The 144,179-nt window shown below is 41.2% G+C and overlaps 1 protein-coding gene and 1 pseudogene across 5 annotated transcripts; one reads left to right on the top strand and one right to left on the bottom strand.

The window, feature by feature from the left end:
- Positions 1-48,820: 48,820 nt before the first annotated feature.
- Positions 48,821-139,120, top strand: LOC148019825 (uncharacterized). Of its 5 annotated transcripts, none has more exons than XM_087700004.1 (9): positions 48,821-49,260; positions 49,606-49,918; positions 50,126-50,271; positions 83,787-84,080; positions 84,202-84,890; positions 95,706-95,943; positions 109,016-109,186; positions 138,121-138,344; positions 138,500-139,116. In XM_087700004.1, the coding sequence occupies exons 1-9, from the start codon at positions 48,916-48,918 to the stop codon at positions 138,768-138,770; spliced, it is 2,691 nt and encodes an 896-aa protein (XP_087556130.1). In that variant the 5' UTR covers positions 48,821-48,915; the 3' UTR covers positions 138,771-139,116. The 5 variants fall into 5 exon arrangements, with proteins under 5 accessions (XP_087556130.1, XP_087556132.1, XP_087556131.1 ...); XM_087700006.1 differs by having other exon boundaries at positions 138,493-138,737; XM_087700008.1 differs by having other exon boundaries at positions 49,126-49,260; positions 49,610-49,918; positions 138,500-139,114.
- LOC148019826 (uncharacterized) lies at positions 132,077-137,803 on the bottom strand (annotated as a pseudogene).
- Positions 139,121-144,179: the final 5,059 nt, after the last annotated feature.

The raw sequence follows: 144,179 nt of genomic DNA, 5'->3' as shown, positions 1-144,179 counted from the left end.
TGTGTGTGTGTGTGTGTGTGTGTGTGTGTGTGTGTGTGTGTGTGTGTGTGTGTGTGTGTGTGTGTGTGTGTGTGTGTGTGTGTGTGTGTGTGTGTGTGTGTGTGTGTGTGTGTGTGTGTGTGTGTGTGTGTGTGTGTGTGTGTGTGTGTGTGTGCGTGCGCGCGCGCGTGCGTGGTAGATATGCTACTAAGATGGACCCCCCTCTAAAGATCATGTAAATTGAATATATTCATGTATGGAAATACCATTTGAAAGGTGAAATTTACTATTTTTATTTCTTTTAAGAAATTTCATATACACTTCATACCATCCTTCATACCGAATAAAACATTTCCAATATTCACAAGAGAGATGTATGCATGGATGATGCCATGAGTTAGTGGCCTTTATTGCCATCACTACTACTTGGACATGTGGTAGGTTTCCTCTCTTGCATGCATGCAAGGAAAAACCCACCTCAAGAACTACATCAAGGTCTAGGGAGGAGTAGTGAACAATGGTGGCAAGGCACAACTAGATCTAGGGGAGCTATAGAAACACCTTTGTGAGGATTAAAGGCCCTCAAATGAGAAGATATGAGTAGCCATCCTTGGTAGCATCAATGTTTTGCATGCTCTTGTGGCCTACCCGCTATCTAGGATAATTAAGAGGTTTGCTAATTTTGAACTATCAAACTTATATATACAAGGATCACGATAACATGATTAGCATAATATTTACATTAACCGATTGAAACCACCTATGCATGTAATCTTGCTGGGCTTTATCCATTTATTGGCATGCCTATTGGGATTTTGCCATTTCCCTAGTATACCCACCGCAAAATGGGTAAAGTCGGATGGGTGACTATCAAGAAGCTTCAAAATTGGTGGCTTTTTGACGAATGAGTCTCTTGGGGTTTGTATCCTTGCTTAGGTGAAGAACTCTCCTATAGGGTAGAAACTTGAGAGTACCTTATGCATTGAGTGGATGGTTCTCTCACAAATTTTTGATGTCAAGGAGAGGGCTGAGAGGTGAGAGAAAGAGGAGCAAAAGAGAGAGAAAAGAGGAGAGAGAATGAGTGATGAGGAGAGAGAAAGACCAAAAAGATAGGAAAGAAGAAAGAGAAGCCATGAAAGTTGAGTACAAGCAGGTGAAATGAGAGATAGTAATTGTATTCTGGTAAAAAGATGTCAAAAATTACATGTCTCACACCATTTATATCTATGTTAGTGTGATACGGTATTATTAATCATTCTCTCACTAATATATGTCGTCCTAGCTTCTTACAATCCATCCCCACCCAAAGGTTTTTGCCCACAAAAACAAATTTACAATGACAAGAAGGATGGATGAAACAGAGTACTAGTCTGATTTCAGCTTCAAGAAGTGAATCAAGTAATGCATAAATATTTACTGAAATGAAGACATAAAGGAAAGCCTTTGCCATATACATAATGCCAATGTCTTTAAAAGAAATTAGAGTCCTTAGATATTCAAGAAACAAACTTTGTAAATAATAGACAGCTTGATATAAAAACAGGCCTTGTTGAACAGAAATTGCCATATCTTCTAATAGAAGTACCCAATCAGGGTGTACCCATGTCAAAATGTAGCTAATAAAGAGTACTTTGATTGTACATGGGTGGCATATTTCTAAAAATTATGTAGATTAAAATATGTTCTAAAGTAGAATGCTATATAGGTCGTGTTTATACCACAATAGGCTCCCATGTTGACTATGTCTCATCTAATGCATCCAGTAGATAGGAAAACTCATTCAAAATAGAATCTGGCATCCAAGAAGCTTCCTCAAGTGGTAAATCCTTCCACTTGATCAAATACTCAATGATAGAGTGAGAATGAAGCTTCTTTTCATGTTGACTTATAATCTCCTCACGAATGTATTCAATAAGTCCTTCTTTATCCATAGAAGGCATCTCATCAATTATTTCCACCTAGGTACCATAAAAGGGTTAGAGTTGAATAACATGAAAAATACATTATAAATCTTAGTGGAAGAGGAAAATTCCAATCCATATGAAGATCCTATAGGGTCCATAGAACCTGTGAGCAAGTTTGTTGCTGGATCCATCCTTTAAAGTAGAGTAATGAAACTTGGGTACTTTCAATAAAACTAAGTACCCTCTTGGAGCCCCAAGGGTGGCCTCTTCTCATCAACATATACTTTTATTTGATCTTGAGCTTTTCTAAGATTCATCTTACATTGTTGAAGAAGGGTCTGCATTCTTTTCAATTCTTCTTTTCCATGAGGGTTAATCTTCTCATTGAAAATAACTATGGATAGGACCCCTTGTAGCCATACATAGCATCAAAGGGTGAAATTCTAATGCCAGCATGAGTGGAGTTATTATATGCAAACTCAGCCAAATGCAACCATAAATTATGCGCATGCTGCACATCATGATAGAAATGGTGAAGGTAATCCTCCAACCACTTATTTACCCTTTCTGTTTGGCCATTAGTCTGCAGATAATAGGCTATAGAAGGAGCCAATTTAGTACCCATGGAGTTGAGTACCACTTGTTAGAAGTTACTCATGAACTTAGTATCCCTATCATGCACAATCACCTAGGGTAATTCATGTAATCTAAAGATCTACTCTGAACTGACTAGCTATTTGTGAAGCAGTGAATTGGGTCTTGACAGGAATAAAATGGGCTACCTTAGTGAGTCTATCCACTACTATATAAATGCTATTTCAACCCTTTTTGGTTGTAGCTAAACCAATAAAATGGGTCTTGATAGGAATAAAATGGGCTACCTTAGTGAGTCTGTCCACTACTATTTAAATGTTATTTCAACCCTTTTTGGTCGTAGCTAAGCTAGTAATGAAATCCATGGTCGTATGTGCCCATTTGAATTCAAGGAGGTGCAATGGCTGTAACAAACCACCTAGCTTATGGGTGCTATCCTAGCTAACAAGGCATACAATTCTTGACATAGTCCTTAACATCTCTCCACAATCCTTTCTAGTGAGAGCTTTGGCTGATCTTATTATAGGTCTTAAACACTCCAAAATGTGCAACCATAGGTAAAGAATGCAACTCCTCAATAATTTTCAACCTAAAAGAAGAATAGAGGGAATTTGTAATTTTTGAAATATATGACTAAGCTCATCATCCAAAAGATAGGCCTCCTGTAACTCTTCAATCTAGTCACCATGTAATTCAGTCATAATTGAAACCTAACATATCCACATTCTAGAAAGAGAATCAACTACCACATTGTCTTTGTCCCTTGTTTGAGTGATGGCCAAATCATAGTTTTGTAAGGTAGCCACCCACCTATGCTACTTCTTAGAAGTGAGATTTGATTGAGTAAGGAAATACTTTAGGACCTTGTGATCACTTTGAACTCTAAACTCGCTTTTGTACAAATAATGATGCCATTTTTTTATCACATATAGAATAGCCAACATCTCTTGGTCAGACATTCATAGCCATCTCCTTATATATAAGCTTGTAACTTTCAAAGGCAATAACTCCATGCTCTTGTAGCAAAATAGCCCCTATGCTACAGGCACTGGCATCACACTATATGGTGAAATCTCTAGAGAAATCTGAGTATACTAAAATAGGAGCAAAAGTGAGTAGTTTGTTTAACTAGTTGAAGCTACTATCTGCAAGTGTATCCCAAAAGAAAGCTTTCTTTTTCAACCTATCAATCAAAGGAGTTACTATAGCCACATAATGTTTAATGAATCTATGATTTAATGATGATAGACTAAGAAATCCTCTAAGTGAAGTAGTGGTAGTAGGTGTTGGCCAATCTCTAGCACAATGCACCTTCTTAGGATCAGCGTATATCCCTTTTTCACTAACAATATGGTCCAAGTGCTCCATCTCAGTCTACATAAAAGAACACTTCTTTTCCTTAGCAAAGAGTTAGTAATACCTCAATACATAAAAAACCTTCCTCATATGTGATAAATAAGCATGTACAGTGTTGCTATAAATCAATATGTCATCAAAGAAAACAAGGATAAACTGAAAGCAGAAAGGTTGCAAAATCTTATTCATCAGACTACTCTTGAAGTTAGTTGAAGCATTAACAAGGCCAAATGGCATCACTAACTAAGAAATGGTATAATCCACAACTAGTCCAAAAGGCAATTTTAACTTCATCGCCCCCTCTCAAGTATGGATTTGGCGATATCTGAATCTCAAATCAATTTTGGTAAAAAAAAACCTAGCTCCCTTGAGCTTATCAAGCAAATCAGCAACTCTAGGAATCGGATATTGTTCTTCACTACGATCTTGTTTAGATCCTTATAGCCAATACACATCTTGAAGGATCCATCTTTCTTCTTCACTAATAAGACCGGAGATGCATAAGGTGAAGAACTAGGCTCAATGAACCCCATTTGTAAAACCTCTTTGATTTTCTTGGCTACTTCTTCATGCTTACATTTAGACAATCTGTAGGGTAGTTATTGATTGGCTTTGAATGAGGCTCCAAATCTATAGGGTGATCCACTACTCTCTTAGGGAGGTAATGAAGTAGGCACTTCAAACAAGTCCATGTGCTCCTCAAGGAGAGCTCTCAAAGCTAGATACTTAGCTAAATTCTTAGACTGATCTTCTACCTCTTTATTCAGGTGTAAAACAGAAATTTGAGAGCACAATTTGTACTTGTTTTTGAGTTGTTTAATGTTAATAAGCTAAAAATCAAATTTACTAAGGATTCCTTGTAGATGGATAAGTTGTCCATCAATGGAAAACTCCATATATAAGTGCGAGAAATCCATAGTAATTTTTTCTAAAGTCATCAGTCAATCACACCCAAGCATGATATCTATGGGTCCCATTTTCAAGGTAATTAGGTTCACTTTTACATCATAATTTTTAGTAAAATGGATGAGAATCTGTGGGCATATTTGAGTGTTGATTTTCTCTTCACCATTAGCTACTTTTACTCTTATGGGTTATTGTAAATTAGTGGAAAAATAGTGTAACCTATCCATAATTACCTTTATAAAACTATGTGTACTGCCACTGTCTATCATGATAAACACATCCTTTCCATGAATGGTACCCTTCATATGAAGTATATTAGGGCTCTTTGAACTTGTCCAAGCATCCATGGAAATAGAACAAAGGATAGTGGCAGAAAGAGGTAAGTCTGTCCTACTAGGATCAAAAGAAACATGTCTACGAGGGTCAAATGAAAATCCATTTGCAACCTCATAAGACTGATCAGGATCAAGATCCTCATCATGCTCTTCTATTGGGATAAAAGGCCTCTAGGCCTACCCGTGTATAATGTGACCGCCCATTCTTTATTCATATATAATATGATAGTGCAATAAGGCTGTCAGTTCAGTTGGACAGCACCTACATTGTGTGTGCTCTTCTCTCCCGCATCTTCCTCTTCTCCTTCTCCACTGCCATTGCATCCCCTTCAACTGGTATCAGAGCAAGTCTTCAAGAGCTCATCCCGGCCTACCACATGAGGTATGAGATCTTCATTCTCACTCAGTTTTCAGCTCAACACGGTTTTCATAGGTTGTGGGCAGCCATAGCTCACACCTCTTGGAGCTTCCTTCACCTAGATCTTGCTTCCAGCCTATCAAGGCTTGCTGAGGCTTGGTGTAGACCTTCTTTGGCCCCCATTTGTGCCCCTTTGGGCCCCATTGTTGGCACGTGGGATAGCAGACCCCCCCAACCAACTCAGGTTTTTTTTTGTGCCTGTTTCAAAATCTGGCCCAAAAATCACTCTTTTTGTCATATCTCAGGCATTCGGAACCCGATTCAAGCAAAGGTAAGAGTCTAAGTTGGGGTTTTGGCACGCTCCGGACACGATGGTGATGTCGGATTTGCCAAATTCTGGTGACAAAATATTCTGCCACAGATTTCATGTCTGAGATAGCATGTATTTATATGCCTATGGCTTATGTGATGCTTCTACTTATGTCTATTGATACCAGATCACTTGTGGATGTTATGCCTCTTATGTGAGACGCATTTGGAGCTGATTTAGCTCAGCCATTGACCGTTTTGAACAATCCCAAATCTGTCCAAAATAGGGCAGCCACGTGTTACTTCAATTTTATGCTTACAAGTCTTGGCATTTGATGCCCGATTATGCCCGGTTGGTGCCTAAACATACGGGAATGTATGCCTATGGTTTGCCTATGGATTTGAGCTTGGATTGAGCACTGATTTGCTCAGTTTACAGAGGTTATATGCTGCTGGAAACTTCAGGGCTGAAACTATTTATGCTACAGTTGGGTTATGCCTATTGGTTACGGGGTGCTCCGGCTACTCGGTATGACATCATGATGTATTTGGACTATTCCACATGTCTTGTTTATGCTCCGGAATGCTTTTGAGCTGAGATTAGAGCTTGATTTGGGTTTGACTATCACTTCTTTGCAACTGGCATTTCATCTATGACATGGTTTATGCCTAGGCTACCCAGTACGGGTTATGATGTCTTGGTGAATGCTTTATGCTTTGGCTGTGGATGGCAGTTGTTTGAGCTCGTCTCGACATTCATTTGAGTATTCCCTTGAGCAGTTGGACATTGACTTGGCTTTTTCCGTTACGACTTGGTTTTTTTCATTACGACCTTGGATGCTATATGGGATTTGATTCTCTGATTATGGATCTTGGCTATTACTTGGATGCACTTATAGGTATTGAGCAGTGAACCGCTCCCTTGTTTTGGCAGTTGCCTATTAAGCTATGATTGCTCGTTTGCATTTGATATGCGGGATACTTCCTGATCAGTGGACTTGGATAGTGCTTGGGATTTACAGTTATGGCTTTCTTGCTCCTTTATTGTCTAGCTTCTATGCTAGTTGGGCTCCTGTTGCCCGTCCATGTTAGAGAGCAGATGCTATGTATGCTTACCTATCTATGCACATGGTCTACTATTGTATACCTTACAGAGCCACTTATTTGGATGTTGTTGTATAGATGTTTGGGCTTCACCTGGAGCTTGACTCTTGCAGGATGCTTTGCCACTTGTCGATCTTTACTTGACTTGGATTTTCCTTGGTGGCATGATGTACTGCAGAGCTATGTGTATGCATATGGTTATGGGCTGATTTCATGGTTGAATATCGTATGCTCTTATGACAAATGTCTTATGCTTTACTGTATTGTGGTTGGTTATCTCATGCAGTTGGCTATGACTCTTCTTCATGTGGGAGCTTTTGCATCCTTGATTGATGCCTTTATGTCCTCCCATCCATTGAGGTTTCATGAGCAGTTGCAGCATGCTTCTACCACTGATGTACTAGCAGATGATTGTCTTTATAAGCAGGTTCCCTATGTTGGGACAGCCCTCGACTGCTTGAGCTCTGTGGATGCTATGGATAGCCCTATTCATGATGACTTGGATTCCTTGTCATCTTCTACATTTTCTTCTACTTCAGATGTTGTTTGCTTCCATTGTGGGAAGCTTGGGCATGTTCAAAGAAAATGCTTTAGACGGATTAGAGAGCTGTAGAGATAGAGACGGACTCGACGTGAGCAGAGATTCAACGATGCAGCAGGTATTACCACTCTTTCTAGTGGTGAGGTCCATGCAGTTACCCATGATGATGCAGTTGAGCATGTCCTCCTGTCATCTAGTTTCCCTACAGCTTACCTGCTCAATGATCACGCCCATGCCTTTGATTGGCTTTTTGACTCTATGGCATCTTGTCATGTTACTCCTCATAGAGCATGGTTCTCTTCTTATAGGGAGGCTAATGGATGTATTGATCTGGGCCTTGAGCAGACTTATGCTATTGTTGGTATAGGGAACATACACCTAGCTTTGCGTTCTACATCCATGCTAGGTGTTCTGGACTTCTCTTGAGCTAGGTGTATGTTCCCTATACCAACAATAGGGAACATGTAGAACATCCCTGAATATGTAGAACATCCCTTGAGCAGAAATCTGGACTTCTCTTATGCTCAGGGATGTTCTACATGTTCCCATGCTCAGTAAAAGCCTGATTTCTGTTAGTCAGTTGCATGATGCAGGTTATTCTGTTTCTCTTCAGGATAGGTCATGGAAGATCTGTCATGGTTGCTTGGTTTTGGCCAGAGGTTCTCGAGTTGGTTCTCATTACCCAGTGCATGTCTCTCATGTGGGAGATTCTATGATTGCAGATATCCGGATACCACATGCATTGTTATGGCATTATCGCCTAGGCCATATGCACCACAGAGAGATGGAGATCTTGTCTCGTTCAGACTCATTGCTGCCTCCTATGTCACTTACATATCTTGATGCTTGCCCTAATTGTACTCTTGGTCCTTGCAAATCCCCCTTGGCTTATGGCGATCGTATGAGGCATGCTCCTCTAGATCTTGTCGATTGTGTAGTATATGGACCTATGCCTTCCTAGTCACTTGTTGGTGGAGCGTCGTACTTTGTGACCTTTGTTAATCATGCTACCCATTGTGTTTGGGCTTTTCCCTTGGTGCAGATTGAGGATGCTGCAGTTATGCTTGACAGGTTTATGGATTCTGCTGGTAGCAGGCCTAGGTACTTGCAGATGGATTATGAGAGTCATGCTCTCTCTCCCAGCTTTCGGACCTCTTATCAGTAGTATGGCATTGATTTCTTGTGCCCACGGTATTATGGGATTGCTCATGGCATGTGTCTGACCTTATAGGCAAAGGTTGCTTCTATGCTTACCACAGCTGGGTTGTCTTATTGCTTTTGGGCTGAGGTCCTTATGACAGCAGTCTATTTGGTTAACAGGACCCCGTGCTTGACCTTGGATGGTATTACACCCCATGAGGCATGGAGTGGCATGAAGCCCTCCTATGATTACTTGAGGATGTTTGGCTGCCAAGCATCTGTACGTATGCCACATGAGCCTATGTCACATAGATGTATCCTCCTTGGTTATGGAGATGGTGACTTTAAGGCCTATAGATTATGGGATTTGGATGCCCAGCAGGTCATACATAGCCATCATGCTGTCTTCTATGAGACGTAGACACCTCTTAGCCCTCTTGATGAGCGTTCAGTATGCTTTATGGCTGATTTTACAGCAGCTATAGTGCCATTACAGCAAGTTGTTTATGGTGAAAATGAGGCACTTATTGGCCCAAATGACATAGCTATGCATACCAGTCAGGGTCAGGATGTTGGTGGTCAGTTGCTATACCCCTTGCAAGCTCATGAGAGTCGTTTTCTTGTAGTTTTACAGGCTAGATAGCCAGCCATATGTCAGTCTTCCATGTCGCTGAGGCCACATGTAGTCTTGAGACCCCGTTGGACAAGTGTCCGAGATGTTGGCCCTCTTTCAATAATTGACTCTGGAGAGTTTGACTGCTCTCCACTGTCTTATATGCGCCACGCTGATGCTATGCGCGACTTTGATGCTTTACAGCCGTGCACTGATGAGTTGTGCTTGCTTCATGAGAAGCATTCTTGGATTGCTCCATTGTATGGAGCTGTGGGATTGCTTATCTTCTGGATGTCATGGACTCGGGGATGCTTGACTCTTCTTCTGCAGAGGTTCCCGACACTTCTTGCACAGCTTGCTTTCCGATTGGGCGTTGGGTGAGATGTTATGATTCCTCACCTTGTCTTTTCTTTTCTTTTCTTTGTTTTCACTCCCTAGCCACATTGGCCTTTTAGTGGGAGGTTGTTGGGGTAAAAGGCCTCTGGGCCTACCCGTGTATACTGTGACCGCCCATTCTTTATTCATATATAATATGATAGTGCAATAAGGCTGTCAGTTCAGTTGGACAACACCTACATTGTGTGTGCTCTTCTCTCCCGCATCTTCCTCTTCTCCTTCTCCACTGCCATTGCATCCCCTTCATCTTCAAATTTAGCTTGTGCACTCACTATTGGTTCTTCAATAACATAATCATCTCCATCCTCAAGTACTATCATATTGTAATTCTTGGCCTTGGAATTCTTGTGAGTGCACTTAGATGCATGATCAACCATATATTTTTTTCTATATTTGAAACATAGACCCTTTTCTTTTCGTTCCTTAAAAAGATTCATAGGTATAAACTTGCCATTGTTTGTTGAATTTTTCAGGGTCTATTGTCGCCTTACTCAGGCTCCACTTTATGGCTGATTACTGACTTTGAAGCACTTCGTTTGCCTTGGAGCATTGAAAGTAGGATATGTAGTAAGGACTTTGGGAAATGAAGTATTGGATCCTCCATAATTGCCACCAAAGTTGCCATGTTTAGCAACAACCCTTTGATATGTCCTTCCTATACTTATGAGCATACATCTCTGCTAACTCAATGTCTTAGAGTAGTGTGATGGGCTTTTGGGCCATAACATTAGCTAACAAATTAGGCTCCAAACCCCATAGATATACTTATGTAACTTTGCATCATCGCTCACACTCTCTACATACATGGTAAGATTCAAAAAGTGATTTGTGTACTCTCTAAGTGATAGGCTTCTTTGATTAAACTGATACAATCTTCTAGCCAACTTTTCTTTCTCAATGGGAGAGACAAATACTTGAGTTATCTTAGCTTTGAATTCCTCCCAACTATCTACGTGTTGATTTTCCCTCTTTATGTACCTCCACCATGTATGAGCAAAGCCTTCAATGTGACGTGTAGCAAAGCGAATCTTTTGGTCATTTGACCTAGGAAAAATGACAAAATAGGACTCTAACTTTGAAGTCCACTCCTCCAAATCAGTTGGTGATGATGAATGGCCACTATATTTGGTTAACACAATCTTATCATGGAGTTTCCTTTCAATAAAGCCTTTCTATCCATTAGTTACTTGGGGTTGCATATCCATGTAATTGCCATTGGGGTTTGAAAGATTAGAGGCACTCCTATGATAGTTGGTTTGAAACTTGCTTGGAGGAATATGTTGCTGAGTTCTAATTGTTTGAGAAGAATTTGACCTATGAATCATCAAAATAGGCTCATCACTCCTAAAGGAAGTCTCCCCAATCTCAAAAGTATTATGCGATATCCCCTTTTTCACAATGATACCTGTTTAAGGATTATTATTTGATGGTTGAAAGGACTTTTTATCTCTACTCTCTTTGTCTTCCACTTGTGCTACCATAAGCATAGAGATTTGAGCACTAAGTTTGTCCAAAGAATCTCTAGTGGAAGAGGCAAACTTTTCCAAGGAATCCTTAGTCAATTGGACCATTTTCTCCATGACTTCCTTGGTTTTCATATTGGATTGAACCAACTATTCAACCACTTGATCCAATTTTGAAACTAATTCCATATGTCTAATAGAATGCCTAGTCTCATGGTTACAAAGAGTAGCATTAAGAGTACTATATGCACCATATTCTTGAGAATCTTCATCATCATAATGTGCCTCATGTATTGCCTCACGTGTTTCCTTAATTTGTTGTTGAACATCATCATTAGGCTTATTCTTTCCCTTATGTCTAACCATTTCTACTCACTGGTATAGTGTAGTCCTAGAAGACCCCCTGATACAAAAATGGCTATAACTTTTCGCTCAGATATCGGAATCAAGAACTCTTTGATTAAAAATAAAGTCAATGAGCAGTGCTTTACGATGAGCTATAATATTCAATTTCAATATCAAAATAGAATATTTTGGAAATATTTTTTAATTGCTATACAGAACAATTCTGCACCCTGTAAAAGTACCATTTTAATGTATCCATTTCCCTTAAGTTCAAAGTAAGGTCTCCCATCCCTATGGTGCCTTGTGTATGAACTAGGAGCTGAATAGAACCTGCAATACCATGTATAGGCCTTGGATAATCTCTAAATTACTCTACAACACTTGTAACCAAGTAGGAAGTTTCCCAAAAGTGGTCCCAATTCACTATTTGAGTGAAATACTCTATGTAAGACCTATAATCAAGCTAAAATAATTTATAACACCTGTAGATGACTAAAAATCAATCCAAATCAAGGTCCAAATTCCTTGTTATACATGAATACACATGTCCCTTGGTATAAGGAGTGTAATTGCTGAAATTTTTCTATAGTAAACATGCAATAACCTATATAATCCTTGTAATTGATCAATGGAGTCCAAATCAACACTATCCAGCTGAAATCTTTAGATCTTCAATAACTCCACTCGTGGTATCTATGATGAGGGATATAATGGCATGACAAGCTTCCTACACATGCTTTGAATCACTAGGAGGTGGGCAAAGTTCCCCCTGGGTCCCCCTGGATTGGTTGGTTGTACCCCTTCGAGATCTTTAATAGTGGTGGGGGAGGGTCACCTCTCTATTGTCCTAATATCTCCCTTGGCATCCACTTTTTTCCTCAGTGGGAATATCAACATGGTAGGAGGATTCTAATTAAGCAAACATGGCTGAGATGTATAACTGAAAATTTTCTTCAACCTTCAATGATATACAAGATTTGATTGATGAAAATTAGAACTATGAAATAGAGATTAGCTTAGGGTCTTACCAATGCAATTCAATGACTCACTTATTGCAACTACTTACCCTTTACAATCTTTCTTTCTTGGGCAAAGAGAATCATACAATCAAATTAGGGTTATGTGTCAAGACAATGTAAATGGCATTCGTGGTGAATGTTGAATTTCAATTGAAATGCTCCGATTAATGAGAAGAAACACTAATCTTTGATCTATTGATTAATTCAGAGAATTAATTCATCAAGAATTTTCCATCAACAAGTGGACAAGCTTTGAACAAGTGGATGTTGAGAGATTTCAGAGATTAAGCATATTTATCAAGCTTGAAGAAGATGATTGATTCACTTGGAATCAAGCTTCCATCCAATGGTTGAAGAAATTTCCATAATCCATCATAAAGCTCCAATAATCCATGAAATTTAGCCCATACACACATCTATACATATTATTCATGTGAATATATGAATGCTTTATTATCTATGTGTGTGTTTGTGATTGCATCATTATACCATTTCTTGTCTTGCATTGAATTATGCATAAATGATGATTAAAATATCAAAATACATATAACTCGGTGGAAAACTAAAGATCTTGGCATGCTCGTCAAGAAAATGGGAAAGCACAATGGGCTTTTTGTAGGTTATTAGCCCACTCTTGACCTTGCTCGTGAGTGAACAAAAAAATAGAGTGATTACTTTAACTATTTACAAAAAAAATTGAGTAATGACATAAATATTCAATCCTTGTATATATGTATTTTGTGGGAAGTCCTCCTATGGATGAAGTGCTCTAGATGGTTCTGGCATAACTTTTTGGTGTAACTTTGAATCAAAAGCATCTTTTCAAAAACACAAGTTTGTTGGACATGGTTTCTCTCCATTGGTGATTGCCTCTTGCAACAAGACAATTTTGTTGGATAGGGTTCTCTCCATTAGTGATTTCCTCTTGATTCAAAAGAGATTAGATCCTTGTCTCAATAGTGGGCTCCAAGGGCAACTTGGTATATAACTATCCATAGGAGGTCAAATTTGGTTTTAGATGACTGTATAGTATGGATATTGTTTCCTAAGCATCATAAATGGCTTGATAGGGAAACATATACTCTTATAAAAATTTTGAAAGGTGTTGTATGTTCCAGCTATTAATTCTTCTATCGAAACTTCAATTCAAAGAGGCAAACAAGCATCCTTCGGGATGGATCTAATAATCCACTTAAGGTATTAGAGATGTTTGATGTGAATAAGATCAAAACTAGTCACAAGTCACATTCTCAGAATGGATGTTATGCAAAAGATTTCCCAAAGAGAGTTTTGTCACAAGCTTAGTAGGAACCAAGGGATCAAACTAGTCATTGAAGCCAACTTCTCACCACTTGCACATATATATGCATCTTATGTAAGGAGGGAGGACAATATTCAAAAGATTTTCAAAAGATTGTTGTGATATAAGATAATAAGAACTCAAGGTGTTACTGCATATAAGGTGATACAACTAGTTCATGAAACATGGAGGGCGAGAAGAACAAAGTATATCATATTATCAAGTTGGAGTTGAAAGAGAATGAATGCTCAAGAGAGTTTTTTGTAAGGAAACCAACATTAGCCCCTACAAAGAAATTGACATATATTTATAATGGAAATAAAGCTACTAGTTGGGACTAGAGAAGGCATTAGTCACCAAAATACCATTGGTGGGTCAAAATTTATTTGTAAACGTTGATAGAGATGAGGAGATGTTTGAAGAGAAAGGCCTCAATTATTTGCAATAAACACATGTTTAATAGGACTAGATCATCACATGGAACATGAGAGGGTTGGGATTAGATAGTAGAGGCACACTATGGTTGATAAAGGAACATAGTCTAGATGTTGTTGCTTTGCAAGAAATTAAACTTAGATGGGAAGAGGTTTTAGAGTTGAAATTTCCAAAATGTAAGATCTATGGTGATGTTTTGAAATATACATGATCCTAAATTGTAGGGAGGGAGTTTGGTAGTTGTCTAGGGACTCAATCCTAGTTGCCACTATTCGTGCTAATCATGAGTGTGTGGATTAGACAACGTTCCCTAGGTCTACCTCGCAAGCAAAATGCCAACCTCATCCCATGAGGATCGACTTGTGGGCTCCTAATGACACAACTACATTCAATATCAATAATGTAGCACCGAGCTAAGACAATCACAATTTTGCAAGTTGTCAAAGGCTCAAGGCAGGCAAGCACTACACTTGGTTCAATGAGAGTGAGAAATGAGGGAGAGATGATTGTTAATTCCTCTAGCCATAAGGCATAGTCTCACATTGGCCCCCTAAAACATTGCTAAGCCAGTTCTAAGACTCGGTCCTAGTAATAGTCACATTTTTTTATCCTTCTTTTAACTTGAGGAAAGGCACATGGCTAATGAGGTCCACCCAATTGTAGGACGGTTTCATTTGGAAGACCATCGTCCACTTCTCGTAAGTGACTTGGTATATTTTTAATTATTTAAGCAAGCATGCAATCCACAATGAGAACACATTTAAAAAACTTCTTTAATTAATCTTCCATGGGTTTTTTGGCAAGCCTTTAAATAGGAACGCTAAAGCAATCCTTTTTTAAAATAAAGCAGTTCATATTATTATCATATTTACAAATCGCTCTGAGGAGCCAACAACCCATAAAGCGGGTTGTCACCCTTACTCTATTTATCCTGGGCCTTCCAACACTCAACCACATTAGGCTCGATAGGTTTCGTTCCCTATCTTAGGGCACCGGGATTGAGATTACAATCTTAGACCAAAGTCTTGCTCGTTCTTGCATTCGAAAAAAAATTGTTAAAGTTTATCATAAATTAGGACAAAAATTTCGCGGTATATTAACCATTTGCGAAGCAAAAAAGTTTTGCAAAATTGATCAAAAATTTAGAAATAATTCTTGATAATTAAAAAGAAAAAAAATCAATAATAAAGTCAATGATAATTTGAATAAATAAATAATTAATGAGGATAATTGTAAAAATTGATAATAAATCATCATGATTTAAGAAAAGTTTAAATAAATATTATTTCTAAATAAATAAAATTATTTTGACAAAATTCTTACTCAAATTATGAAGTTTTATTTTGGGATAATTAAATAAACTTTCATATAATTTGAGCTATTATCAGGGTATATGAGCATCTATAGATGTAAGAACTCTTGGACAAGTGACCAATGGTGAAAGGAACTTTATTGATTGTTATTGAGAGGTCTTTCTCTTCCTCTTTATGGAAAGAAGATGAGAGTTATAAGGTAGCCAAAATCAATATTGGTGATGAGTCATTATTTGTGGTGTTTATCTATGCTCCATGATGAAATGTGCGGCCTAAACTAGAACCTAAATACAAATTCTTAATGAGATATTAAACAATAATAATTAAGCTAGAACTCACACTAAGTGAGCATTTAATCATAGGGCCTCTTGAGTAGAAATTAAGTACATGAGACTAGGAATCAAGAAGCCATAGATGGAAAACCCTAGGCCATGGTTGGGAATCATAGGGCCTCTTAAATAGGAATTAAATACATGATATTGGGAATCAAGAAACCCTAGCCTAGAGTCCTAATTGGAAAACTCTAGGTCATCGTTGCACTCTTTTTTATGTAAAATGTTGTCTAAATTTAGTATGCCTCCTTTCCTTTATAGATTCTTGATGAGATCGGGATTCTTTAAATGCATCCATAGTGACTTTAATAGATCTAATCTAGCTATTATCCTAGGATTAAGGTTTAATTTGGAACATGGTATATGTGTCCTATGGCTAATTACCCTTGGCTTCTCAACAACTCACCTCAAGGGTAGGTTGTGTTAGACTAAGTTTGGATCATTGTGTATGTATCCTAATGCTAATTATCCATAGGTTCTCAACAACCCCTAAAATAAGCTAGGTTGTGTTGGCTACACTTTATCGAATAGGTGCATATCCTAAATTATTAACTATAGTATCAACTTTGGGCTCATTGGCTCTATAAAAGGGTTCTTTTGGATATTGGCGTGCTTCTTATGCTAATATTCCTTTGATAAGTTTCCAAGTTTCTTGCATTTAAGACACTTTGGCTTGTTTTTATGATAGCAAATTGGCTCTTCATGTCCAATCGCAATGAGATTTGAATCTTTGCTAGGCATAATTGAAGAAGTTTCCTTTAGTGATTTTTCTTCGAGATAAGAAATGAGATGCATTAGCCCAAAAAGACAACTTTCATATTCTTTGAGTGATTTTTCTCCAAGATATATAGTAAACCTCTAGAGCCTTGGGACTAGCTCCTTCACAATTATGGCCTTTTCAAAAGAATCATAGTTGACACTATGTAAAGAAAAGAAGTTGAATCCTTTACAATTATGGCCTTTTCAAAGGAATCATAGTTGACAAAGAAAAGAAAAGAAACTAAACTATAATCAAGAAAATCTCTATTAGGAAGATAATTCTCAAAATTTAAAAATAACTATTGGAAAAGGATTGGCCATGAAGATGAAGGACATGAAGATATGATTGAGGTTTAAGGATAGTATTATTTGGCCTTATTGTTTTCCTAAACTTCAAACTTCTTAGCTAAGTCTAAACTTCTTTATGTTCTTACTTAAGTTTCACATTGGTGGATTCCATGGTAGAGTAAGAGTTGTGAATGGCTTCAACTCTAGCACTTGTGTTGTTAGAGTAGAGCATGGCATCACTTCAAATGTCAAAATAATTCAAAGATCACTTTAAAGAAATTATAACAAACCCTTTTCAATTGCTAAAGAAAACCCTAGTTTGAAGCTAAAACCCTATTTTTTTTTACAGTTTTGGCTATGACTTCCTTTTCACAAATTAGATAGAGTCTTAGTTGAGGAGCTATGGCAACTAATAGAGTAGAAATTGATGGCTACACTCTTGGAAGGTGATTCCCCTACTAGTATCACCACACCTTTAGAATTATTTGTGAAAATTTTGCATGTTACTATTGTTCTTTATAGGTATGACCCCATACACACTAATAACCACCCTTTCTGATCAAATGGATTTTGCTACATGCACAATATCTATTGTAAATTTTATGCTTTTAGAGTACCTTAGAAGGCTTTAAAATGAACCAATAAGCTCAAGGAATGAGGTTTACAAAGTGAGAGCAAGGGAAAAAAACCAAAGTTGCCTCCTACCGCTATGGTTAATAAAAAGCTTCTTCAATTTTGGGGTTTATAATTGATACCCTTAATGAGTAAGAGAGGCCAAGTGTGAATATAGAAATGAATATTTCAAAGTATCCTTTTACTTGATGGAAAAAGTTCTAAAGTTGGATTGTTGAGATGGGAGATACAAGCTTATTATAGTGGGAGGGATAAAGATGCAACAATGGCTATGGAGGTTAAGCTAGGTAAATGCCATGTTTGTCAATAGATGAGAGTGTAAGAGGCTAGAATGACAATCTAGGATCCAATACCATGGTAAAATATTTGGGCGTAATCAAGATCTACAAGCAAATGCATTATTGTGAGAGGAGATATGAAATATTGAACAAGAGACATGAACCTACAACTTACAACAAGTCATCATTAATCATAAGGCCTTCTAAATAGGCATCAAGTACATTAGGTTAGGCACCAAAACATGGAAAATACTAGATTTTTATTGCATCTCTAAATATGTGGTACCTTAGCTAACTTCACTCCATATCCTTTCTATTGAGATGTTGAAATCTACTTAAATTGGCATCCACTATGTGCCTTGGTGATGTGGCATGATATTAGTCACTGGCATGTTAGGTGATCGATATATATATATATATATATATATATATATATATATATATATATATATATATATATATATATATATATATATATATAGACACACACACACACACACTAGTGATTATATAGCTGGGCTATACCCACGTAGTCCACCCTTAGATGTGGCACATTCATTGTGCCACCTCTTCTTTCCTTAGCGGGTTCACACTTAAGTGACTACGTGTATATATGTTGTGGTACTTTTCATATTAGTATTTTATCATGTTGTAGACTTAGTCCTTTTATGTGGAAGAATAAGAAAGAATAAGAAGAAAATTTTAGCACTATGTCTCTGTGTGCTCAAGTCTCCATTGCTTTTGTGTGTGTGCTCTTGGTTTCTTCACCTCTCTCCCCTCTTGTCTATTTTTATAGTATTAAAGCTATCCCATGGTTGTGCTAAGCTTGATGAAGGATGAGGTAAAGGCATCGGAGCATTGGAAAGCAAGCAACGAGTAAGAAGTTCTTCCAACTCTTGCTCGATTTGCCTTGGATTATAGCCATAGGAGGCTCCTTATAGTCTTCGATTGCAGTGAAACTTGTTGAGTAAGAAGAATAGTGTATATTTTGCAAATAGGTCCTTAAGAGCATTTGTGCTATCATTTTTGGTATTTGAGGTCATTTCAGTCTCCATTCTAGACCTACAAGTGGTCCCGAAAATAATTTTTGGATATACTGTAGTTTCGATTGTGTTGGCCATTTACAATGCATAGATTATAGATTTCGAATTTGTAAGGTTTCAAGTGTTTGTTGGGTTTTAAACACACAAGGCATCTGTATACATATTGTAGAATGTGATTATTATTGTGCAATTAGTGAAAATGGCTACGTGTTTACTTGTGGTGAACTCGGTATAAGCTTGCTTGCAGATTGCAATTTTTTACAAGTTGTTTGTTTTGTCAAAATGTCAGAAAACTTTAACCAAATTGTTAGTGAGAAGCTTGATAATAATAATTACCCCACATGGAAGTTCAAGATGACAAATTTCTTGAAGGGCAAAGGTGTTTGGAATTACATTGAAGGAGACATAGTAATAGCACTCTAAGTTCCTGCACAAAATGCTACTACAAAATCAGTAAAGGCTAGGAAAGATTGGGAAAAAACACAGAGTAAAGATATGTATTAGCTATTTGTCAATGTCACAGGTAGCATGATGGGCGATTTATAGGAATATGATACCCTTGTTATTTCATGGAAGAATCTTGCAAGGTTATTCGAAGTAAACACAAAGGCCAGAAAGCTATAGCTTAAGTTAGAGTTGAATCAAGTGAAAAGAGAGAATCTGTCCATTAATGATTATGTCTTGAAGATCAAGAGTATCGTGAAAGATCTTGGATCTATCAATGTGATAGTTGATGATGATGATATTTTGCATGAATGTATAGATGGACTTGAATATGAATACAAGAGCTTCAAGTCATCTATTAATATGACAAATAATATCCTTGATTTTGTAGACTTGATTTCTATGCGAATACTTGAGGAGAAGAACCTTGGCTTGAATTCCTCTTCTTCTCAAAGTAAAAACAAGTCTAAATAGGTGTCTTACTTTACTAGCAAAGGTAGAGGTTGTGGCAAAGGACAAGGTGGTAGTCATGGTCAAAGTTATGATATACAACAAAATAGAGAATGACATTCCCAAGGAAGGGGGAGTCAAAGAGGTCAAGTTGCTGATTCTAATAGACAATATAATTTTGGTGATAGTAAGGAGTGTTGGCATTAAAAAGGCCACATTTCTAAAAATTTCTTTTTAAAAAAGGCTAAAATTAGAAATGGAAAAAAGTAACAAGATAATTATACCTTAGTAGCAAAAATAATGATGATGGAAGTGAATAGTTATTTGTTATGTAGCACTTTATGAATACTATGACTGTTGATGGTTCATCAAAGAATGATGTAAAAAGTCTTCAGGCTATGTGGAGATAGAGGATGATACAACTCACCCCATTACTCATGTTGGAAATGTTCATTTGAGTATGTAAGATAGTAAAACCAAGTACTTGACTGATGTGTTGGATATATCAAATATTATATAAAGCTTAGTTTCTGTTGGTCAGATGGTAGAACAGAGATTGCACATTCAATTCATATCAGATTGTGGTTATGTAAAAGATCCTAAAAATTATTGTTACAGGTTGATTGAAAAGGGAAAACGTGATGGTAGATTGTGTACTCTTCTGCCTAAAATGGACACTACCATGTTTGCAGGGCTAATATTGAAATTTGGCATTAGAAAATTAGTCATGTGAATGTGGAGCGGGGCTAAAAGACATGCAGTCATCAAAACAGATTGTGGATGGTTTCCCCCAAGTTAGAGTTGATGGGATGCATAAAGTATGTGAAGCGAGTCGATTTGGAAAGTAAGCAAGGCATGTGTTTCCATATCAAAAGCATGTAAGCAAGAAGCCACTTGAATTGATACATTCTAATGTGTGGGGTCCTACAAAGATTGCAACTTTGAGTGGTTGTAAGTATTACATTCCTTCATTGATGATCATGCTCACAAAGTATGTGTTCACTTTATGTGTGAGAAAAGTGAGGTGTTCACTCACTTTAAAACATTTTAAGGCTTTGATTAAAAAGGAGATAGGATTGTATATTAAATGCCTAAGGTGGGATGGAGAGGAAGAATATCTCTCTAATGGGTTTTTGGATTTTTTAAAGAAAAATGGTATATAGAGACAATATACATGTGGATATACTCCATAGCAAAATTGAGTTACTAAATGGAAAAATGAGTATATTGTGGAGGTGTCTCATGAATTGATGTTAGAAAGGAACTTTGTCTCATTACTATTGGGCTAAAGCAGTTGCTACTATCGTACATATTATGAATATGACACCTATGCTGATGTACATGGTATGACACTCCAAAAGAAGTTTATAGGTAGAAAGCCAAATATGTCCCATCTGAAAGTTTTTGGATATATTACTTATATGCATATTCTTGATGTGTTGCACAGTAAATTAGATCCCAAAGGAAAAATATGTGTATAAGAGTTACTAGGGATATTGTTTTTTATGCAATGAGTAGCTGGTATAGCAATGTGTAGAATGCAATTGGGGCTGATGAGCATGAGAGTACGGCTATGCAAAAAATAGGTTAGCAGTCATAGACATTGAGTGGACCACAAAAGTCTCCTAGTCATGTTCTATTAATAGGCCTTTAAGTGGTAGACTGGGGTCACAAGTTACTCAACCAAGTATATCACACATGCCAGGAAAAGGTAAAGAGAAAACTGGGGACTCACGTATTTTGACAAATGTGTCATTAGGTTTTTCCCATATTGATATTGATTCAATTGGCTATGAGTAAGCTTGGATGAGGAGTTTGGGATTTTGTCTATTAAAACACATGGTGTGAAGAAGGCACAAGAGGATGCAAAGTATCTAGTAGCGATCCAAGTCTACATGGGTCAAGTAGAGTAAGAATGTCATTGTAGTGTTTAACATATGATGGCTATAGAGCTCATCACTATGCATACATAGCTAAGGTTGTGCATGATGTGAAACACACTTGTTTTGAGCATGTAGTGGGTAATGAGTATTGGGATCATGTTATGGATGAAGAAATGGATGTATTAGGAATGACCCATGGAAGTTGGTGCCTTTACCTGAAGGTAAGAAAGCTATTGGCTACGAATGGGTTTACAAGGTCAAGCATAAGTCACAAGGATCTATTGAGCACTATAAGGCATGACTAGTTGCCAAAGGGTAATGGTATTGATTTTGAGGAGACTTTTGTTTTAGTGGCTAAAATGGCCACTATAAGGGTTTTCATAGGAATGGTTCCTTGAATCATATATCAAATGGATGTTGAGAATGCCTTCTTGAAGGGGAAGTTGCAAGAGAAAGTTTATGTGGAGTAGCCACCTGGTTATGTGGATAAGAGTCATCTAGATTATGTTTGTAGGCTTCATAAGGTCTTATATGGGCTAAAGTAAGCACCCATGGCATCGCATGATAGGACTGCAAAATACCTTGTCAACATTGGATTTTGTAGGGCACAGGCTGATCACTCACTCTATGTTTGTGAGAGTGATGCAAGTATTGTAGTTATTACTATATGTGGATGATTTAATCATTGTGGTTGATAGTGAGATAGAGATTGACCATGTAAAGGGTCTCCTCAAGACTAAATTTGAGATGAAGAATTTGGGAGAGCTATGCTATTTTCTCAGCATAGAGATAATCAGGACTCCATAGGATATATGGTTATCATAGAGATAATATGCATTGGATATGCTGAAGAAGTATGATCAAGTCTATTTCTATATCTTTGGAATTTAATGCTAACCTTGTACACATGAGGGTGACTTGATTGAGAGTGTCACTATGTATTAGAAGATTGTGGGATGCCTTATCTATTTGATAATTACTAGTCCTGACCTAAACTACACACTTGATTTAGAGAGTTAATTTATGCAGCTTCCATGGAAGCCACATTTGGATACATTGTGCCTTATTCTATGGTGCACACATACCATTAGACTTGCATGGTTACACAAATGTAGATTAGGCTGGTGGTATTTCAAATAGGACATCTACTAGTGGTTCTATATTTTCCTTTGGAAATGTTGCTATTACTTGGAGTAGTAAGAAATAGCCAACAATTACCTTGTCTAGTATAGAGGTAGAGTACAGAGGTGTTGCAATTGCAACATGTGAGGTAGCTTGGCAACATTAGCTACTTCGTGATTTGAGGATGTAGGTGGACAATAAGGTTATCATCTATTAATCACCAAGGCCTTAAGCAAATGACATTTTCACCAAGGCCTTGGGAGCTAAGAAGCTTCAACGCTTCAAGACTATGCTTGGAGTATCAAGCAAATGATATTTTCACCAAGGCCTTGGGAGCTAAGAAGCTTCAACGCTTCAAGACTATGCTTGGAGTTCACAAGCTCATGTTGAGCTCGAGGGGCAATGTTGAGATGGTGAGATCTACATGAGCTGACATCACTACTACACACCTTGGTGATGTGGCAATGTATTACTCATTGGCATGTTAGGTGACTGACATGTAGATACATCAGTGATTCTATAGCTAGACTAAACCCACATAGTCCACCCTTGGTTGTGGCACATTCATTGTGCCACCTCTTCTTCCCTTAGCAAGTTCACACTTAGTAATCACATGTACATACATTGTGGTACTTTTCATATTAGTCTTTTAGCATATTGTAGATTTATTTCTTTTGTGTGGAAGAAGAAGATTTCAGCATATTTCTTTTGTGTGGAAGAAGAAGATTTCAGCCCTATCTCTTTGTATACTCAAGTCTCTATAGCTTTTGTGTGTGTTCTCTTGCTTTCTTTGTCTCTCTCCCCTCTTATCTATTTTCACTTTCTTTGTTTATTCAGATTGCTCTTTGTCTCTTTCTATTATATATTCTTACTTCAATGCATTCTTCTCTACCCCCCATCCTTTTTGGAAGAGTCTTTCCTTTTGTTATCCTATGATAGAGGCCTTAGCTTTCACTTTCCCTTGTTTGTCTTCTTGAGGGATCTCTCCCGATTTTATTTTCTTAGAGTTTTGCTTTTGGATGCTTTCAATTCAGCTCATTGATCCTCCTCGACTCTTTTCCTATTTTCCTCCTCCATCTTCTTTGTCTTTGGGTCTATCGTGTTCTTTTGCTCCTCCATCTTATTTTGTCTTTGGATCTATAGTGTACTTTTCTTGGTTTGTGAAGGTTGGACAACAATTTCTAGTATTTGGCCTTATTTAATGGATGCACTAGATGTTATTTTACTAGCTTCTTTGTGTGTTATCAGTTTCTTCTAAGTCTCCTCATACTTCTTTAGTGCTAGATTAGCTTCCTTTTATAGTCATGACTCTTTAGCATCCTCAATTGCCTATAGTAGGTGGTTCTCTTTCCATGATGGATGTCCCTTTTGTTGTAGAGGACACCTCTTGTGTTGATGAAGTTGTGGCTCCCTCTCTTGCACTTGTTATAAGCTCTTTGATTGCTTGAGGATCCTTGAGGTCATTTCCAATAATGGCTATAAGCACCCCTCCAAACCCCCACTAAGAATGCCTTTCCTACTACCTTTCCTTTTGCTATCTTCTCACTCACTATTGTCACATCATCAGAGTCCTCCGGGTTTTGTGCCTTGAGACTCCAATCTTTAGCAACGATGTGTATGGTTTCCCTAGTGTATGTGTTGAAGTCTTGATTCTTTATATTTCCATTTAGAATGTCTTCAAATAGGCATGTGTGGCTTCTTTTCATGGTGGAAATATACTTATGCAAGAGAAACATTGCGTAATACTGACTTTTCTTAGAGGGTTGGTTCAAGAATTGCCTCAATTTTTATGCCATCATTGCCTACTTTCTACTTGGAAAATTTAAGCCTTGCACAGATATCTAGTTTTCGGCATGTCAACCTTTTCTAAGCATCTTGGTAGGTCAAGTGCCCTCTGTACCACATCTGTGCTTAGTGGCACCTCCATATAGTGTAGTCTTCCTTTTTCTTTATAGTGATTGTGTTGGTTTGTTTGTTACAATAATAGTTGGTTAGGAGCTCCTTCCACCTTGGGCGGCAGTCTACTTTTCCTTTTAAATACCCCACATACTTCTTAAGGGTGCACTGTTCCACTAGCTCCCTCACTTCTGGTTCACCTGCTACAACTTGGCTCAAATTCCAAACCTACCTATAGCTTATGCTACCATTCATTCATATGTTCTATACTTTATCTATTCGTCATTAGTGAAGGGTATCTAGGGGCTTCCTTGCCTTTCATGAATAAGCTCAATTTCTTACTATATCTTCACATAAGGGAGCCTTAATTAGAGATTTGACACTTTTCCTTAAGGTAAAAAACCTACAACACTTTGAACTATTGTATTTAAGATGCTAGTGCCTTTAAATCATTTGTAAAGTGCATGAAATTTTTAGCTTGAAATTTCCACTTATCCTAGCTCCTTCCCTATCCTTGAAAATTTCGTAAGGCTTTCTAGCATTATGGAGGGTTAGTTGGTTAGTTGAAGAGTACTTTGTGGTGATATTCTTTTTAAAATAATTATTTTTTGTAATTAAATAAATACATGAATGAATTGAGAATGCATGAAATAAGAACTATTTATGTCCAAGAGAGTGTGGATTTTCAATTGGCTTTCATTGTAATAACCAGTCTCATAGAAAAGAGGATTGTATTCCATTGATGTGTAATGATCCACGTTGTACAACCAGATGCTAAGATGGGTAATGTAGGTGAGGACATTTGTTAGGAAATCCCTGAACCTATTTGATTGGTGACATGAATTCATTCCTCACTTAAAACCCAATCCAAGTAGGGGTGTAGCATGATGTAATCCTCTAATGGTCAGTTCCAAGTTAGAGAAAGCACCCCAATTTATGTCAAGGCAATGTAGATGGGGTTGTATTCAATTGTCTTTACTACATGGTAGTGCTCAATGTTATTCATAATTTGACAAATGACCCTTTTCCACGAAATTGGTAAACCACTTCTACAAAAATGTGGACTCATTTTTGGCTAAGTGGATCAAATGTTCTAGGTCTTCTTGTGTGATGTCTAAGCAATTACATTTAAATGAGGTTATCAATAACCCTTTGAGATCTTGTTCTCTTATTACTTGGGTAGCTATTATTTCCTCCACAATGGTAGGATGCTTGATGAAAATGAATTTAAACTCCTCCCCATGAGAATGGAAGAGTCTTAACTATAAGAGCTATGCCCTTGTCTAGAAGGCCTAGGTCCAAACATTGATAGCTATGAGTGAACATGGTGAAAGTGTTATCAATGCATCTAATGTTATTGACAAAGCTTTCACCCATATCAGCAACCATGTCTATAGCAAACTCTATTATTGAGGGTCTATGGTAAGAGGGACACAAACTTGGAGGTGGTTCAAGTATGGTGTTATATACCTGGTTAATACAATTACTTGACATCCAAAGATGTTTTGCTTGAGACTTAATTGTTGGTTCTTTAGGAATGATTGTGGTCTCATGTGGCTTCAATGGTGGTTGTTTCCATTTGATGGAGATGTAGTCATCATCACAAGAACTATTTGTCGGTTGCACCCATGATGGATGTTGGTTTTGAGAATTACTTGTAGTTGAGGACTAAGAAGAAGTAGATGCATTGAAGCTAAAAAATGGTTCCTTTTAGTGGTCTTCCCTATGTTCTTGGTTTGGCTTTTGATGTGATGAACTTATACTCACTAATGTCTTTGTTGGTTCCCATCTTTGGTTCTTTAGAACTTGAATAGCAACAAATGGGGGTGGTCTTGGTTTATGAGCCTTCACAAGTTTAGTTGTCATGTTGAGGGCACCTTGTTATGGTCCAAGTTTTTGACACTTATAGCTACCACTGATTTTGGTGGCACATGTAGTTGTGTCTTGTGATAAGAAAGCACATGATTCAGTACTGTTGTAGATACACGTTCATGTTGTGAGTTGGCCGCTTACTTGGGCAGGGACAATGGTGTTTATGGTAGCACAATTGTGATTTGGCCACTTGTTGGGTAGAAATGATGGTGTTTATGGTAGCAAAATTGTTGTTGATATCATGGTTGTATTCTTATAATGATAGTTGTACTTGGACTTCTTCGTATCCATTCCATCTATTGTCTATGTACTACCGAAGGAAAATATGTTGGACATTATATTTGATGTTGCATTTGATCTGTTGTTTGAAGGTTCTACCTAGCATTGTTTCACTTCCAACTCCCATTGGATTTGGAAGTATGGAAAAAAATGGTAACGTGCCTGTCAAATGGTCCCTTAGCAACATGATTGAGTAGTCCATCAAGAGTCATTCTAGGCAACACTTGATTATTAAGTGTATAGTATTGAGATGTTGAGCTCTACATGAGTTGGCATCCATTACATGCCTTAGTAATGTGGCATGATATTATTCAATGGTGTGTTAGGTGAATGACATGAGGATATGCTAGTGATTCTACAATTGGACTACGTCCATGTACTCCATCCTTGGTTATAACACATTCATTGTGCCACATCTTCTTTCATAACAGGTTCACTCTTAGTGACTGCATGTGCATATGTTGTGGCACTTTGATATTATTCTTCTATCATGTTGTAGACTTAGTTATTTTGTATGGAAGAAGAAGAAGAATATTCTAGCTCTATCTCTTTGTGTGCTCAAGTCTCCATTGTCTCTTGTATGTGTGCTCTTGGTCTCTTCACCTCTCTTTCCTTTTGTCTATGGTATCAGAGCCATCCCATAGTTATGCAAAGCTAGATTGAAGGATAAGGTCAAGGTCTTAGAGCATGAAAGTAAGCAAGCAAGTAATGGGTAAGAAGTTTTTTCACCTTGCTCAATTTGCCTTAGATCATAGCTATAGGAGGCTCCTATGATTGGGAGGTATGCAATCTTTGATTGCAATGAAACTTGGTGAGAATTTGATGTCATCTCTACCTCCATTCTGGATCTGTAAGTGGTCCAATAACAATTTTTGGATATACTATAGCTTCAACTATGTCGGCCATTTAAAGCTCCACAAGTTACATATTTCGAGTCTATAAGGTTTCAGGTGTTTGCTAGATTGTAGAGACAAAAGGCATCTAATATAGAATATAGATTATAGTTATTGTTATGCAATTAGTGAAAAAGGCTCTGTGTTTAGTTGTAGTGCACTTGGTATCAGCTTGCTTTTGTAGATTGCAGTTTTTTGCAAGGTTTTTTGTTTGGTCAAAATGTCTAACAACTTCAATCAGATTGTTAGCGAGAATGAGAAGCTTGATAAGAACAATTATCTTGCATAGGAGTTTAGGACAACAAATTTCTTGAAGGGCAAACATGTTTGAAATTACATTGAAGGAGACATGGCAGTAGCACCTGAAGTTCCTACACAAAATGCTACTACAAAACACATAAAGTCTAAGAAAGATTAGAAGCAAACACAAAGTAAAGTCAAATATTGGTTGTTTGTTAGTATCACATATAGCATGACGGACTATTTGGAGGAATAAGAAACCCCCTCTATTTCATGGAAGAATTTGGCAAGGCAGTTCGAAGTAAATACAAAGGCTATATAGTTGTAGCTCAAGTGAACCAAGTGAAAAGAGGGAACATGTTCATTAATTATTATACCTTGTAAATCAAGAGTATTGTAGCAGCTCTTGGATCTATCTGTGTGGTAATTTGATGATGTTGTTGTTGTTGTTGTTGTTGTTGTTGTTGTTGTTGTTGTTGTTGTTGTTGTTGTTGTTGTTGTTGTTGTTGTGTGTGCATGCTTAGATGGACTTGGAGATGAATACAAGAGCTTCACGTCATCTATGAATACAAGGGATGATATCCCTGATTTTGCAAACTTTGTTTCTACGTTGAAACTTGAGGAAAAGAACCTTCTCTAAGATTCCTCTTCCTCTCAAAGTAAGAACAAGTCTGAATAGATACTTTACTGTACTAGCAGAGGTAGAGGTCATGGTAGAGGACAAGGTGGTGGCTGTGGTCAAAGTTATGATGCATAGCAAAATAGAGGAGGACAATCCTAAGGGAAGAGGGAGTCGAAGAGGCCAAGTTACAGATTCTAATAGGCAACAGAAATCTGGTGATAGTAGAGAGTGCTATCATTATGGTAAAAAAAGGCCACATCTCTAAAAACTACATAAAAAAGAATGCTCGAATCAGAAATGGAAAAAAGTAGTAAGGTAATTATGCATCCAATAACAAAAACAATGATGACAAAAGTAAACAATTATTTGTTATACATCACTTTATGAATACTATGACTACTGATGGTTCGTCAAAGAATGATGTATGGTATGTAGACCTAGGTGCTTTTAACCATATGACTTCTCATGGAGAATCGTTTAGAGAGATGGGTAGTCGAGAATCTCCATGCTATGTGGAGATAGGGGATGATATAGCTCACCTCATTACTCATGTTGAAAATGTTTCTTTGAGCATGTAGGATTACAAAACTAAGTACCTAGTTAATTTATTGTATGTTCCAAATATTACCAAAAATTTGATTTTTATTGGTCAAATGATAGAACAGGGATTGCAGGTTTAGTTCATATCTAATGATTGTTATCTGAAGGGAAAAGCCCAAGTGGAAGCATGAGCAAGTGGAAGCAAGAGAGGTGTGGGCTATGGAAAATGGAGTAAGAGAGCAAGAGAGAGAGACTCAAGATGTGGGAACTCCAATAACTTGTAGTGTTGTGCAGGTGCGGGTACTATCAATGTAGTAATACAAGGGGCTAGACACATGTGCCTTTAACCCCAACAGCCTCCCCCTTAAAGGAAAATATGCCTTGAGTGAAGAGACAATAAGAAAAAAAAAGTGACAAAGTACAATGTGTACATAGAATACAACAGGATGAGGAATAGAGGTCATCCCACCCAACACCCATCAACTTCCTAAGGAAGGCAAAACGCTCTGCTGAGAGACTTTTCATGATCAGATCTGTAGGACTTTTGTTAGTTGAGATCTTGATGAGATTGAGATCAACATACTTGTCCTCAATGACCTCTCTGATAAAGTGGTACTGCACCTCAATGTGCTTCATCGTTGCATGGAAGACTCGATTCTTGGCTGATTAGATAGCACTCATAGAATTCGAATGCAATGTAGGAACCATGTCAGTCATATCAAGGTCTGCCACCACCCAATGGCCTAATCAGATAGCCTCCTTGCAAGCTTTAGTGGGTTGCGATATACTTGGCCTCTATGTAGTAGAGAGTGACGTGCATTTGTGCACCTTGGACATCCAAGAAAAAACACCCCCAACAAAGGTATACACATAGCCAAAGGTGGATTTTCTACTATTTGCATGTCCTGCATAATCCAAGTCATTGCACCCCTCTTTCTCAATCTACACACGAGGTGTTCCCTACCTTTTTCCTCAAATCCCTTAGGTTACTGCACATAAATCTCCTCATGCAAGTCCCCATGTAAGAAAGTTGTCTTAACATCTATCTGATAAAGGTCCAAATCTAATTGAATAACCAATGCTAGTACCAAGCATAGGGTAGTCATCTTGACTATGGGAGAAAAGATTTCCTTGAAGTCAACACCATGCTCCTGTTTAAAACCCTTGGCAACCAATCTAGACTTATAGGAAGACTTCAGGCGTCTAGGGGTGCTCTTCAACTTGTATGTCCACTTGCATGGCAATGCACACTTTCCACGAGACAAAGGAACCAATTCCCACGTTTGATTTTTCTGTAAGTCAAACTCTGACTGCATGGTCCTCTCCCAAGAGTGACTATCACCATAGTGCATGGCCTCATCATAAGTGAGGGGTTCACCTGCATCTACCACCATCACATAATCAACAAAGGGCTCAAACCACTTAGGAGGATGTTTGGCACTCTAGCAGAGCATTTTAAGGTAGGCTAAGGAGCATGCACATTCTCTCTAACATCATGGTCATGGGCTACTGGAGCATCAACTACTTGCTGGTGGCTATCTAGCTGGCTATATGGGAACAAGAGGCTCCTCTTGAAAGATAACCCTATGTATCTCGACTATCTACTCAGGCTGCTTATGCATCTTTTTCTCGTGGAAAACTACATCATGGTTGCATATGACTTTCCAAGCTTGTGGATCCCATAGGTGACCCATTGGTGATAGCCCATCTAAGCTTCTCCCCTATAATAAAGAAAGATGCATTTCACGAACTTAGGATCCAGCTTTGTGCACTTGTCCTTGGGTACATGGCAGAAAGCCTCACAACCAAAGATATGAAAATGACCATACGAGGGAGGTTTTCCAAATCACATCTCCTCTACAACCTGAAAGTTAATAGAACTGCAAGGAGATTGATTGATCGAATATGCATTAGTAGTCACTATCTCAGCCCAAAATCGCTATGGTAAGCCTTCCTAGCTAAGCATATTATGGACCCTTTCCTATATTGTCTTGTTCATGCACTCACCCATACCATTCTGGGGTGGGGTACAAGGCGGTCAACTGGTGCTTAATACCCCTCTCATCATAAAATTGCTCAAAGGATTTAGAGACATACTCACCCCCATTATCTGACCATAGGCATTTCAGTCCATACCTAGACTCATTCTCAACCAATGCAAGCCAATGCTGAAAGGTAGCCAAAACATCAGATTTCATCTTTGTGGAATATGCCTACACCTTATGTGAGTAATCATCAATAAATTTGACAAAGTACTTCACACCTCCTAATGAGTGATAGGGCATAGGTCCATAGACATCAGAATAAACAAGAGCCAAAGGCTCACCCATCCGTAGAGTGCCAGACTTCGTGCCTGCCTACCATACAAACAATGATCACATGACTCAAAACACTTATAGTCAAGGGGTGGAAGATACTGCAAACAAGTAAGCATTTTCATTCCCTTTAAAGACATGTGCATGAGGCAATGATGCCAAAGAGATACATGTGAAAATGCAACCATGGAGAAAACATGATCTATGGATCCAAATACAACCAAGGGATATAAAGTGCAAGACTTGGCACGATGTGCCAAAACAAGGTTCCCATGGATGATCTTCCAAGAAGTATTCCCAAAGGAAACAAAGTAACCCTCATCATCTAGTGTGCTAGTAGCAATAAGGCTCTTCGTGAGAGCTAGTACATGTTGAACATTATGCAAAGTAAACATACTACTACCTGAACCAACACAGATATCACCAATACCAACTATCTGCGCAATGCCAAGTCATTCCCCAAATGGAGAGATCCAGTCATATTGCGATAGGAGTGGAACCACTCTCTATGAGGGGTTACATGAAAGGAAGCCCCTAAATCCATCAACCAACACTGAGTAAAACTGAGCAAGGCATCAAATAGCAGTGCCTCATCCAAAGAAGAAGCTGCAAGTATGTAATCATCATCAGAGTCAAGTTGCTGCACTACATTGATCCTTCGATCTTAACACTGGACTTAATAGGGACAATGCTACGATCATCAAACTTCTCTTGCCATTATGGTGATCCTGAACAATCGAAGCATGAGAAGTACAAGAAGCATCCACATTCTTCCTATTGATCTCCTTTGTCAAGACTGTACCCAATCAACCAATTTCAGTTCATAATTTGGGTTGTACCTCTTCTTTTCAGCTTGTTTTGGCAATGGCTTTGGGATTGTTTGCAAGTATTACAACAGCCTTTTTGGTCTGTACCATGCCTCCTTTTCTTATAGTATGGCTGGTCATTCAAATGATAGTGCCATCTTCAACATTGAAAAGTTGGATGGCAGTAATTATGGCTATTGGAAGACCCAAATTTGGCAGGTTTTGATGTAAAAATCTCATATTAGATCTATCAAATGTAAAAGCATTAAGCTCAAAGGTCTCGATCAGGATGTATGGGATGACTTAGATGAGCTTTGCAAGTCCACGATTATCCTATCCCCCTCAACAAGTAGGTTTATTATAATGTTGTCACAAATGGGCAGTCTGCATAGGATCTTTGAGAGAAAATTCATCATGTGTATGATAAGCAAAGCCCAACTTCTCAGATGTATTGGCTAAAGTAGCTTATGGACCTTTGTATGAAGGAAGGTACATGTGGTTTTTAGCATTTGAGTGAGCTTCATGCTATCATTAGCCAATTTTCATCGTAGGGTATTGACTTTAAAGACAAACTTCCACCTTTTTTCTTGTTGGTCACATTGCCTAAGTCTTGGGACACATTCCATATTGCTATGTGTGCAAATATGCCTAAGAATGGGCTAATGTCATAGACCTATGAAGCATCCAATGAAGTAACTAACAATTGATGTCAAATGTCATAAGCTCAAATCAAAGCTCAAATGCATTCAATAACATAACCAAGCATAGAGATTCAATGTCATGCACCAATACACATCCGATAGAATGCTCGAATAGCATAAAAGAGCATTAGGCATAGACTATCCTTATTAAAAGCTTACTATCCATTGTATGCACAGTAGTAAAATGACAATCAAAACTGAGCAAAAGTGAGCTCAATCAAAGCCCAAAAGCATTCCAAGAGCATAGCCAAGCATGTGGCATCAACCTAGACATCAATGTATCATCCCAAGTAGTTGGGAAGCATCAACAAGCAATAGAAATATGCTTTCACTGATGATAAAATAGCCTTCAATCACCCTACTTATTACAACAATAAAAATGATAGTAAAATCGAGCCAAATATGGGCTTAGATCAGTCCAAAAGCATTCCAATACAGTGGTCAAACATTCCCCAAGTGTCCAACATCAAATGAGCATCCCGAGAGCATCACATAAGCCAAGAGCATGACATTTCCCAGATAAATAGCATTCAACCTTGTTATGATAGAAGTGATATCTATGAGAAAAATGAGCTAAAAGAGTACTCAAATCAGTCCAATAGCATCTCAAACCAATGACATATGATCCCCCAAGTATATGTCAGCAATAACAAAACATAGGCATACGAGCATCTCGAAACGCATATACGAGCTACAAACATTGAAGATATGGCTATCCCTATTTTATGATAGCATACTGACCTATTTGCACAGTTAATAATAGCTGAAGCTCAATAACTCAAAACCAATGCTCAGTGTTCAGGGTCAATGCCGAGAGGAGTGGTAAACAATACCAAAGCCTTTGTCCAATGCCAAGGAGTGGTTAAGCAAGCAAAAGTGCTTGAAAGTGGCCACAATTGAAAAAAAGTGTTTGTATTTCTAGCCCTGAATATTGAGCTGAATACTCCCTAAAATAAGCTCAATGTAGGCTCAAGATTGCCTTGAGATAGCCCCAATAGGTCGTGAGAAGTCCTAGAGCAATGAGAGCTCAATATAAACTTCAAGAGGTGGAGCTATGGCTGCCAATGGTGAAACCCTACTATAGGTAACTCGAATGAGAGCTAAAACAATCCCAGATTGAGCTCAAGCTCATGGAGAACATGGCTCTGATACCAGCTGAAGGGAGAAGCCCAAGTAGAAGTATGAACAAGCGGAAGCAAGAGAGGTGTGTGTTATAGTGGATGGAGCAAGAGAGAAAGAGAGAGAGACTCAAGATGTGGGAACTCCAACAGTCACAATGTGTGATCGGCCTTCCCTTTAGTCAATAGTCATTGAAAGAATAAAGAATGAAGTGACAATGATGGGTGCCCGTCGCTTGCAGTATGCAAGTTGTGCGGGTACTGTCAGTGTAGTAATATACAAGTGGCTAGCCACAAGTGCCTTTACTTCCAACATTATGTAGAAGATCTAAAAAATGATTATAGGTTGATTGCAAAAGGTAAACGTGCTAGTAGATTGTTTATTCTTTATGTAAGTTGGCCAAAAATGGATACTCCCATGTTTGTACAAGGTTCAAGTGTTGTAGTTGATATTGAAATTTGTTTTCACTACTAGTTGAACCACCCCTTTTATGTACCCTTGAGTTGGATCACCCTATGGTAGGGGTATGTTAGTGTGCACCTAGAGTTTCCTTTGTTCACAATTCTATCTGATTAATACTATCATTTTCTACCTAACTCTAATGAACCCACACTTTTTGGGCATGCATAAGAGAAGGCGTAAGAGCTTTCTTTTTTCTTGTGTGGATGCTTACACACACACATACACCCCTAACTACCATACAAATTACATATTTTTAATAACACCATGTACGATGTATGCATGTAACCATACAAATTATAAATTTGTATGGTTAACACTATATAATATGTTTATACTCTTCTTGCTACATTATGCCCCTTGGAAGGTTCTTGTGCATTTTTTGAGATGCCCATCGGGCCAAGGCTCTCTTTTGTACTGGTGATGGTCACTTTAGGCATGGGTCTTGCTTTTGGTAGCTTAGTGATCTACACATACATGTTTCCTATTTAAGCATCGTCTCATAGAGGGTTGGTGAATCAGTGGTTGGTTCCTTTGTCATCTCCTCCTTTTCCTTGCTAGAGTTGCTCTCTCCTTTTTTGGCCATGAGGTCTTCTACTTGTTGGGTGATGGTTTGGTCCTTGCTGCAAATGGATTTCCACACAAATGCTCTAATAATGATCTTCTTCTATTCTTCTTGGGATTGCTTCATTCTACCTCTCATCTCCTCCCCTCCTTTTTATACAACCTGTTAGTAGCATGTCATGGAATATTGGTTACTCTTCTTTAGTGTCACTCTCATTGGAGTCCTGCCAAGATAAACTCAGTTCCTCCTCTTCTCTTTGCTACTTCTTTCACTTGCTTGGGTCATCGCTAGGGTTGGGGTTTTTCGTCACTTCTCTTCACCCTTTTTCCCTTTCTATAGTGTCCTAAGAGACGAATCCCTCAATAGTACAAGTGGCTCTTTGTGTTGTGGTAACAACAAGATATCATGGTTGGAGGAGCACCCCTATTAAGAGATAAGCATGTGAACCCTATGTATTCAAGGGTGGATAAGGATAGATGGGTGTGAATGGAATGGAGGGCTAGGGGAAACCCTAACCCTAGCCATCTAGAGGATATTTAAATAGCCCAGAGGTCACTCTCAAATGCAGAGAGAGTATACCAGTTGTACTTGTGAACAACTCATTAAGCAGAATCTTCTTCTTGTACTTGAGCTCTCTCTCCCTCTTGTGCACACCTTCTCATGCTATCACTCTGATATCTCAACATGGCATGAGAGCCATCTCTCATCCAGTGAGCTTCGCACAAGCACATCTTGGCTTAAGTGCACAAGAGACCTCCATTTCTTCAACCTATCCTTTTTCCCACCATAGCCAGTTCTGTAACGTGTCCACCTGTTCCCTTCAGGACACGTCTTAGCAGTCCATCGAAAAGGAGGTCTAGAAAGCTCCACCCGGCACTCCCATGGAATGTCATGGGGTTTGCGATCTGGGACTTTCCGCGTCTGCCACGTAGCGGAAGTATTCTGGCCGTTCCCACTTAGGACCAACCTGAATCAGGGTTTTCCCCAATGGTCATTTCCTAAATGGCAACTAGCGTCGAACCCCCAACGAACTACTTTATGCAGAAACGCCAGGGCCGAAGCGGATTCACGCTGCACTTGGTTCAATGAGAATGGGAAACGAGAGGGATGCAAGGCTCGACCTCTCTGCCATAAGGCATAGTCCCATTCCGTTCCCCTAAAACAGCGTAAACCGCGATTATTATAACCTAGACTCTAGGTCAGCACCCTTGCTATTCATTTCCTTTGAAACGATCTTCTTGCTGTCCATCATGATTGAGAAAAGTTCCCGGCCAACCGGGACCACCCATCCGTAGGACAGACCCATGGCCACATCCACCGCACTTTCCTTAGGTTGTTTTAGTTATCTAATTACCTACCACATTTAGTTGGACATGTATCAAGCAACTTCCTTAATTAACCGTTAGGCACTGGTTCCTTCACGTAATCACGTAATCCAAGATTCCGCCCCGTAGACTAGTATGCGGGCCTCGAGATCCAATCCCGAGTCATGTTGGCCTCTTGTGCAGGGCCCGGAAGGTGAGGGATTTACGGCCAGAGCCCCCCTAGCACCCAAGCGTCCTCCTGCTCCAAGTAGCACTCAACGAAGAGACCTCACACGGCGGGTTCGGTCCACCTTCCCGACGCGGTTAACAACCCCCTTGGTTAGGGTCAGGCAGTTAGTTGGGGGTAACTGAGGTTGCTGCTCCCTTCAGGCCTTCAACCTGAAGCATTAGATATCTTTTCATCCTTTAGTTCATTGAGCAAACAAAGCAAACAGTGCTCTCTAAACTATTACAAGCATAATCATTTCCAGTGGATGTTAATTTGACCAACTGTTAAGGAGTGAATCCTTCTCTCTGAATGCATCTAGCATTCGATCCGGGATCAATTGCGACTTGGCAAGATCCCCAAGGGATTGTTTGTTAACCCTTATGTCCTTGGGTTAGGGCTGTACCTTATTAACCCCACTTAACCAATACCTTAAGTTCTATTAACAGTAAATATGTTATTCCAAATTATTGATTGGTCTTTTGCTTCCAAGCAATTATCTAATCCCCTTATCTTGGTCACTTTTCCCAAGAAAGGTGCTATATCAGGATGACTACTCATCCTCTTGCAAGATAAACTTGCGCAAGAATCTCATTCCAAGGAATTGGCCATTCTCTTGTGGTCAACCCACAAGATCATGCGACATTGCAACTTGTTGCACAAGAGTCGCATCTAATTTATGGGACTATTTCACCCATTGAACGGTGTCTTCTAATCATGGAATCATGATTAGATAAGAACAGGGTTAGGGTGTCTTCATATCCAATTCGTTCCTGATTGCACTAAGCCGACATTGTCGGTCCTAGGGTTCCAACTCAATCCGAGTTTCATCTTTTTAGCGAGCGATCCTTAGGGTAGAAACCCTAGATCGTTTCTTGCAAGTATGTCCTATTGTCCCTACATTCCGTGAATGTGGACAGGTCTTTAGGGTATGAGAGTTTTAACTTGGCAATAAGTGCGACTAGGTCACGAACTCAACGTCCTAAACCCTAGTTAGCACTTTGGGTATGTTGCATCAATTTAACCATTCCTAAGCGATTTCTTTGCAGTTTAGGTGTTTAAGGTAAAACAATGTACTTGTCTATTCCTAAAGATATTGTCTTGGTCAAAGAGGGGAAAACTAGTTGCATTATGATACCATTCTCGTAAGCACACGATTCATTGGCTACATATGATTAGATTTACAAACCCTAGCTTTTTTGGCTAAGCTCCAAGCGCATGTTAAGTTATGACACAATTCCCATTGATCCTACTAGGACATGCATTCACGATTTATGTCACTAAGCTTTTAGGGTTTTATGTTAAAACGAACCATGCAGCCTTTCCCTAACTTCATGAAATATTCATGCGCTGAATGAGCATTACACATCCTTTCCTAACTACTACGTAGTTTGAATGAGATTTACACCAGTTGTCTAGAGTTTAACCTTCTTCATGCAGCCCTAGAATCATTTCCATGCCTTGCAAATTACTACGGTTGTTAGCAATCTTCTTTAATGAATCATTGCGAAGAAAGAGATGTCTAATAATGCAACATGTGATTTAATCTTTCCATGCATAATCAAAGTGTACTACAATAATTTCGACTTGTAAAGATGGTCATTAGTTGATCTAGATTCGTTACTTTGCAATGTATAGCAACAGCTTGCTAAGAATGCATAGACATCTTATGTTCCTTTTTTTCGTTCGTTTTATTGAAAAATATAAATGACCGATTCTTTAATCGTGAGTTATTTCCTTTGAAATAGCCAATGTATTTCAATCGTAAAAGTGCATCCTAATTCCATAAATGATCCATGCACAATTGTAATATTTCGACGTAAACCAAATTTAGGAAGAAAACCTGGACTTGTGGGTTCGGTGAAATGTCCACATGAATGTTAGGAGATGATCCTCCTGCGGTTGCGCCTTGTGCCTTTTTAGGGGCCATCATGAATTCGACCTTCTTGCCTTGGCCGCCGTCTTATGATCTTGGCCATTCTCCCTTCACGCGCAATTCCCTTTTGAAATAGGGCTTCCTTGACCGATGCACCTTCTTGCGGAATTTGGGCTTTGGAAATGGGAACTTATGAACTTCCCCTTCCTTTCGTAGAAGTTCCGGGAATACAATTGGTCTTCACGGAAAGGGGGCTTAAGAAAAACCCCAGGGTAAAATGGCTTGTGGGAGTTACAATGGGAAAGGGGTTAAAACCCGGCTAATATGGCTTTATGTGAGTCCACGGGAAGGGCTTTTAAAGAAAACCGAGGGGTAAAGTGAACTTAAGGAGGTTCAATGGGAAGAAAGGGGGTTTAAAAACCCGGGCTAAGGTGACTTTTGGGAAATCCAAGGGAAGGGATTCACAACCCAGAAAAAAATGGATTTTTGGGGGATGCAAGGGGGAAGGTCTTAATTCCCGGGGTAAGGTGAGCTTTAAAGGGACTTGGGTGGAACCCCATGGGAAGGGGGGCTTGGAGAAGGACCTTAGAAGCTTTCAAGAAGCTTCTAAAGAAGCTTCTGGGGCCTGAGATGGCCACGTGGACGAAGGCCAGTCGATTGGCAACTTGGCAGCGTATAAATGGCTCCTAACATTGGCAACGACGGCCTCAGTCTTCAGGCGCGGCGACTCATCTAATCGGCAGCAGAGCTGGCGTAGCTCGGCACTCAACGTCCTTTAGCTCTGCTCAAGCACTGCCTAGCGCAGTCTTCTCTTTCTCACTCCCTCTTTTTTTCACGCCCTCTCTCACTCCACACCCTATCGTTTCTCACGACTACCTCAGCTCCCCTCCTCACACGATCGCAACAACCTGTGGCAGATGTACTTCACCCCTTATGGGGGGTTATTTATAGGAAGAGGGGGGAAAGGGCTCCCTCCCCCACGTGGCCCCTGCATGCATTCTCTTCTTCCACCTCTACAATTTCCCATTATAGCCCCATCCTCTTCCCTCAGCCACGCTTCTGCTAGGGGGAAGAGGATTAAAAAAATTTGCAATAAATCTAACATTATCCTCTTGACCTCCTCTCAAGAGGAGGTTCACATGTAGATATGCGGGTTTTTTTTTAAACCTTGATCTCGTTTGGCTAGTGAAGGGTCGTGTACAACATAAAGATCGCACCGTCCGTATCTTCAATGCCAAAATTGTCATTGCATGAGACTCACGCGGGCTCGTAATATTTTTCAATAGAAATATTACATTCTCTCCCCCTTGGAGGAATCAAGATGTCCTCATCTCGAGATAAACTGGGAATATTGATGGTTGAGAGTGCTTTCATCCACACCCAAGTGGCATCCTCCTTGGGATAATCTTTCCATTGGACAAGGCATTCTCTCAAGGTTCTGGATCTCAGTTGTCTCTCCCTAACATCTAAGATCCTTTCAGGCCGTAGCTCAAGGACTCCTTGGCTAGGCATTACAACTTGTTGGTCATCAAGTACATGGCTAGGATTAGGTACATACTTCTTCAATAGGCTGATATGGAATACATTATGAACCTTTAGGTTCTCAGGGAGTTGCAGTCTATAAGCATTAGGTCCTAGGCACTTAAGGATCTTGTATGGTCCACAATACCTTGGACTTAGCTTCTTGCAGTCTCCTAAGGATAGGGAACTCTTCTTTGGGCGTACGCGAATGAAGACCATGTCTCCTTCCTCGAAGGTTCTATCTTGACGCTTCAAATCCGCGTATGCCTTCTGTCTATCCTTGGCGGCTTGGATGTCATGTCTTATTGACTTTACTTGGTCATCCATCTCTTCCAACATCTGCCTTGAAGCTTCAACCCTCAAGGTTGGATCTGAGAAGTTTAGGGGACTTCGACAGTCATGACCATACAATGCTTGAAAAGGGGTCATCTGAATGCTTTGTTGGTAAGAAGCATTGTAGGCAAATTCAACCAAGGGCAAGTATTGAATCCACCTTCTTGGTTCACGGCAACAGTGTGCCCTAACCATATCCTCGATAACTTGATTGACTCGCTCTGTTTGGCCATCAGTTTGGGGATGGTAAGCTGTACTAAAACAGAGTTGAGTCCCAATGGTTTCGAAGATAGCTCTCCAGAAGTGTGATGTGAAGAGAGAATCACGATCACTAATGATTCTTCTGGGTAGCCTATGTAGCTTGAATATCTCCTTGATAAACAACCTTGCAATGTCTGAGGCTTTATAGTTTGTCTTTACTGGAATAAGGTGTGCAACCTTAGTAAGCATGTCATCCACAACCATGATGGAGTTGTATCCTCCCTGAACTTGGGGTAGGCCAACAACAAAGTCCATACTGATGAATTCCCATTTCATTTGGGGAATGTCAAGTGGTTGTAACTTTCCTGGCATTTTGACATGTTCGGCTTTGATACGTTGACAAGACAAACACTCAGTGACATATTTGAGAACGTCATCTTTAAGCCTCTCCCAATGGTAGCTCTTCCTAACTGCATTGAGAGTCTTAGCATAGCCAGGATGTCCTGAGAAAGGGGAATCATGAGCTTCCCACAATATCTTCTGCTTAAGTGACTGGCTTGCTGGTATACATAATCTCGTTCTATAGTAGACAAGTCCACTATTGATAGAGAAATCATGATACTTAGCCTGTAGCTTTTGGTCATGGTCCTTGATAGGGATCTCCCTTAGCATCTTTTGATAGGATGGATCATGGCATGCTTCCTCTCTAGCTAGCTCAAGTATTGGGTTGTTTGGCATGGACACCTTTGTGGCTAGAGATCTAGCTGTTGATGGATTTTGCAAGATTAGAGAATTAATGAATGCCTTGCGATTGAGTGCATCGACAACTACATTTTCCTTTCCTGGTTGGTACTTGATTTCAAAATCATACTCCTCCAGCACTTCAATCCACCGACGTTGCCTCATGTTGAGCTCGTTCTGGGTAAAGATCCACTTGAGACTTTTATGATCATTCACTAGAGTAAACATTTTACCCAATAGGTAGTGTCTCCAAAGCTTTAAAGCATGGATGATAGCTAACAGTTCTAGATCATGGATAGCATAATTCTTCTCATGGCTCTTCAGTTTCCTTGAAAGAGTATTCCACAGGATGACCTTCCTGCATGAGCACACATCCTAAGGCAAGTGTGCTAGCATCAATTACTACCTCAAACTCCTTTACTGAGGTCTGGAAGTTTAGGATAGGTGCTGATACCAAAATTTGCTTCAATCTATCAAAGCTGGTTTGTTCGACAGCTGACCATGCAATGGATGTTTGCTTTTTCAGTAAGTCCGTCAGAGGTGCTGCAATCAAAGCATAGTTTTTTATGAAGACCCTATACCATCCTGTCAATCCAAGAAAACTGCGTATTTCTTTGACAGTTGTTGGTATTGGCCATTCTAGAACATCTCTGACTTTGGCCGGATCCACTGAGATTCCTTCCGCTGATATGATGAATCCCAAATATTCAATATGACGTTTGAAGAATGCACATTTCTTCATCTTAGCATAGAGCTTATGTGCTTTCATTGTCTCAAGGACAATCTGAAGTTGGGGTTCATGATCTTCTTCCTGTTTGGAATAGACTAAAGTTGTCGAAGAAGATGAGTATGAAGTCATCAAGATATGGCCTAAAGATATCCTGCATTAACCTGTTGAAGGTGGCAGGCGCATTCGTAAGCCCGAATGACATAACTAGAAATCAAAGTGTCCATATCTTGTATTAAAGACCGTCTTTGGGATATCTTCTTCCTTGATCCTTATCTGATAGTAACCAGACCTGAGATCAATCTTGGAGAAGATCTTCGCACCCTGAAGATGATCAAGAAGCTAATCTATTCTAGGGATAGGGTACTTGTTCTTGACAATTGATTGATTCAACCCTCTGTAATCAATACACAGTCGAAGCGTTCCATCTTTCTTTTTCTGGAACAGTACTGGAGCTCCCCATGGTGAACTGCTAGGACGGATGTAGCCCTGATCTAGCAGTTGCTTAAGTTGTTCCTTCAGCTCAATTGCTTCCGAGATGGACATTCTATAAGGTCTCTTTCCAATTGGCACAACTTCTGGCACTAGCTTGATCTCATGATCCACTTCTCTTTGAGGCGGAAGTTCTGTCAACTCTTCAGGAAATACGTCCGCGTATTCTTTTAGCCATGAAGGTCCTTCACTAAACTCCTGCTTCTGATCTAACTTGTTGAGCTTAATCAAGTAGACAAGTAGTCCCTTTCTGACTCCCTTTATAATCCGAGATGCTTTGGCCGATTGAATTTTTGGCTTTCCAGCCTCACCTTGAATTGTGACCAATTCCCCTTCAGAGTTTCAAAAGGAAATTTGGCCTTTTCCACAATGAATGTGGGCATCATTAGGTTTAAGCCAATCCATTCCGAGTAAACACTCATGGATACCTAGGTTCATGACTCTGAATTTGACCGAAGTCGTCTTTCCTCCCAGAAAGAATTCCACCTTAGCAGTTTGCCTGGTACAAGTGACCTCACGACCATTTGCCAATTCCACAAGCAAGGTAGGTGCTTCTACTGTGGCTATTCCTAATCTTCTTGCACAAGCTGGTGAGATAAAGGAATGTGTACTGCCACAATCAATCAAGGTTTTGAACCCTTTACCTTGATAGTTCGATGGCGTCTGAATCACCAAAAACTGACGATTCAGCCCTTTCTTGTGAAGAGCGGCATGGACTGTCGCCCTTTCAAACTCTACTTCCATGGTCGGATCTTCTTCTTCGCACATTTCCCTGTTGGCAACGCAGGCGGTTCTTCCTCTGCCTCGAGTAGCGGCTCCCTGGCCATGGCCAGTTCCTTGGAAAGGTGCTTGGTGATTTCCTCCTCCAAGCTTGGGACATTGTCTCTTGAAATGACGGGGCTCGTTGCAGTGGAAACAACGAAGGTTTCAGCCATTGCTTTGAGTAGGAACAAAGTTGTTGACATTATTAGTCATTGCCTTCTTTCTTTGTCCCCGATTCTGACCTTGAACTCTCTTCATTTCAGGCCTATATGCTCCTCTATTCGGGTCATTATAAGACCAAGTTTTGTTACCTCTTGGCCTAGCCTGCACCTCCTGAATTATAGGCGCAACTCGAATGAGAGCGTCCTAAAGATCTGATGGGCGCATAGATTCGAGACAAGTATTCACTGGTGGGTTTAAACCAGCACAAAATTTTGACACCTACTGTGTCATGTCCATTTGTGGCGCATACTTAAGAAGTGAGACGAATTTAGAGTAGTATGCGTCAAGAGTGAGTCCCAGCTATTTCAAGCTCGTAGAACTCATTCATTTTTTGCGTGCGATACGCAGGTGGTAAGTATCTTCCTTGCACAGCTTTCTTCAATTTTTCCCAGGTAACGGATCCTTCTGCGATCCCTTGATCTCTGCACCATTGCTTCCACCAAAGCCTGGCTTCACCGGTGAGCTTCAGCTTGGCGAGCATAGCCTGGTTGGTGGGTGCAGTACCGGCTGCTTCAAAGTAATCCTCCATGGATTCTATCCAAATCTCAACATCCGCTTGGACAGTCCTACCTGTCCTGTCAAATTCAAGTGGCTTAATATGCTTGAGAAGAAACTTCTTCTCCTGGATCACGACAGTACTTGATGTAGGAGGTGAATTGGGAATTTGTACCTGGTGTTGTGCCTGAATAAAGGATTCTTAACGTTATAACTTGCTAATCGTTATGATTTATCTTTCATACCCAATTCAGCTATCAACCAAGAATCCTAGCCATTTAACTTTTTATCAATTCTCATGGACAAGACAGACATTGATAAAAAGAAGTCTTATTGCATTTATATGGGTAGCCTTTCGAAGTACAACATTTCATGAGATGATAGAGCAGCTGTTACATTTAGTTTGGGGAGAATAATGTTGTATTACATTTATCTACAGGAACTAGATAATAGTATGGTTTCGGGTCATGGATCTTTAGGAATCGATAAGTCATCGGAAGATTAGGGCATCCTTTCCTTTGAAACCCATTCTTCTCATAGCACCCCAACACCTTGATCGTGTCTCGGCGGGGATTACAAGGGTCACTTCCTCATATACATATGAGTTCAGCTCAACCCTCCAACCTTGAATATGTAAAGTTGAGTTTACATGAGCCTCCACAAAAAATGAACAGCTTCACGATCTTCAAGTCTTCCAACCACTTGATCCTCTTTAGGTTGGTTCAAAGGTATGCAAACCGATGGGCAGCTATCTAGTAGATTCTTGAGTCACTCGTCCATCTTCGTTCCACGTACAAAGGCGATGGATTATAAATATGGTCTAAGATGTTCATCATCTCAACCCTTTGTCGATAATCCGGGGAATGCATCGCGATCATAAACATGACTCGAAACACTAAGAACCTGTTCCATGCTTCATAATTTTGCAAGACAGCATCGAAAGTAAGGAAATGTTCTGAATAGCAACATTTGCTTTACTTCTTCTTAGTAAGATTTAAAAAAACAATTCCTTCGTTGGTTGGCTCTGATATCAACTGTAACGTGTCCACCTGTTCCCTTCAGGACACGTCTTAGCAGTCCATCGGGCGGAGCTTTCTAAACCTCCTTTCCGATGGACTGCTAAGACGTGTCCTGAAGGGAACAAGTGGACACGTTACAAGTTCAAATCCACCTCCATTAGAGGAGCTAGTGTGAGCAAAGGAAGCCATATCTACTCTCGATTCTGTCTAGAGAGTTATTCCTTTGCTTGTAGAACAACATCCTCGTACATAAAACCCTCACATTGTGGTTATAGTAGCAGCATGGCATTTTTGCGACGGATGCAGATTTGGCACAGTTTCTAACAGTGACCTACTTTGAGCTACAGCATGGGTAGCATAGGGTGCAATGGAGGCAGTTGCTATGGGGCTTTCATAGCCCCCCAAGAGGGCTATCTATACTTGAGAGGGTTCAAAGAAATTCCTTCTCTGTTTGCCCATACCAAGGAAAACCCTAATTGTGGCTTTCTATGTTAACCATAGCCAAAGCTTTAAAGCTTGGTTTTTTTAGTCTTTTCACTCACTAAAGTCATCAACAATGATTTTAATCACAGATTTAGATTCTGTGAAGTTTGTTGCAGAGTTGAAAGCTCTAAACTTAGAGCATCCTCAACCAAAGGTGACTTCTCAAGCCAGTTACAATTGGGTTATTATCAAGTGTTTCATCTATGCTTGGCAATATCTTAGAGCTAATAATAAATTTGTATATTACTTCATGTTGATTATTTTAGAAATCTAAAACGTTTTAGACCTTAAGCAAGAATTAGTAAGTGCCTAAGTATCATTATCCCATTAATCATTATAAGCCTATGTGTAAGTTATAAACACATAGACCATTGTCATCATCCCTTATCTCATCTTGTAGAGCACCACATTTGAGCCTGCTACTTATTAATGTAAGTATTATTTCATTTGCTTCTGCACTTAATGGCCATTGTGTAAAGGACTAAACAATACCATTGTCTAGTGCAACCAGTAAGATCTTCCTATCATGGCCATGGCCCATGCTAATGTTAGACCTCAAATCTATAAGCTTGATGGAAGAGACTTTCATCCATGGCAAGTACTAGTGAAGTATAAGATGATGGAGTGGGGCTACTGGTCCTTCATCAAAGGGATCAAAGTTGTTAACCCATCCAACCCAATTGATGTAGAAGATGATGAAAGAGCCCAAGCCATAATCTTGCTTCATTTGGATTAATATTTGATTCATCACATTGACAAACTCTCCGCTACCAAGGAGAAATGGGATGAGCTTGAAAAGCTTTATGGGGCTAGAGGAAAGAACTCTAAAATTTTCCTTAAGATCGAATTTTTAAGCTTAGAGTATAAGCAAGGAGAAGACTTGTGAAAGTTCATCTCTCATATTTAGGGCTCATGGCACAACTATCCTTCTCAAGCTTCAATTCATGATGAAGATGTTATTACAATTCTCTTGAAAGCTGTAAAGAAGGTATTCCCAACCCTTGTAACTACTCTTGCAAATATCCCTAATCCACCCGACCTTGGAAAGTGCCATCCAATCTTGGTTGGATGAAAAGAAAAGAAATAAAAAAGAAGGCAGCACCAGTCTGACATCTACTTCAATAGCTCGTGAGCAACTCTTGGTTCATACTGTCTCTACTAAATGCTCCTTTTGCAATAAAAAGAGACATATTGTGAGCAAATGTTGGAAAAAATATCATGACAAGATGAAGTGTAACAAATGTAAGAAGACATGACATATCACCAATAAATGCCCTACCACCCTTGAAGTACCAAAATAATTGGAGGCCAACTTTATCTCCACAACATCTGATAATCAACTCTTCTAAATCTATAAATCCTCTACTTATAAGCACTCTTGTAGCCTACTTTATAAATGCACCCCACTTGTTTGAGGGGGGGAGGAATATTAACATGTATTGTAATCCAATGCCACTCTAACATTTGGAGGGGGGGGTGTTGAGAGATAGGCATGTGAACCCTATATATTCAAGGGTGGATAAGGGTAGATGGGTGTGAATGAATTGGAGGGTAGGGGAAAATCCTAACCCTAGCCATCTAGAAGCTATTTAAACAACCTAATAGTCACTCTCAAATATAAAGAGAGTGTACTAGTCGTACTTGTGAAAAACTCATTAAGCAAGATCTTCTTCTTGTACTTGAGCTCTCTCTCCCTCTTGTGCACACCTTCCTCATGCTATCACTTTGATATCTCAACAACCTCTACACTGTGACAACAATGATTCGAGTGAGTGTGCTGTAATGTAGTGACTGACCTTCATAGAATTGAGCTTGAGTTTAGGGTCCTTTGGAAGGAGCATTTGCACCATGGCTAGAGATTCAGTGATATGTTCTAGCTATAGGGCGTTCAAGTCTTGATTGACCAGGTGTCTTGACATTATATCTTCTAGGAGCCGTTTGGGAATTCTCACTAGGCAAACCAAGGTTTTATTGTGGGTAAAGAGATGATGGAATAGCTATGCCATCACCCTCAGCTCTTCTTTTGGGATAGCTCTTAAGAGAACTTCATTAGCTACCACCTTCACCAAGACTTTATCTATTCTCATCACTAAAGACTCATCCTACCTTTGAGAGACTCTAGGGTTTTTTTTTTGTGCTTTAATGTACTTTGCTGTTCCAATCTTGATATCCAAGATCTCTTCTATTAATTTTGGGGTAAACTTGATGCTTGCCTCCTATTCGCCATAGTTTTGGCTAGATTTTAGGTTGTATACGAATCTATTTGTTTTGCTGACTGGGTTGTAGTTTCTGATTAGTCCTCTTATGTAGGTTAGGAAGTGGATGTAAGTTAAGGTGGCATTGATATACTCATAGCTGGCTACGAGTTCATTGGTAGTTTGGTATTTCTCAACTAGGCTCTTGATGTTGGCAGCATGAATGCAAGTTTTGGAGTAAATATGCTAAAAACACATATTAACAATATAACTAGTGAAGCAAGTTAAGTTCTTGAGTAAATTTACTAAAATATAGACTAACAATATAACTAGTGAAGTGAGTTCTAGGTTGCATGATGTTGATTTTTACTAGCAAATTTATCCCAAGTCAATCGCTTCATCATAAGTGGTCATGCAAATAAATTGTAAGGGCATTGAAGTCTTTCATTAACTTAACTTCTTGTACATCTCACGATTATAACATACAACCATATTGTAGAGAAAAACAAGAATAAAATGACTGCTTGCATTGGTAGATTTCTAAGCAAGAACTCTCGTCTCAAGTAGTGGCACATTAGGCATCTAGCACCAGCTAGGTGAAGCATGTGTTCTGACTCTATGTTTACAAATCATTGCTGAATGATGTAAGAGACGGAGAAAATGAGATTTCTACAAGATTGCATTTGTAGAAAAGTTTGTTTTAATACACTTTAGCCTTTTGTTTTCTTAATTTCATCGCCAAGAGAAATCAAACAAATGAGAAAAAATATAAGGAAAAGACCTCGTTAATTGCACTTGTGACTTGTGAAAACAACAAATAAACATCCTTTTAACTCTTCAAGAACAACATTAATCTCAACCCTCATCTATAGCCTACACTCAAGATCTCACCTCAAAGGCATATAGATGCGGCCTTTTGCACTTTCTCAAAAGTGTCGAGTAAAACTTGAATCTTTGACCTCAAGTCGCTTTTTAAGAAAGCAACCTAAAATAAATACAAAATTTTACCAAAAACCTCCTCGCGACCTCTCCTCCCTGTGCGTCGCTCGTCCAACCGCCTGTTCCTTTCTCTGCCCCTCTCTCGCTCTCTCCTGTCCATCTCCTCCTCCTTTCTCCTTGTTCTTCTTCCTCCCTCCTCTCCTCCAACCGCCCCTTCCTTTCCTCCCCACCGCCTCTCTCCTTTTCCTTCGAGTCTGCAGCCATTTCCCTCCCCTATCTTACCATCCTCCCTCCTTGGCCCCCCCCCCCCCCCCCCCCCCCCCTCCCTTCTCCCTTCCTCTCCCTTCTTCTTCCTCCTCCTCCCTTCTCCCTGGTTACGAGATATAGACCACCCTCACATCAAAGCTTGCCGAGAGCGAAGGAAGCAGCCATGCCTCCCGACGTGCAGTCTTACGAGGCCATGATGCCCGTCCCCTTGGACCTCCCAGTGGACAATGGACAGTCTTTGAAGGAGAAGGGACAGTACGCTGTCAGCCTAAGGGAGAATCCCATTTTAACTGATGCTCAGCTCGCCCTGAAGGAGCAACTCATTGAAAGAAAGCGGGACTTGGAAGAGCGGCTCCGTGAGAAGGGCTTTGTCTTGAAGAAAGCCACAAAGAGGAGAGAAGCCGCAGGTGTGAAGCTTTATGGCCTGCAAAAGACACTTGCAACTCTGCAGATGAGTCTGACGTCTGCCAATGAGCACCTCGCGGCCACCAATTTAGGGCATTTGAAGGTTCTAGTTTCTTTTTCCAATAATGCCTCTTTTACAGAACTTGTTCTACACAACCAGTCATTATAGCTTAGTAGTGAACAGTGCAGTTATCTGTGCTCTAGCCTAGACATTAATGGCATGCTCAATCGCTGTTTGAAGTGCATCCGATCATTATAGCTTAGCCTTGAACGATTCAGTTCTCTCTGCTGTAGCCTAGATATGAATGGCATGCTCCATCGTTGTTTGAAGTGCATTGTAAGACTATGCCATACATGCGTGTGGAAAATCAACAACCTGGCCTGCATGCCATTCATCCAAGATTGAAGACAAAGTAACGAGTCAAAGTTAATTTCTCTTGTATTGTAGGCAGACGAGGAGCTTTCCCATTTTAAGAAGCAGCACAACGAGAAAACAACTGAATTAAGCTTTCTCAAAGAAAAATGGGAAAAATCAAAGCAGGAATTGAATGGCCTTGGTGAAGCGTTGAAGCAGATTGAAAGACACAATGAAATGCTGAAAAATGACATAGGTGTAAGCAGGCGGGTGACTTATGCAACAGAAGAAGACATAATCAAAGCAGAGAAAGAGAAAAAAGACCAGGACTTCCTTATTGTGCATCTTGAACAGCAAGTGAAGGGCCATTTGGAAAAGAAAGCACTTATTCAAGCAAAGATTACAGGCATGCATCTATGCATAGAATAAGAGTATGTTTCTCTATGTGTTTGTGGTGTAAACAGTTAGCTCACAATTCAGGTTTATATTTCCAAAAATTAGGTACTGCCTTTAAATTTTGTGTCACCTTAGCTCTGAAGACAGATTGATTGCACCTAGTTTTGGTCTTTGTGGACTGTTTCTGAGGAGCTGTTCTAATGTGTCACAAACACAGCTCAACAGAGAGAGAGGCAAGTTGCACGGGATGCTCTCACTGAAGCTGAGATTGAGATGGAAAGCATAAAGTCAGAGAAAAACCAGATAATGATGCAATGGAAGTCATCTCTAAATGTTTTGGCACGTTGTGATGAAGCATTACAGGTCTTGCCGAAATTCATATACTTGCTACTTAAGTTAGCACATGTTCTCATGAAATGTAACCCTTACCCTACTTGTAAGCCAATAGACAAGCATAACTTGATCATTCTGAAACACAGCTAGTTGGGCTTTAGGATCTCTTGCATTTCATAAACTGGAGGGCCAGAGGCAAATGGCACTACAGAAACGGGTAAAAAAGATCCACCAGACCTGAATGCCCATGCCGAAGCCCTGAATGATAATCCTCTGTTAAAACCAGGGCATAAGAACACCATAAACAAAGGGGCCTGAAAAGAGCTTTTGCTTCATGTGTGCTCTCACAAGAATCACATTGTAAACCATTCTACCTGCAAAAATCCATACATTTTATATTTATTCAAGGAGCCTTCTTTAAAGTATAACTGTTAACATGTTTTTTAAATGTCATCCCAGTCCCTTGAACCCATCCCTTATTTTCAGCTGTCTCCCAATCATATCTCCATCCCCTGTCACTAGGGACTATGCCAGCTAGCACAAAACCTTGCTAGAGTTATGCCTAACCCTCATGTTTTATTATGGCTTATATGCAGGCGTCAAGTGGTATTGATGTGGCTTTTCTTGACCAGCATATTGGGCATGGGGATGAGATAGAATCGGTTGAGTCAAATGGTGACTCTTTGGTTAAGGATTCTGGTCAGTTGATGGAAGGGGATGTGATGGGAAAACACCGTAAGATGATGGTTGATGAACCGGTTTATTGTGCTCCGGATTTGCCTCAGCAAGGTGTTCATGTTTCTTGCTCACAGGTTGACGAGTCTTTCCAGTTCATGCTTGCCACTGCCAACAGTCTTATGTCTGATTATGTTCATACTAATGAGGGTAAAGCGAGCTAGGGGATCATGTGGTTGTTGTCATGGGAACTGACCTAGTTTTACAGCAGATTGCTGCCTTTCATGAGAGGGCAGCCATCCTCTATTTTATAGGCAAGACTCCTTTGATTGCTCAGATTCTCACTTGGCTGCAGTCCATGCTTGTGAGTAATGATACACATCATGATGATGTTCTTGGACAAGTGCAGGCTCCTCTCGTGGAAGAGATTTATGATGGATTGAAGGGGTTTTTTGAGGTCCTTTTTCATAGTCCGGATGTGTGTGCTTGCATTATGCAATGTATTCCTTTGTTTTTGGATGGTCGATTGATCCATATGGTCCCATGGAGGCTTATGGCTGAGTTTCAGGAGGTTCTTAGGCAGGCATGCCCAATCTGCGTGGAGGTAGTTAATTTTCTTGCATATCTTTGGTTTCCTTTGGTTTTGAGATCCCTTGGCGAGGTGTTGGTGAGCCCTGTTTGGCAAACCTCGGCCTACTAAAATTTGTTTTGAGGTCCTTGGGTTGCAGATGTTGGTTTTTGAGCTCAAATGGGGGACATTTGCTGGATAGTGCTTTCGATGTGGCCAATCGGGCCATTTTATTTTTGAATGTGATAGTAGCCCCCTTGAGGTTTTGTAGCGTTCTTTGGACCCTGACATGGATTTGCAAGATCGTGATCCCCAGCCTTTGACTCAACAGTAAGATGTAGCTTTTCCTGTGCCTCCTGGCTTGCATAGACATGATAATGGAAATAAGGATGTTTCCCAAGTTGATATTGAGCGCTAGTCGTATTTAGTTGGATGGGATCTGCCTCCTTAGGATGATTCTTGGGTCACTGTGGTTAGACGCAATGCTTGATAGGAATCTCGTTCAACTCCTACTTACCCATGTCTTCATCTTGTTACTCAGACTTTTCAACACATAGGTAGGGTTTTTTACATGAAACCTCAATCTTTGCGGGTACCTGCAGTTGGTGTGGTTGATAAAAGTGCTTGTGATTTTGGTTTGCACTTTGATGCTCGTGGGAGGTTTTTGCCCCCTCTGGATGTTTTCCATTCTTAGCAACAATAGTTCCCTTCTCGTGCTTCGATTGCTAGTTTGCAAAGGGTGGATCTTGTGGATGTGATCCATAGTGAGATAGAGAGATTTCAGGTTGCTAAGGCTATGGATGTTAAAGGAAAAGCGGTGATGTAGTAGTTCTCTCTCTTTTTGTTTATCATGAGACTTGCTTAAAGGCATTTCTTCTAGTAATAAGCAGTATTGGCTGTGGAGAATTGTTATTGTTGGTAATTGGGATGTTTTTTGTGTCGTGGGGCACAAACAACATGCTTTGGTAGGTTCTTCTTATGTATATAAGGATTATACAATGTTTTTTAGTGGATAGATTCCACATAAATCTAGAGTTATGTTGGCTATTCGATCTTCCTTGCAACCATCCTTGGTTTCTCAAGATGCTCGTGGTAGATTTTTGATGTTGAAAATTATATATGAGGGTGAGGTTTTGTGATTGGTGGGTGTGTATTACTGCTCGGGAACGCAGTCAGCTTTGGGATGACTTGCACTACCTTTCCATGGCTCGTCAAGCTTTTGTTATGGGTGATTTTAATGAATGCGTATCTGCGGATGAGGTGACTTCACCTCACTCGGTCATGGATGGTCCTGAGCGTCAGGCTTGGGATGCATTGATAGCTATGTCTTTAAAATAATACATGTGGTCTTGGATGCATCCTTTACAGTCTAGATATACTTATCGCTCTCTTCAGCATCCAGATACTTGGGCCAGACTTGATAGGATATACATTTGTCAAAGCGATTCTTTTCTTCCAATAGTGATTGATATGTGGGTGGAGCGACAACGTGTCTTGTCAGATCAGTATCCCTTGGTTTTGGAATTGACTCATAGGCCGGTTCATGCCTTTTAAGGCTCTGCTTGCTTGTTTGCCTCTGCGTTTCAAACAATCTTTTTTGCTGCAAAATCAGTTTTTGGAGTGTATCTAGCAATTGCTTGCTTCTTTTAGCTTGAGGGTTCTATCTGGGGGTATGGAAGCAATGGGCTATTTTTAGGGATAATGCACATGCGTTGTCCCGATAGTATGGTATTCAGCAGGCTTTTTTTTTTTTGAGTAGAATTGCAGCATTCACTAACTTTGTTGGCTCACTCATTGTCTTTGTATCAGTCAGGGGATACTATGTGAGAAGTGCACAATGGAAGAAGGACATGAACACAGAGAGAGAGAGAGAGAGAGAGAGAGAGAGAGAGAGAGAGAGAGAGAGAGAGAGAGAGATGAAATGATATATTAACGTCTATAAAAGGCCAAGAGTTTTTGCATAGCCAAGGTATCCTGAGAATGGGGAGTCATGGGCTTCCCATAACATCTTCTTTTTCAGCGTTTGACTGAGGTGAATGCAGAGCCTTGTTCTGAAATAGATAAGTCTATCATTAGCTGCTTGGAGGACTCAAGGGCCAACCGTGCATATCTGTGTCTGGGTAAGTCCCATAGGCTATGTATGTATGCGACCGATTGGGTGAGGGCCTCTACCACAATCGGTGTAGTTGCTAGCTCGACTCTGATGATCTCATGTGGCACTGAGGCCTTACATCTGATCATCTTGGATATCATGGACACTAGGGGTTTCTCCATCGACCTCCATCCATCATAAGTGCGCCCTGATCTGCTACGGTGGTCAAGACTGGGCCCCCATATCTATACTCCATAAAGTAGTGTGGATGTGACCAGTGTATCGAAGAGCCATAGCTTTATGCGGGGTTCTTGGAATTGCACATGTGAGCACATCCTCTTCAAACCACCTAGTGCTATGTATCCGTGAGTCAATCTAGTGTTTGTTGTCTCTCGCATAGGAATGGTGGGCCTTGTGAATAAGACTCCCAGGTATATATAAGAATCCACATACTCCAGCTCCTCAGATCCATATGTGAATTTAGGTGCTGATCTCCTGACTCACTGTGGTGTAGTATTAAATACCATCACCTTGGTTTTACCAAGGTTCATTGAAAGCCCACTGTCCAAAGTATAGGAGTGTAATGCATCTAAGTGTCTCTGTAGACCCTCTGGAGAGTCAGCTATCAATACAATGTCATCTGCATACAATAGGAGAGGTATCCAAGTGCCAGCTAGTGGAGCTCCTCTATCTCCTTCTTGTGAAATATAATCAGCAATCCCATCAATGTACAAGCCAAATAATGTCGGAGAGAGGGGGCATCCTTGCTTCACCCCAATGGTGGATTAAATAGGTGCCGAAAGGCCCTCAGGTGTCCGGACTCTACCCACAACTCTCTCATACAATGCCAAAATACCCCAACTGAGCTCTTTCAGTACTCCCATGGTATGCAATCTATGTATTAGCTTGTCTCTCGGTATTGTGTCAAAGGCTTTGCGGAAGTCCCCAAAGTAGCAGCAGGTCCGTTGGCCATGGGCCCTTCCCTCCTCAATGATCGCTCTGAGTGTGAGGATGTGATCCAATGTGGAGAAGCCTCTCCTAAAGCCAGCCTATCCCTATGCTCTAAGACCCCACATCTCTGCCCACCTGCTTAACTCATGCTCAAGGATGGAAGCATATAACTTAGCCAATGTATGTTCAACCATGATAGTTTGATAGTTACTGGGTAGAGCAGGGTCCCCTGACTTGAGGATAGGCACAATAGTGTATGATAGTTACTGGGTAGAGTAGGGTCCCCTGACTTGAGGATAGGCACAATAGTGTTTGTGGTCCAGCTTTCTGGTAGACCTTTACACATGGCTGTGTTAAACATGTAAGCTAGGAATCCTGCCACCAGATCTCTAGCATGGATCAAGTGCTCGGCTACTAATCCATCATGATCTTGTGCCTTCCCTCTACTAAGTCTGTCAATGGCCTCTCGGACCCTACTTTCTGTAAAGAAAGTGGTGGTCTCTGGACAAGGCTCAAGTGGGTCAAGAAGAGGTGGCTGACCCTCCACAGTATAAAGACTAGCTGTATACTCCTCCTGAAACCAGCCTTCCTTCTTGGAATGGGTGGTGATAACTTGATTTAAGAGTTAATTACAGCAATAAAAAAATGCACATAAAATGAAATACACACTTTACCATAACATTCTTGGACAGTAGACACCGTGTTGACCCCAAAATTGGCACCCCTTGCGGTATTTCTTTAGCTTTCATTCAATCGGAAGGAGTACAACTCGAGATTCTTCAATCTCCTCCTGCTAACCAGTTGCTCTTGCTGTCATAAATGACCAGCAAGCCTTTTGGGTCATTTGCCCTTTGATTCACCCAGGACTACTTCTCCAATTTGACCCCTGGCTGGCCAAATGCTGCCCCAAATCAATTCGGGATGGGCTGGCTCCTGAAATCCCTTGATAATCTTCAATTATCAGCCGTTGATTTCAGTCCTTTGAGCCTTCAATCTCTGGCATGGATCCCAAGGTGTTTGCTAAACCCTAATTTCTGCTGTAAATTAGGGTTTACTGCAGAAATTACAGATCAGCCCACCAAAAATGGTTGAAATCTCTTCCAAATGGTTGAGAATTGCTGAGTATGGCTGAGCATAGGCTGAAAGAGATGAGAGAATGCTGTAGAGAGAGAAAATTTTGAGTTTTGTTGCGAAGAACTGATCAAAATCTATTGCTGCCCTGCTGTACCAGCCCCAAACGGATTCACCAACAACAATAGGAGCATTAGAGACTGTGGTCTTCAGGAGAAAGTGCATCAGCAGCAATTGCCAGCTTCCCAAGGTCAAGAATATGCAATCTCCATTACCAAAATGGTCTCCAATGGTTGGGAAATGGCCCCAAAAGCTGGCAGCAACAGTCCAACACCTCTTCCCAACAGCTCCAAAATGAAAAAACGAGATTTCGCTTTCCCTTCAGCCCTATTTAGCCTTTCCCCCACTTTCATGGGAAAGTTTTGCCAAGTGGCAGCTTTCTTAATCCATTTTCAGTAATTTCCAACCATTTAATTAATTTTTAGAATTAATTAATTTTGAAAATTAATTCAGCCCTTAATCCATGCCTAGAAAATTGACCTTGCTCATCCAAAAATTAATTGGCTAGGCCAGTTGCAACCCAAAGTGGTCCCATGCATTAATTGACCCTTGGACAAGCATTAATCCAGTAATTAATGCCTAGTCCCTAGTGCCACCACTGACACTTAATGGCCAATTAATGGTCCTAGGGACAAACTAACACTAAAATTCACCTAGAATCTAACAAGTGTAACTTGTTACAACTTTTGCCTTTGACACCGATCTTTTTCACAGGGTCCTTCAGCCTTCAACTGTGAAAAAGTAGCTTGCACCTCACATGTGCAACACATGTGCATATTTTAATTGCACATTTGATTAATCCTTTAATCAAATGTCAATTAAACATAAGCAAAGCATCAAATTTTCACGTCCTCGTGACACCTCCCATACAGCGGTGGACGTAATAGGTGTGGTCGGGCAATGCTCTCTAAAAAGCCTCCAAGCCTCTCTAGAGTCTTGGCTCAAGAATAACTGATATACATCTCGCTCCAGCTGGGCCAAGAATATTATCTTCTTTCACCATGTGAGGCGTGTAAAGAGTATTTGTGCATGTCTGTGGGTAGTGGACCCCAGTGCTATCTCTCTCTGTAGCCATGCTCTGGTCTCACGACACTCATCATCATACCAGTTGTTCCGAGGTGTCACCCCGGTGGAGGCTCTCTGTGTGGGTCGTGAGTGTGGGAAGGCTACACTTGCAGCGATGTGTAGGGCATCACTGAACTGTTGAGTCAGCTCCTGTAATGGAGAGAGAGAGGTTGCAGACAGTGTTGGATGGTGTCATTCTTGGGTAGGCCCGTCTTTATTCTTTTCGGTGTATTCGTCAACACTTTCGGGTGCTTAGAGGATATCATGATATTTGGTCGGCCATACAGGACAGACTTTTGAAGTAGTACCCTTTGCCTGCATTACAACTATTGTCTCCCTGGCGTGATTGGATGTTTGTGATTCCTCATGATTTCGAGAAAAGGTTAGCTAACTAGATATATCATCAGATGATGGAGGCCAAGAGATGGGTCACGGGTAAGGCTAATAAAGTATGGCATATTCGGGATAGCAAAAAAATGCCTTAAAATGGGCTGCATGCCACCTGAAAAGGAAGTGCAAACACACACAAATGGTGAACGAACTGACAGAGCTCCTTTGTCTCCTGCCAGACTCTGACAGGACTCACAACTAGGAGATGACGGATTGACATGCTAAAATAGGCAGGCTAACACCCCCTCTTAGACCCTGGGAGAGTCAGAAGACCCAATAACCGCATGTGATGAAGCAAACAAGCCTTGGGGAAAGGCTTCGTGAAGAGATTAGCTGCATTGTCCGCTGTGGGACAATAGGCCATTACCAGCTTCAAATCCATGATCCGCTCTCGAACATAGTGATACTGAACCTCAATGTGCTTAGTGCGAGGATGAAACATTGGGTTCTTGGCCAAAGCTAGGGCACCCTGGTTGTCCATGCGTAGCTGAGTAGGTCTTGTTTGTGGAAGGCCAATCTCCGGCAACATATGATGGAGCCAAATTGCCTCCATAGCAGTCGAACATAAGACCTGATACTTAGCCTCTATAGAAGAAAGGGCCATAGTAGGGTGCTTCTTACTACTCCAAGAGATAGCTCCTGATCCAAGGGAGAAGGCATATCTTGTAGTGGATTATCTCGAATCCACATCACCTGCCCAATCTGAGTCACTCCATCCAGAAAGAGTGATGCCCTCTCCATACATGATCCTGTAGGATTGAGTCCCTTGTAAATACTGAAGAACGTGCAAGACTGCTCTCCAATGATCTTGTGTAGGAGTCTTCATGAAAGAAAACAACAAAGCCACCACAAAAGAAATATCCAGTCGTGTGTGGATAAGCCAGATAAGGGAGCCAACTGTCATGAGGACATGTTTTTTTGAAACCTCACTTAACATGTGGATTAATTTTTAATCACATGGTTAAGTAAATGTTGCACGTGAGGTGCAATTGGGGTTAAAGTAAATTTACGAGCCCGGGACCCGAGGAAATCACAGGATGTCAAAGGTGAAAGTTGCTATAAGTTATGCCGCATAGGTACTTGGCGGTATCTGGTGCCAGTTGTTAGCCTAGGTCATTTATTTGGTCATAAGTGTCAGTTGGTGATACTAGAGAAGTGGCGTTTAATGGTACCTAACGCCAATCTGATGGTCAAAGATGGCGCAGAGACACTGGGGAATGGAAGTTGCCTAGCCAATTTAATTATTGGCCAGTCAGATTATTGTTCAGGGCACCGAAATAATTATTAGGTTAATTTTTAGTATTTAAAGATTGAAAATTAATATTTATTTATAGCTAATGCTGGAAAAACCATTTGGGAAGGCTGCCACTTGTCAAAAATTCCCATGCAAGACTGAAAAACGTCTTTAGAGGCTGGAGAAAGCAATTTTTAGTGTATTTAGTTTGCCATTGGAGGACCTTTTGAGGCAGCCAGGGGTAGGATAAGACCAATCAACAGTAGGTGACAACATCTACAGGCTGTTGAGGGAGGGCAACAAGAGTAAATGACTGATTTTGTTCAGTTCTTTGCATCTACAAGTTGTTAAGACATGGCAGCAGCAGTAAATGACATATTTTCTTCAGCTCTTCACGAAGAAAGTCTGAAATTTCTCTCTCCTCAGCATTCTCTCTCATCTCCCAGCCTTTTTACAGCCTTGCTCCAAAGATTGCAGCATTGAGATCACTAGAGGCTGAAAAATTTCAGATTTCTTTGCTGTGCAGAAATTAGGGTTTAGCAGCAGCCTTGAGAAGCCTGCCAGAAATTGGAAGCTCCAAGACTTGGATTTTTCAGGGCTGAAGGTGAATTTCAGCTTAATTCAGGTTGAGGACTAGCCAGGCATTGAATTTGGGGCATTTCCATCGTCCATGAAATGGGTGAAGGCCAATTAAGTGCCCGAATCAAGGGGCAAAATAGATTGAAGACTTGTTGGTCACTTTAGACTGCAAGGGGAGTTTGGATTGCGAAGGGGATTGGGAGAATCCCATTGTAAATCAACTTCTTCTTCAATAAAGCTAAAGAAATACCGAAAGGGGCACCAATTTTGGGGCCAATCGGATGTGCATTGTCCAAGATCAGTAGGTAAATTTGTATTTTCAGATTTGCATTAATTGTTTGCTGCTGTAATTAAGTTACAATCAGGGATTCACCACCCATCCGCGGAAGGAAGGCTGGTTGTAGCCAATAAGACACCTATAATGGGTAGCATCTATAAGGGGAACTCCATCTGCCACAAGCTTGGACTCAGGGTCCATGGGGCAAGAAATAGGCCGATACTCCGCCATATGAAACTTCGAAGGTAGCTTGGAGATATACTTGTGCTAGGAAATGAAAATGCCCTGTGCCATCTGATAGATCTCCAATCCAAGAAAGAAGTGTAGGATCCTAAGGTCTGTCATACTAAACTCTTGCTGCAAAATAGCCGGAGTATGATGCACCTCATGAGTGTTGCTCCTTGTAATGATAAGATCATCAATATACAAAATAACCAAAACACATCTGCCACCCTCAACCTTGCAGTATAGGTTGGGGTCATGATCAGAGTGATGGAAACCACTCTATACAAAGAAGTGGTCAATCCTCTAGTATCAAGCTCTAGGAGCGTGCTTCAGGACATAAACCGCAATCTGTAGACATGGTCCTCCTTTCCCTGCACAAGAAAACTTGGAGACTGTGAGACAGATCTCCTCTTTAAGGACGCCATTTAAGAAGGCCGACTTGATGTCCATTTGATAAATAAGCCAGTGGTGGTGGGCTGTAAGTACCAAAATAGCCCGAATAGTAGACATCCGAGCCGTAGGTGCAAAAGTCTTAAAGTAGTCCAAACTTGCCCTTTGAGCAAAATCCTTGGCAACAAGCCTAGCTTTATGCTTCTCCAAGGAACCATTTGCAAGGTACTTCGTCTTATAGATCCACTTTACACCAATCACCTTCCGCTTCTTGGGACGCGGAACAAGCTCTCAAGTCTAATTTTGCTCGATGGAATTGAGCTTATCTTGGGATAGCCTGTCTCCAAATATCCTATGCAAGAGCCTCCTCAACCGTAGCTCTGAATCTATGACATAAGAGCATAGTTTACACAGAGTGAACTATCTCGTTGGGCTTGTAATCGGGTTGATCTGCGTGGACTTGAAGGAGTAGCAGGAAAGTGAGTGACACCGGAATCCTACATAAGCTGCCTATACCACCGAGGAATCTGAATAGACTCCTGCTGCTGCTGCTGCTGCAAGGGAGACTAAGTAGCCTTCAGAACTAGCAAAGCACCTATCTATGGAAGGGACTCCCCCTTACCAAGGGAAGATATATCTTCCTCACTTGAAGAAGGCTCCCCCTTTGATGGCTGAGTGTCTCTAGAAGACTCTTGAGGGGAGGTTGAAGGGGTGGAAGAACTCGACGAAGAAAAAGTCATATCCACCAAAGGTGGAAGGGAAGCCAGGGTAGAGGGTAAAGGAGGACGAGGAAGAGGAGGGGGAGGAGCCAAGGACGAAGGAGGGGTGCTAAGAGGTAACCTAGAAGAAAGAAGAGGTACTGAAGGTGAGGGAGGGTTAGTTGATGACGAAGTAGCACGTGGAAGAGAAGCATCAATTGGATCCTTAGAGGCCGTAGCCTCATCGAAGATCACATCCTTGCTCACCTCAATCTTCCGTATTGTGGGGTTGTAGAGTTGATATCCCTTTGTGGTCGTGCTATAGCCCATGAAGATGAGCTTCCTTAACTTTGAGTTGAGCTTCGTCTGCCACTTCTTCTTGTCCACATGGACAAATGGATCACATTCGAAGATGCGAAAATGAGATATGGAAAGCTTTTTCCCAAAGAAAGCCTCATATGGAGTCATGTCCTGTAAAGCAGAAGTCAGAGATCAACTGCAAGTATGAATCGTAGTAGCCACCGCCTCACCCCAAAGAGAATGAGGAAGACTTCTATGCTTCAACATCGAATAGGCCATCTCTAGCATGGTCTGATTCACATGCTCCACCACACCATTCTTCTATGGTGTGTTTGGATGGAAATTGTCATGAGGACATGCATTTTTGAAACCTCACTTAACATGTGGATTAATTTTTAATCACATGATTAAGTATATGATGCTCACGTGAGGTGCAATTGGGGTTAAAGTAAATTTACGAGACCGGGACCTGAAGAAATTACGGGATGTCAAAGGCAAAAGTTGCTATAAGATATGCCACACAGGTACTTGGTGGTATTTGGTGCCAATTGTTGGCCTAGGTCATTCATTTGGCCACAAGTGTTAGTTGGTGACACTAGAGAAGAATGGTACCTAACGACAATCTGATGGTCAAAGATGGCGTAGAGACACTCGGGAATGGAAGTTGCCTAGCCAATTTAATTATTGGCCAGTCAGATTAATTTTTAGGGCACCGAAATAATTATTAGATTAATTTTTAGTATTTAAAGACTGAAAATTAATATTTATTTATGGCTAATGTTGGAAAAACCATTTGGAAAGGTTGTCACTTGTCAAAAATTCCCATGTAAGACTGAAAAACGTCTTTAGAGGTTGGAGAGAGGTATTTCTATAAATTCAGCCTGCAAGAGAGAGGGAGGAGAGGTTGCCGGTCTGATTTGCAACCATTGGAGGACCTTCTGAGGCAGCCAAGGGCAAAAGAAGACCAATCAATAGCAGGAGACAGCATCTACAGGCTGTTGAGGCAAGGGTGCAACAGTAAATGGCTGATTTTCTTCAGTTCTTTGCATCTACATGCTGTTGTGGCAGGGCAGCAGTTGCACTTGACTGATTTTCAGTCATTCTTCGTGACAAACTCTGAAATTTCTCTCTCTACAGCTTTCCCTCTCATCTCCTAGCCATTTCACAGCCTTGCTCTGAAGATCTCAGCATTTGGACCCTTGGAGGCTGAGAAATTGCAAATTTATATGTTGTAAACCCTAATTTATAGCAGAAGTTAGGGTTTAGCAGCAGCCTTGGGAAGTGTGCCAGAAATTGGAAGCTCCAAGACTTGGATTCAACGAGGCTGAAGGTGAATTTCAGCTGAATTCAAGTGGAGGACTAGCCAACCATTGAATTTGGGGCATTTCCATCGTCTATGAAGGTCAATTAAGTGCCTGAATCAAGGGGCAAAATAGATTGAAGACTTGCTGCTCACTTTGGACAGCAAGCGGAGTTGAAATAGCGAAAGGGATTGGGAGAATCCCATTGTAAATCAACTCTTTCTTCAATAAAGCTAAAGAAATACCGAAAGGGGCACCAATTTTAGGGCCAATCGGATGTGCATTGTCCAAGATCAGTAGGTAAATTTGTATTTCAGATTTGCATTTATTGTTTGCTGCTGTAATTAAGTTGTAATCAAGGATTTACCACCCTATCCGAGGAGGAAGGCTGGTCTTAGAAATACTCCACCCGAATGCCGTGATCCTTGCAAAACTGAGAAAAGAGGTGAGAAGTAAACTCGTCACCATGATCTACTCGTATGCCATGGACTTTGGAAGTAGTTTGCATCTCTGCAAACACCTTTCACTTGCAGAATCAAGAGTATGCCTTGCTCTTGTACTCGAAAAAGTAAGGCTACACATAACGACTGGAGTCGCCAACAATCAACATCAAATACTTGGTCTTTCCAAGGGAGGCCTTGTCCAGAGGTCCGCAAAGATCGGTATGCACCAACTCCAGCGGGTGAAGAAGCCCTCCTAGAGGCAACCTGTGGGTGAGGCTACCTATGTTGCTTGCCCCTCAAGCAACTAGGGCATAAGGTGTGAAGAGGAGGGAAATCCGGAAGTTCCGCCACCAGCTTCTTTTGAGAAGCCCGCTGGATCGCATCAAGATGAGATGCTCATAATGAGCGTGCCAAAGTAGCCCAAGCTCGTGGGAAGACCACACGGCTAAGGCTGTGAGCTTATAGAGCCCACTCTCCTACCTATAGAAGCATCCATAGTAATTGCATCCTAGGTAAAAATGACCTAAGTACCTAGTCGTATAAGACCATGGACAAACAATAGGTTAAAGCCCAAATCCGATACATAAAGAACTTTGGTGGAAGAAGACTGCCTGTTAGAGAATAAGAGTAAAGTCCCCACGCCCTGAATAGGAATAGTAGAGTTGTCACCAATGGTGACTATGCCCCCTCTAGAACGGATGTCTTGAAGCCAATCCTTCCTAAAGGTTATGTGAGAAGAAGCACTACTATCCATGAGCCAAGGCTTCTCTTGAGTGGTAGAAGCAAGGGGTGTATCCTCCTCGACAAACACATGCACAAAGATGGACTCTATCATGGTTGGAGTCGCCTTTGAATCTTTCTCCTTGGGCTTCAAATGGGGGTACTTCTATCGACACTTGTCCTCGGGATGAGTGTCCTTTCCGCAGTGTGGGCACTTCGACTTCTTCTCCTTCGAATCCTTCTTGTCTTCTTCTTGCTTGTCCTTGGCCTTCTCCTTCTGCTTCTTCTTCTTCTTACCACCTGCACTTGTAGTAAAAGCCTTGGTGGAGCTAGAATCACTGGCCCTTACCTCTCTGAGTTGCTCATCATGCTCCAAGATAAGCGGTGAAAGCTCCTCCCATAAGAGTTTCTCGCGGGTCCTCAAGGTGATGAGGTTGGTGTAGAAAACATCGAACTGGGGAGATGGCAGTTGAGTCAGGAGAATCATTGCCATATCCTTAAAAGAGATCTTCCATCCAAGAGAGGCAAGCTCACCTCTCATATCCTCCATCTTCGTGATATGCTTCTTCATGGAAGAAGAATCATCAGGACTAAGCATCATCAATTTCTTCTCAAGGGAAATCTCGTGGGCAAATATCTTGTACTGATACAAATACGTAAGCTTCTTCCACACTTTTGCCACGGTCTTCAACCTGCAAACATGTACAAGAACATAATCTTGTAGACTCATGAAGAGAAAGGATTGGGCTCGAGAGTTGAGCCGATCCCATAAGGCTACACGGTCCATGGAGACCCCATCATCAGGGTCCTCGAGATGAGCACTCAGTGAAGGAACAAGCTTCCATAGGTTGAAGATGTCGAGGATACACTCCACCTTACAAGACCATAGTGAATAATCGGAACCATCCAATTTGTCTTCCTTGGGTAAAGAAGGGAGTATAGGCACCTGAATAGAGGGAATTAGAGAAGGCATATGAACATCCGATGGAGGCTTCTCCGACAGAGCCTTCATTGTAGATGGAACCCTCTGAGATAGATGGATAGAAAAAGGACGGGTTTGAGGAGACTCCTCTCGTTGTTGATCAGGAAACTCCTAATATTCCCATTTCCGCTCAGAGGAGTATCGAGAAAGGAGCTCCTCCTCTGAGTCATCAAAGTGTGAGAACTGGTAAGACATCTTCCGAATCTGCAATCACCAAGCAATTTGCAACACAAGATAGAAAGAGGATGTGCCGATTGCACAAAAATTGTCGCCAACCACCACAGATGTTGTCACCTTGGCCGGAAAGATGATGCCTCAACAAAACATAAGGTGGAAGGTTGGGGGTTGATGGCTGGTGTCCTTTGAAAGAAATCTCTCCTTCGTGCTCTTAGGTAGGCGATGATACCATGTGAGAGTGAGAGAGAGCAGAAAATGAAGGAAGAAATATTGCACTGACTGAAATGAATGCTGAATACAATGATGAGGATTGATTAGTCCCTACACGCAGCTCGGAGCTTCAGTGAGGGCACCAGATCAGGCTGAAATGAATGGCAGTACCAATGTCAGAGAGGAATGGGAGATAGAGTGCTGAAATCTGCAGAAGAGAGTGCTACGAGTGACTAGGGAAACTACTATATATAGCCCTCATCCCCAAATTTGGCCAACCTGTTGGCAACCAAAACTAGCCATCTGGCCCTAATTATGATTGACCTGCAAGCGGCCAGCCAAAACTGACCGACTAGCCCTAAAATCTGGCCAACCTGCAGAAAACGCCCTAAAATGGGTTGCCTGCCACCCAAAAAGGAAGTGCAAACACGCACTAATGTTGAACGAATTGATAGGGCTCCTCTGTCTCCTGCCAGACTTTGACAAGAGCTCACAACCAAGAGATGATAGATTGACATGCTAAAATAGGTAGGCTAACATGCTACTTATGACTTGGTTACATGCATTGAATGGTTGAAATGTAGAGTTCAATCTCTTCAAGTGGACGAATATGCTAAATACAAATTGCTGACCTGAGTGGAGCTTTGCATGATAATAATTGTCAATCTTATCAGTTCTTTGCTCGTTTACATTAGAAATAAGCTCGGGAAAATATTTTGCGTTTGTTGGATGAGCAAGGTGATATGGTTACTGAACCTGTCACCATAATTCAAATGTGCATCGACTATTATAAATCTTTGTTGGGTCCACAAGAGATTCTTTCCTGATGCTGTTCTCTTTGCTCATTGATACATTTGTGACTTGATTAGTAATTAGGTTAAGCTTGAATGGGTTGATTTGATGGAGGCTGATATCTCAGAGGCTGAAGTGGAGGATGTGCTGTCCCATGTACCACGTAGGAAAAGCCTTGGTTGGGATGGTCTCCCTAATGAGTTGTTTTCAGCCCAAGGACCCATTAACTCGCCTGTGTTAGCAAGTCTAGAATTCTGGTTCGATCCCTTTAGATTGGAAGATTGTAGTGATTCGGTTGTTGTCCAAGGTTCCTTCTCCGACTTCCTTGAAACAAGGGAGACCCATTTTTGTTACGGGTTCTTTGTATAAAATCTTTTCTAAAATCATTGCCAATAGATTGCAGAAAGTATTCTCGCACTTGGTTCATCCATGTCAATATGGTTTCATTAAGGGACGAAATATCATACATAATATTTTGAACGTTCCACTGGGGATTGATTATGCCAAAGCCTTTGGCTAGTAGGTTGTTATGCTTCAGCTTGATCTTGAAAAGACATTTGATCATGTCAGTTGGTCTTTCTTGCGATAGTTGATGTTTACCATGGGCTTTGGTCCTGGCATGACTTTTCTTGTTGATACCATTAATCAGGGTGTTGTGGCATGTATTGTACTTAATGGGGGGATCATTGATGAAATTGCCTTGTCTCATTCTCTTTAGCAAGGCTGCCCTCTTAGTCCTTTGCTATTTGCCTTAGTCACTCACCCAATGCTCTCTTTGTTGGATAAGTTGGCTAATCAAGGCGAGATTGTTGCTTTGTCTCTTCCTAGTAGAGCCCAACTTTTGGGTCAATCTTTGGTTGATGATTCCTTTATGTTTCTCAAGACTAACCGGATTAATGTGAATTGGGCAATGGTTACGTGGAATCTCTTTGCTTGAGCTTCAGGGATTCATATTAATGCTAAAAAATCTACATTGATTTTTTTTACGGAGAGTGATTTGCAAGATTTGGGTTGGCAAGGAGTTGTGATTTCTAAAGGAGATATTACCCGACACTTGGGTTATCCTATTGATGTGAATGTAGCTCCTCACGCCTTGCTTGATTGGATATCATCCCGTATACATGATTGGTTTATGTACTAGAAATCTCAAGGCTGGCCTCTTCATGTGAGACTTAAAGTTGCTAAATGCATCATGATTAGTATGGTCTCATTTTTTTTGCCCTTACTTCCTTGGACTAAGAAGTCTCTTTTGGAAGTGGTTTAGCCTACCGCTTCATGTTGTGGAAAAAGAAAGGGAATCGTTTGGGCTAGGTGTGGATTTCTTGGCATTGTGTGCATTGTGACTACTCCTAAAAGGATGGGGAGAGTAGCTTTATTGGATGTTAATTTCCATATGGTTGCTTTGAGATTGGCACTTTTGCAGGCTTAATGTGTGTAGAGTCATCCCTGGACAGATATTGTAAATTTTTTAATTGAAAAGATTGGTATCTTGCATGGTCGCACGGTTATTCAAGTTTCTTGGTGGCATGTGCTGAATTCCACGAGGCTTATTAAGGTCTCCCAATCTTTTCTCTTTTCTCATTTGATTGCATCTTGACAAGAGATTTTGTGTTTCACAGTTTGGTGCTCTCTTGATTATCGTAAGGAGGAGAATTCACTGCAAGGAGAAGTGCTGGCTACATCTAGGTTGTTGGATTGGCCTGATAAAGATTTGCAGCAAGATAAGTTTAATCGGATGGCTCACTTGGGGTTGCAGACAGTCGATCATGGTGTCATTCTTGGGCAGTCCCGTCTTTATTCTTTTCGGCGCATTTATTAGTACTTATGGGTGCCTCATGGCTATCATGACATTTGGTCGTCCTTACAGGAGCAACTTCTGAGGTATTCTCCATTGCTTGATTTACTGCCCTCTTGTCTCCTTGGCGTGATTGGATGTTTGTGCTACTTGATGATTTCGAGAATAGGTCAGCTAATCAGATCTATCATCAGATGGTCGAGGTTAAGAGATGGGTCATTGGAAAGGCCAATAAAATATGGTATATTTGGGACAACAAAAAGAAGTGGTAGGAAAGATTTCTCCAACTCTGGAAGTCTAAGATTCCTTATCAGGATAAAGTTTTCATATGGAGGTTGCTTATTGGGGGTCTTCCAACTGGGGATGTGTGGCGTGCTCGCTAGATCTCCTATGGTTGCTGTGTATTTTGCACTACATGCGATGAGACATTGCTTCATCTCTTCGTCTCTTGCCTTGTTGCTTGACAAATTTGGAGTTTTGTTTCCTGTGTGTGGTCTTCAGTGACTGAGTAGCAGATATCAGCTCGTTTGTGGATTATGGAAAGGATGCCGTCTATGTCCGCCTTGCAATCAGATCATTCCCACCTTTTCCATTTCCTTGGATGGACAGATTTGTGCCATATTCGGCGAACTTGGAATGCCTTCATTTTTGATTCTGTCTCGGGTATCCATGGTCATGTGGCCTGTGTTTGTGGTTTATTGTTATGGCAGATCTCCTCTATGGTTTCAGCTGACTTAGTTCTTCTTGACATTGCTGTTCCTTGGCAGGATATTGTTCGCTCCACTCTGGCTGTCCATTTTGTGTGATATTTGTGTGTTATGGTCTTAGAGGCCTTTCAGCTTCATTTGTGTTTGTTCTATTTTTTCCATTTCCTTGGATGGACAGATTTGTGGCATATTCGGCGAACTTGGAATGCCTTCATTTTTGATTCTGTCTCGGGTATCCATGGTCATGTGGCATGTGTTTGTGGTTTATTATTATGGCAGATCTCCTCTATGGTTTCAGCTGACTTAGTTCTTCTTGACATTGCTGTTCCTTGGCAGGATATTGTTCGCTTCACTTTGGCTGTCCATTTTGTGTGATATTTGTGTGTTATGGTCTTAGAGGCCTTTCGGCTTTTCTTAGCTGACCTGATGGCCTGATGTAAATATTGCCATTTAATTCAATTGTCTTCACGAGAGAGAGAGAGAGAGAGAGAGAGAGAGAGAGAGAGAGAGAGAGAGAGAGAGAGAGAGAGAGAGAGAGAGAGAGAGATTCAACCGGATGGCACGTTTGGGCTTGTCTTCGGTTGCGGATGCCACCCTTGCCAGTTGCAATGTGCTTATATCGTTTCGTACAGCTAGGAGGCTTTTCAGGATCCCTCGTGGATATAGGCCTTTATGGGAACAGCTTTTGAGGGTGCTCCAAAGCAGACAACCCTTTCCTGCCCTTGCTTCGGATCATCCCTGGCAGGATTGGGATCTACAAGGCCGGCTGAATTTAAGCAAAGCTTCTACTAACCAAGTGTATCATCTTCTGATTAAAGATCATCAATGGCTAGTTACTAAAGCGAATGCTTTATGGGGATTGCGTAAATCCCAGTCATGGTGGAGGGCTACTGTGATGGAGGGCTGGTTGAACAAGACACCCTTCAAATATAAAGTCTTTCTTTGGAGAGTGATGATTGGTGGTCTTCCGCTTGCTTCAGCTCTCAAGTGTTTCAGTTGAAGTCTTATTAGCAGGCCAAGCTGCATAACTTGACTGACACATTGCAAGATAGTGCCTGTCAGTCTCATAAGTTCTTTCGCGCCTTGCATGCTTCTCCTGCTCGCGAAAATATGACTAGACTCCAGGATTCGGAAGGTCGCATGGTCATTGATCCGCAGACCATTGTCAATATGTGCAGAAATTATTTTATGGAACTTCTTGGTTCTTCTCCCTCGCCTTCTAGCCAGGTTACGCATGCCCGCTCGGTCTTCTATCATCTGGTCCGCCAGCAGGTTCCACTTGATATGCAAGCCACTTTGGAGGCGGATATTTGCGAGGAGGAGGTTATGGATGTTTTGTTACACCTGCCTAAGGATAAAAGTCCTGGTTGGGATTGTCTCACTAATGAATTCTTTGAGAACTCGGCCACGCAGCTGGTGAAGCCATTGGCGGTTATGTTTCAGCAGGTTTGGGAAACAGGGGTCATGCCTTCCTCATGGAAAGAAGGCCTTATCAAACTGATTCCAAAGGTCCCTTCGCCGTCAATGCTGCAACACTGGAGACCAATTTCTTTGATGGGCTCGATGTATAAAATCTTCTCCAAAGTGCTGGTGAATCGGCTTCACAAGCACCTTCCAGCTATTGTGCATCCTCTCCAATATGGTTTCATTAAGGGCCGCAACATTCTGCATAATATCTTAAATGTGCAAATGGCTATTGACTATGCGCGGCACTCCAGTCAGGAAGTGGTATTGATTCAATTGGATTTGGAAAAGGCTTTTGACTATGTGGACTGGTCTTTCATTGCAGATCTCATGTCTGCTATGGGTTTTGGTACTCGGATGTCCCAATTGATCTACACCATTAGTGCTGCGGCTTCTTCAAGAGTTATGCTCAATGGTGGGGTTACAGAGCCCTTTGTCCTTGCACGCTTGGTCAGACAGGGTTGCCCTTTGAGTCCTCTCTTCTTTGCCTTGGCAACTCACCCGGTTCTTTCAATGTTATCCTCAATGGCGGCTTCTGCTCAGCTGGCAGGATTGTCTCTTCCTTTGGAGCAGCACTTTATTAGCCAATCTTTGGCTGATGACACCTTTATGATTTTGCGGGCGGACAGGGACAACATTCGAAAGGCATTAGATGTTTGGACACTCTTTGGTCAGGCCTCTGGTCTTCGCATCAATGCCTTTAAATCAGCCATACTCAGTTGCACGGAGCCTGATTTACAGTCATTAGGCTGGCAGGGCCAGGTGGTTTCCCGTGGCTCCATTGTCAGGCATCTTGGATACCCATTGGGGGTGGATGTACGGCCAAAGGAACTACTGGAGTGGATTTCACAAAAACTGGCGGCAAAGTTTATGTATTGGAAGTCGCAAGCATGGCCATTCCATGTCCGCCTCAAAGTGGCTCAGACAATTATGCTGCCAATGCTAACGTATTTTGCAGGCAAGTATTTCGTGGATTTCATGGTCACATACATGTACCCCTAAACGCATGGGTGGTGGAGCTATTTTGGATGCAGAAACTCATATGCTGGCTCTTCGTTGGTCTCTTTTTCGTGCCATGTGTGTGGATTATCACCCGTGGACCAGAGAATGTATCTCAGAATTCAGATTGCTAGGCCCTCTCCTTCATCCATACTTCTATTTATGCAACTCTATTACAAACTCAAAATCTTACTTTTCAAATACAAAAGCTTGCTTTTGTCTTCCTTGCCTTCACTTTTTGCTTTCTTGTAATTGTTTTTTTTCGTAATTAATACAATTACCTATTATGAAAAAAAAAGAGATGGAGCTTGCGTGACTGCCCTGCTCTCCTGACTTTGTCACGCCCTGCCATCTTGACTGTGTGGTCACCTGTTTTTGCCTAGACCTGCAGCGGTGCGACCCTGTAGTGAACCCCTACCAGGATGCAACAGAAACAGTGAAAGAGAGAGCGCGCTCCCCACGGCTCATTAAAGTGGCATCCTTAACAGAAGACAAACCCAATCGTGGCATACGATTGAACTTGGGCTGCCTTCCTATTTTCCATCCCTAGAGAGTAGCTCTGACATCGGCAACAATTCCAATTGAAAGGAATTTTCCGCTAGACGATCCTTTGCAGGATGCTAGCGAGCCTTTTGAAGAATGAGCCTCCAAGAAGAAATCACATAATTTACCAAAATGGAGGGTGTGGAAAAGTGGGTATTTGAATTAAGAATGTGCCATTGTGATTTGTATATGTTGGTGTTACCATGTATAATACCTCGGTTTTCTAGAAAAAAGTGGACTACATAGACCCAAAGATGATGATTAGTATACATTGCTCTGAAGGGTGACCAAAGAAGGGTCACCATATAGGTATGTACATCCAACATCGCCCCACTCTCTATGCTTTTTGGGGTGCAGACATGGATCCAAGTAATCCAAGAGATACATGTATGCAAGGAGTCCTTTTTCCACATCATAAAACGGATATGTTTGGTGAGTGCATTCAAAGAAGCGGTGTTCCAAGGTAGAAGTGGTAAAAAGTAGGTAAGCGTGGATAGCATGATGGCTTGGGCTACTTTGGATGTACATGAAAGGGCCGTGCCTGTGTTTTCCACTAGATAAATTTTGCCTCCACCTTTTGGGAGATCCATTCCAGCAAGTATTTTGACTGAACATCAACACCCAAAGGATATCCCAAGTGTCTAGTGGATGTCAAATTTAGTGTAGCTGATGAGAGATGATTTTGCAGCATTAACATGGAGACTAGAATCACATCCAAACAATGTCCAAACATCCAATGCCTTGTGCTGTGTGTGTGTGTATGTGTGTGCGCGCGCGTGCTCGAGTTGAGACTTAACTACCTAGGTTGTGCTTGAGAAATGGCTATTGCTAGAACTTCCTTCCACACGCGAACTAGGTGCCAAGCACCTAGAGATTGGTCGTGGTGGGATGAAGTGAATGCTAAACGTCTTGTTGGTGGTGGAGTATGTCGATGGATGTGCAAGTTATATTCTTATGGGCGTACAAGCAGGGTTGATGCGTGCTCATTTCTTGGGAGGAAGAAAATGAGGTGTGCTTTTGCACATGAATGTTGCATGAGAAGGGATGAGAGCTCGAGGCGTGTGCAACAGATTAGGATGCCTTGCCTTGATCAAGGCGATGTGTGGCTATTGATCCCGCCGCACACATTCCACGCGCAACATTAGTTGCATCCTCTCCGATGTTGACTATGACTATACTCTTATCCTCCCATTTTTTAGAGTGTATTGGAGGTTGGGGCATCTACTTTTGATGTACCTTGAATACGGCGACAGAGTACCCTTGAGGCTTTGTGGGATCCACAAAAGAAGGAGACCGATGTTGCCGTTGCTCGCTTTTTCTATGCTGATCACATTGCCTTTCATAGTGTGAGGTAAAATAATTAATGTTTGTTGTTTATCTATTAAATTTTAATGAAATAAAATTTATTTTTTAACGATAAATCTTGGTTTTGATCTTTGAAGTTTGTATCCAATACTATATGTGTGAAATCTGAAATCATCATGTGTATTGTGTTTAATAATCAATTATGTCAGAGTTCTTCAAGGAAATGCTGAAGAAGGTTACCGGATATGACCCTACTTACACACCACCATCATTGGAGCACTTGCATACTACTCTCTTGGAGAGGGAGAGATGCAAGGTTGAGCAGGCTGCAGAGGATGCAAAGATGCCACGGAATGTTGTGGCATTCATGGCAGATGGTGAGCCAACAAATAAAGCAGCTATTGCCATAGTTGAGAGCTATCCCTTTACTGTTTGGGAGATGAAGCAGGAGGAGGAGCATATAGCAGGGTAGGTGCCAAACTCGGGAGAGATTGAGGAGACTAGTCACTAGACTCTAGAGTCTAGTTTCCAGTGTAATCATGACACATGTGATGTATCTTTTTGATAGTTTATTGAGCATTCGCTGTTGCAGAAAGGGAGCATGTGTTGTATTTCATAGAAACAGGGAATTCCCATTCTAACACTTAGAAACGGATTAATGTGTTCCAGGAGGATGGAACCTGCGAAATGTTGGCAAGACATTCCAACCCGTTCCGTGCCCCATTCTAGCTTGTTCCTTGGCCGTTCCTTGTTTGGAATAGTTGTTCTAGCATGGCCTTTAAAAAAAAAAGGTTAAAACATACATTTTTCTTGTGGTTGCACACTTGCCCTAATCTCTCACATGCGATCTCCCCTTGGTTGTCTGTCCACGTGTCCATGCTCCTGCTGCAGGTTGATGTTGCCTCTCAGGCTGTCCACCTCTCTATCTCTCATTGTTCGGACTCTGTGTGTGTGTGTCTCTCTCTCTCTCTCTCTCTCTCTCTCTCTTTTTCGTAAAAGGTAATTGTATTAATTACGAAAAAAAGGTACAAGATTACACGATTACATGATTAGAAGAGACACGAGGGCCCTAGGCCAACGTGTGGGAAATCCCCGTATTAATGCACGAAAAAGGTTACACCAATCATGGCAACGACCCAGAGGCAATTGCCATATGCCAGGGAAGCAAATCCTCCCGAGGGAGCAAGTCGGAGTGCCAGATGAGATCTATCTGCCAATGCAAGAGCCCTTTAAGCCTGGCAATATGTCTCGGTACATTAGAGGCCGAATCAAAGAGAAAAGCATTGCGCGTGGTCCAAATGTGCCAGCATCCCCAGTATCTGAAAAAATGAAATAAGATCTTCATATGTAACTGTGGCGGTGTGGGGTACTTTGGGCGCACAAAAACCCAATCAAAAGGAGTTAGTGAGGACCCCACCACTGCGCGCCAGATTTGCGACAAGAGTGACCAGATATTCTTGGCGAGCGGGCAAGAAAGAAATCGATGTCGGGCCGATTCCGCAGTAGTGGTACAGAAGAAACAATTGCCATTCGAGATTCTACGCTTGGAAAGGGCCGAGGCAAGAGGAAGACCATCGATCATTACCCGCCAAAGAAAGACCTTGCATTTGAAAGGTGCCCTATTCAGCCAACCCTCCATCACCGTTGCCTGCCACCATGACTGCGATTTCCGCAGTCCCCAAACAGTATTAGCTTTCACACCCAGCCATTGGTGATCTTGAATGAGAAGATCATACAGCTGATTAGTAGAGGCCTTTTCCAGACTCAACCGGCCTGCAAGGTCCCAGTCCTGCCAAGGACGATCCATAGCCAGGGTAGGAAAGGGTTGCCTACCCTGAAGCTTCGACAAAAGATGTTCCCATAAACCATGGTATCCGCGCGGGATCCTGAAAAGTCTCCTAGCAGTCCGAAACGATGCGAGGACATTGCGAGTGACAAGGGTAGCATCCGCAATCGAAGTCACATCTAAACGGGCCATGCGGTTAAATCTCGGTCTGAGCTGATGTTTGTCTTCCCATGAAAGTAATCTCGATACTGCCAACAATTCCAGCTGAAAGGAGTTAGTCTGCAAGCGGTCCCCCACTGGATGCCAACGGGCCGTTTGGAGCACCACTTTCCAAGAGCCGACCAAGTGCAGTAACAGAGAGGAAGAGGGACTGGAAAATCGAGAGTCAGCATTAAGGACATGCCACCAGGAGGCCCGAAGTCGTGTATTACCATGGCGTAGCCCGCTGTCCTCAAGAAAATAACGGGCTATAATGATCCACGGGTGATGATCCACACACATGGCATGAAAAAGAGACCAACGAAGAGCCAGCATATGAGTTTCTGCATCCAAAATGGCTCCACAACCCATGCGTTTAGGGGTACATGTATGTGACCATGAAATCCACGAAATACCTGCCTGCAGTGAATCCTTCTTCCATAGCATGAAACGAATGGGATGAGTGAGAACCTTCAAAGTAGTAGGCGTCCACGGCAGCAATGACAGGAAATACGTTAGCATTGGTAGCATAATTGTTTGAGCCACTTTGAGGCGGACATGGAATGGCCATGCTTGCGACTTCCAATACATAAACTTCGTCGCTAGTTTTTGTGAAATCCACTCCAGTAGTTCCTTTGGCCGTACATCCACCCCCAATGGGTATCCAAGATGCCTGACAATGGAGCCACGGGAAACCACATGGCCCTGCCAGCCTAATGACTGTAAATCAGGCTCCGTGCAACTGAGTATGGCTGATTTAAAGGCATTGATGCGAAGACCAGAGGCCTGACCAAAGAGCGTCCAAACATCTAATGCCTTTCGAATGTTGTCCCTGTCCGCCCGCAAAATCATAAAGGTGTCATCAGCCAAAGATTGGCTAATGAAGTGCTGCCCCAAAGGAAGAGACAATCCTGCCAGCTGAGCAGAAGCCGCCATTGAGGATAACATTGAAAGGACCGGGTGAGTCGCCAAGGCAAAGAAGAGAGGACTCAAAGGGCAACCCTGTCTGACCGAGCGTGCAAGGACAAAGGGCTCTGTAACCCCACCATTGAGCATAACTCTTGAAGAAGCCGCAGCATAGTCAATAGCCATTTCTAAGTCCAATTGAATCAATCGGGACATCCGAGTACCAAAACCCATAGCAGACATGAGATCTGCAATGAAAGACCAGTCCACATAGTCAAAAGCCTTTTCTAAGTCCAATTGAATCAATACCACTTCCTGACTGGAGTGCCGCGCATAGTCAATAGCCATTTGCACATTTAAGATATTATGCAGAATGTTGCGGCCCTTAATGAAACCATATTGGAGAGGATGCACAATAGCTGGAAGGTGCTTGTGAAGCCGATTCGCCAGCACTTTGGAGAAGATTTTATACATCGAGTCCATCAAAGAAATTGGTCTCCAGTGTTGCAGCATTGACGGCGAAGGGACTTTTGGAATCAGTTTGATAAGGCCTTCTTTCCATGAGGAAGGCATGACCTCTGTTTCCCAAACCTGCTGAAACATAACCGCCAATGGCTTCACCAGCTGCGTGGCCGAGTTCTCAAAGAATTCATTAGTGAGACCATCCCAACTAGGACTTTTATCCTTAGGCAGGTGTAACAAAACATCCATAACCTCCTCCTCGCAAATATCCGCCTCCAAAGCGGCTTGCATATCAAGTGATGCTGGCAGACCAGATGATAGAAGACCGAGCGGGCATGCATAACTTGGCTAGAATGCGAGGGAGAAGAACCAAGAAGTTCCATAAAATAATTTCTGCACATATTGACAATGGTCTGCGGATCAGTGACCATGCGACCTTCCGAATCCTGGAGTCTAGTCATATTTTCGCGAGCAGGAGAAGCATGCAAGGCGCGAAAGAACTTATAAGACTGGCAGGCACTATCTTGCAACGTGTCAGTCAAGTTATGCAGCTTGGCCTGCTGATAAGATTTCAACTGAAACACTTGAATAAGATGGGCCAAACGCATCTCCAGTGACAGCAGAAAATCATCATCTGGGGTATCCACGAGCAACGAACGGACCAAAGCCAGTAAGTCCTCTGCTGCATGTCGACGTCGCCGATAGAGAGAGGCATGATGGATCCCATACTGCCGAGCAACCCGCTGCACATTAGAGAGCAGCCGTGCAAATGAAGCCAAGCCCTCAGAGGCGAAGTCCAATAAGAACCTCTCAATCAATTGCTGCATATAGCCCTGAAAAATTGGATGCTTCAAATAAGAGGAGTTGAAACGTAAAGGGAGCCTATCCAGCAACTGCATAAAAGGTGCAATAGGTTATGCCCGCATCTCAAGCTGGAGGGGGAAATGGTCCGACAATGCATATTGCTGCAAGACCTTCATTTCCAGCATCTCGGGAAGAAAATCATCCCCCTGCATGATATACATTCGGTCCAACCGCGACCAAGTAGTTGCATATTGTGCGGAATGAAAAGTAAACCCTGAAAAAGAAGGGTGAAGCCACGACCAAAGATCTTGCTTAAGTACGCGCAAAGCAAAGGAATTCCACACCCGGCTTTCCGGCGCATCCATTACCGAATGCCCTGAAGTGGACTGAGAAGAGTCAACACACATATTGAAATCTCCCATCAAAAACCCCCTTCGGCCAAGTGACATCGAGCCCTGCAAAGTCGACCAAAGATCCCGTCGGGATGTGGGATCATTCGGAGCATAGAGGCCCAACAACCATAAAATCTCTCCTTCAAATAAGACTTCGATTACCAGAAAGCGGCCCTGCACATCATTTTTAACAAGAACATGCTGGTATTTCTCATGGACAATCATCAGCATGCCCGAATAGTGTGTAGCATGTGTCCCTGCATAAAACAGACGGAATCCATGACAATCCATAACTTTTCCTGCTTCATCGTGACTTTTGTGCTCAACTGCACACAATACATCCCACTGGTTCTCATGCAAGACAGTCCACATGGCATGTTGCTTATGGCGAGAGCAAATGCCTCGCACATTCCACGTGGCTATCTTCATATATCTTCGAAAAAAGGAAGTCAGGAACGAGGCGCCTGTTGCCTCGATTTCACCTTTTCCGCAAGAGCATCCAGGACACCCTCATCCAGAAAATCAGCCAATACTGCAAACGAATTCTGGCGACCTGCTTTAGAGGTAGAAGGAAAATCCACTGCCTTGGGAGTGGGGCGGGGATAATGCCGATCCCAGGGTATAATCACATTACCTTTTGTATCAAACGCTAGCTTAGCAGGTGGGCCCTTGGAACCATCTGTATAGACTTTCCTTGTAGACTGATTACGGGGGGCAGACGGGGCCATAGTACGCGCAGCATGCTGTGAAGTGAACATTTCTTTCCTGCGCATATACGTGCGCACGGAATCCTGTGAAGCATTAGGCCCAGGATCCGCCAGGCCTGCATCCAACTTTTTACCTTTTCTTTGACGCGCCTCAATCCAATTAGTGCTACGGGAATCCAAACCCAGGACCTGTTGTTTGCCTTTATCCACGACATTAGGTGGCTGAAGGGCCTCTTGTGTCGGGGCATCAAGCACCATGTCATCCTTAGGCAGCACAACATGTGCATCCTCGGAAGACGGTTGTCGTTCGGGGCATTCGGCCATAAAATGCCCCAATTTACCACATGAAAAGCAGTGTCCTGCAAAGTTGCCCCATTTCAAGCGAAAATGCAAAGGATGCATGCCAGAACAATTGAGGCGAAGCCACGCAGGCCTTTTCCTGGCCGTGTCCCATAACATGCATAAACGGTTTCGATTCATAGCCTTGAGGCTTGGGGGAACCAGTATTGTTCCCACAACTGCCATCGCATCCTTCAACAATGGCCAATAGACGGCCGGACAATTTTCCACTTCCACCCACACCGGGCATTCTCGTTGAAGCAGACGCTGGAAGTCTCCCATAGGGCGCCATGGTACAACATGGACCAAGCGGCGATCAAAGAATAATGGCAACTTGGACAGGAGCTCAGCTCGATGTGTTTCCGATTTCAACAGCACCTCATAAAAGCCGCGAGGTCCAAGGAAGATCTCCTCAACACACTCCCCTTGCAATAAATGGTGCATCCACTGGCGAATATGAGAAAGCACTGGGATCCTGCCAGTGAAGAAAAGTATAACGGCACGGTCATAAAACACCGAAAAAGACCGCAAGACTGATTTCGGGTCGATCGTGGCTTCCAGCACGTCATCAGTTCCCGCGTCAGAAAAAGTTTCATTATTATGCTGGACATAATCGCCAAGCAGAGTATTGGCAAAGTCCAACAAATGCTCCCAGTCAATCTCCTGTGAATCCACAGGATCAGAGGCAACCTGCGCATAGGAACGTTCCTGAGGACCCATTGGCTCAGCAGAAGTATGCTTGGAGCGTTTGCCCGCAGGCGGCAATTCAGAACCCGGAGGCATCTCCTCCGTGCACGGCACCATATCCTCCGGCTCCTCTGTATCAGAATCAGGGCCAAGGGCTGCCATCGTCCGGTCTAGAAAATCCATATCCAGGCCAGCCATACTGCTTTCTTCTCTCTCTGTCAGGGTCTCTCTCTCTCTCTCTCTCTCTCTCTCTCTTTCTCTCTCTCTCTCTCTCGCTCGCTGGCTCTCTCTTTTGCTCGCTCTGTAGGTCCCGCAGACCTGCAAAATCAATGCACCACCCGGCTGCAGCAACAGGACTGCAACGGAGAACCGGGCAAACACGCGCAGATGACCCGGGGTGCCGGGTAACAGGTGAAACACAGGGGAGGCGTAAACGTGGCTGCGTCAGCCCCGCACGCTGACGCAGAGGAGTCTACCATAGGCGGAGTAGACGTCAGGCAGGGCGGACGACAGGCGAGGCAGACGTCAGTCGAGGCAGACGTCAGTCAGGGCGGACGTCAGGCGGGGCAGTCGTCAGGCAGGGCGGTCGTCAGGCATGGCAGACTTCAGGCGGGGCAGCGTTTGACACGTGGGGCAGACGCCAGACGTCCAGCGAGCAGGTGGCGAGACAGACGACAGGGAAAGATTGACGGACGCAGGTACAGACGGGCGGTGGTACCTGCGACAGTCGTGGCAACGAGAGGGACTGACGGGCGCAGCAACGGCACGTCTCGACAGGGTCCGCGGCTGCACAGGGTCGACGACGGGGTCGCTAGGTTAGGCGGGATGAAGGTCCGCCATCGCTCTCTCTCTCTCTCTCTCTCTTCTCTCTCTCTCTCTCTCTCTCTCTCGACTCTCTCTCGTGCACACTCGCTTCCTCTCCTCTCTTTCAAGCCTGGTGGATTGTCACGAGCTCGTGTGGAGTAGGAGGTTCACACTTGACTTGGTGCATCATCAACAATCAATTTCAGCTTTTCTAAATGCCAAGGTGTTTATTAACCATGCACACTGCTTTCAATTTTATTTAAATGTTAAGAAATTTGTGTAAATTGTACCAATGTTGGGGCATTATGGACAAATTTTGCGCATATGGAGTGATTTGGGACTTGAAATGTCCCCTTATTGATTGCCCAAAATCGCTCCCAATGTCACAAATTGAACGACTGCCCCAAATTTCCCCAATTATCCCACATTTCTCAATTGTCCCAAATTTAAAGTGTTCACAATTGAGGCCTGAATTGCCCCCAAATTTGGGGTATTAAGGATCTTGAAACCAACCTTCCTTCCGTGGATGGGTGGTAATTTCCTAATTACAACCTAGTTATGGCAACAACATTTATTACAAAACTGAGAAATGCAATCCTAATCTCCAATAGAAATTAGGGTTTAGCAAGAGCTTCGAGAAGCGTGTCCAAAATTGGAAGCTCTAAGACTTGGATTTAACAGGGCTGAAGTTGTTTTCAATCAAATTCAAGTGGAGGGATCAGCAAATCAATGAATTTGGGGCATTTTTTATCTCCATCCAAGCAGGTGAAGGCCAATTGACTGCTCAAATCAAGGGGCAAATTTGATTGAAGACTTGCTCGTCATTTTGGACAGCTAGGGGAGTTGGAATATTGAAAAGGATTGGGAAAATCCCATTGTACATCAACTTCAATCTAGTTAAAAAAATACTAAAAGGGGCGCCAATTTTGGGGCCAATAGGGTGTCCATTGTCCAAGATTGTAAGTCCAGACACATGCACCAAGATCCATCTTTCTTTTGTACTAAAAGGATTGGAGAGCAAAAAGATGAGAAACTAGGTTTTCTTAGACCCTTCTCCAAGAGCTCATTTACTTCCTTCATAATCTTCTCTTGTTGTGTTGGACTCATACGATAGGGTGGCCTATTTGGAGGTGAGCTCCTAGAAATGAGGTGAATGTGATGATCTTCTGGCCTCTATGGTTATAACTTGTCGGGTTGGGCATTTAGCATAATAATCATGTCCTCTGAGCTCGCTGTGTATAATTAAAATGTTAATACACAAAAAGTCATAGCTCTCTAGTGTTTCCTTGCTATTTTTCCATCATGGCACTTCGGTGTAAATCATATTTGTTGCCTCTTAAGAAAACTTTAAAGCATAGTAGGAAGGTCTAACTTTAAATGGAAAACCATCTTTGAATTGTAGTTACAAGGAGTGTTAAGTAAATCCACTTTATTGGACACTCTTTCTTGTTTGTTGAAACTAGTCTTCCTCCTTAGATAGGGTGGTAAAAACTTGATTTGACAATAATTACATTAAGCGATTAATTCACATAAATTAAAAATACGCACTTTACCACTTTAATCTCTTTAGCTTTTATTGCAAATGGATGGTGTACAACTGAGATTCTTTGATCTCCTCCTCTAATCTAAGTGTCTCTTGCTATCAAAATTGACCAGCAAGTCTTCAAATAAATTTGCCCCTTGGTTCGATTGATCTTCACCTTACTCCTTGAAAGACAAATTAAGCCCAAACTTTGACATTGGTTGGCTGGGCTCTTGAATCTCCTTGAAATTCTTTAATTTTAGGTGCTGCAATTCAAGTCCTAGGCTCTCAATTCTGAGCATGCATTCCAAGGTGGCTGTTAACCCTTAATTTTGGTTGTAAATTAGGTTTTGTAGTAGAGATTTTCCAATATCTCCATCTGTGATTACTCAAATGGTTGGATTTTGCCATGGTAACTTGAGAGATGTTTGTAGGGTGAGAGGGAATGTTGTAGAGAGAGAAATTTCAGAGTTTCACTGTAATAAAGGCTAAAAAAATGCTGGTGACATTGGGTTGTTGTCATTTGTACCTAAAGGGCAAATTGCTGTCACTTGTTGGAGGACTAGTCCTTGGTGGCTGCAAATTACATTACCAGCATCTCCTTGCTCTCTAACCACAATGATTGAAATTGATTGCACTATCCCTAAAAACGTTTTTTTCACTTGCATGGGAAGTTTTCCCAAGTGGCAACCTTCTAATCCCATTTTTTAGCATTATCCAGCTTATTAAATCGATTTTCAAAATATCAAATTTGAAAATTAATTTAATAATTATTCTAATATCCATTAAAATAATTTCACTAGCCAATAATGAAATTGGCTAGACCAATTGGTCTTCAAAGTATCCTTGAGCAGTTAGTAGCCCTTAGATAGATAATAATTAATTAATTAATGCAAGGTCTCTAATATTACGAGTGATATTAGTGGAGAATTAATTAGTCTAGGCCAAAAATTAACATTGTATACCACCTAGTACTTGTTAGACATAGCTTATTACAACTTTTGCCTTTGGTACCAATTGATATTTCGAGGTCTTAGGTCCCACAGTGAAATAATTAAGTTGCACCTCACATGTGCATGTCACATTAGTACATTTGATTAAATTCTAATGAAATGCTAAGCAAAGCAATAAAATTTCATGCCCTTGTGACATTTGTCTACTACAAACATCTACAATCCTGCTTAGGCTTATTGGAAGTGATTGGTCTTATAAAACTTCCATTATCTCATGTCCTATATCTAGAATATGGATGTTCTCAAGTTTCTTTCAAACCCTACTTATATGAAATAGTGGATGGACTCTCTTCTCTCTGTCTCCTCTCTTCAATAATTCTTCTTCTCCCCTCTATCTCTTCTCTATTCTCTCTAGCATTTCTCATTTCTTTCTAGATTCTCTCTCTTTGGCATTTCTTCTCTCATCTCTAACTCCTCTTCAATATCTCTCATTTCTTCTAGACTTCGTCTTTGGATTGACAACTACGCAATATATTCTTGAGACTTCCTTGGCTCCTAGCTTTTCTTCATATTTTCTTTAATTTTGTTCTCTTTAGACTTATTTTCTTTGGAGATTTCCAAGTATGTAGCGTTTCCACACACATTTTTGAAGCATCCAAGCATTCCTAGAAACTTTTTTGCAGCATTTTCTAGACATTTTTGTAGTCTTATCGGAGGTATTTAAGGTAGCATTCTTGCATTCCTAAACACTTTTCTGCAACATTTCCTGAAACATTTCTAAGGCATTTCCAAAGACTTTGTGGCTGTACTGTAGAGCGAGCATGCTACTTTGAGGAATCCATCTGTATGTGCACAACTACTCTACATTGAATGATTGTTTTATGAGAGAAGGTTGCTTGGGTCATAGATAGAGGCCCAACTTGCACATATGAGGATGTATGAGGGTGTCATGCTTACCTTGTTTGGGGTAGCGTGTGAGCAAGATCATCATGCTAGATTTCTTATAGATTGTGTGGACTGCAGGCATTTTTGTAGATGGGAGCTCATAGCTACCATTATTGCTTGGTAATATGGATCGCTAGATGCACCCATGCTAAAGACTTGTTGCACATATTACCACAGAGACTCTCTTTTGTATTTGGATAGTGATTGTCTATACTCTTCACAAGAGATGGAAGAGGAAGCATGGCAGTTTAGAGACTATGAGGATGAGAAGATTCAAGAGAGGCTTATCTCAAGACTTGGGATTTTGGCATTTTCATCCATTGCCAGCCTCATATAGTTTGGCAGTATAGACCTCGTGATTGTTCATTAGTGCCTTGAAATAAATTTCCCTCTTCTTGTATATTTTTTGGTATGGAAATCCCATGTAGAGCTGCTTTGTACTTTACTTTTGCCTTAGGATTCTTTATTCCTGAGGGGATTTATAAATATAGTGCTTTCTCTTTTCTGGAAAAAAAAGATCTTATCTGTGGGTGTTGGTGGACAGACCACTTTTCCTAGAGACTAAGCAATCCCCGCAATCCTTTCTTCCATGCCCTTGGAAAATCTAGTACCTGAACTCATACTCAAGGATTGTACTTAATTAGTCCCTAATAACCTTTTTCAATGACCATGTGTTGTAGTCCCTAATAGTCTTTGTGAATGACCATGGCAACACATGCATTGCTCGTTCTGATAAAGAAAAGGAGAGTTTCTCAAGACACGCGTCCGAAACATCCATCTTTGAAAACAATCTCATAAATCTTTTGGTTGCAAAGAAACCCTTCCACCAAAATTCCCTTGCAGGGTAGATTTGAGCCAAAGGCCCGTCCACTCAGTGGAAGGCATTCTATTGGTGAAAAAAGGAGTATGTTTGCATCAGTTACATAATTCTGTTTATGTTCTTCCAAATCAGCCATAGGATCTGTCTCCTTATTTTAAATGTAAATTATTATTATAATGATTTATTTGAATTTTGGGCATAATGCAGGCTTTACAAGATGCTATTGACAAACAGAAAGAACAAAAAATTGCTATCCAGGGTGAGAAGCACTCACTTAGGAAAGCTATCAGAAAAGAACATGCAAAAGTGGAGCAGCAAGTTGGCACTCTGAGCTCCATTGACAATCATATTAGGGTAACACAAAGAAAGATCCAGCAGATTGTAGCTGCCAGATTGGAGCTCCTAGAGCAGTACACAAAAATCTTGGTTTCAGTCCAGGATATTGAGGCAAACATTGAGAAAGTCACAAAAGAAATAGCAATTATTCAGGCAGAAAAGCAGGTAGACTTTCATAATCCTTGGGCATGGATCTTTCATAGTTGTGATGAGCGTGCAGACTGTGTAAAAAACGTGTAAACTGTATATGAATCAAATATGCTTAAACTATATTTTCCAACTGCAGGGTATTGAGAAGGAAATACTTAAGGAAAGCCAAGATCTCATAAATCTGGAAGATGAGATGATTAAAAGCTTAGGAGATCAGGTCACCTTAGAAAGATCACACCAGAAGTTAGTTCATGAAATTCTTAGCACCAGGCAGAAAGCTAAGAAGGAAGATATGGTTGTAACTGAACTAGAGTTTGAATTGGCTCAAATACGCAATGACATCTTGAAGGTGCAGAGCTATAATCAGAGTGTGTGTGACAGCCTTTGTGCCTTGGAATCAGAGATTAGTCAGAAGCTTTTAATAGTTTCAAAACTAGAAGCAGAGATAAAAAGAAAACGTTCTGAAGTTGATGTTAAAACAAAAGAGATAGACAGACTAAATAAACAATATGACAAGTTGACAGCTCATTTTGTTCGTAAAGACTTCACACCTTGGGACCACATGATTGCCAACATCACATATGAAATCTCGGCGAAAGTGAAGGCTTCCACTCAATTGCAGAAGCAATGGTTGGCTATGCAAAGCGACCTGGTTAACCTGACAAGTGAGAACAACAATCTTTCAGCAAAGACACAGAAACTAGAAAGTGAAAAGCTCTCTTTGGTGCAACGAAATGGAAGGCTTCAAAGAGAGCTTGGTATGCTCACTGAGAACATCAAGGATCTCGATGATTCCATGCGTCTCAAGCACAATATGATCACAAGGTTTGTGTATAGAAGTCTTACCACTAGCTTGGGGACATAAATATATCATTTTCAAGGTTTCAGGAAAAACAGCGTAACATCTTTAAAAGTGAACAAACTGCCTAGAAAATCTTCTTTAACATAAATGGACATAATAGAAGTGCATGGGAAAGTCTAAAATAAGGAAAAACAAACATGTTGGGAGACAATCCTCATCATGGTATGTATGGTTAGAGGAAGACTTAAAGATTGGAGGATGGGCCCTAAAGGGTAATATTTCTTGATCTTCAATATTTTGTGAGCTGACAACAACAAAAATTGAACATGTTTTTGTACACAAGTAAAAGAAGCGTTTTTAGAATGAGTGATGCAAATGCATAATAAGATTATGGTACAGGTTATATACATTTCAATAAGTAGGACATGTAAACTATAAAACTTGTAACTGAACTGAGCTTCAATACATCTATAATACTCATAAATCAAACCTGTAAGTACAACAGGCTGTAAGAATCAAAAGTGTTTGGCTATTATTCTGGCTAAGAGCAGATTCATTAAGCCAATGTTGCTATATGTCGGATGGTTTTATTTCACAGTGGGATAAGCTTTTCCTTGGCAGAGACCATCTAAATGGTTTTATTTCACAGTGGGATAAGCTTTTGCTTGACAGAGACCATCTAATCTTTCAGACTTATGAATAAGCCCATAATAGCACTTAGTTGTTGATGTTTTAACATGAATTTAATTTTTTTTTTTTAGTAGAGCTCAAATTTAGCCTCTTGATCTATGGTGTCAGAAATCACAATAATGTAGGATAGAGGGATTTAGACATTGTGCCTCTAGGCTGGAAAACAGCTTGGAATTTCACTAAGATATTTGCACTGGTACTCAAAAGCAAATGCTAACCTAGGTTTCAAAAGAATCACACATTTTGAAAATGCGGTCATTTCTGGCATTAAGGAATAGGCGTGTCAGCAGCGAGTGAGGCACTTGAAGTAGTGAATGAACATTAGTAGCTGGAAAGGCTAAGGGTTATAGGCAATGCTAATTTATCCTTTTTGCATCTCTTTAATGAAAACTGAGAGTGATGGTGTTCCATCATTTGGTCCCTTAGTAGTAATAAACTCCTAAGAATCTGATGTTGACGACTCTCCTTTGACGTAAGGAATCAAACCTGCTTGAAACTCAACCGGTTATGAGCAGAGCTAGTAGGCTCTGAGAATATGTTAGGTTCCAACTAATTACAAGAGAAAACAGCCTAGAAAGGCAGGCCTTTAGGAGTAATTGCAAGACTTCAAGAGGTAGCTGTTCCAGCAGGATATGTCATTCTCAAACCCCATAGTAGTCCAGGATTCTCAATCTCATATTTGGTTTTGTAGTTGCTAGAGGTATTGGCAAGTTTTGGGGTGATCTGTAAATGCTTTTGGCAGGAGGTCAATTTCTGCATCACAACTGAGTTTTTTCTGCCTTGGATAGTTGCTTCTTCTAGTGTTCTTGGCAGCCTTGCTTTATTTAGTGACATTAGTGCAAATTTTAGTCAGATTTAATCCCTGCCCACTTGAAATAGGTTTTTTTTTTGTGAAGCAATCGATTGTGTTCAGGGTGGTTGACTGTTGTCCTTGGCAAAAATTTATGACAGAAGTTTCGATCTTAACAAAAGTACTTCATAATCCACTGGATACTGCCACAATGCAGCAATCCATTATGTTGCAGGTGGTTGCTTACAGTTCTCCAATAAAGGAGCTTCTGCATTATGCTCAAGAGAAGAGGTGTCAGCTGCTACTTTGAGGTAACATCAATCCCACCATGACATCCAAAATATCTGAGACAGCAAGATTGGAGATCCCATGTGGAGGTCCTAGTGTTGCAAACCCAAAATTCATATGGCTTATACCAATCAATGAGAACATCCAAACCTCTGTCAAAATCTCCATGGCTGCAACAAATGTTGTGAAGTTATCCTTATTCCCATGTAGATAAACATCTGTGCCATTTGCAAACTCCACGTCAAGGAGCTCATCAAATGTTGGGATGTGCAATCTGTTCCCTCCAATACCTGTAGATTTATCTGTCAAGACTGAGCTCATAGACTCTACTACAGTACCAAAAAAGGTGGCATCAAGCAGACAACCACGTCTTACCAATCTCTGAATGCCTAAATCTCTTCTCTAGTACCACTGACAGGGACCTGATATGGGTTGATTGGTGAGCCACTAAAAATTAAAGGCAAGCATTAACAGAAGTTTAACATGCATTAATGGCCCAATGCCCAAAAATCCTCTATATAAGGACATGTGAGCATCCATCTCTGCACTCTTGAATCACTCTCACTAATCATTAGCATTCTTCCCACTCATCCTGAGTGCTCTCCCTTCTCCATCAGCCCTGTCATAATCCAGCTGCCCCTATTGCCTGGTTATGCTGCCCTGATGTCCAACCTACCACCCAGCTTTTGGATGCTGCCACTCTGCTCTGGAGGATATCGCCAGCTTCTGCCCACTATCTCCCTGCTCTCTGCCATCATTCTGCTTAACTGTACCTGTGTTTCCTACTGTATAGCCTGTGTTTTGCCGCTCATGAGGGCTGCCAGCTGACTTCATCATCATCAACATCACTAGTGCTTCCTATCAACCATGGAGAGGTGTTTCAGCCAGCAGGCCTTACATTTTGCTGTCTAAGTCACCATTGACATCTTCCTATGAGGAAAATTACATTTTACTCCCTCCACTACTATCAACATCTTTCCTTTTGCTACCCAAGGTGTTGACCGGCATTTTGCTGCTCAAAGGACTGCGTTTTGCTCCCTCCATTGTTGCCTACACCACTGAATCCTTTTGCTACTTTGGAGTCTTCACCAAAGTCCTGTTGCTTGGAGAATTGCATTTTGTTCCCTCCACTGATGTTTGCAGGTGCTGCCGCTCACTTCCACACTCGAGCTTTTGGACATTGAAGTTAACTTGGACCACTTGGGTGTCACCATTCCTTGATTCTCTCAGTCCCGGTCCTATTGACATGGAGGGTAAGGTCATTATATCATCGTTGTAGTTCATTCACCATTCATTAATTGCTAGTCTTTGTTGTAAAGATTTTGTCATCTCCACTACAAAGAGCCTACCATTTCTTTACATTGATGAATAGAGATCTACAACTCTCTCCGACCCACTTCTCAAGAGATCCCATTCATAGTATAATGCCATCAAAGAACTCCCAATCTACTTGTTCATATGCCTTCTTGAAATCGAGAAGAACCAGGACGAGGTCCTGATTTCTATAACAGGCAAATTGGGTGGACTCCCAACATGTGGAGATGCTGTCTAGGAGATTGGGTTCCTAACAAAACCTGTTTGAGTGTGTGGTGTGATAATGTTTGCATTTAGACAGTTTGCTTTGTGATGATTTTATGCACATTCCAAGCAAAGTGATCAATCTCCACTGGGTGATGTCTAATTTATTCCCACTATGTTTTGGGAATGATGTGAATCAATCCCTTGGCTAGCATCTATGACATGCTCTTAATGCCATGATCTATTAAAGAGTTTTGATAAGGCTAACTTTTAATAATATCCCAATAAATCAAGTAAAAGGTCATGCCCATTCCATCATGTTGAGCTAAAAATGTATTGCATGCTGATTAGCCACTTAAAATAGCCCCAAAATAAGCTTAATTAATAAAATTATCGAAACTTTCATTCAATGAAATGCATTCCTAGAGAGTATATATGTCCTGTAAGCCAAACCCTTATTTGGGAGGACCCAACAATCTATAAATAGACAAGCTGCCCACCACTCAGCCTTAATTTCGTTTTTGCAGCTTGCAGGTGCCTTCTCACTGCTGTCCACACTGCATTCATGGAGGATATCTCAGCTGGAGCTGCCCACCATTGTTATTGACCATTCCTTGTTGCTGATTACAAAGGATTCTCAGCCTGTTCATCAGGACCTAGATCAGCTAGTGACTGCTATCAAAGGCTGTCCCAGCTTGTGTTTATTGCACACCCACCTCCAAATGTTCACTGTTGAGAAACCCAATCACTCAATATGTTTCTTCTCCTTGCATTCCTTTTAGTTTCGTATTGCTAGTTCCAAAAAGGGTTAGGCACCCACTTACTGGGGTACCATTCAAGATAGTTTGTGCCTATAAATATGGCACTAACTTTCCCCATTTGACTTCTCTCACATTCATTCATCTCAATACTCTTAGTCATTCTCTCTTGCATTCTTTCCCTCTCCAGCTTCTCCATTGCCGCTCACACCCCACAAGAAGGACATCGCAGTTCGTGGACCCTATTGCTTTGCTGTCACGCACCTTGTTGCATACCATCCAAGCTGCATTTGGCTATAGTTTTCCTTGACCAATTGCCCATGATCCACATGTTGCCTGGTGACTCTTCCCCTCTATTGTCTGGCGATAGTCATCTTCCATTTGGCGAGTCTTTCCAAGCTGTGTTTTGCAGCTTGGCATCATCTCCCCCACTTGGTGACCATTTGTTGCATTTGGCGTTAGCTCTACAGTCTGCGGTTTGCATTTTGGACCCCTCTCGGTTTTGGCATCGGCTCGGCATGCACTTGCTATCTCCTATAGTTTGCATTTTGCAGTTTCTGGTCGTTCTAGGGCTGTGTTTGTGCATCTAGTAGGCCGCCCTGCCGATTTTCGTCTTCAGGAGGACCTATCTATAGCCGATGATCTTCTTCCTCATCTTCGACAGCCCTTGAGGATTGCATTTCTCTCCCTCTAGAGTTGGCTGTCCCTTCCTTCATCATTCAGCATTACCTTCTATATCCTACTTCCTAGAGGACTATGTTTCGCTCCCTTCACAGTGTAGGTTTCCTTCAGATACTACCACTTGATCAACTAGGACAATACAATCATCTTTGAGCTTTTGCTCCATTGTATGAGCTTGATTCATTTAGCATGATTTAGTGATTCATCATTCATAATTTTCTTCACTCTTCTTCTTTTGAGTTTCTGAGTTTTTCTTCTCTTAGTGTTTGCCATACACATTTTGTGTTTCTCCTTGCAAACCCTACACTCTCTCTGATATAGTATGAGTGCATACCATCACGTCACTTTTCTTGATAGCTGCCTAGCTTGCTGACATCAGCATACAACTGCTGCTGCCCAGCCTTCAAATGACTCCAGCAGATCTGCATTTTGTTGTTCAGCCCATGTCATCAACCTAATCAGCATTTGCAGATTTTGCACCTTCCTATGCCCATTTGGCTTCACAGGCTGTGTTTGCTATTGCCTACTATGTCTAGGACTTGTTAGAGTACAACACACTTTCCCACTCATACCCTTTGTCCTAGTCCTTGAGATATATGGGAGTTTGGGGGTAAATTTTGACCTTGCATAGTGTGTTTGCTGAATTGAGCACTGTATTTATTCATTCATTATTTATTGATACCCTTTGCCCTAGTCCTCGAGATATGGGAGTTCGGGGGTAAATTTTCACCTTGCATAACGTGTTTGTTGATTAGAGTATTGTATTTATTCATTCATTATTCTGTTTCATTATCTTTTGTGTTCATTGTCTCTGTGTTAACCCTAACCCTAACTGTGTTCTTAAATAGTTTGTGCATTTGTTGTACAATTGTGTTTGTATTTTGTAGACGAGCATTTCTTTTTACACATTATCCCTTGGGCATTTTCCCAAAAGCAATTTGGTCGTGCCTAAATTTGTATCAATATAATTATGAAAAGGAGGAGAATCACATCGGACCATAGATGATTGAACCTTTTCAATAAAACAAATATAGGTAACAACATTTGGATCACAAAAACATCTAGTGGATTTCAAAGTTGATATCATATGTACATTAGATTCATAATATTGGAGGGCGAAGAGCTCTCGATTTCATGATAGAGATTATCAAACTCAAAAAAAAGTACATGAGTCAAATAGGAAAATCTATCAAAGAACCATGGCATGCCAAGAAGGACATTGCCATGGTTGATACTCATTAATTGGAAGTCCATGAACTCTTGGTAGTGTTGGATCAAAATATCCAATCTTGGTAGCATTTGATCCCAACGATCCATGGTTGATCCCTTCGCATATATGATATTCTAGGTCAGTAAGTACCGTTGTGCAGAGTCGAAGTCTCTGCACTAGTTGAGAAGAAAGAAAATTGTAAGTAGAACTGTTGTCAGGAAAAATTGTAATTGTTTGGCCGTTAATATGGCCACTGAACTTTAAAAGATCATGTGGGCCAAACACAATCTTATATATGGAATAACCATTGCAAGTACTCACATTGACAAAGAAATGCTTTGGTAAAAATTCAAAAGAAATTCCTAGAGTTTCTACAATGTTTACAGGAGACTTTGAAGCCAATTTTACCTTATTGTTTTGTGGACACTCTTTGTTTCCATGAAGGTGTCCAATTTGATGCCATGCAAAACAAAAATGTTTAGAGCGATTCTTAGTGCTAGTTGCATTGTGCTTACCATCCTTCTTCTTGTATGGCTTTGAAGGTGATTGATGAATTGTTGTTGGGGTAGAAGGTTTCTTTGGCTTGAAGGTAGAGGGAACTCGATGGGACCTGCTTTGTCGACTAGCTGCCCATATTGGCAACCAAAGTATTGTCAAAATTTTTAGCCCACCTATAAACATCCTCTAGAGAATGTAAATGGTTGCGGACCACTTCATTCTGATAGTGTGACGGCAACTCAAAGAGTGAGTCCATATAGACTAACACCTATGGGTCCTCCAAGGCCTTCATTTTGTGGAGAAAGTCCTTAAATTATTGTGAATATAAATCAATCTTCCCCATAACAAGTTTAAACAACTTGTGAAAATTTTCAATCTAGTCATTGATTAGAAACAATTGCTATTGCATGTCTTTAATTTGAGCTTACAAAACTGCCACAGGGACAACTTCATTTAAGAAGATCCTTTTGGACGATACGTGCATGTATTCGTGTTTGGGAGAAGCTGATCGAGCATCCTTTGTGTCGGGGTTGCATTCTGTTTGCATACAATATATTTCATTTAGTACCGTACTGTACATTCATACCACATGGTAGTTTTGCGTGTTCGAACAATATTTTTTAAAAATGACCATTATAAAGTGGTAGTTGGTGCTTTTTTTGTATAAAAAAGCCTTTTGTTTTTTGCTATTGTAACTTCTAACTTCTCCTCTCCCTATCCCTCTCCCTCTCCCTCTCCCTCCCTGTCACTCTCAAGTTTCATCCATACATATTACACCCTCTCCCTCTCCCTCTCCCTTTCCCAAATCCCTCTTCCTCCCTGGCTCCTTTCTCCTCATTCTTCTCCGCAATGCCTAGACCTCTTCAACTAGAGAACGTGGCTAGAGAATGCTCCAATTAGAGAACTTGAGTAGAGGATGCTCCAAATAGAGAGCCTGAGTATGATGATGATAGAAATTTCATTAGGGATGGTGACTTTGGTGAGCCATCCGAGGTCTCTTCTAGTGAGGGAAACTCTTCGCCTTCCAGTATCTCTAGGTGTGATGACGATGTCGTCCTCATGAGTAGTCATTTTGTATTTTGTCGTTTTGAGTCCTTTTATGAGCATTGAGTGATAGCATGTGCCATTGCAAATGCTCTTTTGTATCTTTTTGGAGTACTCAATAGAGCATGTCACATGACTCTAGTTTCAACTCTTATATGGCCTTGCAATTGTTTTCTAAACTCCAATTCATGAAACTTTGTGCTTTCCATGATCTATTTTAAGTTGCACATTTTATATGTGTGTAGGTTGATTTAATATATAATTTTATATGCTTTTTTAAAAAATGAACATACGAAACAACATATTTTATTCTTAGAATTTTTGTGTATGTTCCATACCGTATATGTTCATGTATTGAACGTATCATACTAAACGTACAAAACCACTCTGCTCCATGTATTGAGGTTTGCTTTCAGTGGTGCATTGAAAGGAGTCACATAGTGAGAGGCCATGATGTGAGATAGAAGAGAGTGGTGTGCAGAAAATGGATAGGGTTAGAGAGAATAGAGAGTGCAGATGATTATTGTAGAAAAGAAAGGATATGTTTGAGAGATGAGAGTCAAGATATAACAGACTGCTATAATAACAGAATTAGCTGTACATAGTCTGTATTTACTGCTTTTTTTAAGGAGAGGAGCAAAGGGGTAGCTTAGGGTGCATGCTCTAAGGGCTGAATTTGAGATAATCAAATGACTTTTAAACTGCCAACAACCTCTTTAATAAAGTCGGTTGATTAATAACCTACTTCAGTTAGATATAGTACGTGGGTTAAAAATGGGCAGTCCACTCATAAGCCTTTCACCTCCATGCAACATCAACTAATACCACATCTTAAATAGGCCATCTGCCTCGATACCCAAGCATCAACTGCAGTCATCTCTCTCTCTCTCCCCCCTAATTTGTATTAATCACGAAAAAAAGGACTGGATAATAAGATTACCAAGTGTAGGGTGGCTCTAGGCCATCATATATGCACCGAATACAATGGATTCAACAAACACAAAAGGACGAGTGTGCAAGAGGCACCTTGGGACTAGTCGAACACAAAAGGCTCAAGAGTGTTGATGAGATTTTGCCACATGGGCCCAGGCCTTTGCTGCCAATGTCTCTAGTAGATCATCTTCAAGGAAGTCTCCTAGCACCGCAAAGGGATTGGGCCTTTGAGGTTCGGCCCGTGAGGAGGAAGGTCATAGCGACATGAAATGGGAAATGGGAATAGGGAACACCATGCTTTGCCATTTCATGTGGTTATATAGTCACATGGAATAGGCATGGAACGGGGAATAGGGATGGGGAGCGGGGATGGGGGACCCAAAACTGGCCATTCCATGTTGCTATGAGGAAGGCCCATTTACAGGGTGGGAGATAGAATTGCCATCCCATGGAGTGATGACTCGACCAGAAGCATCAAAAGCCAGCTAGGGCTGGAGGGTCATGGGCGCATTGTTGTTGTTGTTGCTCTTTGGGGGGTTGTAGATCCTTGGGAGTAGTTCGAACTCAAGCAGTCGGCACGTTTGTGGATTTCTCTCAATGATGTGAATAAGTGCAATCATCTCTCTCTCTCTCTCTCTCTATATATATATATATATATATATATATATATATCTCCTCTCGTTCCATGATTTCTTTCTCCCTACATCTCTCTCCACAATAGTCCTCTCTCTCCATGATTGCAATCTTTCTCTCTTCACAACTACTTTGTTTTGATCATCTCTTGAGGACAATTGTATCTTCTCTCTCTGGACACACTAGGCAACATTAATGTTGAAGATAATGTTAACAACATTAACAATAACATTAATACTGCTGTAAACAGCAACATTAACATCGAATATCAATGTCAACATAAATGTTAATGTAACAAGGAACATTAAATGCCAAATCAACATTAAGTTTAATGATCACATTAACATTAAATGCCACCGTCAAAGTAAAATTATTGATATCTATATGGCCCACAAGAGTTTGACTTATTGATAATGACCTGCCGTAGTCCCGGAGTGGCAGCTCCTTGGGCTCCAATCATTAGTACTACCAAAAAACCCTTGTGTGCAAGCATATCCTAAACACAAATCCCAAACATGAGTACGAGACAAGAAACTTGACCTTGTCGTACCCTCCACCCACTAGCACATGCCCCCTTGTGTATGCCCCTTGTGCTAGTATTGTTCCATACTGCCCTAAATGCGATAAAAGCGCACTTGTCAAACATGAATCATCATGGTTCCATGAGGGAAAGTGGTTTTGTGCACATCATTGCATCTCACGCCATATAGCAAGTTTATGCCCTGATACCAATGGAATGTCCACCTAGGATCCAACTTGCAAATGAGACACGATACAAGCCATATCCATGAACATAAAAGCAATGCACATTAGACTCCACTCCCAACCATAGACCCAAATAGGCTCACCCCCCGCCTAGGAGCTAACAACACGTTGGGTCACAATGATGTCCCAAGAGTTGGTGTCCCACAGGACCAACCCACACCATCCCCATGTATGGACTCATTGGCCTACAAGCCAAGAGTCCAAGATTGGTGATCACACAATGATATGCACACGAGGGTCTTGAGTCGTATAAATAGAACTCGGTTGCTCTAACCTGAAGTGTCCTTAGTGCATTCGCACTAAGTCACTTCATGATCATTGTGAACAACGTTACTAGCGCCCATCTAGATGCCCAAGGATGTGACACTATCTACTCATGAACTCCTCTCGATATGACGCATTGATGCAAGATGAAGATAAAACTGCCAATTGAGTTATATAATATGCTTCAAAGGGTTTAATGAATAAGTGGATGTATCGAATGGTGTCATTGGCTGTGAGAGACATTCAATATATTGCTTGCATATAGAGCAGACTTCCTTCCTTGGGTTCAAGTATCATTTTATACCACTCTTGAGCTGATTTTCTTTCATCTTCCCGACTCAATGCCATTGAAGATAAAACTTCATCTTAAATCATAAGCTTCTAAAATCATCCCAGTACACATGTATCATAAAATCTTGCTGGACTTTCTCTCTTTCTCAACAACTTCATAAGGTGGGTATTATCAACGGTCTATCACACTCATTTGGTGTCATAGTTATGTTCACTGTTCAAGTTTGATGGTCAAATTGATGAGTTCCAAAGTGTACATTTTATCTTCCATGTAGAGTTTCATATGGAATTTCATATTATGTACTTTTCTCTCTCTTAAGAAAATACTAAAAGATAGTTGTGTCAGCAGGCAAACTTTTTGCCTGGAACTTTGAACTTTTTACCTATGTTTTAAGATAATTAAGTTTTATGCTTACCTTCTTTGTTCTGCTTATAGAGTGAGGCTTGGACTTAAGTTGTTGATTGACTGGTGCAGACTCAATGATTTAATTGCCAAAAACACCACTCTTCAAGAATTTCTTGAAAATGAGAATTACAATATCCAAGCCAGCAATGTATTTGCTTTGAAAGATATGGAACACCGTCTTGTTAAGCTAGAGATTTGTTTGAGGAACACATTAAAGGAAAAAGGTGAAGTTGGACAGGAAGTGTGTGAGCTTCAATATCACATTAAGCTTTGGACCAAGAAAATTGCATTTGAGAAAGAAACACAGGTGAGCGATGCAGACTCCAATACGACTATACTTTGTGAAGAACACTGTAAAAGTTACTTGTTGTGAAGGCGTAAAGATAGTATTTAATCATCATCTCAACTTCCTGTTATGAATGTAGCTCAACACTGTTGTTTGCATCAACATCTTGTACATCAGTTTCCCCAGTTGCTGTTGTAAAAATTCACATACTACTAGTAAATATACTTATAGACATCTTGGATGTTATTTCCAGTCATTAATGAACTCAGTGCCCAACTGCCTCACTTGTTCCAGAACTCTTCCCTCAAATTGACTTTTATCTTGTCAAGCCAAATAACATCACCTTTTTTTTGCCTGAAGTCAGCGGCATAAGTGAGAGGTTAATGGCATGCCCAGTTAGGTGGATCCTTGAGCCTCCCTCTTTTAGTGATTATGAACCTTCCACCGAATTTACAAACTGTGTTGATATGTAATTCTTCTGTTGCATCATTAAGGGTCTTTTAGAGTCATGCCAAAATTGTTTTAGATACAGAAAATTAATCCATAGTTGAAAAACAATAATTTTGGAAATATTGAGTGTTGGTTTTACTCTATCATGTCAATAAGATGGAAACTCATGTGCTTCCATCTGCTTATGGTGAAACCATGATGATGTCTTTAAGAGTAAGTGATTCAAAATCTTGTATTTTCATCTGCTCTGTAGGTTTTTTGGTTTAAAAGTGGGTAATAGGGCTTTCTAAAATAAAATGTAATAACAGGGGGTCAGTGCAGCAGCACTGTCCTGGAGGAGCTTTTTGTCAAGGCTCAAACTGTGCAACTCTCTTCCGTACTTATGCCAGAATTGTCTAGGCAACCAGGAGAAAGGGTCATGTAACATCTGTATCCCAAAATCTGAAACCCTTACCAGTATGTAGACAAGGTGCTCAAGTTATTAGTAGGGGACCCAAGGGTGAAAATACCTGTATTCATTGCCTTTCCACAAGCATTGGTAGGATGAGGCAGCTGATTGCCTAGGTGAGAAAACTGCACACCAACTTTGCCCATTATGATACTATGTGGATCAGTGAGATCAAATTTCCTCCATGCTGTCAAAAGGTGCGGGGTAGAAAATGAAATGCCTTGCTGAGATGCTTAAACCTTGTCCCAAACTTGATGAGGAGATTAGAACCCCTGAACAGGTCATACGCTTGGTCCAAGGCCTTATGCCTCTTGAAGACTCCTTGGCGCTGGGCCAACTAGAACTTTTGGAGATTGGGAGGCAGTTTACAGTTCCTCCCTCTAGTTGCAGGACAACAGGCTAGCAAGTATTAAAAGAAGCAAGTGTTCCCCTGAGTGTAATGCCAAGCTAGATTCTTCTCTGAAGATAACATGTAAATGACATCTCTGATAGATTTCTAATACCACATAGAAAGCAGCAATTCTTGGAGTCACATATGATAGGCAGTTTCACAGAAAGAAACTAGACCTGATTTTGGAGACAGAGGAAACTGTCATATAAGATTACAACAAGAAAGGTGCATTGACCTCAATCCATTGCAAATATTTAGATGGTGACTGCTAGTGCCTTTGGTTATGGAGAGGAGATGTCTTTGAAGACTTCAATGGGAGGCAGGAGACTCGTTTTGGCTAGATCCATTCCTTTCATGAGCTCATAAGCTCTTGTGCATGTAACCATTCAAAGTATCTGATGAGAACTCCTAGTGCCTTCAGTTGGGGAGAGGAGACATATTTGTAGACTTTAGTTGGATTCAGGGCAGTGGTTTGGGCTAGGTCCATTCCTTTCATGAGCTCTTGTCACTTGTGCACATAGATGTCAAAACTTTAGTTGGATTCAAGGGAGTGGTTTGGACTAGATCCATTCCTTTCATAAGTCTATGAGCTCCTGTGCACATAGATGTCAATACTTTTTGTTTCCTTTTGTTGAATTTTGGGTGAGATACACTAGGGATTAGTAATCGAACCCTTGAGTCCAATTCTGGGAATCGGACTCCGACGCTTGGTCCGATTATGATAACGCAACAATTGCGATGGCAAAATTTGGATTGGTGGTGCCGATTTAATGCACATAAGGTCACATATACCTCCAGAATGCAAGAATGGACAAGGAGCCAGGTTCGTATATACCTAGAATGGTCAGAAAACTCCTGCACAAACCGATCGATCCGCCGCAAGCCCTAGGTATCTCTCTTCTCTCTCTCTCTCTCTCTATGTGTTGAGGCTAAAAATGAGCCCTCGACCCCCCTTCCTTGGGTCTTAAACCTTCGTTCCAATGCCCGAGTGTTGCCCTGTTAGTGCTCATGCCTTGTCAATGGATTTCAACCCCATTTTTCCCATTTTTTGCCCTGTTTTGGGGCCTGTTTATAGCAACAACCCTAAAGTGATTTGCTTCGATCTCTCAATCATCCTATCCTACTCTAAATGCAACAAAAATCAAAACTCAAGTATAGAAGTGATTTATCTTACTTGCCAAATCATCAAAACCCAAAATACTTACTTGCATTGAAGATTAAGCTCCAAAATCTACTACATATACCAAGCACCGGTTCGGGGATGAAACGTGTGCAAGTGCTCAAGCTTGAATCCATTGGTCCCGGCAACGGAAGCAAAATGTAGTGGGAGCTCACGCTCAACCACCAAGACCCACAAACTGCTTATTATTCAAGTGTTTCAAGCGAGCTCTAATGGCTATCTCTCACCTAGCCAACATGCCTCCAATCCTACGAGTGTAGTGAGCTTACCTTGGTGCCCAAATGAGTAGCTCCAAAATCTACTACATATACCAAGCACCAGTTCGGGGATGAAACGTGTGCAAGTGCTCAAGCTTGAATCCATTGGTCCCGGCAACGGAAGCAAAATGTAGTGGGAGCTCATGCTCAACCACCAAGACCCACAAACTGCTTATTATTCAAGTGTTTCAAGCGAGCTCTAATGGCTATCTCTCACCTAGCCAACATGCCTCCAATCCTACGAGTGTAGTGAGCTTACCTTGGTGCCCAAATGAGTAGCTCCAAAATCTACTACATATACCAAGCACCAGTTCGGGGATGAAACGTGTGCAAGTGCTCAAGCTTGAATCCATTGGTCCCGACAACGGAAGCAAAATGTAGTGGGAGCTCACGCTCAACCACCAAGACCCACAAACTGCTTATTATTCAAGTGTTTCAAGCGAGCTCTAATGGCTATCTCTCACCTAGCCGACATGCCTCCAATCCTACGAGTGTAGTGAGCTTACCTTGGTGCCCAAATGAGTAGCCTTCTCCCTTAAGCACTCCGGTTGCTCCATGATCCATGATGATGCAAGCTCAAGCAAGCTCAACCCTCTACCGTCAAGCTCCATCCACCATAGCCACGCACACGAGAGAAGAGAAGAGAAGAGAAGAGAAGAGAAGAGAAGAGAAGAAGGAAGGAGAAGATGGAGAGCTTCTTCACCACAGTCCCTCACCCTCAACCAGGTCCTCCTAGTAATAGCTTGGTACATCACCTCTTTGTTGGTGTTTCTCCTCGTCTTGTGTGGTGCAGCTTCGTTGCCTAGTGCGGAATTTTCTTTGGGCTGGCTCGAAGACGGTTCCAGGGATTCTCGAGCCAAGGTGGTGTGGGCAACCATCATCCGGCATTGATTTGAGGGAGGGCTTGGGATCATTGACCCAGAGTTCCAGAGCTCGGCCCTTTTGGGCAAGCTAGTGGTCGGTGGTCTCGCACCAGGTGGGCAGACCTGGAAGGTCCTTTTGCAGGAGGGTTTCTAGGAGTGCAGCACTGAAGCTTGGCGGGGGTTGGAGGCCATCCTTGAGATGGATCTTCACGACTGCCCATATCACTCCACCCAGATCTCCCTTCTTTCGCAGTTTACTTCAAGTGTGGCAGGGCCTTAGTAAGGCCCTAATTCAGAGGCCCCCAGGATACCAAGAGGAGATAGATCGCCAGCCGGTGGTCTGGAAACCCATCGGGACGAATATAGATAGGTGAGCGCTCCCACATCCAGTGGGCTGGTTTGGAGACTGGCCCCGCTCGTACTATTAGGATGTGGAGGGAGGTGTACAGGATGGTGGATGAGGAGGTGTTGTAGCGGGCATTAGGATGTCAGTGAGAAGCTGAGCTGAGGAGGAGGGAGATTGACATAGCGATCCTTCAGGAATGGCTAGATCCCTTGGTCCGAGAGCCGGTGGAGCCTGGAGAGGTGTGGCCTGCTAGATTCTCACTGACAGGTATCCCCTTACAGGTGGTAGGTAGAGTGGGTGGTGCCCCCTAGGAGACATTTTTTACCGTGCAAGATGGGGGTCTTTTGGGTCTTGATAGAGGACAACAGGATGAGGAGATTGATGTCCTTTCCTGGAGGAGAATTCGTGTGTTCGGACTCCAGGGGAAGACCTGGCGACTGGACCCTTATGTGCCTTGGGAGGAGTTTCGGAAGTGGCGCCTTTGGATATGGGAGAGCAGGCCACTTGATGAGTTGGAGGGGGATCCTGGAGAGTGGCTATGGGCGGCCATTGTGGTTGCCAAGAAGCCTCTGAGGTTCTTGGATTACACAGCTAGAATTGGCAGACGTGTACTAATGTAGGAAGACATGGAGTGGGCGCCTTCGCACAGCAGATACTGGGTAGAGCATAGCATCACAGATGCCTTTTGTCGGTCCTTTTGGCGTCGCTTGTGGGATCTGTGGAGGTCGAGGAGGGTTGTTGGCACATGGGGGTCTAGCTGTTGGGAGTTGGTTGACTCAGATGCAGCAAGATGGAGGTTATAAGCGCTGCCCACAACAATGTTTGGAAACTCCTAAGCACTGCCTTTGTTCTTGCGAGGCGGCACAGCTCGTGTGGAGAGGAGCCTACTGTATTCTCTGCCGTGTGGCACCCAGCCTTGGATATATCTCGTGGGGGGCTTTTTGCTGGCAGGTAGTCAGCCAGGGCCGTCACCTTTTGTATGAGGCCAGGATGCAAGACACGATTTTTCTCATTGAGGCTGGGTCTTGTGCAGTGGTCAGCTTGGAGGCTTTACCCATCTGTCAAGTATTGGAGCCCACATCAGAGCGCTCAAAGGTATGGGAGATCATAGGAAGTCTTACAAGATGGCACATTTGGAAGGCATGCTATCAGGTGGTTTTTGGCGGGGAGTGCCTTTTGGTATATGCAACTTTGGCAGAGCTTTGGACCTCCATCATCCACCCCCTCCGCGGCCAGTGGGACAAGGTGCAGGGCAAGTCTTGAGCCCGTCAGGAACTCCGTCTTCACTTTTTGTGTACTCGGGGCGGCCATGACCTGTTCTTCATGATGCAGGCGGGCAGCCCCAGATGGCGATACACTCCCCCTCCATGGCTTCTTGCCCCCATCCCCCCTCCAGATTGCCTTGAGAGGCTTGTATACATGATGGATTTGTGACTTGAATGAGCTCGAGCTAGTCTATTGAGCATATCCACTTTGTTGTATTTAGCCTTTTGAGTAATATAATTAGCCACATTTTACTTGAAAAAAAAAATACATACATGGATGATGGTTCATAGTGGCATGTGGATACAATGATAGTAGATTCAAAAAGGAGAGAAATCTATGAATCTATGAAGAGGTATCACTATCATCATCATTAGAACCATCTGAGTGCTCATCAAGAGAGTCTAAAGAGGACTCCTTAGCATCGGATGATGAGGCATTCTCATATTCATCCTCATTGATGAAGTTATCATCATCATCAAATGATGGCTCCCTAGGCGTTGGTTCTGTAGGCCAGGTGGGGATGTCATCATGAGGCACGGGATGGGCCCCACCTTACATATATTTGCTAGCCACTCGAACCACCCCTCCGCGATGTTGGAGGACGCTGAATGACCATGCCCCTACTGTCACCTACTTGAACTCCTCATCCACAACTAGACTGATTGCGAGTGTCATGAGTATCTGTTGCTATAAGCTCTCTAAGAGCTTAGCAAAGATCATCTCCTCCTCCTCATCCACCTCCTGATGTACACTCGGAAGAGTGTCGCCCATTAACTTGAATGCATCAACATTTACCTACACAATGCACATAAGATTGTAAATCTAAAGTCTAAATTATAAAGTATAAACTTTGAAGTTTAAAATAAAAAGTTTTACATTTTATGGTTGAGTGTTTACTTGCTTTGGACAACCCATGCTCATCATAGCCCTCATTATGCGTAAGTTAGTGCGGCAATAGACTAGCCTCTTTGACTGTCGTGTGCTAAGCCGATTGCAAATCTTTGTGTGAATGAGAGAATAAGCACTCCAATTTCTCTCACATGCACCCGAAGAGCAATCCTGAGCAAGGACTATCATGGCTAAGGTTGAAGGGTCCCCAGTGCATATTCAAAGTTTTGCCACTAAAATAGAGGCTTCACAAGTGACTCTCTTTTCCAACAAGTGGGAGAAGCAAAAGCCACATGCTTTGTTTGATCCGCATAGCATCCTAGCTCCCCTAGCAATGCATTGTGGTCATCCAGAGGGACCATACGAGTCAAATAAGCAAGTTGGTCCGGACCGGAGCTCTCTATTGTCCATGACTGCTGATGACTTGTAGGCCGGATGTACCAATGCTGCAAAACCACCCACCCACTCATTCCATAGAGTGGACACCACAGTTTGGCGTAAGGTGGACCGCACCTCATAAAGGTGCTCGAGTAATAACTACAAATAAGCAAAGCGAGTTGAAGAAGGCTTCTTCAACTTGAGTGTGCTATGCTTGCGATACATCGCAAGCGCCTTTTACCTTTACTGTGAAGAAAGTGACAATTGATGTGGCTTTGCGGACCACCCTCTTTAAGCACTTGAGCTTCCCAATGTCCTTTATAAGCAAGTCCCAACAATGACTTGCACATGAAGTCCACACGATCATGGAGAACTCGGCCTCAATCCAAGGGCCCATGCACCGACAATTCAATGCATTGTCGGTAACAACTTGTATCACATTTGAGGGACCCACCAACGCAAATTACAATACTTAGCAAGAGAAATAGAGGCGTGGAGAGAAGAGAGAATCGAGATAGATATTAGAGAGAATAGGTAGATAGATAATTATGAATAATAAAAGAAACAAATTTAAAAGACAATGTATACCTTAATGATAGCTTGCCAAATGTGGCGATAGATGAAGGCACCCATAGTTTTTCCCCCCCCCTCTTGCTAGTGTCTATGGCCCGCAAAAAGAAAATGCCGAGTGGACATGAGACAAGTATGTTGATGATATCTTCTCTCTTACAATCCATCCATCGGTGAGAATGCACCATGTTTTATTCATGGGGCTTGAATAGGGTCAAGGGCTCTATCAATCCTCTCCTTCTTTTCATCAATCTTTTTCGTCCTCATGTCATTGTATGTGACACCTGTCCATCCTTCACATGTATCCACATTGGCAATGGCTTATACCATCTTCTTCCATTACTCTTGCTTTAGGACGTTGAATGCAAGATTGCACTCAATCACTATGCATGCAATTTCGATGTCTGCAAGTTGTTGCCTTTCCCTAAGAAAGGCAACAGATCCAGGCACATGATCAAGAGCCTGAGAGAGAAAGAGCATTGTCTCTTCGGTGTTGCATATGCCTTCACTCTGTCTTTTGCCGGAGCTAGATGTGGACATGGAATCCCCGCCACCAATGGTGGAGGCCTCATCCGCATTGGTCGAAGATACTCCCACATTCCATACTTCCTCATTAGTAGGCATAGGTGTTGGTGTTGTTACGCCATTCTCCTCCTCCTCTAGTGGATCCCCCTTTCATGTTGGTGAGAATGTCGTCTGTGATGTTTTGAGGGATTTCCTTGCATGGAGCAACTTGCCCTGCCGTCTTGGAAAGATGTTGAAGCCTGGTTGCGCTACTTTTGTAGCGCTTTCCACAATACTTGCATGTCCAATGGTGGAGTTGGACCTCTTTGTGTCCCTCTCCACATGGATGGCATGCAAATTGAAGTCCTCGTGCCTCTCACGAGTCATGATACCGATGGAGAGGGAGAGTCACGAGTGAGAGAGAGACTTGAGAGAGAGAGGCCCAAGGGATAGTGAGAGACTTGAGGCTTAGCGTTGAGAAAGAGAGGGAGAGTGAGAGGCTTGAAAGTTAGGGAGAGAGGGGATGAAAGTTATAGAGAAAGGGGGTAGGAATTGGGACAGGCTTGAATCTTGACAGATAGATAGCTCGCTTGAAGAGAGAGAGGCTTGAGCAATGCTTGTTGATTTGGGGTGGAAGGATGGAGGGGAGGAGCACCTTCTATAGGCCAGAGAAGAGAGTGAAATAAGTGAGGAATCTAAAGTGGAAGAAGAGAGAAGGCTCAAGAGTGTAGAAAAGAACATCCAAGGCTAGAGCATGGGATCCAATGGCAATTGGCATCCAACGGCAAGTGGCAATGGGTTGACAAGTGTGCCATGTGAGCAGAAAATGGGACAAAAAGGTGGGCAGAAAGCACAAAATTGACTTTGAGCGGGATGTAGAATGCACTAGACGTGGTGGCCAAAAAGGGATAATATTTTCGTATGGAATCATATCATACCTTGATGTATGGATCATATGAAATGAACAGGTTTGTACTATGTACGAGGGAAACTATGAATTTGATTAGCTAATTGCTTTAGAAGTTTTTACGCTCACACAAAAGCCCCACACAAAAGCCCAATCCAACCATAGCAACAAGGGTAGAGGAGTAGGGAAGGGAGAGTGTCCATGAAGCTTGTTCTCCAAGGTTGATGAAGGTCACTTGCAACCTCTTGGAATTTAGAAGTATTGGCGAATGCGGCGGAAAGAATAACTCTCACTTGACTTGGGCTAACAACATCCTCGATTGTCTTTAGGCCCAATCTTGCCATCCAGTTAAATTTAGCCCTTTGCAATTGCTTCTCAGGCCAATCAAGCAACCTAGAAGTAGCCAACACCTTTGATTGCAAAGAATTCACTTTCTTTTTGAAGTCAGGAGAATGCCATACAGTAAGGTGAAGAAAGTCCTACCAAGATGCAATCAAGTGGATGAGAAGAATAGACCTCGAAGTGTTAAATGGCTGGGTGGAATTGAGGATATTCCACCTCGAGGCCTAGAAAGTAGTGTGCCCATGGGAAATACCCACATCCTCCATAAAAAACCTGGCAATATCGGTCCAAGGGGGATGCTGAGTACACAAAGCCTGTAAAAGGGCAAACCTCAAAGCTTTCTTGTGGATTTTCACATCCAACGAGGCAGCATCACCCAATTGCTTTGGCATAGTCACATGTTGCTAGGATACCTATACTTGGCCCATATGATTTTCTTGTTTTTTTCAGAGCATGAAGCGGTTAGGCTGCATTGGCTCATGCAATGACTTTTCTGTCCATGGAAGCAGTGGCAGAAAATATGAAATTACAGCGATAAAGATTGTTTGGGCCACTTTCAATTGCACATGTAGAGGCCAACCTTGAGATTTTTTTCAGAGCATGAAGCGGTTAGGCTGCATTGGCTCATGCAATGACTTTTGTGTCCATGGAAGCAGTGGCAGAAAATATGAAATTATAGTGATCAGGATTGTCTGGGCCACTTTCAATTGCACATGTAGAGGCCAACCTTGAGATTTTCAATACATAAACTTATCATGTATGTGAGAAGACATCTAGTCGGGTAAGGCTTGAGGATCCATGTCAAAACTTGATTGGGAGAAGAAAGGCATGCTAAAATGAATTGCCACATGAGAGACATGTCAAAGCTCCTAATGTCCCCGTTTGACTGAGACTAAGGCTCATAGGTAGGAGGTGACAAGAAACATGACAAACATGATTTTGCTAACACCCACTCTCAGATCTTGGATAGGGCCGAAGGCCAAAGAAGACAGAATGGATCCAAGGGTGGCAGAAGAAAAGTTTGTCGATAAAGAAACTCTTCATGAACTTGGAAATACCCTTGTTGAAATACTAGGGGCCAAGGAATCCACACCGATATTGTCCCTCTCTAAAAGGGTTGGGAGGTACGAGGGAACCACCAGAGGAGAGGGTGGGGGATGGGCAAAAACTTGTGGGATAGATGGTGCACAAGCGGGAATGGGTGCAACAATAGACAATTGCCTTGACGGACCTTGTAGAATAGAAGGGGAATGGAGCTTCTAAAGCCCTCTCTCCTACCAACCTGTCGCTAAAACTAATATTGTAGAAGAATCCCTAAGAAATATGGCTTGCTTTGTTGAAGACAACTCGGGTATGAAGTCTCATAAGGCCATAAATGGAGAGGAGTGGAGAGTCCCAAGTCCCGAACATGTAGGACTTCCGAAATGGAGCTTGAGGAACGCTTTAGCAATAACCGCAAAGTGCCAACACTACTAATAGGCATTGTAGAAATGTCACCAACAATGACAAGACTCTTAGATGGACAAAGATCATGTAGCATATCTTCTCATGGAGTCAGATGACTCAAAGCACCACTACCAATGAGCTAGGGGCTCTCTGAAGTCAAGGCCACCATTGAAGAAGGCTCCTCCAACACATGGCGATGAAGGAACACAGACTTATGGATAACAGTTGGTGTACAGGTAGAGAAAGGATCGGATGGTGTAGCACCATCCCATCCTTCACTCTTGGATGAAGGTGAGGGTACTTTTTCCAACCCTTCTCCTTGGGACAAGTGCCCTTCCCATAGTAGGGGCATTTAGGCTTCTTTGAATCTGTGTTAGAGCCCAAGGAAGACTCCGAATGATGAACCTTCTTCTTCTTCTTCTTCTTGTCCTTCTTGGCCTTCTTGGCCTTCTTTTATCCCCTCCCGAACCTACAACAAAAGCTTTCGTAGAGCCATATCCACTAGCTTCAATCTTCCTAAGATGTCCTTTGTGCTCCAAAACAAGGAGTGCTAACTCCTCCCAAAGAATAATTTCATGCATCTTGGGGGTTAATGAGCTGGTGTAAAAAACATCATACTTGGGAGGTGGGAGATTAGTAAGGAGAATCGTTGGCATATCCTTTGAAGATATCATTCGACCAAGGGATGAAAGCTCATTCCACATGTCCTCCATTTGGTTGATGTGCTCCCGCATAGAAGGGGAATCATCAATTGAAAGCATTCGAAGTTTTTGCTCTAGGGTAATGCGGTGGGCAAAGGTCTTTTGATGGTAGAGGGAATCTAACTTTTTCCACACTTCCATTGTGGTCCAAAGTTTGTGCATGTGGACCAGGATGAAATTCTCTAAGCTCATGAAAAGGAAAGACTGGGCTTTAAAATCGAGCAAATCCCAAAGAGCAGCTTGGTCTATAGTAGAACCAATATGGGGATCCTCCACTGAATGGGGAATTGGGGTAGTAACAAAGTCCCAAAGATACACTCCACTTTGCAAGACGAAAGGAAGTAACTCAGCCCATAAAGGCGGTCTTCTTTGGGCAAGGAAGGAAGCACGAGCACTTGAACAGGGGGTGCCATTGTTGCAATACAAGGGTCAGCAGTATGGGCTCAACGAGACATTTAGAGAAGCAGGAGGGGGAGAAGGGGGTGTCAATCTTCTCAACCTAATAGAGGGAGAATGAGGCCCTGAAGGTTGATCCTCACACTGATCTTTGCAATGAGCTGACTGTGAGACTGCGGATCAGGAGAAGAAGGAAGAATCTCCTCTTCAAAATCATCAAAAGGATTGAACTGATAATAACCCATCTTTGGAAACCTATAAAACTCACTAGGAAAATTTGCGTTTTTGTGTTGGGGAGCGTGAATGGAGGGAACATTAGCCACACTTTGTAGAAGGCCCGAACAATGCAAAAAATCTGCATTCCTTGCGATAGATCTGCTCCAAACAGCAACCGAAGTGTTGTCTTCTCTTTGTAGAACCTTCGAGTCCTCACTTTGGCTTCAATCTTCTTGACCTTATAGAGGGAGAATGAGGCCTTGAAGGTTGATCTTCGTGCCGATCTTCGCACTGAGCTGACCGGTGAGATTGCTGATCAGGAGAAGAAGGAAGAATATCCTTTTCAAAATTGTCAAGAGCATTGAAATGGTAATAATCCATCTTTGGAAACAAGGAACATTTGCATTTTGGTGTCAGGGAGCGCAAACGGAGGGAAAATCAGTTACACCTTGCAAGATGAAGTTGTAGATGTTCCGCATACTTTGTAGAAGGCCCAAACAATGCAAAAATCTGTGTTCTTTGTAACAGATTTGCTCCAAACAGCAACCTAAGTGTGGTCTTCTCTTCGTAGAACTTTGGAGTCCTCACTTTGGCCCAGATCTTCTCGACCTAATAGAGGGAGAACAAGGCCCTGAAGGTTGATCTTTGTGCCGATCTTTGCAATGAGCTGATTGATGAGATTGCCGATCAAGAGAAGAAGGAAGAATCTCCTCTTCAAAATCATCAAAAGCATTGAACTGGTAATAATTGATCTCTGGAAACCTATAAAACTCTTTAGGAAAATTTGCATTTTGGTGTTTGGGAGTGTGAACAGAGGGAAAATCAGCTACACCCTGCAAGATGGAGTTGTAGATGTCCTGCACACTTAGTAGAAGGCCCGAACAATGCAAAAAATCTGTGTTCTTCATGACAGATTTGCTCTAAACAACCCCCCAGGTGTATACCACCACCACGCAGGGTCCTTCTCCCTCATCTTGAATGGGGGTTGGGCCAAGTCTGTCAACTCGTCTCCTCTTATGTGCCGGAAACCAGTTTGCATTGAGGCCAACATCTCGTAGCATATACTATGCCATAGTATATGCTACAATTGGTAGGTCTTCTTTTATCAAATCAAGTGTAAAAGCATTTTCTTATAGTGAAAGTCTCCTTTGGCCTTTCAAAAATTTGCCATTGTCACCACATTTGCATTTGTTTTCAAGTGAATGACAATACCTTGTAAAACAACTAGATATTTTTCTTTTTTGTTTTTAGAGTTTGGGATTTTTGTAATTAGAAATGACAGAAAAAAAAAGCAAATATTTAGATACAGCCATTGACATTTGAGAGCTGTTGCATTTCAAGCACAGTGTTCAAAAATTGCTTATTGAATAGTTAAATGCATCTAGAGAAGCCTTATTTTCATAATGAGCCTCAATCTCTGCATGGTATTTGCACGTCTTTGTAGTTATGGTATTCCTATGTTGAGTCATTCTGCATTACACAAATTGTTTTCAGGAGGATGTGACTACATGTTTTCATGTGTTTACTTGCTTTTGCAACTATAGGATACAGTCATGAAAGCCATCATGAGTCCAATGGCAATGACAGCTGCCCTTAAAAAAGAATTGGAGCGGTTAAGGTTGAAGCTCGAAAATCTGAATTGCACCAAAGAAAGAATGCTCTCAGGTGTTGAGAGAAGGGTCTTGAACCGCAAGGCAATCCTTGTAAAAGTGAAGGTGCCATTTTGTGCCTGTTTTGTCTTTGTTGCGGCATGAGATTTGACTATATACTCCAATTAAATTTGTGAGCATGTGTCTTCTAGCAGCTACAGTGTTTTTGAATTTTATAACTTCATCTTTTCTTTTGGAGAAACATAGAAAACATAAATTGAAGTTTGTTAGTTCTGTTCACAGAACTGTATAAGATGTTGTGATGAATTGGAATCCTAGAGGCTATGTCCTTTGCTACGTCAGCCTGTTCTTCATGCTGCGGTATGGTACACCTTGTTGGATCTCATCATGGCTTCTTTATTGGGCTGCTCAAAGTGGCCTTTGTACTCTAAACATAAAAAAATTTGGAGTTGTCCATGATTGTCGAGGTTGACCATGAATGGATATTAGGGCAGCTAGAGAAAAGGTAGGTGGAGAAGGGGGATAGAAAAGAAAGCATGTGAACACTCTTGTATTTTTTTGTTTCTATTGAATAATTTGTTTGAAGTAAAAGAGAGAAAGTTTGCTTATTGAGGTTTAAAAACCTTAACCTAAAGAAACAAAAAAGAGATGTGGTGGTGAGAAAAAACAAGAAGTGAAAGAAAAGCCTACACGGTATAATCTTCAATCCTCTTCACTTATCACATGCTGGCTCTTCATGCCTACCACGTTTGACACTTTTTGAACCCATTATGGGTGTAATCAGCATCATGAGGATAGCTCAGTCATCCTCCTTTTCTTCCTGGTCGTTTTAAGTATTACTACTGACAATGAATGCCCCTAATCACTTCTCTTCATACATTGCCTTTTTTTTTTTGGGGCGGATGTTGAAAGTAGTATAGTTTCTGTGATTGATGCTCATGCTTATCTATTTTTTGGCGATTTTCCCTGGCATTCTCCTAGCATCTAAAATGGAGTTGCATTTGATACTCAACGAGCTCTTTAGCTCGACTGAAATATGAGACAAAGTCAGTGTACTGCTCCTGAGGTGACAATGTAATTTTTGTATAATTGTGAGTCTTTGCTGTTCTGGCATTACATGTCTAGCCAGTTTAATGGGGATGATGCTGACGGATTCTGGTTTTATGTAGTTAGTTCATGAGTTAGCTGTTGTCTATACTGCTGTTATGCCATTGTCACTCTCTGAGTTAATGCATTGTGCGTTCCACTCTTGTACAGCTATCCATTTCTGATTTTATGAGCTCATTTTACATACTGGGATTGCCTTCTTTAATCCTGTATGTCAAATACAGTCATAGTCAGTCAGTAGGCATCACCTTTCATCAGATCTCTGTTAATACTACAGCTGATTCTTGGTGGCTGATTGAGGGCAGACTGAGCACATAGGCTTACTCCTTGTATGAGGCATTTTCTCCAGCATTGGCTGCCATTAACGCTGTTTTCCTCCCTCCTTATTCATCATCCCTGGATGCTCTAAATCATGTACCTGCTGGTATACCATGCAACCCAAAAGTATCCCAGGGATATTATGCTTCCAGGTACTGATATTTTTCTGTGAGATATTCCAGGCTGATTATTTGATCATATTCCAGGTACTGCCATCTCTTTAGGACTGAGCATGCTGGTCTTTGCTTACTGCAGCTGTCTTTTTAGGCACATGTCAGCTGACTGCAAACCTTAATTGGCATCATTTATGCATTATTCTGACTCATGCAAACAGTACTGATCTATGAAACGTGTCTGACTACAGGCACGTTTTTAGCAGTACATCGAGAGACGAATCTAAGCGATGCTGCTCGGCACTTCCATGGAATGTTACGGGGTTTGTCGCCTAGGGTTCTCGAGTCCGTCTCGCAATGGAATGCTTGCGGCCGAACCTATTGGGATCGATCTGAATTTTGGGTTCCTAGTGGTCAAGGTCTCCTGACAATATTCTAGCGTTGGGTCATGGATATCCTACTTTACGCAAAGATACCCAAGCCGAAGCAGATCCATGCCGCACTTGGTTCAAAGAGAATGGCAAACGAGAGGGATGCGCCGCTCAACCTCTCTACCCGTAGGGCATAGTCCCATTCCAATCCCCCTAAAACGGCATGAATCGGGGTTCTAATCTAACAATTTCTAAGGGTCGGACATCGGTAAAACCTTTTGAGAAGCCTCCTAGCTCTTTAGGACCACCCTACCATAAGGCAGATGCGTCGGGGTTTTCGTCCACCTGGTTCCCTCAATATGTATTTTTTAGTTATTGAATTAGGTCCTACCACATTTATGTGTGACATTTAAAATTAGTTTTCTTAATTAGGCCTTTTAAGGAACAGGGTTCGTTTGCATAATTTATAGCACAGACACGAATGCAGATCAAGCAGTCTTTTTGACAAACAAGTTCAAACAAGTTCCTTAACTTATCTTCAAGTTAATCTTTGTCTCGTGCCCATACAAGAGAAATTATATGTCCCTTCTGCCCTACAGAAGTAGCTGGTCCAAATCACATGGTATCACAATTTCCATCCTTTATCTAGAATAGGATCTTCCAATGCCGCGGTCGTTGGGGCCACGAAGATCTTTCAAGTCCATTCCGAACTTGGCAAGGGGTGTCAAGAGATCCCTTGACCCGCAAGCTGCCTAGGAGTGAAACATTATTCCCGTGGTTGGCCTTTTCACCACTCGACCTTTGGCCCATGAATCGAGCAGTGCTCTTTTCGGGTTGATCTGCGGTGTGATCATGGAGGTGATCCACCCGTGCAAAGAACCTTTCCTTAATTAATTCATTTAAGAATCAAGCATAGTCAAGACAATCAGCCTTAATATCATCTTCCAAGAAAACATTTCTTTATTCCCATGCCAATTTGTCATTACAGACCCTCGCCATGAATTTACCATCAATCACAAGCACTTGGAATAATCATCCAAACGACAATCCAACAATTAGTTGAATGTAAAAGCATTTAGGATGTTGTTTGATCAACCAACAAAACTAATTGTATTTTTCAAAACAATGCAAGAATAGATGCGATAACATTTTCGTCTGCATATTTGCTCTCTCCCTTGGGATCTAAGAGCGAGTTTTGCCTAGGGTGCATGCCAAGGCTTCATACAAGCATTACCTTGTAAGATAAGATCAAGCTAGTACAAGAGGATACTTATTTTTATTTTTTGATTGAGCATCCAAACATTTGAACTGAGGTTCAAATTTCAACATCTACCAAAAGTTTACCTAGTCTTTTAGATTAAAGTTTTGTACGAAGCTTAGGTAAGTCAATCTAAGTTTCCAATTGGCCGTTCATATCTTGATCTAAATCTATCAAGTCTCCAATTGGATTTTATAATGGGGGAGGGGGAGGTAGTATGGGGTGGTGGTGGTGCCTTGCTTCACCCACCACTCACAGATGCATGGCGACTAGGGTTCTCAGCTCCCCAGGTGGCCCGTGGATTGGGCGAGGTGGCCAGGGGAGATAGTAGGCCAAGTGGCCTCCCTCCTCATTATCGTCATGGTCGTTATCTTGCCATCTTTCCCCCCTTGCTACTTGTTCGGCGTCGATAGGGGGAGGAGATAAAAAAATTTGCCTTAATTTTGATGGAAAATTTTTAAGGGGGGGGGGATTTTCTATGAAACATACGAAGGGAGGGGGGGTTTTATTACATCCTCTCCCCCTCAGAGAACTTGAGATGTGCTCATCTCGAAAGAAATTGGGACCTTCATTTTGGAACTTGTGGGGTAGGACCCATCACACATTCGTTGCGACACTCTGATCACTCATAAGTATATGGTCTTTCAAAACACCAACTTATTGTATTTGATATATTCGAGTCTGGTTTACAAGAGAAAAGTTTATTGTAGTTACATCTCATGAATATCTTCTAGGTTTTTTTCCTAGGTATCAGATAATTTCCTGGTAGGTTTTGGATCACTGAAGCTTGTACAACTTCATTTCTTGTAAGTTCAAGTTCTCTTTGAGTCTTGTTGGGACAATTGACGTGGATATGCCTAATATTGTGGCACCAGGAGCATCGTTGTTTAGGGTGCTTTGGACATTTCCTTTTGAAATGAGCTAGCTCCTTGCAATAGAAACAATGCGGAGCTTTATCACTTGGGGTCACAAGATTCTTGGTTGTCTTTGACAGGATTTTCTTATTTAGATTAAATTGCCCTAGGATTCTTTTAGCGGACCGAAGTGGTTCTTTATATTGGAAACTTTGTTTCCAAATTGTCATTTTCTTAGATCTGGACTGAGATCCATGGACAATCGGCTCTTCTTGTAATACTAATGAATACTCCCAAGCTTCGACATTCTGGTAAGACCCAATCTATATTAGTTGAGAAGAAACAACTTAAGAGAAATTCATTGTAAGTTATAACGGTCATTCCTTGCTAAAGTATCTCTGATCACTTGTAAGTTCTAGGCTCGAAATTGATGCAACTTATATTACTCGGATTAACTGAAGTTACAAGAGTAAGGTTTATTCCAATACAAGTCGTATTACATATCGATAAAATTTCTAGGATTTCTAGTCATCTTGAAGAGATGTAGTGGGTTCTAGGTCTTTGTCTTCATCTAATTTCTCTATATATCCAAAGACTGCACTTGTGTAGCTTCGTTTTCTTAGAGGCTCAATATCTTCTGGACTTAAGTCAAGGTAGTCTGCTTGGACGTGCCCTAGCTCATTGTAGTGTAAGCATCGACGGTTGGGATATTTCTTACGGATGTGTCCTATCTCTCCGTACGTGTGGCATCTCTTGTCCTAATCTCAGGAATCATCTTTGTCACAATTGTCTGATTTAAGTTCTTGGATGATTGGCTTTGCTTGAAGTAATGTATCTTGCAAGTCTATTGGACGCATTGCTTCAAGACGGTGGTTCAGAGGAGTTTTCAGGCCACGACAAAACTTGGATACTTGCTGCACAATATCCATAGGTGGTACGTATTTTAGTAGGGATACAAACTTTGAGTAGTAAGCTTCCAAGGTTAATTCCAGCTGCTTTAACTTGAAGAATTTATTCATCCTCAAAGTCTGGTAGGTTGGCGGAAAGTATCGTCCGCGTACATCATCTTTCAGCTGAAACCCAAGTGACAGCGGCTTCAGAAATACCTTAATCTTTGCACTATTGCTTTCACCATATCCGAGCCTGGCCAACTAACTTAAGTTTGGCTATCATTGCTTGATTGACAGAAGCAATTTCTGCAGCAGAGAAATAATCATTCATTGATTCAATCCATGTTTTTACCTCTGCTGCGACGTCTATTCCTTTTCCACCAAACTCCGGTGCCTTAATTTGCTTGAGAAGGAATTTCTTCTCTTGTATATCAGCATTTGTGGGTGCAAAAGGTGCGTGACAATCAAGCCATATCACTAAGGTTATTCTTCTTAGGATATGTCTATGAACCATACATTAATCAATCACATATCATTACGAAGTTTCGCTCTGAATCGAACTGAAACCTGTCTGCTTATCGATTGTCCAAGCATGTTTTTAGCGGTCCATCGAGAGATAAATCTAAGCGATGTTGCTCGGTACTCCCATGGAATGTTACGGGGTTTGTTGCCTAGGGTTATTGAGTCTGCCTCACAATAGAACGTTTGCGGCCGAACCCACTGGGATCGACCTGAAATTTGGGTTTCTAGTGGTTAAGGTCTCCTGACAACATTCTAGTGTCGGATCTCGGATATCCTACTTTACGCAGAGATACCCAAGATGAAGCAGATTCATGCCGCACTTGGTTCAAAGAGATTGGGAAACGAGAGGGATGTGCCACTCAACCTCTCTACCCGTAGGGCATAGTCCCTCTCTACCCATAGGGCATAGTCTCATTCCGATCTCCTAAAATGAATCGGGGTTCTAATCTAACAATTTCTAAGGGCCGGACATCGATAAAACCTTGTGAGAAGCTTTCTAGCTCTCTGGGACCACCTTGCCATAGGCGGTGGCGTTGGGGGTTTCGTCCACTTGCTTCCCTGAATAGGCGTTTTTTAGTTATTGAATTAGGTCCTACCACATTTATGTGTGACATTTAAAATCAGTTTCCTTAATTAGGTCTTTTAAGGAACAAGGTTTGTTTGCGTAATTTATAGCATAGACATGAATGCAGAGCAAGCAGTCCTTTTGACAAACAAGTTCAAACAAGTTCCTTAACTTATCTTCAAGTTAATCTTTGTCTCATGCCTATACAGGAGAAATTATATGTTTCTTCTGCCCTGCAGAAGTAGCTGGTCCAAATCACATGGTACCACAATTTCCATCCTTTATCTAGAATAGGATCTTCCAACGCCGTGGCCGTTGGGGCCACGGAGGTCTTTCAACTCCATTCCGGACTTGGCAAGGGGTGTCCAGAGATGCCCTGACCCGTAAGCTGCCTAGGAGTGAAACATTATTCTCGTGGTTGGCCTTTTCACCACTTGACCTTTGGCCCATGAATCGAGTAGTGCCCTTTTTGGGTTGATCCGTGGTGTGATCATAGAGGTGATCCATCCAGTCAAAGAACCTTTCCTTAATTAATTCATTTAAGAATCAAGCATAGTCAAGGCAGTCAGCCCTAATATCATCTTCCAAGAAAACATTTCTTTATCCCCATGGCAATTCGTCATCACAGGCCCTTGCCATGAATTTACTATTAATTACACGCACGCTCCTTGCAAGACAAATTCAGGCCCAAATCTGATATTGGCCAGTTGGCCTCTTGAATCTCCCTAAAATTTCTTAATTTTAGATGTTGGAATTCAAGTCCTAGGCTCTCAATTCAAGCACGCATCCCGATGTGGCTGTCAAACTTTAATTTTTGCTGTAAATTATTGTTTACAGAAGAGACTTTTCAATATCTCCACTTTTGATAACTCAAATGGTTGAATTTTGTTAAGATAACTTGAGAAATGGCTGGGCCTGAGAGAGAATGCTGTAGAGAGAGAAATTTCAAAGTTTCATTGTGAGAAAGACTGAAAAATTGCTGTTGCCTTGCTCAAATAATCATGGAAGTTGTCACCTACAGCTTAGAACCACCACCAAGGTTACTACCCCCTCTTATATGCTATCATCGGCACTAGGAGGACCTTGGGCTGCGATTGTTTGCTCTTGGAAGGCTCCAAACTGCTGTTACTTGTTGTAGCTATGGTTCTTGATGGGTGCAAATCACATCAAGAGCATCTCCTTGCTTTCTAACAGCATCCTCCTCTCTCACAATGGTTGGAATAGACTTGCACCAGCCCCAAAAACGTCTTTTCTACTTGTATGGGCAAGTTTTGCCAAGTGGTAGCCTTCTAATCTCAATTTTCAGCATTATGCAGCTTACTAAATTAATTTCTAAAAGATTAATTCTAAAAATTAGTGTAATAATTATTTTAGTATCCAAATAAATAATTCTAGTAGCCAATAATTAAATTGGCTAGGCCAATTTGTCTTCGGAGTATCCTTGAGCAGTTATTGACCCTTAGGTTGGCATTAATTAATGAATCAATGCATAGTCTCTAATGTTACTGTTGATATTAGTGACTAATAAATTAGTCTAGGTCAAAATCTGATACTAGGTACAACCTAGTACTTGTCAGACATAACTTATTACAACTTTTGCCTTTGGCATCAACTAATATGTTGGGGCCTTGGGTCCCAGATCGTAAAGTAATTAACTTGCACTGCAAGTCACATTAGCATGTTTGATTAACTTTCAATCAAATGCTATGCGAAGCAATAAAGTGTTATGTCCTCATGATAGACTATCCCCTTGAAATCTTGGCGATCGTCTTCAATTGTACCGCAAGGTGCCAAAGCATCCGTTGCCACTATGGAAAATACATGCTAGCATCATAGTCAAACAACAAGTGCACCTATGACATAGCCAAGCTCATGCCATATGCATGTTTGAAATTTCAATCACTTAAACGAGTTACAATCGACATACATGAATCATAACAATTGTCAGAACCATAAGGAATGCATCCACATGCCAAAATCCAACATTGTTTTGATTACAAAGACATTGTAATGCAAAAATTGAGTATAAACAACACCTCATAGCAATGATGCACCACATGATCCTCATGTAAAGCATACATTAGTGCAAACCGCATGTAACTCGTACAATTGTACTTCTTTTGCATCAGTTGCAAGTGTACATTGCATGCCATCCATGTATACCATACATGCCTTGCAAATGTACATCACATCCAAATGTACATTCCATGTATTTCATACACAACTATAACCTTGCAAATGTATTGTTTTAGAGCCTGGGTGTAAACCATACATATTGCATATCAACTGAAGTGACTAGTATACTGAATAGTGATCCCAATGACAGAAATACTATCAGCATACAATACCCTGGATACAAGCCAAGTACATTTGAGATCCACTGCACAAATTCGAGATTCACTACACAACCAAGCTGTCCATCACTAGGGGAGTGGAGATGCAACCTTCCCCTTGGCATTAGGTAATACTCTGGACCTTCTATACTCTACTGAACTTGAAAGAGCTCGATCCGAAACTGGCTCTAATTGAAATACATTAAGGTAAAGTGCATCACCGAGGATGATATGCTAGGTCACCCTCCTCCTTCTAGATGCATCTATCATAGGTGATGCAATATTGAAGCTTCACCAAGAAGCACATGGATACTTTACCTTTAACTTTACTTGCCTCAAAACCTCCACTATGCTCTAGGCCTTTTTTCCTCTTAAGCGTTGCGATACTTTATACTTTCACATTGTTGTTAGTCCAACTTAACTAATATGCAACATTGCATCTAGTTGACTAGCCCCTCATGTGTACCTGATATGCTAGGAGTACCAAATGCATTAGGCTACATTCTTATTTGCATACTTTAAACCATTGCAATGTGACTCTGCATGGGAATTTGCATACTTCCAGCTATATCACGATACATTTTCCCATACATTGCATGCATTAATAGTTGTATTTCCCTCACGACCAACACTATATGGAGCATTTACATGACTAGCATTCATATCATGAGTCCCAAACACAGTGGTTGCATATATACATTGCCAAACTTACCACTTTGTGTCTCAGCATCATGCCAACATTTCTCTATTTGGGGTTATGCATATTACTGGCCATACCCGGATACGTTGGGCCTTGCACTCCACACATTAGTTGTTGCATACCATAAGTAGTTGTGTCATGCATCCCTGTATGCAGTCCCTGACCCACCATAGCATGGAAAAACTAGTGCCAACACCAAAGTACCTTGGCTTCCCTATCAAAGCATGCATGCCTTGTTGTCCAAAAAACATTGGATTGTCACTTTCAAGTTGGCCTTGCATATGCATCAATTGCCCTAGTAGCATCATTTGCTTATGCCTACTAGCTACGTTTGGAATATCATGTTGTTGTATTGGCTCTTTCTTTAGTGCATCTTGTTGAGCTAAAATATGCTTTATAGCTGATTAGCATTTTTAAACGGCCCCAAAACATGCTTAATTAATGAAAAATGCAAATTTGGTGTGTGGTTCGAGAGAGTTTAAGTGGTGCTCCAAAACCCTAATTTTTTAGATTCAGCCTCATTCTTTCAATGCAAATTTTAGTCATCAGCCTTCACCTACGTGGCAATCTACTCTTCGCGACTCTTTCCTCCAAGCACAATCTCTCCATCTATTTCATTTGAGCAAGTAAATCACACTTCTTAACTCCCTCCCATCCCACCACTATCTTCCTCACATTCTAATTTACTCACATCTTCATTCCAAAATCTTGGATTACATTTCACTTCCACTCAAAGCACACTTGGAGTTGGATATTCCATCTCCACTTCTAACACTTTCTCTTTCTCCATCCTACCATCTACCTACTCTCCATTCACTCCACCTCTTGGTACATCGTTAAGGGGAATGCCATTCCCTTATTACCCTAGGACATTCACAAACCCCCGACATGATCTTTTAGACACAAGGATATCCATCCTCTGCTTGTGGATTGTTGTCACATATCCCTTGGGTCACTTCTACACAAGGATTTCCATCCTCTCCTCCCCATGTCCCTATCCCTCCACCTTGGGGTCCATAGGTAGTTACCATGCCTATACGCGGTCCACTCTTGCCCACATTTGGATACACTATGCATAATTTTTGTATACATGGTGGGCAATCTAGGATTTCTTTCCTATTGTAGTCCACCTCTCCACCCTACTCCCCTTACACACCTTCTCTATCTCCTAGCACTACCAATCCTGTTGCAATGGCCAAAAATGCATTCACGGATATAAGACTCAGTTTAACGGGTTGAATTTCACAACTTGATTGAACTTCATGCAACAAGTGCTTGAATCTTAGGGACTTTGGGACCTCGTCATTGGTATTGAGCCTATGTACCCAGACCCTCGATTAGCTCACATAATCACATTTGTCAATGGAGAGCCGGCAATGCTATGGCTAATATTGAGTTAGTGCAGGGGTTGCTTCTTGAATTTCACTCTCAATTATAACATTTTTTCCTCGAATCTAATCATTGGAGTCATCTCATTTGACCGAATGGGGCTTGAGATCGCACAAGACGTATCAATCTCGATTTTGAGCTTTAGGAGTTTTCCATTAAGGAAGGGGATAATCAGAAAGTCATTATTTTGCTCTTGCTATGTATCTTGTTCTAACAATGCTATCACATTTGGTTGCTAATGGTGGGCTTGTCTCTTCCTGAATCAATAGTTTGTTGGTTAAGCATTGGTTCATGATACTTTCATGATTTTTAAAGGTGATCCGGATAGCCTCTAATAAAGCATTGGACATCTAGGACTTGTTTGGTCAAGGCTTCAAGATAGCACATTAATACTTCTAAATTATCTCTCATGAATATCGATGGTTACGAGGTTACGTTCTTCTTGAACAAGTTGCCCGAAAAATACCTCCATTTTCTCTAGTACATTATCTTACTACCTAGATTGTTGGCTTTCTACGAGTTTGAGTGCTAGTTCTTGTGTTACGCGAGGCTGCATGATCAAGTTCATAAGAAGTCCTAAAGTGAGTGATACACAGTGGAGATATAATGGTTAGTGATGGCAATGGCAGATAGAGAGCAAAAATGTGAGCAGCAGTAGAGTAGAGAGTGAGAGAGATGTACGATGGTACCGCTTTTAGGTTTTTTGAGATAGATATATCAAAGTACACGTGCGAAGGGTGCGTTTACACCCGTTCACATATAAAAGGTATGGTGGCCTTTTATTCCCAACAACCTCCCACCTAAAGGTAGCGTGTCTTAAGCTTGAGGAAAGAATCAACTAAGTCTAAGTATGTATGAAGCTGAAATACATATACTATTCAACTCCTATCATTTGTCGGCACCGCTTTGCTGGAAGACCCTTTGTGAGAAGATCTACAGGGTTATCATTTGCATGTACCTTGACAAGCTTAATGCTTTTGCTATCAAGTATATCCTTGATAAAGTAATACTTTACTTGTATGTGCTTTGTCTTTGCGTGAAACATGGGGTTTTGTGCTAGCATGATAGCCATAAGCCTCCTTGCATGCCTCAGTGGTGGCAGCCACATACTCTACCTCTGTAGTAGATAATGCAATACACTTCTGTAGCTTGGAGATCCAAGAAACTGCTCCCCTTGTGAAGGTGAATATGTACTTTGAGGTAGACTTGCTAGAGTCAGCATGACCAACAAGTTGGGTGTAAAGTCCCTTCGGGTGTAAGCCCCATTAATCTCCTTGTGTATAAACTTACGGGTGTGAACACACCCTTATTTGCACCTAACTTATAAATACATTTTTATTCTTTGTGTACCGTAACACTTATTGGTACACTCATCTTGGGATTCTCTCACTCTCACTCTCAGCTCTGCTCCTACTCCATTCCTGTCTTGCACTCCATTGTACTCTGACATAACAAACTAGTATCAAAGCTCTAGGTTATAGTGTTTGTGCTTCCCAAGTGTGCGAGTCAGTTCTGGGCATGAGAAGAAGCCGTTCACCTTTCCTGTTAGTCATTGAGAGTGTGCGAGCTGTCGTTCAAGTCAAACTGTTCAGGCTTGTTCGGCACGGTTATAGCTGACGACTAGCGTGAACAACAGTCCACATGTGTGAGGTTGCAGGACGGGCAGTTGTGCAATAGGTCAATAGACTAGGTGTAGCAAGTCGACAAGTGATGCGGGTCAGTCCTAGTGAAGGCAGACAGTAGCATCGTAGCAAAGATAGTCGTCAGCATTGCTGTGACCAGATAGGCAATCGGTCAATAGCTCGTGTGGGGCAGATGGGCGATCGCGTGTAGGTCCAACAAGTCGCCACGTGTGTGGAGGTCCATTGGGCGATCCAATGGGTAATGGAGCTTGGCCAACGACTTGACAGGCCCATTTTCTTCCATATTTTTTATATTCTGCATTGTTTTTCTTCTCCTTCCTTACCGGGTGTTTGCTTGCACAAGCACAGTGTGCCATCTTGACCTCAAATCTTAGGGCTTTTCCCAGATTTGGGAACCGTGATACAGAACATGACAATCTGACCGAGAAATTGCAAAAATTGTGCACATTGGCTCTAAAAAATTTGGGATTTTTCATGTACGAGTGAAATTTTGCTCAACTAATTTGGAGAGCATAACTTGGATTACCTAGTGATCTTTGCAGGCAAACAACTCACTGCTATGGAAATTAACTACCCCACAATAGAGAGGGAAGGGCTAGCTGTAGTGTTTGCTCTTAAGAAATTTTGATATTACCTTCTAGCTACACCCTTTACCTTCTTTGTTGATCATCAAGCATTGCTTTATCTTGTGAACAAGCCCTATGAAATATGTGACACATTGCTTGATGGTTACTTCTACTATTAGAATTTCATATCTCTATGGTAGTATGCAAGGGCAAACATCATTACGTGGCAGACCATATGTCTTGCGTAACCACAAGAGAAACAATTGGACAAGGCATTGTAGATGACCTACGTGATGCACATCTATTTAGAATGCCCAACAAAATAGATTTATTTAGAGCAGACCTTACACCTTATTGGGCATACAACAGTCCACATCTTAGAATATGGATTACATGAACGTCCAATTGAGAAGGCCAAGCTAAAATGTCTTATTCATTTTTCCCATTTTATGCTCTTGGGATCATGTATTAATGCAATCAAAGGAGATTGGTTAGTAAAATTTTGGGGCTTTTAGTGAAATTTGAGAATTTTGGCAAAATTGATGTTTGAAATGCACTTTGGGAACATTACTGAAGCAATCTTGGTGCTGTAAGCAGTGACATTTATCTCCCACTTATGCGTTTTTGGAGAAGTTGCAGAGAATTTTGGTGTTTTTTTGTGTATCAGAATTTGACTTGGTCACATATGTATGTAGTACACATATTGGGCAGCTCCCATTGAGTTGATATATTGCTGAACAATCACGTTGCAGCAGTCTCAGTGATCATTTGCGGATTTGGGATTGTTGCAGATGTAATTTTTGGTGATATCGCTGAAGTGGGAGCCACCTGGCAATGATGTATGCATGGATTATATACTGAAATTTCAGTTATACTGCTGAAAGTCATTTGTTCTACTAATGTACATATACTTGGACTGAATCTTGCTCTTATTGTCTGAAAATTTGGGCTGATGTTAGCTGAATATTCAGCTCATTGTTTGCTGTCATAAATTGCAGCATTGATTTTTGGGTGCATTGCTGAAAAATGGCTGCAAATGCTTCTAGCAGCAGTGACACTAAATCCCTTCTTGAAATCAAGAGGTTTGATGGCATTGTCTTTGACTTGTGGAAGGATAGGATTCAAGGCATTTTGTTTCTCAAGGATTGTAACAATACTCTTTTGAAAGTCAAGCCTGCAGCTATGACAGATGAAGATTTGGCTAGACTCAACAAGAAGGCCATTGCGTACATTAAAATGGTTGTATCTGATGGCGTACTTACAGACATTAAGAATCTTGATATAGCTTATGCCCTATGGAAATAGTTGATGGACACTTATGAAAATACAACTCCAGTAAATTAAGGGCATCTCATGCGCAAGCTTGTAAACATGGAGTTGGATGAGTCTAAGCTAGCATCGGAGCATTTGAGTGCTTTCACAAGGATTTTGAGTTAGTTTTGTAGGACTCTAGTCTATAGCCCTTCAAAGATAAATTGAAGGCTATTTTCTTGTTGATGACTTGCCTGATAGCTAGCTGGGAGTCTTTGGTTGTTTCACTAAGAAACAACCTTGCTTTAACTATTGATAGTGTTAGGGACTCTATTCTCAAAGAGGAGATTAGAAGAATGTCTAGTGAAGAAAGCAATGGTTCAACTTATCATCTTAGAGGTAGGTCTGATAAGAGGGATAATGCAAGAAATAAAGGCAAAAACAGCAGTAAAAGCAAGGGCAAACAACAGGATGTTACTTGCTACCAATGACGTAAAGGGCATAGAAGCCCGATTGTCGGTACTATAAGAAAGAGCAAGAAAGAAAGAAACAAGAAGGAAAGAAAAAGAAGGATGACAAGAAAGATGATGTCAGCTCTCCCTCAAAAGAGTAGATGTTATGGCAGCAGCAAGTGATATGCACATCACTAAAGAGCAGGTAATTGATGCCTTACTTTCAACTCATGATGGGCTGTTCCAATCATGGATATTGGGTGGCAGTGCCCCTTTTCATGTTACTCTCTCTTTGGAGTCATTTTTTGAATACACTACAGGTTGCGTAGGCAAGGTTTACTTGGGCAAAAACTTTGTATATGAAATGTAGGTACCATTAAGAGAGGGTATTTTACTACCTTTGGTGGTGGATCTTGGAAGGTCCACTAAGGGTCTATGTTGAGTTTTACAGGCAACAAAAAGGGGACTTTGTATTATTTGCATTGTAAAGCATTACCTGGCAAAGTTTTGGCTGTGGCTGAAGTTCATTCACAGATGAAACTTTGGCACAAAATACTTGGCTATATGAGCCAGACAGGCCTTCAAGTTCTCTCCTCTTTAGGGAGATCTGATGTAAAATGCTCTGGTCTCGACTTTTGTAACAATTGCATATATGGAAAACATGTGAAGTCTCCTTATTACTTTGGTGTTGCTAATAAGTCCAATGCTCTTGACTTAGTACACTTTGATGTGTGCACTATGCTTGTCAATTCACATGGGGGTGCATGGTACTTTGTCACTTTCATTAATGATTTCAGTAGAAAGCCATGGGCGTATGTGTTAAAGAGCAAAAATGAAGTGTTGAATGCCTTTAAAAGGTTTCATGCTTTTGTTACCACACAGAAAGGGCTTAAGTTAAAAGCTATAAAAACGGATAATGGGGGCGAGTATGTTTCTAATGAGTTCAAAAAGTTTTGTGAGATGGATAGCATTAAGAGGGAGTTGACAACTTCTTACAATCCTGCATCAAATGACGTGGCTGAAAGATATAATCACACACTTTATGAGAGAGTCAGATGCATGCTGTGCACAGCTAATCTCCCACAACAGTTCTGGGGAGAGACTCTTAAAACTGCAATTCATGTATGCAATCGCTCTCTGAATCGTGCATTGGAAAATGGCATTCCTGAAGAGGTTGGGTCTGGCAAACCTGCTTCATATGATCATTTGCATGTCTTTGGTTGTAATGCTTTTGTGCATATTCTTGTAAATCAGAGGACTAAACTAGACATGAAATCCATCAAGGGCATCTTCATGGGATATGGAGATGAGGGAGAGATGGGTTATAAAGTTTGGCTTTCTCAGGACAGCAAGATAGTACGTAGCCGAGACGCAGTATTTAGTGAGGCAAAGTTGCTGAAAAATGCTATACATAGTGATCTTAACAAAAAGAAGGTCAAATTTCAGCATGAACAGCCAGCCATTCAGCAACCATTAGCTGAAGATTCTGTGCCTTTGAATGCTGAAAATGAGCAACAACCTATTGTGCTATAGCCAGAAGATAATGGACAGCAAATAGATGCACATGATGGAATAGGATAGCAAGAAGAACATGCTGAAAACAAGTTACAGGAGCAAGAAAATGCTGAAGATCAGCCACCAGGTGATGATGTGCACATACCTAAGCATGTAGGCCCATTGCCTATCAATACAGATCATTGGGTAAGAAGTTCTACACGTGTCAGAAGACAACCATAGAGGTTTCAGCCATCTTTGGATTGCATTTTATTGATTGATGAAGGTAAGGCTCTTAACATTTAGAGAGACACAGTCATGTGAAAACAAGAGAAAGTGGGAGCTTGCTATGCAGGAAGAGATGAAGTCTCTGTATGCGAATAACACACGGAAGCTTGTACCTTTGCCCAAGGATAGGAAAGCTATTCCTATTAAATGGGTTTACAAGGTGAAATGTATTCATGGGAAGCCCAAATACAAGGTGTATTTGATTGCTAAGGGCTACACACAGAAGGAAGACATAGACTTCCAGGAGGTTTTTCACTGGTGGTGAAGGTGACTACGCTCCGTGTTTTGTTTGCTCACTACATCCATGGATTTAGAGTTGGATTAGATGGATGTAAAGACTGCTTTTCTTCATGGTGACCTGGATGAAGAGCTGTACATGAAATAGACCGAAGGTTTTACTATTCTAGGCAAAGAGCATTTAGTTTGTAAGCTGAAACACAGCTTATACGGGCTGAAACAAGCCCCTAGATAGTGGTATAAAAAGTTTTATACTTTTATGCTCAGCCATGGATTCAAATGCAATCATGCAGATCATATTGCTTATACACTAAAAAGGCCGATGATGGAAGCCTTATTGTGGTGGTCTTATATTTGGATGACATGCTGATTGCAAGAAAGCATAAGAGTACTCTACATGCTCTTAAAAGGCAGTTGAGTTCAACCTTCTCAATGAAAGATTTGGGATCAATTGAACACATTTTGGGCATGTGTATTAAAAGAGATAGAGGGCAACACTTGTTGTTTCTCTCACAGGATAAGTACATCAGCAAAGTACTTGACAGGTTTAATATGGTTGATGCTAAGCCTCTTGGTGTGCCTTTACCGCCATCTACAAAGCTTAGCAAAACTGATTGCCCAAAAGATGATGTAGTTGCTACTACTATGAAGGGCATACCTTATGCATCAGTTTGTGGTTTGTTGATGTATGCCATGGTTGCAACTCATCCTGACATTGCTCATGCAATGGGAGTTGTTAGTAGATTCACGTCTAACCTTGGCAAGCCACATTGGGTAAAATGTATCTTTAGATACTTAAAAGGTAAACAAAAGAAGTCTATATGCTATGGAAAGGGTACACTAGAGTTGCAAGGATTCTGTGATTCGAATATGGCCAAAGATCTTGACAATAGAAAATCTACCAGTGGGTATGTCTTTACTTTGGCTGGTTGGGCTCTTTCGTGGTGTTCAAGGTTGCAGAAAATTGTAGCATTGAGTACCAGAGATGTTGAACATATTTCAGCCACAGAAGCTTCTAAGGAAGCTATTTGGCTTGGCTGTTTGGTCAAGGATTTTGGTCTTTTTTCCCGTTGCTTGGTTGTGATAGCCAGAGTGCAGTATATCTGGCTAAGAATGCCATGTTCCATGCAGGTATCAAACACATAGATGTTTGGTAGCACTTCATTTGACAGGTCTTGGATGATGGTCTTATCACACTAACTAAGGTCAAAACCCAAGATAACCCTACAGATGTTCTCTCTAAAAGTCTTGCAAAGGGTCAGTATGAGCATTGCATTCGATTAGTGGGATTGGCTAGCTTAAAGGTACCACTTCGGGCCTTTAAGTAGGAGGTTGTTGGGTGTATAGTCCCTTTATGTGTAAACTCCCATTAATCTCCATGTGTATAAACTTATGCGTGTGAACACACCCTTATTTGTACCATAACGTATAAATACATTTTTATTCTTTGTGTACCGTAACACTTATTGGTACACTCATCTTGGGATTCTCTCTCTCTCACTCTCAACTCAGCTCTTGCTTCATTTCTGTCTTGCAGTCCATTGCACTCTAACACAACACAGTAAAGTGTGCATTTGTAAAGCGATGACATATGCCTTTTGCTTTTCAAAGCAGATGCATAAATCCTTTGTGCCCTTAAGATATCTCATGATACCTTTCATTGCTTCCCAATGCTTTTTGCTAGGATGTGCCATATACTAGCTAACCCCTCCCATTGGAAATGTTGTGTCAAGATGTGTAGTGACAATGGCATACATCAAGCTACCCACAATTGAAGCATACAGAATCTTGGCCATTTTAGCCTTTTCATCATTAGATGTAGAGTTGTCCTTTACATTGGGTTTCACATATGGAGGCAATGGTATGTCAATTGCTTTTTCCCCCTCCATTTTCAGTGCAATATGTAATTGGTTTCTTAATATTCAATATAGAATTACCTCTTTTCTTGCATAAATCATATTGAAATATTGCAAAATCTTGGATACATACTCTTGCTGTGATAGATAAAGAAGCCCTTTCAATCCATCCTTGAGTATATGCATGCCAAGAATGTGATTTGCCTCACTAAGATCCTTCATGTTAAAATTGTTGTGTAGGTTCTGCTTCAATGTGTCCAAAGCATGATCATCCCTACCGGCAATCAGCATGGGATCCACATACAAAACCAACACAATAAGGTGTTGATCGCCATGTAATAAAGTAGTCTTTACATCCATTTGTATGAGTTCCACATTCTCACATACAACCAAGCCCAATATGATCAGCAAAGTAGTCATCTTGACTATAGGAGAGAAGATCTCATCAAAATTGATCCCACATTCCTACTTGTATCCCTTTGCAAAAAGGTGTGCTTTGTACTTTGGCGAGAACTACAAGTGACCTTCATCTTGTAAACCCATTTGCATGGTAGAACTTTTTGTCCCTTGGGAAAATGCATCAAATTCCAAGTGCCATTCTTCTTTAGAGATTCCATCTTTGACAGCATAGCTTTATGCCATTTCTTGCTGTGCTCTCTGTCCATTGCTTCCTTGGAGCACGACGGTTCACCACAGTCTGTTAACATGACATAATCAACAACATAATTTGCACTAGGAACAAATCTATCTAGCTGTTTTGTATTTTTGGTCGATCTGTGGACCCAATGATCAGCGTTTGCTGGCTGTTTAGCCTGCAAATCTACATTAACAACTTGCTGTTCAAATGGTTCAGCATGGTGTCTTGCCTGTTTCAGCTGCTCTAATGGCACGTTTTCTTGCTGAAACTATGGTATATCACAGGTAACTTCTTGCTGATTAATTTCAGCATCATTCCTTGCATTTATAGGGTCATTTACAACAGGTATTTGCTGTTGTACAGTGGCCATTCTTTGCTGTCCTATAGGTATCTCTTCTCGGAATACAACCCTTCTGACTTTCTTAATATTTTCGGGCTGTTTATGCATGCAATCTTCTCGGAAGATAACGTCATTGGTGCATACAATTTTCCTTTTCTTGGAATTCCATAATCTATACCCCATTTCACCCTTGTCATCATATCTTGGAAAAACGGATTTAGAGAACTTTGGCTCAAATTTGATGTGTTGTTGCTTGTGCATGTGCACAAATGTCTCGTAGCCAAACAATCTCAAGTGTGCATACGAAGGTGGCTTGCCTGACCACATTTCTTGAGGGACTCTCCCTTCCAAAGACTTGTTCGATGACTGATTTATCAAGTGTACGATTGTCATAATAGCCTCTGTCCAAAATCCATGGGATAATGCAACATGAGACATCATGGTATGGACCTTCTCCTGAATGGTCCTATTTATACGTTTTGCAATACCGTTTTGGGGCAGATTATGAGGGGCAGTGAGCTCCCTCTTTATCCCTTTATTGTCACAAAAGGCCTGGAAGGGTTTTGATACACATTTCCTACCATTGTCAGAGCAAAGATACTTTAATGTCTTGCTGGTCATATTTTCAGCAAGTGCCAAGAATTTTTTAAACTTATCTAATGACTTATCTTTACGACGGATTTGATAAACCCATACTTTGGGTGTGGCATCATCAACAAATGTGATAAAATATTCATTTCCTCCTAGAGTCTCTTGCATCTCACGTACATGTGAATGTACCAACTCTAAGGGTGAAGACTGTAACGGAAGAGACTTTTTATATGATGTTTGAGCATGCTTACCAAATATACAATGATCACAATGGTCAAAATCAACACACCTCAAATACGGCAAAGAACCCAAACGAGAAAGCACTTTCATTCCAATTTGACTCATGTGTCCCAACCAATCATGCCACAAAGACACACTTTGCTGCTCAGTTATGGCGACAACATGGTCACGTACACTAGATATATGTAATGGGTATAGAGTGTCACTCTTAAAGCCTTTAGTAACAATCTTAGATCCCTTACATATCTTCCATTTTCCATTCCTAAAAGTGGTGTGATAGTCTTCATCATCTTGGTGGCCGGTGCTTATCAAGCTCTTCTTGAGCTGGGGTACATGCCTCACATTATGCAAGGTGAACAGTGAACCATATTGAAATGCCAACTGCACACTGCTAATCCCTGCAATGTCACATGCATAGTTGTCCCCCAAGTGGACAACATCATGTCTACCACCATTGTAGTTAGAAAGCCACTCCCGTTGTGGTGTCACATGGAATGAAGTACCTAAATCAAGAATCCAAGTGTGCATGTCATCATCAGAATTTGCAATCAATGACTGTGCACTAAAAGAAGAAGCAAAGAGTACATCATTGCCATTGTCACTCTCGTGATTGACTACATTGACTTTCTCTATCTTCATACTGCTCTTCTTTGCATGTTGGCTGTCCTTTTTCTCATCTTTGCTATCATCAATGCTTTTTCCCTTGCCCTTCTCTTTCTTTTACTTAGAGCAATCCCACTTGAAGTGCCCTTTCTTGCCACAATGATGGCACTCTACATCTTTTCTAGGAGACTTGCTACATGCTTTGTTTTCAGACTTGCCCTTTTGTTCTGATCTTCCTCTAGTATGCATTGCATTGGGAAGATTTGCTTGCTAAATTACTTTGCCTATTTAGTGCTTCCATGAGTAAAGAGCTCTCCACATTTGAATATAATAGCAGGGCGTTGGAGTTACTCATTGCTATCCTAAAAGTGTCCCAACTTTCAGGCATAGTGCATAGCAAAAATGTTACGTTTAGAACTCTTCATTAATGTTGAACTTCAAAGCAACTAGCTAGCTGAAAATAGAGTTAAACTCATTCAAATATATAGACATGGTTGTACCATCCTTCATACGAAGGTTCATCAATTTCTTCAACCATGCTGCACTTTTTTGAGTGTGTAACTCCTGAAGTCTTCGCCACATATCATAAGTAGAATTCAATTTCTCTGTATTAAATAGTAGTGTCTAACACTGGAAGTTCTATGATAGAGTGTGCAAGCTCATCTTATTCATCCCACTCATCTTGATCCATGGTTGCTGGTTTTACCCCTTCTGTCTTTATGGGCTTCACTTGTTTCTTCTGTATCCTCAAGCTTCTTGATGTTCAAAAGATTGTTGCTATCAGTGCTGCCAACCATGATTTACATCCTAAAAATGATTCGAAAGTTAACAAATACAAGCCCAATTGTCACACTTGATCAAAGTACAAAATAAGTACCAACTAGCAATGAAAAACCAAGTGATTGCAGAAATTTCAGATCTGCAAATAAATTTTCAAAGTCACAAAATGTGTGCTACAGCACAATACAAATAATTGCAGCTATTCCAGGGGCTAATACATAAAATTGCATGAGAAAGCCCCAAATTTTAGCTGCAATTTCTGTTCCAAATGTATCCATGGGCAAAATTTGACCCAAGTAGTCAAAAGCATCAAAATTCCTTTGCTCAAACTGCTCAAAATGCATCAGACATAACTCTCGAGTAGATTCCACAAATCAATTTTACCAAAATTTTCATAAATTTTGGAAATGCCCCAAATTTTCCCGGGGTTTAATGTGCTTAATTTGCATAGATATTGAACCACAAGTGCATTTCAAGATCAAATTCGACACAAATTTTATAGATTTTGCAAAAGCCCCAAATTTTGCGGTGTGCAATGTGTCAAAATTTCAAGAAACTGTACTTGTTTACTGTGCAATTTTCACAAATACATGAAAACCCCCAATTTTTGAGACCCGAATGTGTAGAAATTTCACAAATTTTACTCAGCCGAATAAAATCTCCGAGCATACATCAAAAGCCCAAAATTTTGGAAGTAAATGCTTACACAATCTCTAAGATTCTTCAGGTTGTGCTTAGCAGCGCGTGACAACTCATAAATTTTCCCAAAAGAATGAACCTTTGAAAAAAAAGGTGATTTTTACCATTAAAAAATGTGAAATGCTGCAAGTGACCTATATCATGACGTGGAATGGTTGTGCTTGATTTATGCTGACCGAAAAACGACTGTCACCTTGTTGCTTGACGCCTGATTGAAAACGTTTGTTGCCTGCTTAAACAGGTCATGCCTAACCTGCAAACTATTTGAGATAGCTGCGCTTGATTTGTGGGTGCTACCGTTGACCTGAAATGAAGACGACATGTTGTTTTCTTCGCGTGGGATGAGCTAACACAACTCTAACAAACTCTGGATAGGGAGTGATACCTGTTTGAAGTGAGCGATACCATAGTATGGGGGAGATTCAGAAACGGGGGAAACGAAAACAAGAAAAACTTGAGTTTTGGCCAAATTTTGGAAACGGATACAAAACTTTGAGTCTTTATGTCATATGATTGAAATCATGATTCATTACATATTTCACGAGTCACGACTCACGACTCATGAGTGAAGATTGAGGAGTTAAGACTGAGGACTCAATGGTTGAAACTTAAGACAACATAACACAATTAATTCTCAATTTTCAAAACTTAAGGCAATAAAATGAATTAGAATTTATGACTCATGAATAATCTATGATCTAAAGAGGAGAGAAGACTGACATCAAGAACAATGGAACAAGAATCAAGATGCATAATAAGTGGGATCAAGATACAATGATACATGTAACTATGTCATGTTGAGGCTATAGGTATCAACATCAATGAACAATTGGCAACTCTAGTTTGGACTCTGCACTGCTAAATTGACTCCTGTATATTACGAGTCATGATTCATGAGTTATCCAGACTCTAAGGATCTGTGCATCATCTCCTCGTTCGACTCCGAGGACCCTGATCGAGAAGTTGATGAAGTAGCCTTAGCCTCATCCTCAGACTTTGGCTTTGACTTTGCCTGTGCTGCACGACCACATATGGTCCTCACTCTAATCCTCCTTTGTGCACGAGTCTCATGCACCGGTGCCGATAGCTTCTCATAGAGCATGAAGTAGATATCCCACTCCTTTTGGTATCTACGGAATGTCATGCATCTTTTCTATATCAATCTTGTCAACATTCACCTGTAAAGGTGAACGAGACAAAGATATATCATATGAGAGAAAATTCAATATGTTCAATGCTCATATATATCACAATTTACAATTCAACTTCCAAGCAAATTAGCAATGTCAAGTGTCAAGGACTCAAGGTTAAAAAGTTAATTATACATAATACTAATCATTACCAATTTACCTGTGAAGGCTCAGCGGACATAGCGGTTCTCTCAAGAAGCTGGAGATTGCAATGGCAAAACTCTAAACGCTCTAGCTGGGCAGTTGTGAGCTTGTTTCTCTTTTTGGTGTGGAAGAGGGGTCATATGCTCTAGTTTCTCTCAGCAGGCCCTGAACTACAATCTTGTGAGAGGATCCGAATGGCAATGCGTTTCTATTTAAATTTAAGAGATTGAGGTTAAGTAATTGGCAATTGCTAATATGGATGTCGCAAAATTAACATTTGAGTGGGCAATAGATTATAGAACTTGTTACCTAGGTTGCATAATGCATTAGATAATCAAGATTAAAAATATAAAAGTCACCAGTCACACAGCAAAGTAGGAGCACAATTGCCGTATTTCTCCCACCAAGAGACAGGCTGAAGCTGCGTCTCTCGAAGCCTAGCTATGGTTGGCCAAAATGAAGAGAATGATTGTGGAATGCCAGCAAATCATCCTCTACTCTTCTCATCATATCTATATCATCCCGTGTGAGGTGCTTCATGTACTCCATAAAGCCCTCCTCTAACTCCTCGCTACTGTACTGCTCCTCGCTACATCAAAGGGGATGCGAGATATATGCGATAGCATAGATTGGTTTATGGAACCAATCTCATCGTGCATTTCACATTGCACGAATCTCATCAACCCTATAGATAAAATAAGTTAAAAACTTAGAAGTTAGAATAATGATCAATCATCAAGGAGTCATTAATACCAAATAATTACATGTGTAAAAGTTAAACAAAAACTTATTTGTCTTGGGACAAAAAGCTGTTGCAAAGCAAGGCCTCGTCAATTTTATCCATATACTCATATAGAAGCCCCAAAGTACTCACCTCCATATCGGTGATGCGCAATACAATGTAAATAAGAGTGAGACTTTTCACCAATGCCTTTGCCTCAACCCACCAATTCTCATTTAAAATATTGCGCCTAAAAGCAAGAGCCTTTGGAGACTCTCTCTCACTCCATGTAAGCCATTCCTGGCATGCAATGGTCAATATCAAATTTGGACGGATCCGTATTAACCTTTCCAATACAATAAACATATAAGCAAATCTAGTGGTGGAGGACTTTAATAGCTCAAGTGTGCTATTGGCTCGAAACATGCTTCTGATGGATGGCCTCTTCTTCACAAATCTTACCATGCTTGTTGCCGTCTTGAAAATGTCATCCACCCAATATATTTTCTCAATATCTTCAATAAGCAAGTCAAGACAATGGGATGCACATGGAGTCCATACTATGCTAGGAAATTCCTCCTCAAACATATGCTCCATAGACACACAATTGCTTCCATTATCTATGACCACCTGCACCACATTTTGGACTCCTACGTCCATGATAACGTGTTGCATGTGCTCCCAAATGAAAGCTCCTGTGATGGTAAGACTTGAGGCAGAGGCATCGATGGCCTGAATGAACATGATGCCTTTACATAAAGACACCAAAATATTGTAAATATTCATTCGATGCATATCTGACCATTCATCGCATGATAATGTGCATCCATATTTCACTCATGTCTCCTTTAAGGGCTCCAATTGAGTCTCTATGGATGCTTTCTTCTTTCGAAGCACTCGTGTGCATGATGCATGTGTGGATGGGCCTTCCCATTCACACCTTATACGGCTTACTGGCCTAATTGTCTTCTTCCATTGATGTGTAGTGGCCACATTGAAAGGGATATCACACCGAATAAATAAGCGTATGAGTTTCCTAGTTGCCTCCACAATTGCCTGCCTCTAAAGTCCTGCATGGACACTTGCACCATGTAAGGAGCCCTTTTGCCCACCACCACTAGAAGATGGCAACGGGGTCCTTTTTGCACTTGGACCCGATATGGATATGGATGTACTTCTTTTTGATGGGCCATTGGCACCTCCGATTTGGCTAGTGTCACTAGGCCCACTAGCCTCTCTTTGCCCCACTTGTGCTTCATTAGCCCGATGTGGTGTTGGATGAGAGGATTCATCCTCTTCTAGCTCAATACCCATACGCTTTCGGCGCCAAAGATGGAGACTTACTGTTACTTCTACCGGCACATTTGCGCAAGGCCCGATGTCTTTGTTGGGAATGCATGCCAAGTGGTCTTTCATGTGCATTACACTCCTCGATTTCTCCAATCTATAATAGTTGCACCGCCACTTCTTTGATCTGCCGGAGCCCTCGTATCCCTTGATTGGAGTGACGTGCCTCCAATATGGGTATGGCGCTATGATATGATTAGCCTTTAGGACCTAGGTAATGTATTAAAAGAGGAGGAGAAGAAGAAGAAGAAGAACGGAGGAGGAGGAGGAGGAGGAGGAGAAGAAGAAAAAGAGGAGGCGAGAGTTGGAGGTTCGAGGAGGAGGCGAGAGTTGCTGGAGTGTGCCGCACGCGCAAGTCGGGAAGGAGAACGACTGGAATCCCAATCAGATGCTCGATAACCAGCTCTAAAACGGGCCGCAGGATCGCGAAACGACGGTTTGCCATTTCTGTTCCGATCCGAAACGGCTGGTCCGTTTCAGCACTGTCGAAACGGCATTTCGGGATACTATGAGCGATATACAGCAGAGATGCAACAATTAGCAATGGTGATGGCAGATAGAGAGAAAAAATGTGAGCAATAGTAGAGAGAGTAGAGAGTGAGAGAGATGCACGATGTGTGGGTACAATAGAGTGTACTTCTTTTAGGTTTTTTGAGATAGATATATCAAAGTATATGTGCTAAGGTGCGTTCACACTTGTGCATATATAAAAGGCACGATAGCCCTTTATTCCCAACACCTCCACACACATCCATTTAGAGGGGTGAGGGTTGGTTGTCTCTTCTTTGGGAGGGAAAACCAATAGTGGCAAGAACTCACAAGATGCGAAGGCAAGCCAACACAAGGGTAACACCACTTCCTCGACGGAACCAAAGAAATACGATTTCCTTGGCAACAAATTTCTAAGAATAATAGTTTTTACACACATTGCCAGAGGCCTGGCCATGTGGACAAGGAGTGTCGTACTAGGGCTTAGGGTCTTCCTCCTAGAAAACCACCATAGACTGTTGCGATTGCCTTCCCTCCAGCTGACCACTCTAGTGGAGCTACGCCTCTCATTGCTGCACCATTTGCTACATATGCCCCAACCGTTACTAGATATGTGATATGCAGACAACCTCAACAGCCTATCTCCTTCACTACTACTAAAGGATTGGTTGATTGGTTTGCTAATGATGCACCTATTGTACTTTACGCATCCATTCCTAGAGCATCCATTGTACCTTCTAGGACCCTTTTTCCACCTCGCCGTATGCGATGGTGGCCACACACTTAGCCTTTCCCTTTTTAGACTTTTGTTGCATACTTACGTACTCATTGCATTGAACTTAGCTTTGCTTTCTTTTATTTTTAATTTTGTTTTTTGGAGCATCTCAATATCCGCTTTTGTGCTTGCAGATTTTGATCTCTTTTGCAAGGTTTTGTATTTTAGTGTAGGGCTAACATACAGGCTTGCATCAATTCTTCTTGAGCTGGAGATAGGAGATGTGTACCATTTTTTTCATGATTTCATCTACTTGGAGTTTTGCTATTCTATCAATATGGAGGCTTACCCTCCTCCGACGGATTGTACAACATCTCTCTTCATGCTATCATGGTGGTATCTTCTATCTTTGCTCTTGTAGTCCAGATGCTTCATCATTTTCATCCACATGGTTCTCGGTACTACCCAAAGACCGACATCCTCAAGCTTCCCTTCCTTCTTCAGACTCTACATCTAGGTTAAGAGGGGGTTTCTATCCATCTTGGTATTTTATAGGTTTTGACACTTGTCTTCGAGATCGGCCTTCTCTCCACCTGTTGTATCTTTCTCTACACATTGCATGATTTTATCATCTTTGTACTAGGGTGCTTGGGCAAGTGAACAGTTTTTCCACAAGGGACATTGTCCAAGTGGCATGTGCTTTATGAGCATTCTTTAGCACATTGTACAAAACACTACTGGATGGATCCTAAGTTGTTTTCATCGGGCGGCGGATCACACTACCATCCTTCTTCCCATGATCCTTCATCACCTTTTCCTCGTCATTGATATCCTCGAGTGATTGGGTAAAGCTTGTACCGTTTTGTGATGTGTTGGGTATACCGTTTCTACTTCGTCTTCTTGGTCACTATTACTTAATCGGTTGCCATTCTTAAAATTAACTTTTCACGAAAAGAAAAGGGTTCAATGTGGTTCCATCCGCCTTTGTAGTGGCTTGCTAGGAGCACCCTTTGTCTCATGCCTTCTCCTCTCTGGGGTGACTACTTGGACTCCCTGGGTAAGATAACCATTGCCCTAATGAAATTGGTTTGGCTAATTTGTCTTCCAAGTATCCATGAGCAGTTATCAACCCTTAGATGAGCATTAATTAATTAATTAATGCCTAGTCTCTAATGTTACCACCATTGACATTAGTGCCCAAATGGTTGATGCACCATCAAGCAAGCCACAAGTTTCAGCCATTAGCATGATTTATCACACTGAGTTGGATGCCATGAAAAAACAATATGCTGCAAATTCAGATTTTGCCAATATATATGATAAGCTTTGCAATGGCCAGAGGCATGAGCACTTTGTGCTTAGAGATGGATTTTTGATGATGCATGGATGACTATGTGTCACAAAGCAGTTGAGTTCTACAATCATCATTGAAATTCATGCCCGTCCGTATATACAACACGGAGATATTGATGCCACAGTCAAGGCAGTGGAGCATTTCTTTTATTAGCCAGCTTTGAGGTATGATATGACAAATGGCGCAAAGAATCTACAGAAGGCAGTTAGTGTATGACCATTTTTACATCCCTATTCCTTATGTCATCACAGTCTCTCTCCTTGTGTCTCACCATCATTGCCGCCATCCTGATTGCCTCAGCAATCTCAGTTCCAGTCCTCTCTTTAGAGGACATCCTCTCTAGCTTGTTGACTGCACCTCTTGCTAGTGACTGCACTTGCTGCTGGCGACATCCCTCTCATCTTGGTGACATCAGCCCCTGCTGCTCATGACCTGCTGCTGCTGGGTTTTCAGCCTTGGCAACTTGCTGCAACAGCCAATGCTCTCCAAAAGCCCTTGACAACTGCATTTTGCTGTCCTGCATCTTGTGCTGCTAGCGGTCTGCATTGGAGTTGCTGTGTTTGCTGATTCAGACCTCCATCACCCGAAGGATTGCTGCATGCATTTTTCTGATTTTTGCACTCCTGCAGTCTTGGAGACAGCCTTGCAGATCTGAAATTAGACATGGTGTTGAGTGTGCATGAATTTAAGGAGATTACAATGTCTATTCAAGCCTAAATCGCTGTGGGAGGTACGGCAAAGTTTTGGTGCACTCTGAGTTTTTGATAGAGTAAGGACAGCATTTAATATGCTTGTGCCTAGTTGCTATTAAATTATGGTAGATTTGTTACAATGCACGATTGCCGAGTCACCTGTTTGACAGAAGATCTACACGGCAGTCTTGCAGAAGGCTTAATCTTGCTTTAATACTTTACAAAAAGAGGACTTTTATTTCAGGAGCAAAAAATCTCGCTCTAACGATCATCACTTTTGTGTTGTTTAGGCTATAAATCAAAAAAAGGAATCTGGCGGGGTGAACTCCGAAGAAAACATGAACCTAAAAGTTATAGCTGATCTTCGTCGGCAGATTAGGGAAGCCAACAAGTCTACTGACACTCTGACTGGAAAGCTCACTGCCTTGGAAGAAGAAAAAGACGTCCTGAGAAAGCAGATTACGGACTTTGAAGAGAGCATCTCACAGATGACCAACCAACAGGAGCTTCTCAGGTAATCCCCTGGATCTCCTCGAAGTAGTTTGTCCACAGCTTGAAAGTGTGCAGAAAGAGATCAGAATGCATCTGTAGCTAGCTTTGGATGCCAATGATTCTCTTTGTGTGATTATGTAATGTATATCGCTCATGTCTGTACATGGAAGACTGCAGATTGAAGTTCAAGGAAGCTGCATCATTGAAGATCCACCACCTTTTAGCCACAGCTTTGCAGCAGCGCATGGTCAAAAGGCATTGTGATTTCAGAGCTAACAAATGGAAGGTTAAGATTAAGCTGACACTAGAAGCAGAACTCACTGAATCTCTGCGAAAATGTGTTGTCCTGAATGAGCTTGTGCAAGCGTTTATGAGGGACCTGCCTGAGCTACAGCCTAAACTAGACATTATCTCCATACAATTAGATTTGGCAATAAGACTCTCATGATACTGTACACAGCTCAGAAGAGCCAATCCTTGTGAAACAAGCAAGAATCCATATTCACTTGCTGCAAGGATGTCTCGTTGATACATTGGAAGCTCTAAGTCATCTTAGTGTTGGAAACATGAATCGGTAGTGAATCAAATCCATCATTCACTTTACAGTAGCAGACTTTAAATAACAGATGGAAAAAGAGTTAAACAAGAAACTTAAACTAAAACTGTCGGAGCTTGATTACTTTGAAAGACGTTGGCATGTTTATCAAGTGAGTGGTTTCGCTTTGCCATCCTTCAACCAGATTGACCATATAAATTTGCCGTGCTAATCATTTGACAACACTAGTTAGTGGTGCTTAAAGTCTAGTCACCATTGATTAGCGTATTAAGTAAATTGCATTAATATTTGATAGATGGACACAAACAGGATGTTTTAATGCATTATGTATAACAATTAAGACACAATCAAGAGCAATGACTTAATACTTTTCTTTTACCTTTTCTTATGAGCCAAGGCAAAACACTTGTTTTATCTCATGTGAATATTCTTAAACATATAAATATAACCAACGCATTAAAATATTAATTTTAAGATTTGCTTTTGAGCAAACGGATGCCAAGGGGAAATTTTGTGAAATTAATGTTGAAGACTAAGGATTTTGTTAGGTGGACTTTGAACAAAGTTCTATTTGTAGCCTTGCTTTAGTCACATTGAGAGTTTGGTCCATGACACACTTGTTTGCAATTTCCCTAAGGCTAACGAGGTATAAAGAAGGGTCCTTAGGATGGTATTTCACTTTTAGAGTAGGGTCTATGAGTAGGACTTTGGGGACCATTACATGGTCATGGATAGAGGCCTAGACTATGGATATGATGATGCAAAGAGGAGTCATGCCATCTCATCTCGGGGTGGTTCTCGATCAAGATTTGCACAATAAAATTTTCACAAGTAGTGTAGACTTAGGGACATTGTTATAGATAGGAGGCCATACCTAGCATCATTGCTTGGTATATGTTTGGACTACTAGATGTAGGTTTGCTATAGATCTATTGGGCATATTCACTATAGACACTCTTTCAAAAATTTGGACATAGATTATTATACCCTCTGTAGGAATGGGAGGTGGTCTTCTTAGGACTTGAGATTTTGACATTTTCCATTCATTGTCAATCGCACATGGTTTGTCATTGTAGAGTCCTTTACATAGACCTACTTTTTATTGTACATTTTTTTGTTTTGAAAGTCCTTAACAGGGATGTTCTAGGACTTTTCCTTCAGATACTATCTTGAGGGGATTTACTAATAGATGCATTCTTTTCTCAGAGTTAAGAATGCTCCATGACATCATACTAAGATCATATTTTATGTAACAAAGTGGTAGTGGTTACTTCTTGTTTTGATGCTATCTAATATAAAAAGGTGTTTATTGCAAAGGTTGTAGTTGATTTTGAACATTGGTTTGCCCAACTTTGTGGTTTGCACCTATGACAATGATAAGCTTCGCCTAGCTTAAAACTCAATACTTTTGGCTTTGAAAAATAACATGTCGCTCCTTTATGTGACCATTGATCTTAATAATGCTTGAATGAATTTCATGCATAATGTTACATTCTTGTTTGGTAAGTACTTATGGAGAAGCTTTTGATTTATTGTTGATAATGCAGTTGTTTGCAATTATGGAGGATCTTAGCAAAAATGTCTTTCATGATACATGAGATCCTTAATATGATTTATAGAGTTTTTGCAGTGTTTAGTCATTTAGGAGGTTCTTTGTAGAAAGATGTTTAATGACCAATGATATCTATGCTATTGTTGAAGCTTGAAATCCTTCTTTGTGAGTGAAATCATAATCAAGATGTTATATAGACTTTACATGCATGGAGAAAGAGTTGCAAGATAGCTTGTATATGTCTACATAAACTATTGAAGGGTCATACTAAAAGCATAACATAGTTCAAATCTATGATCATATAGGTACCTTCATCAAGTGCATAAACTATTGAAGGGTCATATTAAAAGGCTTAATATAATTCAAATCTATGATCGTATAGGTACCTTCATCAAACTGGAGATAAGTTTCCTAAGACTTGGTCACTCCTTTTAGGCAACTCTCATTTGATACATAGTGACAAAATGGGGCTATATTGGAAGCCAATCATTTCAGTAGTTGGCAATATGACTTTGAATTATTAATATCAAGGAGGCTAAACATGTTAATATTCTCCTCTTTGAAGGAACTTGAAGCTACCTTAAGAGCCTTTTATATGAAGAACACTCTTAAGATTGATGAGATTACAAAGGTATTCTAAATGCTTGCTGGGATTGCATACTCTTCACATATAATGATTACTAGGTTAATGGACATCTACCTTAGGACATTAAATGGCACATCAATATGCAGTTGATATGCTTGTTAATTGATATAAGAGATAAATTTTCTTAATAATTTTTTTTCTCAAGCTTTTAATTGAAATGTAGCTTTAGAGGTTGAATGCATTCTAGCTTCTAGATTACATCTCATGCAATATGGGTTTTTCAATGGTAGGTCCATATAGAATGTGAGAGTAAATTTTGTTCATGGTATGGAGCTTACAATAGATCAAGCATAAGATAAGGTCCTGTTTAGCTTGAAATTTGGATTTTCAACCTAAGATGTTCAATATCATGGATACACGTTGCCAAAAGATTCATGTGTTTGTTAATGCAATCATCCCTCTCAGCCAAGTCATGTCAATCCAAAGTTAGCCACTCCTAAGCAATGGTGATTTGGACTCCTGTACCAAGGACGATCATGGGTGTTTTTGGGGTTAAATGCAAGAAGATGATACTAAGAGATTACATAACACATCATGATGATTTGGCTCATGTCCTTCATTTGTTGAGGGTGGAGCCTATTGACTTATTTGGACACAAATAGGGATGACAATTGGCCTAGGATTTGAGATGTCTCCTTTTCGTTATTAGACTTGTTAACGACCCTTAAGCTAGGTAAAAAAGGGGTATGTATTGAGAACATCTCAATAGCCTATTAAATTGTGAAAGATGATGTCTTTATAGTTAGCTATGCATGGAATATGTAAGTACGTTCTTAAGTGCAATAAAAACCAAATTGAAAAATTTCTCTCTTTTTTCCTTCAACGAGTAGAAGTCTTTATGAGTTTCCTCTAGTTTCTTTTCTCTTGACATTTAGTCATCCTTGTTGATCACTTCGTTCTCTCTCCATTTTGTGTGTAATCCATAAGCTTAGGACTAATGAAAAGCTTTGAAATTAGTAGCATGTATTTAGAACTTACAAGGAGCATTGAAAATTCTTCTATGTATAAAGTCAATATTATGCCACTAATGGTCAACTATGGTGTATTCTCTTTGGTGCACACTTCAAATTGCAAAATCCTTTTATTATTACAAGTAGTATATTGTGCAAGGGCCGTGCTTGTGGAAGACCATCAACAATCCAAAAAGAATAAAAAGGCTAACCAAATGCAACTTGAGAAGTTTGAAAAAACTACATACTCTCTTGAGAAGCATGTGAAAACATTCTATAATAGTAAAGCAAAAACATAGCACACATATAGTAACTAATTAAAAAGATGTAAATTTTTGAAGTAAGGGAAAATAGAATGTTTGACTTTGAGGTAGAAGTTAAGAAATTGGTATTTTGCAATATGCCAAATACACCAAAGCTCTGATGATGCATATACCTTCCTATGAAACCTTTTTTATAAATACATCATGCAATGATATACAGAAGTTATATAATTGTCAAGTAATTTAGAATTCTATGATAGCATAAAGAATTGAATTTACCATCAAGTTAGATCAACCTAAAGGAAATATGAAAGACTAAAAATGAAGTAAACATAAAGGAAGGGTTTAGCTTCTTTAAACTAATATCGAATCATTTAGTGCCACGACCCAACCTTTGTACTTTACAACTAACATCTCTTTTAAGAAAAGATTTGAATATTTAGGATTCAACATGCCTTGATCTTTTACTTTTTATAGATTTTGCAATAAATAAAAGGAAGATATAAACTTGGGGTAAATATTTTAAAATTTTATAAGCTAGCCAAAGTTGCATATATTTTGTTGGGGTAAAGGGTAATTGGCCAAAGGCTAACGTGGCAGCCCTTATATGTGCACACTATACATTTATATGTAAGTGGAGGTACCAGAGAGTAAGGGCAACTTACTATCCACACAAAATTTTTGCTCTATGTGTGTGTGTGTGTGTGCGTGTCTCTCTCTCTCTCTCTCTCTCTCTCTCTCTCTCTCTCTGTGTCTCTCATGTGGCTCCTCATCCTATCAAGTGGTATTAGAGCTTCATCCTTCAGGAGCTTATGGGTGGAGTGTGGAGTATGACAAGTCAAGGCTCGTTGTTACAAGATCAATGCTTACTATCCACATCTATAATAAGAGGAACAATGCTTACTACCCACAAGTCAAGGCTCATTGTTACAAGATCAATTCTTACTGCCCACATCTATAATAAGAGGAAAAATTTGAATATTTGAGCTCCTTGATGTAAGCATAACATTTTCTTTGCAATTTGAATGTTTGAGCTCCTTGATGTAAGCATAATAGGTTCTTTGCAATTTGAATATTTGAGCTCCTTGATGTAAGCATAATAGGTTCTTTGACGAAAGGAGCCACTTAGGCTCAATTTGTAGGTTGCCATAGCCCAAGTTCAAAGTTTTTTGAAAGCCATTGAAGGTTGTGATGATCAAAGTCAATTAGAGGGTTTTCAAGAGAGAGAGAGAGAGAGAGAGAGAGAGAGAGAGAGAGAGAGAGAGAGAGAGAGAGAGAGAGAGAGAGAGAGAGAGAGAGAGAGAGAGAGAGAGAGAGAGAGAGAGAGAGAGAGAGAGAGAGAGAGAGAGAGAGAGAGAGAGAGAGAGAGAGAGAGAGAGAGAGAGAGAGAAGAAGAAGAAGAAGAAGAAGAAGAAGAAGAAGAAGAAGAAGAAGAAGAAGAAGAAGAAGAAGAAGAAATGGTTGATTGAGTTGCTTGTTTTGCCAATAAGGCTCATTAGCCTCCTTTGAATTGATAAATATAAGAGCACAATTGGAATAAAAATAAATCCAATGAGCCCATCCTCTCAACATTTGTTGATTTTGCATCCATATGCCACCCAAAAACAATCCACTTTTGCATTCTCTATTAATAGTGAGCTAGTTTATTCTCTGAACTACTTTACTCAAGCCAGTTTACTCCCTAAGCTACTTCATCTACTAGCTCCATAAGCTAGTTCATATACTAGATCATAGAGTGGGAGGAGTCAAGGTTCACTACATATCAATTCTTGTTGCCCAAATCGATAAGAGCTATACTTTGACTATTGGATCTCTTTGATTTAAGTATATTAGGTGCTTTAACCAGGGAAGCCATTGAGGGTTAATTTGGGGGATGCTAAGTTTTTGAAT

The sequence above is a fragment of the Lygodium microphyllum genome, chromosome 19, assembly GCF_053477565.2.
Source record: "Lygodium microphyllum isolate KBCC chromosome 19, Lygodium_microphyllum_v1.1.10, whole genome shotgun sequence".
In the NCBI taxonomy this organism is placed as follows: Eukaryota; Viridiplantae; Streptophyta; class Polypodiopsida; order Schizaeales; family Lygodiaceae; genus Lygodium; species Lygodium microphyllum.
The sequence above is the reverse complement of the archived record's forward strand: the minus strand, read 5'-3'. Positions and strand labels throughout refer to the sequence as shown.

Excerpts from the sequence above, each read along its gene's own strand:
- LOC148019825 (XM_087700004.1), top strand. The coding sequence starts at position 48,916 with ATGCCTCCCGACGTGCAGTCTTACGAGGCCATGATGCCCGTCCCCTTG. Across the intron at positions 84,891-95,705 it reads AAGCACAATATGATCACAAG|ACTCAATGATTTAATTGCCA; the intron begins GTTTGTGTATAG and ends TGACTGGTGCAG. Across the intron at positions 95,944-109,015 it reads CATTTGAGAAAGAAACACAG|GATACAGTCATGAAAGCCAT; the intron begins GTGAGCGATGCA and ends TTGCAACTATAG.